General features: G+C 47.6%; 3 protein-coding genes across 6 annotated transcripts; 1 reads left to right on the forward strand and 2 right to left on the reverse strand.

Moving 5' to 3' along the window:
• Positions 1-801: 801 nt before the first annotated feature.
• LOC133347726 (bestrophin-2-like) lies at positions 802-21533 on the reverse strand. Of its 2 annotated transcripts, none has more exons than XM_061560244.1 (10): positions 21106-21533; positions 11779-11932; positions 10471-10565; positions 9016-9249; positions 8031-8185; positions 6257-6334; positions 5894-6046; positions 4355-4435; positions 3517-3671; positions 802-2706 (listed from the first exon to the last, which is right to left on the reverse strand). In XM_061560244.1, exons 2-10 carry the CDS (start codon positions 11928-11930, stop codon positions 1752-1754), a joined length of 2058 nt encoding a protein of 685 aa, XP_061416228.1. In that variant the 5' UTR covers positions 11931-11932; positions 21106-21533; the 3' UTR covers positions 802-1751. The 2 variants fall into 2 exon arrangements, with proteins under 2 accessions (XP_061416228.1, XP_061416229.1); XM_061560245.1 differs by having other exon boundaries at positions 11779-11935.
• A 6363-nt stretch (positions 21534-27896) lies between these two features.
• Positions 27897-86746, forward strand: LOC133347728 (ras-related protein R-Ras2). Its single transcript, XM_061560249.1, has 6 exons — positions 27897-28635; positions 64445-64532; positions 68842-68944; positions 79585-79693; positions 83279-83397; positions 84799-86746. Exons 1-6 carry the CDS (start codon positions 28537-28539, stop codon positions 84884-84886), a joined length of 606 nt encoding a protein of 201 aa, XP_061416233.1. The 5' UTR covers positions 27897-28536; the 3' UTR covers positions 84887-86746.
• Positions 86747-88217: 1471 nt separating this feature from the next.
• COPB1 (COPI coat complex subunit beta 1) lies at positions 88218-108004 on the reverse strand. 3 transcript variants are annotated; one of them, XM_061560248.1, is made up of 22 exons: positions 107848-108004; positions 105563-105698; positions 104752-104981; positions 103861-104030; positions 102974-103088; positions 102588-102680; positions 102006-102143; positions 101175-101294; positions 100387-100494; positions 99749-99895; positions 99280-99425; positions 98579-98675; positions 97981-98141; positions 96596-96716; positions 95749-95976; positions 94890-95069; positions 93808-93952; positions 92464-92583; positions 91998-92143; positions 91371-91460; positions 90068-90223; positions 88218-88579 (listed from the first exon to the last, which is right to left on the reverse strand). In XM_061560248.1, the coding sequence occupies exons 2-22, from the start codon at positions 105651-105653 to the stop codon at positions 88520-88522; spliced, it is 2862 nt and encodes a 953-aa protein (XP_061416232.1). In that variant the 5' UTR covers positions 105654-105698; positions 107848-108004; the 3' UTR covers positions 88218-88519. The 3 variants fall into 3 exon arrangements, with proteins under 3 accessions (XP_061416232.1, XP_061416230.1, XP_061416231.1); XM_061560246.1 differs by having other exon boundaries at positions 90068-90235; XM_061560247.1 differs by having other exon boundaries at positions 90068-90235; positions 105563-105680; positions 107848-107978.
• Between the last annotated feature and the right edge of the window lie 3625 nt (positions 108005-111629).

Here is a 111629-nt window from a genome sequence, read left to right on the forward strand (position 1 = left end):
GTTTGCCTCCGAGGAGAAAACGTCGGGTTTGTTTTTGTCAGGGCCCCAATCCCGGATCACTATTTAGGGCCCCATTCCTCCGATGCTTGTTGGTTTTCAGTGTGGGTCCCACCAATCGGTGCTTGCTCGTCTCATGGTTCCTGTCCCCGGTACGAGTTGCCGTCTTCACGCGGCCAAAAGCAACGAACATTTTAGAATAACATCGCGAAACGGTTCCAAAAATTGTAGAAGAAAACCGGCGATGCTATTTAAAGGAGAAATTTGCTCAACATGCGATGGAACACTGCTCGTCTCTCGTGCCGTGAGATTTTCTGCCGGAACATTCGGCGATGCGCGTCAATCTACCGGCACGCGTGCGCAAGGTTCAGCAGCGAGAACATCGTCACTGGGTGAGCGCACATCTCCCTCGGGGCTGCCCGATGCCACCAAAAGGCTCAAACCTCCGTGCATTGGGGCCGTCCATAAATTACGTCACGAGATTTTGGACGATTTTTGACCCACCCCAATCGTCACACGGCTTCACAAAAAGTCAGACCCCCCCTCAAATATGACGTCACAAAGCTCTGCACCCCCAAAAAAAATAAAACATGCTTCAAATCGCTTTAAACTATTAGTCATTGTAGTGCGTATTTAATGCGGCGCTGCACTCTGATGTTGTAGGAGAAAATATTTATTAAAAAGTCTATTTAATTAAGAAGAACCTGTTGTCTATATTTATTCAATTTGCGCATTTTGATGTGAAGTCACATTTCTCAACCCCCCCCCTCGTCACAAATGTCTGACCCCCCCCCCCCCCAGGTGCGTGACGTCATTAATGGACGGCCCCTTAGTGGTTTCCTTAAAAGCGAATGTGGATACAAAGTATGACCCCAACGATATCACCCTTACCTGCAACGCAATCTTGACGTTCTGTTTAAAAGGTAAAAAATTAAAGTGGCCGCCTTTCTGTGCGAAAGTCAGCCCCAAAGTTCAAGATCCACCGTGGCCGTGCCGCACGTGTTGAGCCAGAGTCCTCCGTGCTCAAGCGCCGGGGTGGTGCTCGCAACCGTTGGTATCCCTGAGCCAGCGATGCAAATTCCACACTCCTATAGCCAGTGTCTCCATGATAATGACTGATGATAGACTAAACTGAACCCGGCAAGGATTTGAACTGCCAGGTTGAACGCCTTCACTGCAGTGTCACCAGGTTAGACATCGACATTTCATCCATAAATTTCAGTTACTGCCAAGGTAGTTTCAAGTTTCAAGTAGTGTTTATCAGTGAACGGAAAGTCTCTCTCATCTGAACTCTGTTCAGAGGCGACTGTGGTTGTCTGCAGACTGATATGGGTATTGATCAATTCCATATACTATCAGCCCCATGGTTTTAATTGCCTACAATCAGCTGTGTTTATTAGCTTAATTTACAATAAACTATGGGTGTTATATTATTACACAATTCAGGCAGCTATGGGTGTTAATCGGGCCAACACTGGCGGCTGTGAGCAACTAAAGACAAAGATCCCCCTATAGTCTAAACAGACTACAGGAGCAAGTACTGTTAGAGAGCACTTATGAAGGTCGGCACAGTACACTAGGAGGTGGGCAGCCTGCACCATGCCTTGCCGCCTTTGTCTCCCCAGTGGTGATGTTTACACACTGCACCAGGTACTCATTTGAGGCTTAATCGACCTAGGGGAGGCCCAGGACCGCTTCATACAATTGTCACTGGTGTTGGCCGTGAGTGGGAATCGAGCCCCGAGCAACCGTGTTCACAGGCCGTCGGGAATGTTGAAGATGCAGCTCCCGCTTGCCGAGGCCGCGGGTGCTCTCCCCGCGTCGTCGCGTTCCGCCCTCCCGAGTCGCCCACTCGGCACCACGCTCCGCCGCCTCCCGGCCTCCTCCTCCGTCACCACGAGCAACGCCTGCAGTTCTAAAGGGGCATCATTGCCAGTGCGGCCACCGCCGACACCGTACCCGCCGACATCAAACCCCGTGGTCATCGTCAACGTTTCCGACCACGGGAGGAGGAGGTCTGAGTCCTCCCCGTCCCTCCCAGTACCGGCGACACCATCACATCGAGCGCCACAGCAAGACGAGGCTGGCAACGTGGCGGGAGCTGCTAACCCCACGCTGGGACCCTCGTCAGAGTCCGCACTCAACAGAGGCCTTTGGCTCCCGTGCCCCGTGGAGACGCTGCTCTGGCTGTCAGTGCTGCTCTCCAACTTCGTTGCCTCGTGTTCCACATGCGGCTGCTGCTGCTGCTGTTCCAGAGGCTGAAGCAGAGGCAAAGGTGGCGGCGGCGCCAGCGACGCCCGCGGCGCTCCACGCTGTCCGTCGGTATCCAGGCACGGCACGACGATGTCGGCCGCAATGGAGTCGGGCCGCTCGGTTCTGTCGTCGGCGTCGACCCTGGGCACCAGCGTGACGTCCCTGGGCCCTTTTTCCCCGCAGCCGCAGCCGTTGCAATTGAGGGCCCCATACTCGCCGGCCTCGTCGATGCCCGAGCTGGACGAGGCAATGCTGTCCATGCGCCGCACCAGGTTCATGCGGCGCGTGATCCTGGACGCCTGCACGCCCTGCGCGCCAACGCTGAAGAGCGGCGCCTGCGGTGGCGATGGCGCAGAGCCGCGGTTGTGGAGCAGCCGCTCCAGCAGCTGCGGCACTGGCATGCCTGGATCGGATAGCTGCTCCATCGGCTGAAACTCCATGTCGTCCTTGTGCATGCTGATTTGAGCGAGGAGGGAGAAAAGAGAGCAAGGGGACATTGTTGATTGTGTCGTTTAAAGGAGACCACGCATTCATAACGGGGGGTGGGGGTGTCAAATCTCGACGGAGGGGCGCCAAGATGGGAGGGCACACAAACGAGGTTGTAGTCTACCCAAAAACCAAAAACTCACCAAGCGTCCGTGTAAGTAATGCTTCTGGCATACACCCCCCCTCCTCCCCCATGCTCCCCCTAATGTGTTCCATAGGGGTGATGGAGAGACGACCTGCCCCGTCTTTTCACCTCGCTTTAATTGCCGAGTCGACTGATTGCACGGTTTCTCCATCGTGGATCACTGAAACCACCAGACCTCAAAGTGAAGGGTCAAGAGGCCACTGCTAACAAGACCGTTTATGCCACTGTGCAACAGCCATGGATTCCTGCGGTGGTTTATTACACTGCGTTGGCAAACACAGACTTCTGCTTCGTTTTATAACTTGCCTATGTTCAAAGTCAGTGGTGAGAGTGGTGAGGTTTTTTATTTTATTCACCCTGGTGAAACATTCGACCATTTTCTATAACTTTGTCATGATGAGACCTGGACCTAATAGACCTTGGGGCCGGTGGTCAATTTGCATGAATTATCTCGACCAATATTTCCCCTTGGTTTGCAACATAAGTGAACTAAGGGGGAAATATTCCACTTCAGGAATGTTCTGCAACGTGCCACAGGCCTAAGTAGGCCTCAGGGCCTTGATTTGGGCCTGGCGAGGGAGCGAGAGGAAATGCGAGGGGGGATGGCAGCAAGGGTCCACTGCTCTTGGCAGGACCTCATGTCGAACGCAGAGCCCAGGAAGGAAGGCTTGTGCAGAGTGGACATGGTGGCAGCGGTGTACGGAGGCCTCGGGTCGCTCGCATTCCAGTACATGTCCCTCTGCAGCAGTGGAAGGTTCTGGTACATCTCGTCCACGGCCAGCATGGACACCTGTCGCGGGGCACGCCAAAGCAAGCAACTCGTCGTAACATGCTGGGGACCTTTACATCTCGTTTCCTTGGCACTCATTGCTATGGCTAATTAATTATTTATGCACCACCATACCAGTTGTTTCCATTGTCGGCCCTAACACAGTAGAGTAGTCCTGTCCCGCCCATACTGGGCATGTGAAAAAGAGCGTCATAGCTCTTCAGATTCCTCCAGTCTAAATAAAGATTTCGATTCTGAAATTCAAATTGTGCTAACAGCGTCACGTCACGAGATGAAGACAATTCTGCTCACATCGAGCAATGAAAAATGACATCGTCCCAGGGAACAAGTCCGCAGAAGATGACATTTCAGAACTACTTTTGGATTCCCTTTAAATGGCAGCCAAAGGGGAGAACGCGCCAGAGATTGTATCCAATGTGGAGATGGGAGTGATGAGCGTGTGCGCAGAGTAGGACTGTGAACGATGGCCAGGGCCTGGGGAGTCCTTCATCCAGCAGTGAATTGATCATGGCTGATGATGTTGATCGAATTTAGTAAATATGGCAAGTAATCAAATGCTGCATTTAATTTTTGTTGGGGGAGGGGCGGAGAAAGAGAGACTAAGGTCGATGGCGACGCGTGTTTGTTCGATGATGACGATGATGATGATGAAGGATGGAACAGCCGGATTGTGCGGGAGAGACCTGGAGGTTGCGGTCGATGAGGAAGTTGGTTTCAAAGTCGTCGTCGTCCTCGCCGAAAGGGTTGATGAGCTGCTCCGCCACCTTCACTGAGCACCGACCACGCACGACGGTGAATTCACACGCAACGGAGAACACGCATTCATCAGGGCGGCCATTCTGGTAAATATGAATCATCTTTATGATCCCCATCCCCCACCTCTCCCACCAACCCCTCGCAGAGATTCTGTAAATATTCACGATTTGAGTCACCATTGCTGACACGTTTGTGTCACCTTGTCTGTTGTTGCTTCTCCTTCTTTGTCTGCTTTTGATTCCTCCACAATTGCATAAATGTAACAGCAACAACAACAACAAATTCAAAGTAATTTCTCTCTCGAAAGAACACCGAGGAAGTGCTCGGATATTTACAGCGCCGAGCTGATGGTGGAAATTCCACTTTCCCATGAACAACCGCTTTTGACTTCCCGACAGAGTTCTCGTAATGTTATCGACATTGAAGGGACGTTGAGTCGAGTCAGTGCCCCCCCCCCCCCCCAACAAGATTTGAACTTGCAACCTTCAAACCTGCTGAGAGTTGCTCACCCTACTGTGGAGCCAGCTGGCCGTTTGACGAAACATCAAAGCAATTGCTGTACGCAATTTACATGACACCCAAACCCATCATTGTGCCCAATTCAAAGCAAGTATTGTGTTGGAACTGATTCAGGTATATCGTGGTTTTACAAATAAAACATTGTTAACACGCCTCGTACATAATTACCAGTGCTGTTGTCATGATAAAAAGTATAACTGTTATCATACTCTTTGGGTTTTTCGGTAAAGTCACATAGATAGAATTTTTTTTTTAATCATGACGTTTCAATTGCAACACAAGCAATCGTCCTCAGGTGACATTTTTTTCACCTGAGGACGATTGCTTGTGTTGCGATCGAAACGTCGTGATTTTTTATTATTCTATCTAAGTGACTTTACCGAAAGACCTAAAGCGTATGAATTCCTGCAGTCACGAAAGCTTTAAGTCAAGATTTAACTGTTATCCTATTGAGATGGTCACTCACATTTTAGGAAAAATGTGGAATTTCCACCACTTTTTTTACAAGGTAAGGCCCATTGAGCTTCATAGCTATTTTTCAGAAGTGACCTGGCTACAAATGATAGCTCAACGAAGTGGCTGATGTGAAAATTTATAGCAGCCAAATACTCTAAATTCATGTTTCTAAATGTGGAGGGTGTGGAGGGTAAAATCGAAGGCCCCAGATAGAAATCCACGCAACAGCGAGGAGAACATGAAAATTACAAATATAAAGGCGTCAGGGTCAGGATCGAACCCACGACATCCTGTATACCAGGCGAAGTAGTTAAAATCTCGCCACCGTGGTTTAGTGTCATCCATGTAGAGGAGCACCGCCCTATAGCTCGACTGAGCCAGGAGACACTTTGACTCTTGACTCATTGGACAAGGACAACTCGGCAGAACAAAACGGCTCCTCAGCCGTGGGGTCGAGGGTTCAAATCCCGGGCAGCGTGCACGTTCTGAACCTTGAGCCAGCCGGCGTAGAAGAAGAACTGCAAGAGGGTGAAGACGGGGATGTAGAGGTCCATGTCGTGGCCGGGGTAGCCCTGTGCTGGGTCCAGGAACTGGCGGCCGATGAGGCAGGCGAGGAAGAAGCTGTACACTGCCACCGTGACCACCTGCAGCACCGCGCGCACCACACAGGCGAGTCAACTCGGCACCACACAGATGGTTCAATGTCCTGCCACCACACCTGCACAGGCACCTTCCACCAGCACAGGTGAAGCATCTGCGCAACACACCGGCAAAGGTGGAACCATCATAGCACGAGACACGGTGCATACACCACCCACTGCACCGGCAGGTCCACAGGAAACACCAGAGCACACCTGCGTGTAGACGAGAGGCACGCTGATCCAGTCGTAGTGAAACAGCATTCCACAGTTCCCTCGGTACACGTTCATCTCCTGCGCAACACAGACAGGGTCGCCATCGGCAATAATCATCAGTAACCATGACCACCACCGTCATCATCATCGGCACTCCCAGAGGACTCGTTCTAACAGATTGAGGGTCTCCTCTCATCTGTGCCGCGTTTAACCACCACATTTATCCGAAAAAAAGTCTTTATGTTGGAGGAATCCGATGTGGCTACAAAGCTCTTTTTCACAGGTGTTCAATCGAGGCAGGTCATAATGTTACAACAAAAAACAATACTAAAACACGATTAGAGTGCAAATTCTAGGCAAAGTTAGCAGATCACGAAACAAAATTTTTTTTTTATCTTACCAGGTAAAGCCCATTGAGCTATTAACTTATTTTTCAGAAGCGACCTGGCCACAAATGGTATCCAAATGAAGTGGCTGATCATGCAGGACACAACACTTCTCTTCCTCCTTTCTTCGCACTGCTCGACAGGGGAAATTCCCTCCGTAGTCTCTTCCCAAAATACGATAACTTTGATCGATTCAGGTCGCGCGTTAGTTCCTATCGACTGTACCTGACATTGGATTCACTCGGTCCTAGCGTCACTCTTCCCATGGTCAGCTCAAGTGGGAATAGTTGTAGATCAACAGTTGGTTATCCTATGGGTAGACGGGCCCCTGTCACAATAATGTGAAATTTCCAGCACTGGCTCAGGGCTGACATTGGTCATTAGAGCCGACCAATGCTCGTTTGAACTGTGAGACTTCTTTGACTTTGAATTGACTTTATCGTTACAAAATAAACACATTTGCAGAATACGTCTACTTTGGTCTAACGACAAACACAACCAATGTCATTTGTATATTTTAACAACACTGCCTTGATATTTACTCAACACACTCCCGTCGCCCCTTCGCCAACTACGTTGTGAGTGAACCGGCCTGTGCCACGCCCTTGTGCCCACGTAGGACCTTGAGTTGACCTCCAGGTGATATATACCGGCGAACCCCCTACGTGTGATTGTCGTGGTCCGCTGTGCGGGCGCTAGGTGGGTGAAGGGGATCAGGGGGTTAAGCCAATGGCGAAGGATGATGGGAGCTAACATCAGTGCCTGGCGGGGCAAGGTGAAGCAAGACGGGGCAAGGCAGAGCGAGTCAAGACATGGCAAAACAAGATTAAACAGGGCAGGGCAAGATATTAAAAACGGGGCACGACGGGACAGGACAAGGCAAGGCAGGACGAGGCAAGGCAGGATAGGGCAGGACAGGGCAGGGTAGGGCAGAGTAGGGAAGGGTAGGGCAGGGTAGGGCAGGGTAGGGCATGATAGGCTAAGACAGGGCAGGGTAGGGTAGGACAGGGTAGGGCAGGGCAGGGTAGGCTAAGGCAGGGTAGGGCAGGGTAGGGCATAGTAGTCTAAGGCAGGATAGGGTAGGGCAGGGCAGGGTAGAGCATTGTAGGCTAAGACAGGGCAGGGTAGGGCATAGTAGTCTAAGACAGGGTAGGGTAGGGCAGGGCAGGATAGAGCATTGTAGGCTAAGACAGGGCAGGGTAGGGCAGGGCAGGGTAGGGCATAGTAGTCTAAGACAAGGTAGGGCAGGATAGGGTAGGACAGGGCAGGGCAGGGTAGGGCAGGGTAGGGCAGGGTAGGCTAAGACAGGGCAGGGCAGGGCAGGGTAGGGCAGGGTAGGGCAGGGTAGAACAAGGCAGGTGCAGGACAGGGAGGGGAGAGCTCCTCACATCGAGCAGCAGCTTGAGCGCGACGTCATCGCGAACCCGACCCTCGGCCCGTGCCTGCGCCGCCAGGCTGGAGAGCCATACGCACGGCACCCAGTACTTGTTGTAGGAGCAGCGCAGACCGTCGAACCGCTTGCGCTCATCCCGCGTCATGAAGCCTGCACGGAGATGACACGGACGCGCCGGGCCGGCATGGTGTGACCGCAGCGCCGCGTGGTGTGACCGTTAGCGCGGTGGAGGGCGCCCGGCATGGCAGTTGAAACAATAGTGCGAGTTTCTTAACCATTTCCTGTGCCGATGACGTACGCACGTGCCGATGACGTACGTGTACATCATTAAAACGAAACCGGAAGAAAAACAAAAATGAAATAACTTTATCGGTACCGAGGCTCCCACAAGTGCATGCGGGAGGGCGTGTGGCACAGTTTGGTGCCGGCGATCATAATGTGTGGTCACATCACGACAGTTCTCTGCAGCGAGTGCAATGTCTTTAAAAAACGGCACTATGCCTCTAAACCACATTAACGCTGAGCCACTTCCGCGTTTTGAGATTCAAAGGTGAACGGGACCCACACCTTGCAACTTGCAGACGTCTCGAAATGGGAAAGGGTTCAAATCCCCCCCCCCCCACACCCCCGCTTCTGTCCACCCAGCAGTAGGAGTAGGTAAAAACACAGCTTAGTCGATATTCAGGTCGTATACGGTCGGATAAAGTTTAGGTACTCCTACATCTTTCGAGAGGAGATGAAGCGACCACCCATTCAGAGAGAAAGAGAGAGTAGTGGTGGTGGGGATGGTACCAGGGAGATATGTGGTCGTATGAAGGAGGAGAATAGGATTTGTTCAAATACTTGATGAAGGCAGAAATGCAGACAAACCAAACGAGTTCTAGACCCGGGACCAGCAGAAGACGAGAAGCAACCACCCGAGGGAAGAGAGCGGACGACCAGCCTCTCGAGGAGAGGTGGACGCGAGCGAGTCGACGCACCGGCCTCAACGACGTGGTCCATGGTGGGGAACCGCTTGTAGACGGCCGTGCTGACCGAGCGCAGGATGAGCAGCGCCGACAGGTTGGCGTAGCGCATGAGCGTGCGGCGCAGCAGGCGGCCGCGCTCGTCCACGCCGTGCACCGTGCCCGCCACGGCGCACATGAGCCGGTCCGGCGTGGGGATGCTGGTGTACTGGCTCCACCAGCGTGACACCACGAGCGCCACGTAGAAACCTGCGCCACCACCGCCAGCAGAGACGGGGAGAGGCACGGGGAGGTTACGACTCGGGTCTCTTTCTCACCCTCTCGCAACTCTTCAAGCGAGTCCAAGGCTGATTACAGCCGTCAGATGCGCGAGCAGGTTCGACAACAAGAGCATCAACAATAACAAGACGGTACCCCGATTACGCAACGCGGAATGCCGTTGCCAAATACCGCAAATTATCTCTGAAATGAGATGCGATTTAATTCAACGCAAAAATGTGACTGGCCCAGTGACTTCTGGGTCGCGCTGGCGCAACACGGGCGCAGGTGCTGTGGGTGCCGTGGGTATCCGCACGAGACGCGCGATAAATCTCGCACAAAAACCACAGTATTTACGAGCCAGTTTTCCTTCCTTCAGCTGTATGAAATTGATTCGTTTTATTTGTTTACGTATAGGCAATAAAAATAGAACCCTTGAATACTGTACATGGTAACGTACGGACAGCAGCATCAGTATTCAGCCAGTAGTCGCGTAGATTGAATGTCACTGTCGTGCGAAGAACTGAAATCGAATCAATAGCCACGAGGAGGGAGACCGCCCCCCCCCTCCCCCCCAGCTTCTAAGGTGTGGGCTGTGGCCCTGGTCTGCACCCACACAGTGAGCAGTACAAGACGATTGCTGCATGTCTCTCTTTCAAAAAGAGACACCAAGTTGCAAACTTTTAAACTATTTCAAAACTAATCTAAACCATTTTTAGTTTTACCAGGCAAGGCCCACTGAGCTGTACAGCTCTTTTTCAGAAGTGACCTCGCCCCAAAAATAACAACCCAACTAAGTCGTTTATATCGTGTGGAAATTTATAGCAGTCAAACACTCTAAATGCATGTTGATTCTAAATGTGGAGAGAAAAACCAGAAGGCCCGGAGAAAAATCCACGCGACCACGCGAAGAGTGAAAACATGCAAACTCCAAATATACAGCAGGTGTCAGGGTTGGGATCAAACCCATCACTTGCTGCATACCAGGTGAGGTAGTTAACATTTCGCCACCACGGCACACCCAGTAGAGTAAACAAGTGCAGCAAACAAAACAAGTTCACAATTACACGGCGCGACTGCCAAAAATGTCAACGATTTCTCCGCATTTGGATGCAAAGGTACGGGAGCTACGTGACTGGGGGGGGGGGGGGGGGGTAGCAAAGGGGGGGGGGTATTGGGGGTGAGGGATTGGTGTGGGGTGCGTGTGCGCACCGAGCACGAACGACACGGGGATGAGGTTGGCGTAGTTGTTGCAGTAGAGAGAGAGTTTCTCAAACAGCCGCTTCTGATCCTCGCTCAGAGCAAACCTGCACGTTCACACAACGACAACAACCGCGACATGAACCACAAACGGCAGCGGCAACAACAAACAGCTGCCACCGCTAGCACCATCTCCATTACCGTAACCATTAACCACCACAGCCACCAACCCAACAACCGCCACAAACGACCATTAACCACCATCGTTCCGATCATCACCACTACCACCCCATTAACCACCGCCAACCACCCCCACCACCATCAACCACCACCACCATGACCATGTACCCACATTGCATTCAGACTTTTTCATGTGATTCATTGTGGGTCTCTGTTCACTTTTAAGATCCCACCATTTCTGTCCAGTGCTTTCTGAGCTGCATTGGCTTCCGGTTGCTGAATGAATACATCCTAAGGTCGCACTCATTACACACGAAGTGCTTGCCACAAAGGAACCACAATACCTTGCTGATCTCGTCAAGATGTATAAACCATCACGCAAACTCCGGTCATCCTCGTAGCAGCTTTGGGGTAGCCATCGAACAAAGATGGTCACCGCATCGCGCGCTTTCAGATGCGCTTCAGTGGCCGTCTGGAACACTCTTCCTTCCAATATTAATAAGCCACTGGAGCTATGCACTCTTAAATCTAGACTGGAAACGAATTTCTTTCGGACTGCTTTTTTGTTTTTTGTGTTTAGTTTGTTGTCCTTCCCCCACACCTCCAATTAGCACGGTTGGCTACGTATGGTGCGAAAGAAGTTCAACATATATATACACATACTGCCCACAAAATGGTAACTATTTTATCGACCCGTGTTAGATGCTGTGCCGTGCCACCTCCTGACCAGAATTGTGACTCGCAACGCTCCAATTGTGGGAGCTGCATGCTCCGACCACAACCCCAAGCAGTTGATCTGAAATGTCGCGACCAGCCCAGGCCTCACCAACAATCTCTAAGTGGCGCAAGGAGTTGAGGCTGGGTAAGTAGTCACCTGTAGGTGAGGCCAAGTCACCTGTAGCTGAGGCCAAGCGACGAGTCACCTGTAGGTGATGCCGAGTCACCTGTAGGTGATGCCGAGTCACCTGTAGGTGATGCCGAGTCACCTGTAGCTGAGGCCAAGCGACGAGTCACCTGTAGGTGATGCCGAGTCACCTGTAGGTGATGCCGAGTCACCTGTAGGTGATGCCGAGTCACCTGTAGGTGATGCCGAGTCACCTGTAGGTGATGCCGAGTGACATGGATGCGAGGCCAAGTCACCTGTATGTGAGGCTGAGCGTGGCGTACATCATGAAGTAGATGAAGAACTCGCGGTACAGCAGTTTGTAGATGCTACCGCGCCACTGCAGCAGAAGCTTCGAGAAGCCACAGAGTCGCGCGTTCGCGACCCGGTTCGTGTACGTCACCGTCATCGCTGCTGGAGTGGGGCGGGGGCGAAGGGAGGGGGGGGAGGAGATGGGGACAGAGGGGATGTGGGGGATATGGGGGTGAGATGTGTCTCAGAATGGATCTGTTATGTCCCACATTTGGAGAAAAATAAATCTTTCTATCATGACACTCTCTGCCTGAGGCAGAAATATGGTGAGGAGTGCAGTTCCTGGGGTCACCAGCATGACAAAAGCAAAACACATAAAATAAAGTACAGCATTGCAGCAAATAGAAATCAGTGCAAAAACAACTGCATCATCATGGGACCTCCTTTGCCAGTATTAAATTATGATAACAGGTTTGTCCCTTTTCTGGCAATAAAACAGGCATTAAGATGTCCTTTTGGCGCCAAAAGGCGCCAAAAGGCATCCTCTGGTCTAACACTGTTTGAGACTAGGCTCTAAAGAAAGCTGTCTCTGGTGTGGACCAATCAGCTTCAAAGACAATGCATCATCTACTACCAGAGCATGTTTTTTGTTTGCATGTTCACCACAAGTATCTGTGGTTAATGCAGACATGATTCCTTGCAAAGGTTTCAGTTTGGTGTTTTAACATCTTAACACCTGTGTAATTGCCAGAAAGGGGAAAACCCTATTATCAACAACTGCATCGCATGAGAAATCGAAAATGTTGCGCAAACGTAAAGCAATGTCAAATATTAAATTCCCTGTAGCGCATTTCGCCTTGGGCAAATTATTTTTAGGCTGCTTGTAAAACAATTGCAAAATACAGCAACAGACACAATCAACTGAAAGAGGGTGAACTATTGTTCAGGTATCCCTGGATTTACAAACCCAGCGGTGGCAAGATGTTAACTACCTCGCCTGGTATGCAGAAGGTCGTTGGTTCGATCTCAACATGAGTTTGCATGTCCTCTCTCCCCGTGGTTTTTTCTCCGGGTCCTCCGTTTTTTTTCTCCACATTTAGAGTCGACATGCGTTTAGAGTATTTGGCTGCTATAAATTCCCACGTGATAAGCTGCTTTGTTGAGCTATCATTTGTGGCCTGGTCGCATCAGTGGACCTTACCTGGTAAAATAAAATGGTTTAGTTTGGTTTTATGAACGTTTGGTGTATTAAATTTCACGTTAACGCAATTGACAAATTATGGATACTTTTCGATTAACGAAACCATCGTCATACGTTGTTACGGTCTGTTCCGGATGACCACGGTCGTACACGAGAGAGATTTTAATTTTCCATTTGTGCATCATCATCGGCTATGGTTTGTGAATGATATTGATGTGCATTCACCTGTGTTAGTTGTGTCCGTGTGTGGGTAAGCGTGCATGTTAGTGTGTCAGTGTTAGTGAGGGAGAGTGTAGCCCGCATGCCCACCCACTGCATGTCCAAGCAGCTTCTGTTCAGCCGGATATATGGGGCTAAACGGGCACGGCACGGGCTAGAGAAGAGATGGACTAATGTGGAGTTGGTTGGACTTGCCGATGACTCGTATCAGCAGTGTCAAAATCGGCCTCTGTCGAGGAGTTCCGTTAAGGACGCTGCCGGGCAGTTGGAAATAGTCGCCCTACAACAACAACGGAGGGCAGTGGAGCGACGCTCTCAAGTAGTTCAGCAGATTTGCGGCTAAAATGCAGAGTTAGCACGGTGGGGAGCACAGGTGGTGCATCTGCCAGTCTTTTCAGCCGGTCAACCCATGGCACCTGGGTCTGTTCCGTGACCTGCCAGTGGGCCTTCTTCGACACTTAACGTAGCCTCAAAGTGCACCTAGCTTGGCACAAACGCCATGGTCATGTCACCGCCACTTAGTGATGAAAAGCGGTTATTGTTGTAAGTGCATGTTAGTGACTGAATGTGGGTGTTTGTATGTTCGATCGCTGCTCACAGCCAATATCAGTGGTGAATATCTGAACCAGTCCTGGGCCTCTTCTAGGTCGACTCAGCTTGAAACGAGTAGCTGCTGCAGTGTGTAAACATTAGCACTGGAGAAACAAAGGTTGGTCTGGCCACACCATCACCTCGTGCTGGCCTTCATAGGTGCTCGCTAGCAATCTTGCGTAGGTCACATGAGACCTTTGTCTTGTTCGTGACTTGGTATGTTCGTGTGTTGGCTAATTTGTATTCGTGAGTATTATAGTGTATGTTAGAAAATGTGTGTTAGTATTATTATGAGTGTATTTTTGCAACTTAGTGACTGTTAGTACGAGTGAATATTAGTGAATGTGTAAGTTAGCGAGTATGTGACTGTGTAAGAGGGAGGCAATTCATCATGGAATGTGGGTGTACGTGTTCGAAAGAGCATGCGTTTGTTCGTTATCGGCTGCGCAATGCTTGTGTGAGCCTTTTTATTGTGCTTGCTTGTGTGTGGGGAAACAAAGGCGGTCTGGCGTGCTTCTGGTTACACCACATCCTCACAGCGTGCGTGTGTGTGTGTTGTACCCTACACACTCTCAAGGCCATCCCACAAACAGGCAAATCAGTCCTTGAATAATAATGGGGAACCATTTCCTGGGCTGGGTGACGATGGCATCACCACGACAATTAAAGTTCAAAACGGGAGCTTAATTGGGATTGAAGTGGCTTTCCTGCGTTAATACTGGGTGTGAGGTCACAACACTGGCCGATAAAGCTTTTGTAACGCACGACGGCATACACGTGCACAGGTCTGTTCTCCTGTAACGGCATGTTTTCATAACGCAAATTGGATGTAACGCGACGAATGTATTCGGGAACACGTTTTCTATAACGTGGATGCGAATTGGATATATAACGCGATTGAGTGAACAGAACTACGACGTGCGACAAGGAATAAGCGGTTGTACGGCTGCCTCGGCGTAGCATCACACAAGGCGGGATGCTGTTGGATGCTTCCAGATGCTACCCACGCAGCTCGGTCTTTGTTCAGCCTTCGTAACGCTTCTCACGTGTTATCGTGGACTGTGCTTTACCCCCGATATTATAACGCGCTTTGTCCATAACGCGGTGTTCTTCAGGAACGCAACTGCCGCGTTATAGGAGAACAAACTGGACTGTATACACGAACATCCCCATTGTCAATCCACTGCTGGATGAGGGCCGATACCCACGCCGTGGGGTTATTTGACCATACTTCGCCGCGCTGGTCAGTGCAGGCGGTGCAAACTCCACCGGGGCCCATACCAACAACGTTACAGAATGAGAATACTGTTTGTATTTATACTGGAGGAATCTGATGAGCTATAAAGCTCTTTTTCACAGATGTGAACAACAAACAATAACAAAAAACACGATAGGAGTGCAAAGTATAGGAAAGGTAAGCAAATAGATTTTTTTATACGATAAAATGTAACTTTGTATTTTACCAGGTAAAGCCCACTGAGATATTCGCTTCTTTTTCAAAAGCCACCTGGCCACAAATCATATCTCAACGAAGTGGATCATTGATGTGCAGCGTTGTGGGATGCTGTTGCATAAATTACGCTATATAAAATGAAATTATTATCATGTAGAGGGATATAAGTGTGAGCATAGAAGCAACTATTAACTACGGATTTTACTTTGGCCACGTAGTTGCACAGCAGACTACATAGCACCTGGTAAACATGGTGGTTGTAAATCCAAACACTATCTAGGCTCAAAGCTGCCTTAGCCTCCAAGATCTGACGAGATCGGGCCCATTCGAGGTCCCATGGCAATACAGGGAATCATTCACAGCGAATCACTTGGTGATGATGCTGCTGCTTTGGCAGTTGTGCACACGCGCAATAAACAATACACACTCGTTAATAACATTGTGGCCTTTTAAATATCATTTATCGTAGGTGACGTTTTGGGCAATGGCCCTTCACAACACGTGATTTTGTTGTTGTTATCCAGAACAGTGTTGACATGGATCTCTGCTGCGAGACGGGAGAGGTGGCACTGCCCGGGTTGGTTCATGATGGCCGTGTCACTGTCAGAAACAGCCAGCAACCACTGAGAACCTGAGTTCCAATCCTGGTTTCAACCGCCCGCGATGAAACCGGATTTTCCAGTGTTGCGATTTGATGGTCTCAGCACAGTCACTCACGACTGCACACAAAATAAATCCGCATTTGTATAATTGTTTTATTATTACGACTGTGAACTTTGTTTTTAACCCGTGGTTACGCCACGGTAAGGGGAACAGAGTCGAGATTATAATGAACGGATATACAAGCATGAGGAACGCGAAAGGGAAGAGAGAGGATGTGAAATATGTTTTATTACATTTTTGGAAGTAAGGAGAAAGAGGATGGAAGGGCACGGAGATGTGGGTGCAAAGGGTCAGGCGAGATGACAGAGAGGAGGATGCCGGCCTCGACGCTGCTGCACAGATGAGCAGCGTCTGTTTTCACAGGGGGCAGGGGGAGATCAGTGCTGTTTAGAGTGCGAGTGGACACACAGCAGTGGGTTACGGGAAAGCTTGAGCAGATTTTATATAAAAAGATTACTCGACCCCCCCTCCCATACTCAATGGCTGAATTCATCAGGCCCAATCTCAGCACTGGAGCATCGGAGTTACAAGCTCAGAGACGAATGCACGACGTGCATGTGGGGTCAATTCCGAACCCTTAGAGCAGTCTTAAATATCTGAGCCCAGAACGACAATAACCTCGCCAACCCCCCTTCCCCGAACAAAATCCTTTCCTCGCCTCCTCTGATGAGTCCGGTATGCCTGATACAGTCGACGTCCCTGGGAATACCGTTCAGAACTTCAGGATGTTGCAATGTAGTGAATGTATGATGCGAGGGAGGATGTGGAATCAAACATATTTTATCTACACAAAAAAAAAGATTACTCGAGGTCTGAAATTTCAAAATGTTCGGTTTGACTGGCATGCGACGAACACTCTCTGCAAGGCATGCAAGAATGTGTGCTCCGAGTGAGCTTCAGGGACCAATGGAGCAAACAGCTTGAGGAGCTCTCGACATGTGTGACACACTGTGGTGCACTGCTCGCCACGAGAACTGCGAACGCGAATGGGTTCGTCTCGCGAAAGCGTGACGCCAATGGCAGCGCGCGATTGGAATCGAATTGGAGAACAAAATCAGACCCCGAGTTGTAACACGAGCATTGCGTGAGATTTATTAACAGCGGTGTGAGGCCAGACTGAGGCAATACAGTACTGTACTGTGCAGGCTAGTTTCTGAATAGTATAATATGAAGGTAGACCTAACTGGGGATGGCTTGACGACGACATGAGATTGGTGCAAGAAAGATGTTGGCACGAGACAGAGGAAAGTGGAAACAAATGACGAGATGTGCAGTGGACACCTACGAGCTGTCTACCCATGGATCGTGATGATGATGATAACATAAAGTAAATAACTATATCGTTCGTCACGCTCGTGCCATGCGTTAGGCAGGTGTCCGACGCGTCAGACTTAGAGCTCGGTGATGCCGGAACGAGTCAGTGTCTCCCTCCTTGAAGGAGCGGTGCTCATGTATGTTGAACTTATTCTCACCGTACGTTGCCAACCATGCTAATCAGAGGTGCGGAGGTGGGGGAAGAAGAATAAAATAAACACAAAAAGCAGTTCTAAAAGAAATTAGTTTTCAGTCTAGATTTTAAAGTGGATAGCTCCAGTGGCTTCCTAATATCGGAAGAGCGTTCCAGACGGCCGCAGAAAACGCATCTGAAAGCACGCGATGCAGTGGGCGTCTTTGTTCGATGGCTATCCAAAAGCCACGACGAGAATGACCGGAGTTCGCGTGATCGTTTATCCTCCTTGACAATATCATCAAGGTATTGTGGTTCATTTGTGGTAATTACTTTGTGTCGTCCTCCATTGGCCCACGGCGGAAATTCCACATTATCATGATAGGGACAATGCCATCCAGAGAACGTCCGCTGTTGACTTCCCACAATTTGGTACTCGTTTTGTCTACCCCATTGCGGATGATACTGCAATACATATTGTCTTATTACGTGTTTGCGTTTGTGATTGTGTGAACATGGGTGAATGTATGTCTGTGTATGCTGACATGCATGTCCGAGTGCCTATATATACTGAATTTGCGCGTGTGCTCTGCGCGTTCAATTCCTCGCCACGACTAAGATCAATTGTGAGTTGTGTCATATCTAAACCTACCAAGGGGGGTCCCTACACTCGGTGAGCGGTGTCGACAAGAAAAAAGAAAAGCCTTGGCGGGTTGTGAGGCCGTAGCCATGGAGTCAACATTGGGGGGGACCAAATCTTCCAGGAGGTCTGGGGTCCCCCCTCGGGAAAAAAAAAAAATCTGAATTTGAAAACGAATTTCCTGCTTAAAATATTTGAAAAATTCACTAACACATAGGATGGACTTTATTTATTTCTTTTTTACAATAATGTCTAGTAGTGTATTGTATTACATTGCTCTTTTTTTTCCTTTACTTGTGTCATTGTACGTAATGGCAGAGATTAGGGACGAATAAAGTACAACCATAACACAATCATATAAACAGAAATCTATTTATAGCAATATATCGGGGGGGAGGGGGGGGGGTCATTTTTAGCATATTTGAATCTTATATTATAATTACGGCCTCGACAAGATGACAGGGTGGGCTGAGCGTTATTTGTCTCACAACCGGCATTTGCCTCGCTGCAGCACTTGCCCCAGCAGTGATCGCGCAGGGCTCGACGGCCACGACGCTTGGTTGGGGGTCTTTGTCGTCAAGTGAGAGCGAGCCCCATCCTGATCCAACCAGCCTCGACTCGCCAACTCCGGACCGGAGCAGTGGAAGAAGCTTGCCCCGCGACTGCAGTGGATTTCGCCATCCCTGCGTTCGACTAAGAGCTTCCCGCAAATGATTGCTGCGATTAACACTGTGGGGTTTCGTTGGCTTTAGAGTGTGCGCATTAAAACAAAAAGTGATCGACGCTCAAACTTGGTGTTGACTGGTTTAAGACAATAGCATGACAATGGGGCGCGTGCGTTTGAAAGTGGAGTGCGTGTGCGTGCCGTGTGTGGTCTCGCCAAGAGCACTTAACCCAAACGGCACGTGTTGGCTACACGTGGGGATCTTTGTCTTTGTGTGTGTTGTGGGGAGCGGTAAGTGTAGTGGTTAGCGCTACGCCGCGCTAGGAACCCCAGCGAACCCAAGTTCGAGACCCGCTCACGGCCAACATCAGTGACGATTATCTGCACCGGTCCTGGGCCTCCCCTAGGTCGACTCAGCCTCAAATTAGTACCTGGTGCAATGTGTAAACATCGCCACTAGGGAGACAAAGGCGGCCGGGCGTGGTGTTGGCTACCCACCCCCTCGTGTGCCGTGCCTGCCTTTATAGGGGCTCGCTAACCGCACTTGTCCTAAAAGTAGACTCGGTCTAATACGAGGGATATTTGTTCTTGAATGTGTAATAGGGCTGAACGATTAATCGATTTCAAATCGAAATCGCAATTTGAAACAATGCGATTAGCAAATTGCAAAGGCTGCGATTTTTTGCGCGTCTTTATTTGTTTAGCTTAACAATTGTTCTATGTTTGATTGTTCTATTGCAATTAACATATTTGAATAAATACATGTACGAAGCAATTCATATATTTTATCATCCTTGCATTAGAATATATAGAGTTCATATTTTGATGGTATCATGTGGTAATGCTCCATCACATGTTTGAAATCTATTACACAGTGAATATTGAACTGAAGCTTGAATTACAAAAAAATTATCGCAAATCAAATTGCAATATCTGTCAGAAAAAAAACGCAATTAGCTATTTTCCCCAAATCATTCAGCCCTAATGTGTAATAGGTGCTCGCGAACAGTCTTAAAAGCTATGGGGGGGGGGGGTTATGTTTTTTCGTTTGTTCGAGTGTGAAACCCAGCGACCTGAATTCGATTCCCGGAACACGGCTACCATCAGTGGCGAGTTGATAACCCCAACTCAGCTCAACGTGAGCAGCGGTCGCTATGCAAGGGCCAAGCACGGGGAGACAAAGGCGGCCTGGCGTGAAGCTAATTGACCAACATCAGCCCCGTTTTGCGCGCCGCCGTGCTGCTGCCTTAAGAGGTGCTCGCTAACAGTGGTTGCCCGAACTCGCTGTGCAATCATTTTTTTCTTTTGTTAACGCTTCGCGTTGGCCCTTGCTTCTTGTGTCGGTACGAAATGAAGTTGTCATCGACGGGACATGCTGAGAATAGATTAGACTCACAAAGACAAAGATCCCCCCGTGTAGCCTTAAACTTGTTGGGGCAAGTGCTGTTAGCGAACACGCATGGGGGTTGGGTGGCCAGCACCACGCCCGACCGCCTTCGTCTCCCCCCAGTGTCGATGTTTACACACCGCACCAGTAACTCGTTTGAGGCTGAGCCGACCTAGGGGAGGGCCCTGGGACCGGTTCAAGATATTCGCCGCTGGTGTTGGTGGCCGTGAGATAAGAAATCGAACTCGGGGCAACCGCTTACACCACCGCGTCACACAAAGACAAAGATCCCCCGTATAGCCTTAGCAGACTGGAGGGACAAGTGCTGTTAGCGAGCCCCTATAAAGGCAGGCACGGCACACGAGGGGGTGGGTAGCCAACACCACGCCCGGCCGCCTTTGTCTCCCTAGTGGCGACGTTTACACACCGCACCAGGTACTCATTTGAGGCTGAGTCGACCTAGGGGAGGCCCAGGACCGGTTCAGATAATCGTCACTGATGTTGGCCGTAAGCGGGAATCGAACCCGGGTCTCCAGGTTCGTAGCGCAGCGTAGCGCTAACCACTACACCACCGCTCCCCACGCACACACCACTAACACGCTCTCAAACTCCACACAAACTCCAAACTAAAAACTCCCCCACATAACCTTCACAGCCTGTTGTTGGCGGTAAGTAGTCAGCGAGCACCTATTTAGACAGCCGGTACGGTACACGAGAAGGTGGTGGATCAGGACCGCACCAACCACCCAGCCCGACCACCTTTGTCTCCCCACGTGCACGTACAGTCTAACACGACACCACATCCCGGCACTTTCAAACTCCCCACGAAGACGGAGAAGCTCCCAATTATGGAACTTTGGTGGGGGTTCTTTTTTTCGAAACCGATACCAATCTGTAGTTACATTACAGAACTGTGTACCCCCACGTAGGCTTCCACCACGGGTCAAAAGACAACAAATCTCTCAACGTCCCCCCACCCCTGTCTCTCTCATGACTCAGAAGCACGCGAAATCCGCGGTCACCACATGGAAGCTGTGATGATGATGATGATCGCGGGAGCGGCTCACCTGTCCGTTGTCTTTGTCTCTCCTTCGGGTACGAGGAAACATCCGCACGTGTGTTGTGGCTCCTTGCCCTGTGTGTGTGTGTGGTTGAGACTGGATGGAGCGAGGCTGGTGAGATCAGGTATACTCAGGGGAGCACGTGGATCTTACTCCGGGGTAGGCTGGGGGATGGTGCGATTAGTGATGCGACGTAATATTGGGTAAACGCACAGACATTTCGATAAACACGAGACAAAAGTGGCTTAGCGCCACGCCCGACCCGCACCTCGGTACTGATTTAAGGCCGAGTCGATCTAGGGGAGGAGCGGTGCAGATAATCGTTACCGGTTGTTGGCCGTGAGCGGGAATTTAAACTCGGGTAGCTGAGTACGTGGGCACGTAACGCAACGCGCCACCCACTCAGACATCCACTCAGACATCCACTCACCCACTACTAAATATGCATACACAGACACACGTACAATTATACTCCTACACACATACAGATGTATATACACATGGAGACGCATACAGCTACAGTACACGCACAGACGATTACAAATTCCCACACACGAGAGAGAGAGAGAGCAATGCTCGCAATACGCCCTGCTAAAAAACCTGCTGGCTCACAAACACATTGGATTTGGTAGACAAAGACAAACACACACACGCGCATGATCCCACAGACCGCCAGACAGACACTCTCATATAGCGTATACTCTCACACACACACAAAGATCCCCGGTATAACCTTAACAGACTGTCGGAGCAAGTGCTGTTTAGCGAACACCTATGAAGGTCGGCACGGCACACGAGGGGGTGGGTGGCCAGCACCCACGCCCGACCGCCTTTGTCTCCCTAGTGGCGATGTTTACACACCGCACTCGGTACTCATTTGAGGCTGAGTCGACCTAGGGGAGGCCCAGGACCGGTTCAGATAATCATCACTGGTGTTGGGAATCGAACTCGGGTGGCCGGTTCCGTGGCGCAGCGCGCGAACAACTACACTACGGCTTCCCAACAATACATACACTTACACATACTGTCACATACAATCTAACACACATGCATACCGACACATAGACTCGCATACACGCACACGCACCTCTGGAGAGACAAAGCGAAAAACAAGACCGGCGAGTGATCCAGCCAAGCCAGACTGCGGCTGTTATTTCAATGCAACCACTCAACCATCCACTCAAACCCACCCATTTACCAACTAATTCACCCACCCACTCACCCACCTATTCACAGAAACATCCACACCCCCCTACCTTTAATACACAAACACAATCTCTATTCATCCACGAATTCAAGCACAATTGACAACAACTCAACAAGTTCGCCTTAAAAGGGAAGTTATATAGTCGACAACGTTTCGGGCAATTGCCCTTTTGTGTTGAGTTTTTATTTTATTTTCGCGAATTCACCACTGCCAACGCAGGGTACCCGATAATGAAGTCACCCACCAACTCCCCCACTAATTCATTCACGCAACATTTAATTCGCCTATCCACCCACTCACGCACCCATCATACTCCGTACGCCGTCCACACAGCTCCATTGTTGGGATTCGTGTGATTTGTGGTGGGGCGTAGGTTGATTTACATGATTGTATAATCCACAAAAGTTTGGGTGTGTGCTGTAGTCGAGTCGTGTCATGTGATGGCAGTACTGTATAGTAATGTATCGGACAGTGTCGCAGCTTGATGTTATTTTAAACGATCATGGCTTGACTAAGTTTTATTTATTTTTTTGGTTTGGTATTCGAGGAAGCCGCAAAGTCAGGAGAAACCCCCACACCAAGTGAGATAGACACCTGGCGTTCTGGTACAGATACGCCACCTCTAGATTGCAGGACAGAGAAAGTGGGATGTTGATTTTTATGCGTGGATTTTAAGTAGTGACCCCTCTTTTTGTGTGGGGTTTCTGCAAGACACCGGTTTCCTCAAGAATGTCGAGACAAAGGATACTCGACAAGGAATTGCCCAAACATTTCAATGGACCCTCGTTAAACAGTCTTCAGATTAAGCGAGGCTTTTCTTGATAAATAATTAACCTTTTATCTTAGTTCGTCATTTATCCCCAAGTTTATCCCCATTGTCTAATTTCAAGGGAGGAAGTGCCCATTTAATTATCGCACAGAGCAATGGATCCTTTTGTGTTAGAAAATGGACCATGGAAGCGAATATCACAGAGGTACATTTGAGGATCCCACATTTGTATTTGTTGTGTAAGGCTGTGCCCCACTCGGCACGCGGTCTTGAGCTATTGGTGGAAATTGCACATTCCCATGACGGAGCCAAGTCCGTCCAAGTCCGTAGAAAGTCAACGACCACTTTTACCGTTTCACCCAACGTTTGCGGCTTCTGCGCGTGTTCACCTTGCCCTCCCCGTGAAACGGAGCTGTTCTCGTATCTGATTGGAAATCTGAAGAGAGAAGTTGGAATTGAAATAAGTGAGGAGCTATGGAGCGTGGCAGTGTAGGGCGTGGCATGGGGTGACGAGTTCATAGTTGGGTAAACAACAACAACAACCACCATCGTCATAATCAGCCGTGATCGATCCACTGCTGTACGAAGGTCTCCACGTGGCACCGCCACCGTTCATGGTCTTGTGGTGCAACAATTCATCAAGCTCCTGCAGCTTAGTCGATTGAAAACGTAAACAATAAAAAAAGCCTAAATCATGTGAGATAACCTCCTGTAGGTCACCTCAGCCTGAAATTAGTTCCCGGTGAATGGGTCCTCCTGTAGTTCACTTAAGATTGAAATAATTATCGTAAGGCCCTTTGGCTATTGCTTTGTTTAATGTTTACCACTCACATTCATGTCGAACGAGGGCAATGTAATGAGTAACGAGTATCGCGAGCGAGCACCGATTACAGAACACATACCAATTGTAGCAACTCTTTTGCACTACAGTATCTGTATGTTAGTTAAACTTGGTGAATGGGTCTCCAGGACGTCAACGCAGACTAAAATGTGTACCTGAAGGTGAGCTCTGCCTTGAATGTGTATCTGGTTCATGGGGCTCTCGTAGGCCAGCTCACACGAATTTTTTTTTTATATAAATGACCTGTCGGTCCACTGAGGCAAACATTAGTACAGTACTCGGTGACCAGACGTCTTTCAGGCAATGTTTGGGAAAATACCATGAAAATTTGACAAAATAAACCTCAATGGGTCGTGACCTGGTGACATTCGGGACAATGTAATGATTTGTATGTGAAGTTGGTGGATCATGCACAGATCTTCAGACACCAAACTTGCATGGTTAATAATATAATTAGGGCCCGTGAATGGTAGGATTTTTTTAATATGTTACATGCTGTCTGTACAGATTTCATGAGTGTCCATGCCTCATATCCATGGAGTTTCTCTTAGCGCCCCACTTTCTTCCCACAACTCATTAATTGCTTAATAAGGAAATTGCCAAAGTCATTCCAATGCTAAGACCCTCCTGCAAATGTCCTTGAGTCTCGGTGAGGCTTTCCGACCCTCATTGTTATCCCTGTTTTAGGCAGTGGGTAGCGACACACCTCTCCATTCATATGAACTAAGATGATATAAATCTAATACATAAAATGCTTTTATTACTATGTAACCCTTTCCAATACGCGTTTGTCCTTGGGAGTATTTAATTCGCAGCACATAAGTCGATGGGCAGCTGATAGGGCAAAATCCACTTGCATATTTGGCATGAGCAGGCCACAAAAAAAACTCGGCACATTCATCAATAACACTCCTTTAAATGAAAAGATATATACTATGCGACGTTTCAGGCAATGAATATTTTGTGCTAAAGTTCAAATGAAAACAGATACTTGTAGGAGTTGACAACCGAGAGCAGTGGTTTTCATCCAGGGGTACATGAGTTGATTTATAAATGTGTGAAATTATACTATTACGCCATGTAGGAATGTTGAACTTCTTTCGCACCGCACGTAGCCAACTGTGCTAATAGTTGTTTTTTAAATATATTCGCTTGCAGTTACTAGCTTGGTAGGATACCTCACAAAATGGACAATTGGTAAAAATATCGATGTTCATTGTGAATACATTTATTTCTCAGAACCATGTTGCGTCAGACAAGGGGGTTACTCGGTTGAAACTAAATTCAACAAAGGGTTCAAGTAGCCAAAAAATGTTGAGAACTACCGTCCTAGAGAGTAGGATTTCTACCTTTTTCACAGACCAAACTCTAACATGTTTCTTAGTCAGAATTAGGGTTATCACATTTATACAGTACTATGCTCTAGTCAAATTTAACAGAATGCCTTGTTATAGATCTTGGTATAGATCAATCTCTGCCACAAACAAAAAAACATGTCAATTCCTGGATCCTGGATTGTCTGAGCCGGTGGCAAGCCGAATGGTAGAGCCACTATTTAGTGTTTAGAGAAATTGTGTCACGGTTGGACATGGTGAAGAATTTTATGATGACAAAAAGATAAAGATTTAATTTAAACTGCATTAATATTTTTCGAAGGGATAAAATATTATCAAAATCTATTGGCAGTTTTGTTTTGGACTTCATCCACAGGGAAGGCAGGTATGTATAACATCACATCGTCAGCAGAGAAGGGGATTTGCAAGTGGGTTAACGTTGAGCCGACATTGATCCTGTCGATAGAGAACAGCAGCATGCTGACACCAAACCTTGTGCGAGTGCTTTTGAGATGAGGGAGAGGTCTCATAAATATTTCAGATAGATAGCTTGCCACTAACTCGATTAAGTTGTGATTAACATATGGTTAATTTGTGTTATTTCTTGAGGCTATGATATCCATATTAAGGCATATTGGAGATTCTTCGGATTGTGTGTTAATACCCCAGGCTCGTAGAGCCAGACCAATACACATTTAGGAATGTTAGGGTTCAATGATAATTCTCAAGGCTCATAAGAACTAGACCAGGGGTCAGCCACCTTTAGCTCTTTAAGGATTGCTTAGTGACGTTATTTATTAAGGACCGTCTCGTATTCACATGCATTGCGGCTCTTGAAATAGAGTTTTGGAATGGCTGTGGCTAGTAGTGTGGTTAGTGGTTGAGGTGGTTGTGTGGTTAGTGAATGATCTCGGAGGTGGATTTTCCCACACACCGTGCAATGAGATTGTTCGATGACCGGCAAACCAAGATGTATATTTGCATATACTGTATAATTCTCAGAGCCAATATTTATTGACGTCAAGTGAAAATCCCAATGTCACGTCGCTTTGTGTTCGGATTGGAACCCAGACTTTCAGCGCTGCTGGCTCAATGTCTCTGGCCAGTGGGCCAACAAGAGCAGCAGCAGTGGGGCTCTGTGCAGGTTGACAGCGTTGATTCAAGCCCGACTCCCGATGAGACACTGACTGTCAAAACCGGTAACAATGCTGCTGAAATTATTCACCCCTGGAATGCCATGCGGTTGATAGGTTGTGTAATAAATACATATATTTTATTTTGTAAGGGGAACGACGGATGTATCAAAGAGACAACTGCTTATTTATTTTGTTAATTATGTATTCTCTATATCGACGTTAATGCTTATTTTGTGGTTTTGTCCAGGGGTCTCTCTGATGCAGTGCCCTTGTGACAGACCCAACGCAGAAGATCTCAGATTTTGATCTTCCACGAAGCTCATGGTCCACCCTAAACCGCATCCGAACCATGTAAGTAGATGCGGATACCTGATGCACAAATGGAAAGTTTAAATCTCTCCAGTGTGCGACTGTGGTAATCCAGAACAAACTATACAACGTCGAACGACACAATGCCCGCTCCGCAAATACAACGGAGACATCACAGCGATACACTCAGCTACTCCTGTGATGCAGTGTTTCGGCTTCACCACCTGAATGTGAAATTGTAGTTGTTGCCCTACATCAGTGGTTCTTCACCTGGGGTGCAAGCACTCCAGGTTACCCTTTATGGGGGTGCGAGACACAGCCAGATCTTTTTTAGATGGTAAATAATCGAAAACACAAATTAAGCACTGGCACGTAAGTACAACTACTTTGTTTCATCAAACCCTCTATGTATGTATTAACATTATACATTTGTTTAACGATAGAGAACCAACGGGATGCAAGGTTACACAGTTCAAGGTTTAGGCACCTTAAATGTTTAAGAACCTCTGGGCTAAATCTACATCAGCAGCCGTACGGAAGAAGACCATGAGAGGGCGCGCAAGGCACTTGCGGGATTCGTGAACTCCTGGGGCCTCCCGCCCACACAGCCCCGCCCCTCAGTTGCCCTGCAGACCCCGCCCCCTTGACCCCGCCCCTCTTGACCCCGCCTCTCTTGACCCCACCTCTCTTGACCCCACCCCTCTTGACCCCGCCCCTCTTGACCCCACCCTTCCTCGGCCCCTTCTCCTCACAGCCCCCCCCCCCGGCTCTTGACACCGCCCCCTCACCCCCCTCCACCTTCCCCCTCTCTCCTTCTAGACCCCGCCCAAGAGCCCCCCCCACCCCCGCCGCCAGCGCCCCTCACCCCCCACCCCCCACCTTAATAAGCCCCGCCCCTCTATTTATCTTATCCCCCCCCCATCCGATTTCCCCCCCTCCCCAGCCTGCCCCCTCCACCCCCCACCTCTCGCTCGCAGTCTCTCCCGCCCCGCTGAATCACCGCTCCAAGCCCCGCCCCTTGGCTTCCTCTAAACCCCGCCCCTCGCTTCCCCCCTAGCCCCGCCCCTCGCTTCCCCCTAGCCCCGCCCCTCGCCTCCCCCCAGCCCCGCCCCTCACGTCCCCCCTAACCCCGCGCCTCACGCCCCCCCTAGCCCCGCCCCTCGCTTCCCCCCTAGCCCCGCCCCTCGCTTCCCCCCGAGCCCCGCCCCTCGCCGTGGTCTCCCCCGCGACGGAGTCGTGCTCGGTTGGGCTCGTAGCGGGGAGAGAGATCCCAGAGGTCCCCGAGATTCTTGCAAGGGACTCGTCGCAACACGGAGAGGTCAACTACAACAACGTCCAGAGAAGCGGCAGAGACACGGCGGTGGAGAGAGACCCCCACCCCACGGCGACTCGTGGAGACTCGGAGAAACTAACGGAGACGCGGGGAGAGCGGGGCGAGGGAGCGCGGGCCTGGTTGCTCCGCGCGGAGCCTGACGTCTTGCCTGAGCGGCCGGCCCGGCAGGGACACGCAGAGGCCCCCTTGTGCGCGGGGGCGGAGACTGCGGGGGAGGAGGTTAAAAGGAAAGGGGGTGAAGGGAGAGGTGGAGTAAGGAGGTGAATACGGGGGGAGGAGTAAGCCTCTTGAGGAGAGCGAGGCGGAGGAGGAGGAAAGAGGAAGTGCGAAAGACGAGAAAGAAGAAAGGTGAGAGAGCAGAAAGACAATAGATAGCGGCAGCCGTGAGAAGGACGAGGTGAAAGCGGAGGAAACGGAAAAAAAGGAGTGAGGAGGTGAAGGAGGATTTAGGAGGCGTAGGGAAAGAGCAGGAGGAGCAGGAGGAGGAGGAGGAAGAAGAGGAGTGACCATGGCGGCTAAGGACGGGGCGACGCAAGACAAACACAAGATCGTGGTGGTCGGCGGTGGCGGCGTGGGCAAGAGCGCGCTCACCATCCAGTTCATACAGGTGAGGGGCATGGCCAGGTACCCTCACGCCGAATGCGTGAGTCTCATCCTCGAGTCTCATCCTCCACGACGACATCCCGTCTCTTCATTCTCCCCGTCACCCTGTAACATGCTGCTGTATACTCCTCGGCTCTCACGCCGCCGCTCGTCAATATCACGAAAACTCGCTAGGACCTCTCACGAATTAGCCGCCTTGTGTGTGGTTTTTTTTTACGTTTTAAGAGTTTTTAGTCGGTCGTGGTGCATGGGGGAGGGGGGTAGCCGAGGCGTGGTTGAGTGCGGTGGTCAGGTTTTGTTCAGTGTGGCTGGGTGCACCTAGCCTGGCACGGGGCGTCGCGTTGACATGACCGCTATGTGCAGTAGTAGTAGCGGGTCTGGCGGAGAGTGTGCTTGTGTTGTGGTTGCGTGACGGATACCGAAGATTGTTTTGGTAGTAGAGGTGGTTGTATGATGTATATACATTCCTATGCTGTGTGTTCTGTGCTGTCCACACTTGAAGTTTTGTTTAGGATTAAAAAAACATAGTCACGTTCAGGAAGCCGTTATTCAACTTTTACGTTTACAATTACATCACTGCTATGCAGTTTAATACCACACTGCATCGAGGTTACTCAAGCGCCTGATTTTTTTTGTTTTACGAAAGACAAGCCCACAGCACGCAACCTCGGCTCTCGTCCACAAGATCGCAGCTGTTTGTTTTGAGTGGCGTCTTTAAGGCATGGAGAGTTAGCGGATTTGGAGGAAAGCGGATACCAGGGAAATCGAGAGCCGGGGAGACACGTCTTCCTCGGCATCTGGGAGCTATACAGCCCTTCCTCCTCTTGCCCTTTCCAACCATCGCTTTTAAATCCACACACCTCTCTCTTGATGTTTTGCTACTGTGGTCAGAGGTCGACATTCACAAAGTTGCGAGTTCAAAAGGCGGGCGGTGAGGGGAGGGGGGTCTCTTTCTCGTCATCATCATCATCACCTATCCAGGGTTGCAACTACTTTGTAAGAGGTCAACAGTGTTCTTATCTATGGACAGACCTGCCCTTGCCATGTGAATGTGGAATTTCCTCATTCAGCGTAGGGTTGCAATTAGTGAACATCGCTCAAGCGAGGAGACATTTTAATTGTTGAATCAATAAAAAAAATGTGTTATGTTGTAATGGTTATGCGGTGGGTGGGGGGTCCGTGCCTTGCATTGCACTTCGAATCTAACCTGAGTTTGATTCCTGGCCAGTAACATCAGTGGCGAGTAGCATCCGAACGAATCGTGGTCCCCCCTTCATCAATCCCCACTGACCTGGTATCTATCTTTTCATGTCTACCATGCAGCCCATGCAGATTATACACACGTAAAAATGCACAAAAACCTAACACTTTTTGAATAAAAATATTACCGAATCTCGACGAATCAAATAGCGAGATGTGCAAGGTCGTTACGAGCCGAGTGTGCATCACGACTCAATGCTAAGCTTTGACCCGTTTCCGACGCAGCAGATACTTTTAAAATAAAAGGACGTTGCTCTTTGCGTTGCACCTGAAGCTGAACGCTTCACCATACCCCAAATTCCTTGCTCTAATCTCAGCCCAGAACCATAACACTCGAGTCAATGCTTGTTGCCGATTCACGAACCCTGACCTACATCTCTAATTTCAGTCTTACCTTGTTCAATGTTCATTTTTTTAATTAAATTAAATCTATAATGCATATAACTGATTTCATTCCTCCATTGCCTCGTTTTAAGTCCTCTTGGATGCTTTGCCTTGGCTGCCAGGATTGGAAAATGCTGGCTGCTTGGGGTGGCTTTCATCCAGCAGTGGATTGACCACGGCTGCTGATGATTGATTCTATGGTGTCTTACTTTTTTCCCTTTCCTTTTTCCCACTAACCTGGGGGTCTGGATTATTTGTATTCTCTCTCCACTCAATCTTTTTCTGAGCCATCACCTCTATTCCACAGTTCTTCATATCCTGGCTCGTCACAACCACTTATTTCTCGAGGTGTGAGTCTCGGTCTGTTCCTTGCGGCTTTCGTGTTCAACACTCTATACCGTGTAACTTGTGAAAAACAACAGTAGTAATAGGAACAGGATTAATACAGTAACCTTTATTTTGTCAAGTGAAAGCCTGTATCGACAATGTCACTTGCGAAGGAGACTTTGAATACATTGGAAGGGCAATCGGGGATGAAGAACAAGTGTTATATTTTAAAACGAGATATGCAAATGTTGCGGGAATTCTACTTTCCCATGGCCCAATCCAGTCTCTTCATTAGGATGACCAGTGTTTTGGTCCAAACCAAAGAGTATCACGTTGTCGACCCCAGAAGGACGAGAATAGAGTGGGTTTCTCCCATGCCCACTGACCCAGGATTTGAATTCACAACCTTCTGACTGCAGAGTCGAGCGCTCCAAAACACACGCCAAACGGGGGGGGAGGGGGGGGCTTTACACGGGAGACCTGTAAACTCATGGACGCTCAGTTCGGCCGTACCTTTTACACTCCGCTCTGTTTGTTAACGTGACTCATTCACAGCAGGAGAGGCTTGAAACAGACACGTCTCCTGGGAGCTGTGATCCGAGATGTTACCAATGCCTATTAACCTCCATTAACCCAGATTATACGCAAAAGGACGTTCCTATTGATTTTGAGATTTACCGAGTCAACGCCCTGCTATGTGCGAGCTGCTTCAGTGGGTCCCTTTCTTCTGTCTTGACGCGCTGGGCGATCATCGTTATTACCGGAGTAGATTCTTTACCAACCGTACAAGTGCGTCGTACATTTGCTGAGCTTCTGACGTTGACAGTGGTGTGCGCGCACACACGTACAAATGACTCGCCACCTCTGTCATTACTAATTAATGTGGAATGATTCCTGCCGCCCACCAACAATGAGAATTGTAAAGATTCGCGGTTCCGGTTTGATGCAAGCGTCTCTTTGTCTTGCTTGGGACTGCCTCTTTCATTTGTGCCATCTCGTTTGTTCTTTTAACCTAAATATAACTTAACGAAGTACATTTGCAGATGTTATGATTGATCATATGTTGTCCAGATGCTTCATTGCATGTATCACGAGATTAAGATTGTATAATAATGAAATTGTAACATGTCTGCTTAACAGCAACATTGAAAGTATATGTTACGTTTATAAAATCGATTCCTCTGCAGAATCAATCTTTTTTTAATCAATGTTTTTTTTGTGATATGAAAAAATATCTCAAATCATGACAGTTAATCATGGTAATTCATAGAATCATAGATGAAATGTATTTACAAATCTATTACATATTTGTAGGCTGATATTCTGGAAATGGCTATTCTTCGGACCAAAGTGAGAGCTCAAAGATTGAGTAATAATAATGTAGTTCCCTCTCAAATAGATTGACTGAATTATAATTGGAGATGACACTTTATGGATTGTGTTGATTCACTCAGGTATACAAACTATACATTATTACAGATGCATACTTATTGAATGGGTACGTAATAAACAGTTTTTACGGCAACTGTCTACAAATTACTCAGGTCTACGGCACCGCATCTCCTTCTATAAGTCGGTTCATGTTTCTGCCCCTCTCAATCTGCTCTCAAGAAGGTGGTGTGGCTCCAGACGTCAGCCTACCACTGTGCATATATTTAAAGTCCTTTCCACCAGTCCACTGCTGGATGATGCTTTATCTGTCGTGGAGGTTTTTGATCATTTCACCGTGCTGATCATTGTGGATTGGTGAAAGGAAGAAGACTCAGAACCAGATTTCAGATATCACTATCCGTTTGTGTTAGCCGTGACCAAGAAATAGAACTGAGATAATTTAGTTCATGGTGCTGTGCACTAACCAACAGAGGTGGGACAAAGTCATTGTTATGCAAGTCCAAGTCGAGTCTGAAGTCATCAAATTCATGACTCGAGTCTGACTCGAGTCCAAGTCACATGACTCGAGTCCACACCTCTGCTAACCAATGCTCCACCCATTGCTCCACCCAGGTCAATTCACTGAATCTACGGTCCAACGTATTCGATCATTACAAGCCTCGTTATACGGTAGCGTTAGTCACGGGAGGCGGTGCCGTGTGATTAACAACTCCACCGCTTCGGACGCTGTCGTTTGGCGCTCGACCTCTGTGTCGGAGCTGGCGCTGGCCGGCACTGGGGTGTGAGGTCCCATGGGACGCGCAGCGAGATGATGCACGCGATGCTGGCCGCGCCGCTGTCGATCGGAGGGGGCGGCCGAACGGACACGTGCACTGCGGCATGCGTGAATTTATCCCCGCAGGCCTCCGCATACCTCTGCTTTTTATTGTTATTATAACTTGTGCTTTATTTCTCTCTTCTCTATCCCAAGTACATTCCAGTTGTGTTGTTGGTGTCATGTTGCCATGAGACAGTAGAGAATGATGCCCAGATGATGCTTCTCCATTATCTCTCATTAAAACCGTGGCATTAAAACGCTCTGCGAAATGGAATTGGTCAAACATCCCAAGGTAAGAACCTCAATCGTTATTTTACGTGCCAATATCGCCCTCAATAAAGAAGGCATCAGTGCATATTACAGCATAACGGGAACGGTAGAGGGGCATAGAGCAACAGGAATTAAAAAAAACCTGTTATGCCCTCAACAGCTAACACCGACTGATTCGTTGTTATATTTAATATAACAAATATAACTGCCCTCTTGACACGACGAATAACGTGTTAGAACACTGAGCTGGCACAGCTGAGGACCTGGGTTCAAATCCACGTTTCAGCAACCCATGATTTAACAGGATTCTCAAGTGTAGAGCGTTGATGGTCTGAACCCATTCAGCAATAACTGCACAAAACACTTAATTACATTCAGTGTTTTGCTTAATTTGGGAACTGGGAATGTTATTGCAAGGGCATGTAATGATTCCCCCCCCTTCCCCCCCGCTTCAGTGAATTGTCACGATTAAATATTTCTGGTTTTATTAACATGAAACAAACATTCTTTGGAGGATGTAAAAAAGTCTTTGCTTGCATGGATAAATATGCCTATTTAAGGTATCTTGGAAGTAGTAATCATCTCATTACCTGATGCTGAAAGCACAGCTGAAACCTAACCGGGGACAAAAAGCAACAAAGGGAAATGATGTAGGGGAATATATTTTACGTTGTATATCGCACAAATTAATTAACGTTGCCGGACTGTTGTGGCGTGATGCTGTAACAAATTTTCAGCCAGCAACAGCAACATTCAAATCCCGCAAAGCATGCCAAGACCTTTCAAAGTATTATATAAACACAGCAATGAAACTTTTTATTTTTAATAGAAACAGCCGAAACATTCTCTCGCACAGTAACACTGCCTGGAAAGAGGTGGCGGAACCTTTTCCTAGAGGCCGGGCCTGGCTGGCAATGTTGCCAGAGCACCTCAACTCGACAGTTGGAAGTTTGCAAAGTTCAAATCCTGGCTATGGGTCATTTCAATCATTCGCCCGGGAATAATAAATTCAATACCACTTAACTATTTATTAACTTTTTTTTATTATACCAGGTAAGGTCCACTGAGCTCTATATAGCTCTTTTTGAGAAGCGGCCTGGCCACAAATGATAGCTCAAGGAAGTGGTTTATCATGTGGAAATTTATTGCAGCCAAATACTCTAAATGCATGTTTCTAAATGTGCAGGGAAAAATCGCAACACCCAGAAAAAAATCCACACGACCTCAGGGAGAACATGCAAACTCGAAATATAAAGACGTCAGGGTCGGGCTCGAACCCACGACCTCCTGTATACCTGGCGAGATAGTTAACGTCTCACCACGTTGGCGCCCTTTGTGGAATGTCCACAGCTGTAGTCTTACAGAGCGACTGATGTCTAAATAGGAGACCCAACAGACATGGGGTCAAGTACAATTGTACAATTGTACAGTTTTACTTGACCTTGTGATTGCAATTTACACAAGTACGTGTACTTGTGTAAATTTAAATCACAATGTCATTGTAAATTCGGCAGTGTTTTTGTAAATGTTATAATTGACCTGCAGGTCTTAGGTGGACAGATGCTTGGACATCCCCACCTCTCTGCCCACATTCTCATGGCAACTGAGCCCACTCCAACCGGCCCGGCTGATCCAATACCACGGAGTCGCTGACCCTGGTGTCGACTCTCAGTTATTGACCCACGGTGCATGCCGAAGAGCTGGACCGTCTCCATTACCAGCCATGACATCACAGGGTCAGCGTCAAAGTGAGACCTGCTTGTGTGCCATGATGTCACTCACTTAGTTTAGCTTCTCGGCTGTGTTCGTGTTAACATCATTGTCATCACCATCACCAGCTGTGATCTATTCACAGCTGAATGGATCGAACATTGAATGAAAGACCGATAGGAACAAAAGTGATGTGTTGCAGTTGTGCTGAACAAGTTAAAATATGTTGATGGAGGTGGTGGTGTAGGATGATGAATTCAAACGAGGAATTCTAGCGATGTGTTTGCACAAGGCCTGAGGTAGGAGTGGCCTCTGTTTTCCCAGAGTTGGGGACGGCAATGATAATTATCCGCCTGCTTGAGATAAAGGCATGTTTGTGGTTTTGTGATTAAAACCCAGATCATTTGTTTTAGCCACAGCTCAAGAAGTTTATGAATTAATTAAAAATGAAGGAACTTTAAAGTGTATTTTAAATATAGTTTTAATGGCACAAAGAGCAAGTCTGTTTGTGTAAACTCAATGTATTTTTTAAAATGATTATTCATTATTAATATATACTGTACACATGACTGCAGTCATTCGTTCATAACTGAACAAATGAAGTAAATACTTATAATGTTCTAACAGGCCTTAAAAGTTGACATTTTCCATGAATATAGCGAAATGTACGCTTCATCAACATCATGGCTGATGACGAGAATGAGAACCACTCTGTGGGGAAGACAATGGAATCTGCCATAGTGGCGTGCAATTTACAGCACTGACTCAGAGCCAATCATAGAAGATGAGTGTCACTGAATTGTTTTATTGAGCAGGGGGAGGCACTTTGATGCGATTTCCATTTCGGGAAAATATATTCCGAGTCTGTGACAGATCAAAGTGTAGAAATATTATGATCAGGTCTTTCGGTAAAGCCACGTAGAATAGAAACATAATTTAAAAAAATATCACGACGTTCCGATCGCAACACAAGCAAGTCTTGGGGGCTTTAGAGGCCAATTGGCAAATAACAGTAAGCTGGTCGTAGGTCTTGCGTTATGATTAGCAGGTTGTCACCCCCTGCAAACGGCATGGGACGAGTGGCCTTTGGCCCCAAGGTGCGATTGGTTCCGAGTTGGGTCAGCACTGGGGGGGGGGGCGGTTCCTTGCAGCTCATTTACTCGACTTCGCCGGCAGGGTTGCGCAGTGGAAACGCTCACGCCTCTCAGCAAATGGGAGCAAATGGGGGCAAGGGTTCGATTCCTAATGCAGATGCCTTTCTGTGAGGAGTTTGGATGTTCTCCCATGTTCTCTCCATTGGTTTCTTCGGGGTTTTCCGGTTTCCATCCAAGCTAAAAAAAACCCCTCATACAATGCAACTGGTATTGAGAAAATATCCCAATTCTGAAACATGCAAATTACGAAATTATTACGACAGCAATATCGCCCCCTTCTGCAAAAGAACTTGGCAGGACCCTCCTGACACAGTGCTGAGACTCGGCGAGGCTTTCTAGTGTAAAAAAGTGACGCAAATTCATTGGTACATGGCTGCAGGATGTGGTGACACTTAACGGCAGTTGCCATCTGTTGTGTGGCCCAAGCTGCCTTTACCTGGCCCGTGCTTTATCTAACTTGCAAAGTACATTTTCCACAACTCTCACTTGTAAAAAAAAAGCAAATAGGCACACCCACGCAGTGACCCACACACAGTGTGGTGTATTGAATAAGCACGTAATACTTCACATGCCTCCATCTGCCGCGATTCAACGCATTTTCACTATTCAATTACGGTAATCGATTAATTTCAAGTCTTATTTGGATTGTCTTTCACCTCTGGACTGTCTCATTCGTAGTGTTTTTTAGTTAGCATGCTTATTTGTACTGCCCCTTCTGTTCTAGCTTAAAAGTGTGCAAATAATTTTCAAACTTATATAATCTATTTTCATACGCACAATTCGGTGTTTGCATTGTGAGTGCGAAGAATCAAAGTTAGTGGATGAATCGTTATCTTCTAATTGAAGGTAAATACCCTCCTAGAGTCACTCGATCTCGTAATTTGTATTGGAGTGCTTACGTTCTCGGTGATGGCTGTTGATGGCGTTGTTCCAAATACATTGTTGTAACCTCGTATAGCAAACCGTCTCATCGCATCCTGGCATATCAGCAGTCCAGAAAATCAACAGCTCCTATCTTTTTATTCCTACATAGTAGAGCTATTCAAGATGTTTAGATTAATCGATTTAAAGTCGAATATCTTGCACACAATACATAAATGCGTTGACGTGTATGTGTGTTGAACTTCTTTCGCACCGTACGTCAACAACCGTGCTAATCAGAAGCGTGAGAAAGGGGAATGTTTTAATTGATTTATATTCTTTGGGTCTTTCGGCCATGTCACGTAGTAGTGGATAGGTTAAAAGAAAATCACCGAAAATCACCGAAAGACCCAAAGAATATGAATTCCTGCAGTCACGAAAGCTTTGAGTCGAGATGTATTCATATTGTATGTAATGGGGGTGTCACGCTTGCAGCTATTACTGGCTGCTACGTTCACCAATGTTTAAAAAAAAATCTGGTCGCTGTTGCTGTGACTCATAGCTTGTCTCGCTTCACTGGTACTCGTACCATGATGACGTTTAACAACGTGCGCTTTGATGAACTTGACAGGCACCTTGTCAACGTGACTGCTGTATTGAGTGGGTCTTTCTGGCATTGTGCAAAATGATCGTTAGGCTTTTGACACAACATTTAGCCATGGACTACACTCAGTGTAAAAAATGTACAACTTTTTTTCTTCCTCGTGTTCCGCCACTGATCATTCGACATAACTTAACTCGGGACATAACTATCCACTAGTCTAAGCCTTAAAATCAACCTTTATGCTCACAGTACAGTCATACCTCGATATGGGAATATTCGATATATGAAGTTTCGGTATACCAAACTTCGGATTTATTATCATTGTATTAATGGGAAATATTAAGTCAAATAAAAAATAAACACGCTGGAATGTATGTAACAAAAACATCAGTCTATTGTACTATAGGAAATAAGAGTGAAATTATAATAAGATCTGTGTCTTAAGCGTTGCGCATTGCTATAGGTCATAGAATGTTTGTTTACATTCGTTTCGGCCAATCGGTGCACAGCAACGCGCATGGTGTTATGGAGCTACGTGGTGTGTGGAGGGTAATGCAACGTTATGACTGCACCGACGGCTACACTGAGTGAAGATATTTGACAGTACACAATGCTTCTTTTATATATGTAAGTTTAACATTTTAATCCTGTACACTATACATTTTTTTACGTAAATTGTCCTTGTTTACAATATGAATGCTAACTTATGAAGCGTTTATAGTATGATATGGTAAATTACGAAGGCTATGAATGCATCCTTCACAGTAGTCATGTTAGAAGTTATTCAATAAACAAAGTTTTGATATACGACTGAAGTTCCTGGAACGCATTTATCTACTTAGTATATATATCGAGTTATTACTGTACACGCTTTAAAGTGTGCGCGTAGAGAATGCCTTATTTATGGCTTGAGAAAATTCGGTAGAAACAATATTCTAATGTTACATTTAGGCTAATAGCGCGAACAAAATCGATACAAATGAGATGGAACAGGAAACCATACAACAAACAAATCTATTATTGCATCGGACCATGACCCTCGCATCGTGACTGAAACTCTAAAAAAACGTCAAGATTCTTGCAAAAACATTTATTTGCTGTAATGTCGTTAACGCTGTTTGCTGAAAACCACCCCGGGCTTGCAAGTGGCATTACATTCCTTTCCGCTCTCCTCTTTAACCTGGTGGAGGGGGGGGGAGTTTTTTGGTGTGCAATGTTTATGCGCCGTGGCCACCAGCTCCAGCTGATCTCAAACATGGAACCTCAGTGGCCCGGGGTTCAATAGCAATGACTCTTAATAAAAAAATGAAAAGGCATTGTACAACAATAAACAAACTGCGTTGTGAATAACCGCATCCGTTGTGAATAACCGGTGTGCAATGTGAGGAATCCGGCCGCGTTCTTTTTTTATCTCTCCCGATGTATCGCGGCACGTGCTACGCCGGCACAAGATGAATCGCTGCATCGTTTAAAACGTCTACGCGTCAGCGCGCTACAATGTGGAGTTACGCTTCAGCCAAATGTCACTGCATCTCAAGGCACCCTCTGCTTGCGTCGTAATGGGAGCTCAGGATAGAGGTTTCTACGGGCTATGATGTAGGTGAGTAATCATTCACTCCCCGTCTCTGCACACCTCCCCACGTTATTATATAAATTGTCACAATTCAGGATTGTGATTTGGTTCTAGATTGGATTCATTTTCTTTGGTTTATTTCAGTTTCTTTTGCGTTTTCTCTGCACAACGTGGTTTGTTCTCTTCGCCTCTGTTTAATATTAGCAATTCATTTAATAGATTCAATGTCACAGCCCTTGTAGGAAGCGACAACGCACAGTGGGAAAATAGATCGTCGTAAGTAGATTGAGGCGAGGAGCGCCATTCTAAGGCGATACTTAACGGGGAAGAGTTCCCAACAGCGTGGGCAACATATGAAAAGGAGCAACACCAAGGCCTTGGTGAAGCATAGAGTGCAAGGAGGGTACTAGAGTGAGATGAGAGGGGGTGGGTAGTAGCGTGTGTGGAGTAGAGTGAGATGAGAGGGGGTGGGTAGTAGCGTGTGTGGAGTAGAGTGAGATGAGAGGGGGTGGATAGTAGCGTGTGCGGAGTAGAGTGAGATGAGAGGGGGTGGGTAGTAGCGTGTGCGGAGTAGAGTGAGATGAGAGGGTGGGTAGTAGCGTGTGCGGAGTAGAGTGAGATGAGAGGGGTTGGGTAGTAGCGTGTGCGGAGTAGAGTGAGATGAGAGGGGGTGGGTAGTAGCGTGTGCGGAGTAGAGTGAGATGAGAGGGGGTGGGTAGTAGCGTGTGTGGAGTAGAGTGAGATGAGAGGGGGGGGTAGTAGCGTGTGTGGAGTAGAGTGAGATGAGAGGGGTGGGTAGTAGCGTGTGAGTAGAGTGAGATGAGAGGGGGTGGGTAGTAGCGTGTGCGAAGTGAGAGTGAGAGAGGGGTGGGTAGTAGCGTGTGCGGAGTAGAGTGAGATGAGAGGGGGTGGGTAGTAGCGTGTGTGGAGTAGAGGGAGATGAGAGGGGGTGGGTAGTAGCGTGTGCGGAGTAGAGTGAGATGAGAGGGGGAGAAGTAGAGCAAGTATATTTCGGATCTTGAAGAAGATTTGGGTGATCTTGTACAGTAGTTGTGTTCAGATCCGTTTGGCAGCCGGTTGGGGGATCAGATGATCAGGGGTGATGCAGTCTTGTTTGCAAGTACAAGTTAGGAGTTTTTTTTACTTTAAGAATCCTTCACTTGTAGCTGGGTTTACACATGAACAACCTTGCCGTTGTTCTTGAGCTCGTTACCGTGTTAATGGAGAAGGGGCGCAGGCTCGGATGGGAAGCAGTTGTTGCCACGCACGTGGGATTTCCGCCTGGATTTGTGTCGGAGCAGGACCTTCCCTGTTGGAGGTGCAGGGGTGTGGGCGTTGCGCGTTGGGCGTGTTGTGTTGCATGGGGCGGGTGGGATGTGTTAGGGATGCTCGTTCGGGGATGGTGGGCGTTTGGGTGCCTGCTGTGGGCTGCCCAAAGCAAATAAAAGTTCAGGAGTTGGCGGCGGTGGTGTTGAACTCGAACAAGTCGAGGCAATCTCCGTCTTTAAACGAGCAACGGTGCGTCAATCCTCTTCATTGGTGGACCTGAGCCAGTGATGGAAATAGGAAATTCAATATTTTCATGGCTTTGGTGAGGATGGCCACTGACTGCTGGCTTCCAGCACAATGTGGTGCTCGTTTCATTAGCCTCTTAGCACAACCACTGTTGAATGTCCCAACAAATTGGTACAACATTTGTCCAACCCTGGAGAGATGATGGGCTCGGCCGCTGCTTCCTCACAGAGATTTAAACTCCATACCTCTCACGTTTGTGAGTCAAGCAATTTAATTGCAGCGCCACTGGACTGAGCAAATATTTTACCGTCGCTGGCATCATCATCTCACCGCAGTGCAAAAACGTTGGCACCGACGTAGAAGTTAGAATCCGCCGGAATTCCAGCCCCATGCACTATGACAAAGGCCCATCACCCGGAACGTTACCTCACCACGCAGCCCGCAATCTCGGTTTGCATTTCTGACAAGGGCAGCCGAAGTATTTTCAGCCTGTGCCCAAAACAGTTGTTTCACAGCGAGCGAAAGGAGAGAGAGCTGAGCGAGCGGGGGCCCAGTGGGGTGGGTGAGCGGCTGGGAAAAGAATTTGCCGCGGCCTCCCTGCCCGTGCCTCCTCCTGCCCCCCCCCCCCCACCCGCTTCGGTATGCACGGCATCCTACTCCCATGTGGGGGGCGGAAAAGGGCCCATTGCACAAGGGAGCCACAACGTCCTATTAATGATAGTACTTCTAATTTGTGCTGGGCTTATCCGGTGGCTCAAGTAATCGATTACTCGACATATGATCAGTTCAATCACTTCACTAATTGGTGTGCACCGAAGTCTACCTCTGTTCCCATGTGTGCTGCTGGATGGGAGGTGATGATGGACGCATAGGGCTTGGTGACATCGCTCATCGGTAACACCATAATAAAAACTGTAATATTCATGAAAGCCTCACTCTTCAAGGAGGGTCCTACATTGTGATGTTTGACCAATTCCTTGCACATTGGGAGATATCGGAAGACCTTGAGAAAACCAACTAACACAAGAATAACACTCAAACATCTATATGGGCAAGTCAGCCCAAGTACTATACTTGGCCCTCACCTTAACACCTCCTCTAGTTCTGCACTGGCCACTTTAAATAAGATATAAACAAGTATATTTGCCGCTTGCGCCATTTTCATAGTGCAAAGGCTACGGCGGCAGCGCAATAGTTAGGCTTTGAAGTTTTACAAAACATTTCCTGTCTTGAGTCTTATTGCAGAACAGGCCGAACTTTATTGACAAAATAGCGGACAGTGAACGTGTACCGCCAGGGAGAGAGAGAGCAGGGTTAATTATCTTAAACATTAGTCCAGGCTGTGCTTTACGAGTGCACGGAGCTGCTAAGGAGAGCGGAGTGGGCATGTGACGCGCTGGCGGTGGCTGTTCTGCTGGGATTTGGCACCTTGCACCGACTTTTAGCTGTTGTTTCTTTACAATAAATAATTTTACGCATTCAGTCAGTTTCTTCCTTTTTTAATAAAATGTTACCTTTGGGTTTGTAGTACTTTCTTGTTGGAATTGTAATGCTTAATCTCGTCCAGGGTTACGTATGTGATATGTAACTATTCAGAACCACGATTCAGCAGAATAACTTATTTGTTTTTTTCAACGGTTTTACTTAACTTGAAAGCTGTGTCGTGGTCAAATCTTGTAATCAAAAGTTCGTCTACTTCCTGTTGTCCAATCATTTCCACATTTTGCACACGTACTCAGGTCCGCTGACAATGCACGCCTGTATGAAAATCGGCATCAAAACTTCAATGAATTGCCTTATTTCAAGCAATTACAATTTTTGTATGGACGGCATATTAATTATATCTTTTTGTAGGTCAAAAACGCCGTGGTCCCTAAACTGTGGAATCGGCTCACGCAAAAAGCAGGCGCTCCGTGTCTCGATTTCACACTTCCCGTTGTACAATCGAGTTATTTACTTTTTAGTGCACTTTAAAATGAAACCGTTGTTTAAAAAAATACTTTTAAAAAGGAGTTTTTGTCCTTGTGATGCATAGTGAATCTTTAATGGTCGCCGTGATTTCGCGAACCAATCGCATATCAGCATCATCAGCATCGTCAGCCATGATCTATCCCCTGGTAGATGAAGGCCTTTCCCAAGCTGTCGGCATCTCCCAATAACCAAATACAACACACGTATATGAATCGTACATTTTTTTCACACATGGTTCCATGCATGTATCATGAGCAGATTTATTTATTTAAATTAATGGATGTGTCCTTTATTTTTCATTCTATTTGTATAACTGTTATTGGCATATTCTTGGCATACAGTGCAGGATTTTTTTGTTTTTATCTCTCCTGGGTGTCTGTATAGGCAGGTAATGAACAGAAAGAGATGAAGGATTTTGCCTTAAATCCCTCAAGGGTCTCTTACCCATTATCTGTTCGGCTAAGCAATAGAGCAAAGTAGTCCTCTGTTTTTTTTTCTATGACTGCAATCGAAGTTTTAACTTCTTACTTAAATTAAAACCACAAAACTTACTGCACATGGGAACGTGATGCATTGGTCACGTAGCTTGAAGCTGGGTATGAATCCAGATGGTGGTAATGAGTCTTTTGAAGCAGAATTTGGAGTTTGGGTGTTGACTACAACAGCTGGTGGGTCTGGCAGAAGGAAGGAAGTGATGGCCAAGTGTGGTGTTATTAGCAGAATTTGCCACTGACTTTGAACGAAGGTTCTCATATACTTTTGGCTTGACATGGCCATTATGAGCCAAATGGGCAACTGTCTGCGTTTCAAGCCCTACTGTGGAGCAATCAGTCATGAGAGGCCCCCTGCAGTGACTAATCACTGGGTATGGAATTCGAGTCCAGTTTGCCAGACTTTCACAAGCTTAAACTTTCATCATTTTGAGGAACTATCACAACTTTGCAACAACTGTTGTTGTTGCAAAGTTGTGATATTTCCCCCCCCCCCCCCCCCCCCCCGATGTATTAATGGTGCCATCAGCTTTCTGTCTCCTCCGAACTCCATGCTGCTAAACTCTGGAACTCTTCACCCTTCTACCTAACCCTTTACTGCTAAACTCTGGAATCCATTGCCCCCTTCCTTGCCTTCATACCCGATTACAGGTTTGCCAGTTTATTTTAAATCTAATTTTAACCACCTACCACACTCGGATCCACCAATGCCGACTGTAATTAGGTTCACAATCAATAGCCGCAGACATTTCATCAGCAACTTTCAATTACAAAGCGTCTGAGCCGTTTGGCTGGCCACCGAGCCCTGTGTGGAATCGTTCCATCCTTGCCGAGGCACTTCTATTGAATGGTGGGAGGGCTCAGTGCGCGATCCCGTTGGCTGCTTCCTGCAGAGGTTCGTGGTTCGATCCCAGCGACCGCCATGGTTATTACTGTGGGGTTATTAACCAGAGAGATAGCACGCCATCTGCTTCGCAGCAGACGTTTAAAAAAAAGACCATAACGTTATTTGAGTTTTTTGTAAAGGTTTGGCACGTGGAAACAATACCTGCAAATTACTGAATTGGGTGAATTATCACAACATCGCCCCCTGCAGGCAAACGATAATTCTCCTGTGGCACTTAGTGTCTTTGTGATCGCCTTGTGCTATATTAGAATCGAGCGAATATAGGCTCTAACAATTGAGATGTTGGTAAACTCACATTCTACCCTGGTCTTTTAACGGTGGCTGATTCTGATGCATGAGGTATCCCTACACAAACGTAATTGGGGCTCTCTTGCAGGCATTACTGTCATTGTTGGCTTGATCTTTTTACTCCAGTGTGTTCTTCACTTATCACTCATTTTATTTCTTCTCTTTCTTGTTTTCTCGTCTCCTTTCTCTCTTTTCCCAGCTTCTCTTCCCTGCCTTAGATCACAGCCAGGTTCTTCACTCCAAGACCCATTTTTCCGTACCAAATGCGGTGCTCCTCTATCCTGGTTCTGTTTTTCGAACGTTACCTTGGTGAAAACATGAATGAAATCAAAACAAGCGAAAAGAATTAAGCGAATACCAAACGACCTCGCTAACATTGCGGGAGCGCAAGTCCTTAGCTCTTCCCCCGTGTGTGCAGCACGGCTCTGCCTGTCACGGCGCGTTATTATATAACGATGTTTCCTGCTGTCCTGCATGTGTGCCTTGTCTGTGTGGGCGGCAGGTATGAGATTGGTTCTTGTGAAAAAAAAAAACCTTCACTGTACATATGCGCCGTGTTATGAGCACATTCCTAGCAAGTCGACTGAAGAGGCTTTACACTTTTTTGGAAATCTCATTCTCCACCCGCTTACGCTCAGGCCACGTGGAGCCTCGGCCTCTATGCGTGGCGCTAATCATTTAAATCGGTAGCTTCTCAAATTTTTGGCCCTCGGACCGGACCACTCAGCCGATATGAACATTTGCACAGACCACCTAGCGCCCCCCCCTTCGTGACAAAATACATTCACTTTTTCTCTGCACCTCCGATTGGCATGGTTGGCTACATACGGTGTGAAAGAGGACCACCTTGAGGACCGTTGTGGACCACTGTTGGTCCGTGGACCACACTTTGAGAACCACTCATTTAAATGATTGTGGTTTTGAAGAGCAGTTTTTTTATTTATTTTAACCATTGCCATCACTGCCTCTGCCATCGGTACTGTCAGTGCCATGATCGCCACCACCACTCCAACCACTATCAGCACTGTCGTCACTACATCCGCCACCACTACTGCCGCCTCTGTGGCTGTTCCATTGCCAGAGTACAAGTGCTATCTCGGTCACGACTCTTTATCGAGTTGCATGCACACACGATCACACGGTCAGATTTTCCACTCCTCCGCGCCGTCTGCAGACTCTACCTCCGAGCCATGCCTGCAGGGCCGTTCACCCGAGCATCCGTCCATATATCCATTTGATAATTTCTCCCGTTTCAACTTCCGTTTGGTCTTCTGTCCGTCTAGTCCCATAGGCTGCTCGTGGAGAGTCGATCAGCATGTGGTGATGCCTGTGCAGACGTTGCTTGCAGAACCCGGAGAGCATCGTTAATTTCATTTTTTTTGGCAAAAGCCTTCCATCCATCTCTCACTGAATATGTCTGTCTGTCTTTGTTCATTCATCCATCTATCCAATACTTGCTTTGTCCTTGTGTCCATCTGTATCTTGTTCTCCTATCTATTCATCTGTATGTCCATTCACCTTTCTCTCTGTCATTCATCCATCTTGCATTCATACTTTGTCAGTGTTGCCAGTGCATTGTGCACCTCAACAAGCAAAAGTTGTATCCCTTCACAAATGAGCAGTGGGTAAGTATTAATCTCCATTAGTGACCCTAAGCCAGCAGTGGAATTTCCAAATTCGAACGGTGGGGACCAATCATTCAACAACATGGAACAACTGTCAAGTTTCTTTTTAAACCCTGTCTTATCTCAGAAGTAGCACTGTAATATTTGGTTCTGTGGGCCGTTCTCTAACATGGAAATAGGAGAAAATAAAATGCTGCCCGAATTTCTTGTTCCCTGACATCGTAGAAGAAACTCGGGAGGTGAGAGACCTTTCATCTGTCGACAACGAGCGTGTGTGCGTGTGTGCAAGTGTCAGCTGGTGCTGACTAACCCACTGCGTTGGGCACTGGCACGTGATGACTCACCGCTCGCACAGCGTGGGGCTCACCGAGAGGGTGAGTCAGCGGGCCCAGAACCATCAGCAGTGCGGCGCAAGCCAATCTCGCTGGTGATTATTGATACCGGCAACGCAGAATGGAAATGGGTCAATATGTCCTTCCGGCCAAATACTACAAGATGTCGACGGCTATATAATTTGTTTTAAATATTTGCCACTCGTCATTAATTAACGGTGGCACTGTTTCCTTGAAAGGATATAATCAGGTTTAGTGCTACCGGTTTAACCAAAAAGTATCAAACACAACCTGCCTTGTTCAAGTGGGTTGTAATTTTCAACATTTTGAAAGGCATCTCATTTTAACATCACACAGTCAATAAGCACCATCCAGGAAGATCACAGGTAATATAAATGTGACGATGGTTTTGCTACACCTGTTACACTGGCCTGCTTGATTTTATTGTCTCTAGACATTCCACAGCACATCGGGTTTGATATTTTAACAAATATTTCAAAATCCACAAAAACCCAACATCCAATTCATGGAACATACGAAGAATATAACACCCACTATATACCCGAACTCTTCGTCCAACAGATATATGAAAATGGAATTTTCACCACCGACTCAGGGCTGCCAACACATATGTGTGTCGAACTGGGAGTCACTTTGACTCCAAGCGCATCTGGCACTGAACGATGCATGGAGGACGATGAATGGAGAGGGGCTGCTCTTTTTAAATATCCGGCTGCTCTGAAGCGTGCCACGCCTCTGGAAAGCCCCCTCACCCAATCGATCAAACAAATGTATGTATGTGTGTATTCAAGGTCCCCTGATCCAAGAATGTACTCGATGAATCAACATTTCGTTTACTCGAGATTGTGGGGAAACAGATGTCTGTTAATGGTTAATCGCATGGTAAAGGTGACTAAAACAGAACAAATAAACCATGATATTGACGTGTAATTCAAAGGCACTTACGTGTACGCCACGGTGGCGAGATGTTAACCACCTCGCCTGGTATACAGGAGGTTGTGGGTTCAATCCCAACCTGACTCTTGTATATTTACATGTCTCTCCCTGTGTTCGTGGGGATTTTTTTCCAGACCTTCCTGTTTTTCCCTCCACATTTAGACACTTGTGTTTAAAGTATTTGGCTGTTATAAATTTCCACATGATAAGCCACTTCGTTGAGTGATCATTTGTGGCCAAGGTCCCTTCTGAAAAAGAGCTTTATAGCTCAGTGGGCCTTACCTGTTAAAAGAAAAATAGTTTATGGTATAAGATGGAATCCTGAGTTTAAATACACACACACATATAAGGCATGGAAGATCACAGAGTGAGTTTATTCAATCCTAGCATTGATGTGAAACGTTTATCGTCAAGTAGAACCCAATATTGTAATAGTATGCTTAAATGGGTACCTCCATATGGCTTTCAGTGTCGTAATTGGTTGCGTGATGAAAGTGGATCAGGGTATTGGATAGATTGGGGTTAGGTTTAGGGCTGGTCAGGGGTAAGGTGGATATCATTTAGATGATGCATGCCTGTGTTAAAGACAGACCCTTTGTGGAAGTGTGCTTTCAGAAAGACAAATGTGCTATTAGCATTCAGACGAAAAGCACATTTAGGAAGACTAATCGGTGATAATGTTTCATGCTAGGTGGCGCTATGTGCAGAGTGCTTGTCTAAGTCACAAGCTTGTGAGTTGAAATACCGGTCAGAGGTTGACTCAGTCTATCATGCTCAAGCGGGTAATAAAATCAGTATCACTTTGTTGGAGGGGTCAATTGTAGTCAAACAATGGAGATGCTGGCTGGATAGGTGGGTAGGTGATTGGTCAGGTAGTTGGGTGGGTGAGTGACTGGTTAAATGTGTGGGTGATTGTCTAGGATAGCGGTCCCCAACCTTTTTGGCACCAGGGACCGGTTTCGTGGAAGACAGTTTTTTCATTCACGGACGGGGGAGGGGGTTATCATTGGGTCTTTCCCCCTTTTCAAAGAAGCTCTCCAGCGACGTTTGTTTTTTACTCATTCTGGCTAGGGTTAGCTTGTGGGCTTACCAAAACTGTGACTGAGACAAGTGCGCAGTGTGGGAAAGGCGTGGACGGAAGCGGTAAATACAATAACGGGCGGGCCACGTGCGGACTCAGCGCTCACCTCCTGCTGTGCGGCCCGGTTCCTTACAGGCCACGGACCGGTACCGGTCCGCTTCCCGGGGGTTGGGGACCCCTGGTCTAGGTAGCAGTCCTGCACGGATGCCAATTTTCTCTGTCCATATGGTACAGCAGAGGTGTAGAGAATTTCAACAGGATGTGCATCTCTGCTTTATTTACCTGGTCAAGGCCTATGATACCATCAATAGGCCAGGACTCGAAGTTATTATTATGCTTTTGGAGTCACAGACATTAAGGATCTTCATAATGCTGGGCCAGCATGGGTAAAGTTTCAGGGGTGGGTGTTGGAGCCATTTTCTGTTATTTTTGGGATGTGACAGGGATATCCTCTGGCCGCTACACTATTTAACATCATCTTTGACCATGTAGTTCAAGAAGCTTTGCATGAATGTACCAGTGGAATTTCCATCTGGTATAGTTACGATGGAAGGCTGATCGATGCCCGGGTGCAGTCAAAGTATGGCTCTCTATTAGTCAACCATATTATGTATGCGGATGATCTAGTGGTTTATGCCCACTCTGATAAGGAGTTGGAGATGCTACTGCTTAACCTGGACCATGCTACCAAGAGGTTGCTCCTGATCATTGGCCCCACAAAAAAGCCCCTGTCATCAGTCGCTCCCTCCCTGAACTCTCCACGAGTAATGGGGCATTTGTGGAAAGAGGGGAGAAGTTTCCGTACTTGAGCAGTGTGTTTATGACCAGCACTAGTTGAGCAGCCGAAGTCTCATTCTGAATAAGCAGAGCAGCATTATCTTTTCATTAGCTGCATAACGCTGTGTGGAAGCTACCTGGCCAATCGCTCTTTACATAGCTCTGGGTCTTCTCAGCCACAGTTATGCCCTCCATTTTTTATGCTTGTGAAACATTGTGCCCTCTAAAGGAACATCTGCGCCGGTTTGAATTATTAAGGCTAGTCTGTGTACGATCCATCCTTGGTTTAACCAGACTGAATTGTGTAAGGAGTTCACAGGTTCTTGAATGGTTTGGACACAGTCCCATCAGTGAGCTCCTTCGGCATGTTGCCCTTATGCCCAGCCACCGCATGCCCAAGCAGTTTCTGTTGGGCCTAATAGATGGGGCTAAACGGGTGTGGCACGGGCTCGAGAAGAGATGGGCTAATGTGGCAGTGTCAAGATTGTCCTCTCTAGAGGAGGTTCATAAAGGACACTGCTGGGGAGGTCGTCACCCTCCAACAACAACGGAGGGCAGCGGCGCGACGCTCACAAACAGCAAGCTGAGCGCTGGGCAGCTAAAACGCATATAGTTGACACAGTTGGGAGCACAATTGGTGCATCTGCCAGTCATCTCAGTCGGTCAAACCATAGCACCTGGGTCTGTTCCGTGACCTCCAGCCAGCAGGCCTTCAACACTTCGCGTGGCCTCAAAGTGCACCGAGCATGGCACAAGTGCCGTGGTGACGTCACCGCCACTTAGTGGTGAACGGCGGTTGTTGTTGGCTGGGTGGCTGGGTGGGTGGGTGGCTCGGTGGGTGCAGGTCACACATTGCTGCGGCATGTGACGCTCAGTATTTATAGTCACGTCTGGGGCCATTGCACTGGTTTTGGAGTCCATGCCACGTGCCTGCTGCTGCTGCTGCTTTTGTCGTGGTTTATAATTGAGTGGCACATGATGCTGCGACCCCCACACTCTGGCTAGGTGCCCTTCGACCTGTGACCTAGCCTAGTGTCAGGAGCCCTTCAGATGATGGCCACGGTCATTGTGTTTCTAAACAGCGTTGTGAACAGAGCCATGTGTGGACATTGCGATGGATTCATTCACATGTATGCACATGCAGCGCTTGATGGGCATCAGTTGCTAACGACAGATATTGTTGTTGTCGACCTATGCAGAGCCTATTCCCATGAGCCTCCCTCATTGATTCCTCCACCCATGTTGAGGACTTGGTATGCCAAACTGACTGTTTCATCTCATGCACACTGTTCAACCATCACACTTGCAGGCCACATCACTGCTCTTGCTGCTGCTTTGCTTGCACCGCACCAATTTGGAATTCCCTCTCATCTTCCCCCCCCCCCCCCCGAAGTTATTAACAATAACCGTGCGCAATTCAAGAAATGGAGAGACTGACCTATTACACTTTCAACCGTGCTGCTTCTTGCTGGCTGTTGTGGCAGTTTTGGTTTATTTGCTCAGCAACTGTGATTTAAAAAAAAGGATGCCTAACGCTAATATGGAATATCCACCAACGTAACAACGTCTGTAATCCTCAATCATGTGAGGTTGTTACTCGGTGCATCTCCTCCCCTGTGAGCCGAGGAAATGCTCCTCCAACCACGGCTCTTGTGGCCCTTCACACCCCATTGGTCCGCCCCCGTCACTCAATTTTCCTCCCCCTCTCCACTTGTTGACTCTCTGGGAGTGGAGGATGTGTGATGTGCACTTGACAAATCAATGAATTGTCACGTTTGGACCTTTGTACTGTACTTGTCGTTCGTTGGTCCATGACTTGCAGTGAAATAAAAACCTTCTCGACCTGAAGGTAAACACTCTGATCTGGTAACTGTGAACGTTGGTGAGGAGAGGACATGCGGGCGCTGAGGAATGTCCCTGCGAGCGACGGGGCTCTCGCTGTGTTGGAATTAGTGGCACTTCGCGAGTGCCTTGGGCCCATCTTTGTGTTTACCAGCCGCCGGTGGGATGAAATAGAGCTAGGGTGGCTCTATTGTGTGGGAGTATTTGAGATGTTAAATACCTCGCCTGGTATGCGGGAGGTTGTGGGTTTCATCCTGACCCTTACACCTATATTTGGAGTCTGCATGTTCTTCTCCCCGCGGTCGCGTGGATTTTTCTCTGGGTCCTCCGGTTTTTCGCTCCACATTTAGAATGATTGCGTTTAGAGTATTTGGTGGCTATACATTTCCACGTAATAAGACACTCCGCTGAGATATCAGTTGTGGCCGGGTCACTTCTGAAAAATATCTATTTAGTTCACTTGACCATATGTGGTAAAATAAAAAGTTTACTCGAGTTTGTACATATACAAGTGTGTGTTCTCACAGTGGGGAGCGGTATTGCCGTAGTTAACGCGATATACAATGAACCAAGTGATGTGCACTTGATTCCCGCTCATGGCTAACATTAGTGGAGTAGATCTGAACTGGTCCTAGGTCTTACCTATGTGGACTCAGCCTAAAACGAGTATCTGGTAAAGTGCGAAAACATTGCCATGGAGAAGAAAAAGGTGTCTGCATGCGTTGCTGGCCACACCACCACCACCTTCTCGTGTGCGGCGCTAACCTTAATTCGGTGCTCTAACAGCACCTGCCCCAAAAAGTATGTAAAGGCCATATGGGGGATCTTTGTCTTTGTTTACGTGAGCATGAGAGTATATGGGCGTGTGTGTACTTGTGCGAGTGTGTAGCTGTGCCTTTGTTTACGTGAGCGGGAGGGTACGTGTGTGGACGAGGAGTGGCGTTGTATTGGTTTTCACACTGCGTCCCCCCCCCCCCCCATCTCTGTGACTGGTGAAAATCCTGAACTGTGGCCATTCGGGATGAGCGGGAATTGCTTTGTGAACTTGTCTTTGGGCTTCTTTGGGTGGGTTCCACCCAAACCTCGGGGCGACCAACACCAGCGCTTGGACTTTAGGGCGTGGTGCTTACTGCACCACTCCCCTCACGGGCCGTGCCTGCCCCTAAATCGGTGCTTTCTAACTTCTCCTAACATTTTGTCCATATTGAAAGGAAGTGCTTTGTCTTGAGTGGGCGTGAGAATGTGATATTGCGCTTATGTGAGAGAAGCTTGGTTGTTTGAGTGTGTGAGAGAGAGACTGGGTGGCTGAGCGTGTGAGAGAATGGCGAGGTGAGTGTATGAGAGAGAAACTGGGTGGCTGGATGGGTGTGAGATAGACTGGGTTGGCTGGATGGGTGAGCGACACTGGCTGCGTGTGGGAGAGGGACTGTTCCCCTTGCATGTGTGTGAATGAGACTGGGCGTGGGCATGTGTGGGAATGAGACTGCATGGGTGAATGTATTCCCATCCATGTGTGCGCATGCCAGCGCACGTGCACACCAGCACGGGGGAGAAGCAAGGAAAGTTCCGACAAATGAATGGCTGGGTGTTGGCTGGGTGTTGGCTGGTCGTGCCGAATGATGTAATGTCAACAGACCGCGGGCCCCCTCCCCTCCGGGCAGCGCTGCTGCTCTTGTATAACTTCCCGACAGTAACGGAGCGACACAGCAGACCCTGGCGCGCCGGGATGTTCATTTGGAATCGTGACACTTTAAGTGGCTCAGCACTCTTTGGACAGGGCGGCAGTGTCTGAGCGCTGGCAATCCTGGGTTTATACTGGTAGGAACCTCCTGGTTACACCAGCCCACAGGGGATTATTGTGTCCGTCCGTCGTGCAGGGAGGGGCTGGGTGGGGAGGGTGGGGAGGGGCTGGGTGGGGAGGGTGGGGAGGGGCTGGGTGGGGAGGGGCTGGGTGGGGGGTGGGAGGGGTGGGGCTGGGTGGGGAGGGGATGGTCACCCCGTGGTGCCCTTATAAAACTCAACGTTTAACCTACTCACGCAGGCTTGTGCCCCCCCTCACAGTCGGGCATATTTGCGGAATACACCACGCCGCCGTTGACCCTGGCCATCGACCGAGCAACCCAACGTTCCTACCAGCTCCCTCCGCAGGAATGTGTTTCTAGGTGACACTTCCGTCATGCAGACTTCGACTGAGCGCACAGTTGTGCAGGTGCCTTTTCTCGAGCACACAGGCAGGTTACCCACGTCCGGGTGCTCTTTGTGTGCGCCTATTAAGTAGTAGGATAGCACAAAAGGGATGGTTAGGCCAGTACTGCACAAGCCTAGCGAGATCTCTATGATTACCTCCGACCTGCTGACTTTGAGGGAACTGCCCAATTGCATTGTTTCTGCAATGTATTGTTATCCAACACTTAACAGGGATGCTATCGGTTTTACTAGTCCTCATTGCCTAACGTGTTTTTATTTATTTGTTACGGCCACGGGTGTTTACTCGTGTTCCTAAATAAAGTTACACCTCCTCCATGGAATATTTGAAGACGCTTTTGTTTTTTTTCAAAGTGAGTATCAAGTGTTCTTTGAAAGGTTTACAATCTTCCTGGACTTGGCGGGTTTTAAAGTAGTACTTACGACCGCATCATGTGTGTATGTGTAAACTGCCCTGACATTGGGGTGTAGAGATGCATAGATTCAAATCGATTCTTCGTCTCGTGACACATGCATCAAATCGCGGGTGTGAGAAAAATGTTTTTTATATTCATGTGTGTCGGATGGAACTGGTTCACATGTGTGACCGCTACATCCACATCATTGTGGTAATGTAACAGCAGAAATGTAAGTGGCTCTTGCATCGAATCATCACCCTGAATTGTAGCAATTCATAAAATTGTCAGCAGAAGGGGTGAATCATCACCCCTCCGGTTATGGTCACGGTTGTGGTGGGATAATTTGCTTGGGCCAGTGCAGGGCTATGTGGGGCAGAACAGGGAAGGGGAAGGCAGGGCCTGGCTCCACTGTGACACGTCTTCATGTTTCGCCTGTGATTTCCCCCTACGCTTAGTTCCGGAGTGCGGTTATTGGTGCTGTGTGTGTGTGTGTGCCGACTTTGAATGCTTTTGGGGAAAAAAAACAATTCCGTTGGCAGGAGGAAGTCCACTGGTCCTGTTTGAGCTCCGTCGCCTAATTTGTGTTTGCGAACAACCCTGTGACATTTTGTTTGTGCTTTTTTGGGGAGATACGTGTCTGCCGTGAGGAAAAAAGAACCTCTTAAATTGCTCTTGAGTGGACACTTTAGCCTGTGGTGGTGGTGGTGATGATTGTTTTAGTCAACCATGAAGAACATGAATTAGAATATAATTACTTCAAAACAATGAATTATGTTTACACTTTTAGAGGCTTTGAAACGAGTTTATGGTCTCGGCACATTCAAGAATAATTATACAAACACATACATAATACAACGACAGATATCCCCCATATAGACTTGTAGACTCTTGGAGAAAGAGCTATTAGCGAGCACCTACAAATAATGGTATGGTACAAGTGGGGGTGGTGTGGCCAGGTTGAAGCCCAGAAACCTTGGTTTCCCTCATTTCTGATATTACCATCCCACACCAGATACTCATTGATGGCTGAGTGGACCTAAGTGAGGCCCAAAATTGGTTCATATACACATGTATGGCCAGTAATCGAACCAATTTTGCCATAATCAGCTTAGTACACCACCCACTGCACCACCACATCCCACACAAAACACAGACACCAGCACACTCGTACACGTGCTCTTACCGACTGTGCTTTTTTCACATTACTGTGCTATGCAATAAAACAATGATGCCCCGTATAGCCTAAATAGACTGTTGGGGCAAGTGATATTCACGAGCACCTATGAAGGTCGGCACGGCACATGAGGGGGTGGGGTGGCCAGCACTACGCCCGGCCGCCTTTGTCTCCCTAGTGGCGATGTTCATACACACAAACACGTGTACACACTGCAGCCACAATTTGCCGCTAAGTGGAATATGACGTCACTATGGTCATTGTGACATGCTTAGGTGCACTTTGAGCCCACATTAAGAGGTGAAGGTTTTCATGGGATCGACGCAGTTTTTCTATCACTTAACCGGCAAGGTTGTTTGGTAGATGCTCCACCAACTCTTCATACTGTGCTAACTCTAGCCAGCCCCTCCGCTCGTTGTTGCTGAAGGGTGGCTACCACCAGCTGCCCAGTAGTATCTTTCACAAATCCCCTCCATAGAGGCCGATCTTGACACCACTGGTACCAATTTTTTGGCAAGTCCAATAAGCTGGACGTCTTCCTGTAACACAGCAGCCAATCTTTTGAATAGCCCATGTGCCATGCCCATTTAGCTCTCTGTATCAGAGCAAATAGATGTTTGGGCATGTGGTGCCCTGGGCATGTGGGTTACATGACCCACCCCATTCAGCCTTGCCTCCCAGAGGAGATTTCTGATGGAATTGTCCAGAACTCTTAGGTATCTGTGAGCTCAGATATTCACAAATGAACGCAGACATCCAGACAGACACAGATCAAACGACAACTACTTTGAGGTCACATGAAGTGTTGTGAAGGCTGGTTCGCGGGTCACAGGCTTTATCCAGTTGTTGTGGTTTAATTCGTACATATGTGAAATACATACACTGCTGTGGTTACCGCACCAAACAAAAATTACAACCCTTATAATACATATTTCGCAAACTACGGTCATCCTCGCAGCGGCTTTTGGCTAACCATCGAACAAAGGCGGTCACTGCATCGTGCGCTTTCGGATGCGGTTCTGCGACTGTCTGGAATGCTCTTCTTTCCAATATTAGGAAGCCACTGGAGCTATGCACATTTAAATCTAGATTGAAAACTGATTTCATTAAAACTGCTTTTTGTGTTTAGTTTGTTGTCCTTTTCCTGCAACTCCTATGAGGATGGTTGCCTATGTTTGGTGCTAAAGTAGCTCAACATACATACATGCACCACCTGTGCTCTCCACTGTGCTAACAGAGACCCCATACACTGATACAGACACTTACACACCTCGACACACACATTCGACACACACTTGCATGTACAGACACAGATACCTCCAGACTGACCCCAAAGACATGCACACATACTCCAGACAGACTCGCACTCCCCTGCACACAGAGCTCCCATACATACACACAAGAGAAAGATTCCCCATATAGCCTTAACAGACTGGGGGCAAGTGCTGAGCACTTATGAAGGCCGGCATGGTCCACGAGGGGGTGGGTGGCCGGCACCACACCCGACCCCAGTGGCGATTATTTTTACACACCACACCAGGTACTTATTTGAGGCTGAATTGACCTAGGGGAGTCCCAGGACCAATTAAAATAATCGGCACTGGTGTTGTTCGTGAATGGAAATCGAACTCGGGTCACCAGGTTTGTAGCACAGTACGCGAACCGCTACTCTACCGCCACACACGCGCACACACACTCACGCACACACACTCACAAAGACAAAGATACAGACACCTCCCTCTTCCCCCACATTCACTCAAGCATAAATTCACACGCACCCACACCAGACACATACCCACACTCTCCCCACGCCTATACACACATTCCCCCACACACCCACACAGACACCTCCCCCTCCCCACACCCAGACACACTCCGACACTCCTCCCCACTCTTGTGCACGCATGCACACGGTCGCCCATAACTGTGCCCCTCATCTGGAGACGCGATAGCACCCGCACGCCTCACAGAAACCATCGGTTTCACGGCACCCATCGCTGCTGCGTTCACTTCACCTCCATCCTTCGCCGCGCCAAACGGCTCCGTGCTGACCTCATCGTCGGTAACTCTGGCGCTCATCGCAATGCAGGCTGCATTTTTGCGATTCCAGATGGCTAGCCTGATTTGGGCGCGTGCCTTTGTGTAACGGCTGATGAGACCTGCTCGGCGGAGAGACTGGGAAGGAGAGAGGAGGGTTCCTTGGTTAGCTCTGGAGGTAGTCGTGGCGAGATGTTAGCATGGGTTCGATCCCAACCCGACATGCGTTTAGAGTATTTGGCTGCTATAAATTTCCATGACAAGCTACTTGGTTGAGCTATCATTTGTGGCCAGGTCGCTTATGAAAAAGAGCTATGTAGCTCAGTGGGCCTTACCTGGTAAAATAAAAAAAAACCCTGTCATCTCTTTCACATGTGGGTTTGGCACGATTAAAGGAAGAAATAATCTGACAACAAAGAGCTGATATCTTGTGGATATATGTCCGGCCTGTGTGGCTATCTGGCACAAGTATGTTTGATGCTTTGTAGCTGTCCGATGTGTTGTCTGGATGTACCGAGCGATGTCCGATGTTTCTATCAACGTTCTAGGGGTTTCATTAAAGAAACAAAATTCCTGCCACGTGGAGCAAATTTAATTATTACGATACTAGAGTAAAAAAAATACTTGTATGAATGAGACAGAAAAAAACAACACGTATGAGATGTTAAAAATTATATGACAACTAATTAATTATGAAGTAAAATCGTGACCCTGAATCATGACAATCAAATTGCCGATACCTAGCTACTTGATGGACAATGTATATAAAGCAATGTCAACATCCATGTTCTGATCCATCTGTCCTAGCTGTGGCAATACGCAACGATTGAAACCGTTCTTCTTACATTTTATTGGCACCTAAAGCTTCGGTATTGCCAGCGTGTAATGCATTCCCGTGAATGTGTCGACAACATACGTGGGTGACTGGCTCGTGAGTGTGGGCGGCAGGTGTCTCCTTTTGTCCATCGCACGCCCACAGGGCCTCATCTCTGTCAGCGTGTCATCGCTAACCTTCCGGTCAGTCGCTTTCCTTTGAAAAATCCGAGCGACTTTTCCTCCACCTCACTCCGCTTGTCGGAAGGCCTTACACGGTTCACGGGAAACTCGCCACGTTGCCGAGATGTTAACTCCCTCATCTGGTATACAGGAGATTGTGGGTTCGATCATGACCCTGACATGCCTGTATATTTGGAGTTTTCATGTTCTCCTCGTGGTCGCGTGGATTTTTCTCCGGTTTTCCCTCCATTTAGTAACATGCATTTAGAGTATTTGGCTGCTATAAATTTCCACATGATAAGCCACTTCGTTGACCTATCATTTATAGCTCAGTGGGCCTTACCTGGTAAAATAATAATAGTTTATTTAGCTCAACCGGCAACTTCTAAGCCACCCGTAGTGTCGGTGACTTATGGGGTGAAACTTAAGGGATTTGCTGTGGGGCCCATCCAGCTCGGTAACTCGCAGGTCGACTAGAGAGAGGGCGGTGACAGGGAATGGAGATTGCGCCCACGTATGGGTGGAATGCTGCCATCAGGGTCAAAGGGTGGGATTGTTGGCGCTGATGGTGATACGTGCTGACTTAACGATTGCTCACCTGTCAGTATTGGATAGGGTAGTAGATTTTTAATATTTCTAGGTATATAACAATTCATCCTCTCTTGCAGTGATTAATCTCATGATTCTAGGGTCATGATTTTGATTGAAGAATAGATTGTTGTTTCGTTTCTATTGTCGCTCTCGTATGTTCTGTATTGTTCATTCCATTAACCCAATAATACTTTGGATCACCATTTGCATAATATTTGTAGAGATAGTAAATAGTGCATTGTTAGATGCTCAAATTGATGCGTTGAGCACAAGTGCAAGAATGGTAGTTAGTTGATGAATCGTTACATACGTAGACACTGTTGCGCTAAATTTAAAGTAAATTTTCCAAGATATGGAGTCAAACAGCAAATCGATGTACTTACATATGATCGTGTACCGAGTATCTGGTCCCAACCAAAATTCATTGAATTTTCTGAACTGGCCCCAGGGACTGCCAATGGACATCAACGCAGGCGAACTCTTGTGTGACCTTTGCCTCCACTCGGAGTTTTCTGGGAGTTTTCTGAGATTGGTCGCAAGCTGCTTGCATTGCACTTTAAGCGCTGAAGTTCAAGTGCACGTTTCCCCAGAGTCGTGTCCTGGAATCTGATTGCGTCGCGCGTGAAGATGCCAATGCTGTAAACGCTCCGAGTCCTTACCCTGCCACGGCGTTGCCAATGCATCCCTCCCAGCGTTGACGTCGGCAGCACCGCACGACCACTTTCCCTGCACAGGCTTGTCTTAAAAAATACGAAAAAAATTGTTAAAATAATTAAATGCTGCGAGCAGGTGCACCATGCGCATTTATGCTGCTGACAATTATCTCTTTGTGGTCCGGGCAAGCGTGAACGTGGCTCCCGCGTGCCTCGCGGATTCTTGTGGTCGCAAGGACGACACTCGCGATTGCGTTCTCCGCAGACGTGCGTTGGCACTCGGCGTGTCTGCGTGAGTCCGTATGCATTCATGCATCGTGCCCAGATACGGGAGCTGTGCCCCCTCCCCCCCCCCAACCTTCACTGCTGTTGGGGTAAAATGTTAACTTTCTCGCCTTGTATACAGCAGGTCGTGGTTTCTATCCCGACCCTGGCGCCGGTATATTTGGAGTTTGAATGTCCTTCTCCCTGTGGCCACGTGGATTTTTCTCCGGTTCTTCCGGTTTTTCCCTCCGCATATAAAATCAACATGTGTTTAGAGTATTTGGCTGCTCGCAATTTCCACGTGCTAAGCCACTTGGTTGAGCTATCGTCTGTGGCCAGGTCATTTCTGAAAAAAAGCCATATAGCTCAGTGGGCCTTACCTGGTAAAAACAACAATGCTTTAGTTTTAGCTCTAACGTCTTCTTCCTCCCCACCATCTCATATCCCACCCCTTCTAAACATCCCCTTCCACACCATCTCCTCCCAACTGTCACCTCCCACTGTCGCTTCACGCTAACGCATGCTTCTCCGGTAGGTACTATGTAGTGATTCATCACCCCCCCTCCCCCACCACCCATTCTCCAAGCGGTTTGATGAATTATCAGTTTGGGGTTGCCATTCAGTTCTCAAGAATCTCCCCAAAATGTTTTGTCTCGATTTCACAGCCTCGTCATGCAGGATCTCTCGACTCTTTGTCAATCCACTGATGTCCATTCCACGCCACGTTGGTCACGGAGGTTCTTTGACGATATTTAACCATGCTGGTCAATGTGAGTCGGTTGAAGGTTGGGGAGGGGAGGGGGGGGATGCCTGGCCCGGTACAGATATCACTTGCCACTGACGCTAGCCGTGGCCTGGAATCTAACTTGGGTCTCTGTAGAACACAGCGCAGTGTGTTAACCACTGAGCCACTGCTCCACTCCCCGTATGTCGAATCTAGAGAATGGTGAAAATACTAAAAATCCTGTCCCAAGTCGTAAATAATAATTTTTATTTGCCCAACTAAATTAATGTACTGTGAGCGACAGAATATATTCTTTATGTTTGTGAATCAATGAGTCGTTACTTGCCTGTCCCGACAGTGATCAAAACCACTACCAGTATCTATGCTGTTGACCTTTAAATAAATGCTACATTTTGTGGTACGTTGCATAAAAAATGTGCAACCGTTGACTAAATTAGTGGCCACGTGCTGCTGTGGGCAGGCTGCCCAACTCATAAATCAGAAGGTCACGGGTTCAAATCCTGTTTGGTGGTCAACTTACTCCATCATCCCTTCATCCCTTCATGGCTGATCCAATGTGTTTCACTTGATTGAAACTCTACAGTGGTTGTCATATGGAAGAACTGGCCCTGACCATACAAAAGTGGAATTTCCAACACTGCCTCGGGGCCACCACTGAAGATGATATGGGTTGTTTGAGCAGGGAAACACTTGAAGTTTTCTCTCCCAAGTGGCTGCTTCACCAGCACTTTGGCACTGCGCTTAGACTCTTATCATCACCCCACGAGTGGCCTGGTAGTGCAGGGGACCAATATGGTGTCAAACACACTAAGCCATCCCCACAGAAATACGGAGTTCAAATCCTGTGTTTGAATCCGGTTTGTTGCCATACTTAGGCAAGGAGACACAGGAAGATGGTGGTGACACGGGAAGAGATTTTTACCAGTGCAGCCTCCTCACACTTGAAGACAGCTTGCGTTTGTGGCATTGGAGTTTTTCCCTCTGGAAGCGGGTTAGGTTTTACAGCGTACAGTCAACTTACAGCATCGACTCACTCATGGGGCTCATCATGATAATGTCATAGAGCTGAGCTGGCACTGCTGGAATCCAGGGTTCCTGCTAAGGTGTTCAGCGTGTGGTTACTCTCTGTGAGTTCTTATTCAACATACATACGTACATGGCCATGTCAGGCGCACTCAGCCAGAATGGCTGATATTCTGAATTCAAACCTCAGGGCTGTGTGTGTGTCTTTCACTTATTGGATTCATAGTGGCCGTGTCAGAGACACTGAGTCAGCACCGCCTCGGTCCAGGGTTCTACTCCCAGGCAGCGGGATGTTGAAGTCATGGTCTTCTATGCAACACGTTTTATCGACCAATGACCTCTTCAAATGTTATCTGAATTATAAATGCGTTTTATCATCCACTGACCTCTCAATTAAAGCATTGAAAATATTCACGATTTTTCCAAGAAGGCCGAAGTGATGGTATTTGTCTCGCGATGAGACACTTAACAGATGGGCCATGAGAAGGCTACCATCTCTGACCCCCACGGCTTTGATCTGCCGAAGAAAACTGTGGTGCTCCATAAACTTCTTCAGAACAGCAACTGGGTCTCTGCACCACACCTCCTCCACAAGTGGAGAATTAGACAACCCACAGTGTGACTACGGCCACCCGAACCAGACAATGGGAGCATATCACGAACGACTGCATCCCTATGGGCCGCTCTCCGGCGGACTGAGCGGTATTAGTCGCATGGCTCACGGACTTCAACTTGGACGTGTTATTGGCATATAGCCATACATGCTAAAAGAAGAATGAAAGCATTTCGTGAATTATTCGGTGTCGCTATCCCCCGTACTCGGCTAATATCAAATTTCACAATTCCCTTCGGGCTTTGCTTTTTTATTACTTCCCAAAGTGACGCTGCACATACATCGCAGCTGAGTTTTTAAGTTAGTGTGCTTTTTACAACGATGTTTATTGTGTCTGTAACCTTTCCGCATTATTGTGGAAAATGCCGTGATGTCTGCATGTGCGGTTTCACGTGTAAGGTCATCAGCACCTTTACACTTTAACTCAGCACTTTTCAATAAACTTCACCCTTCGCACTTACAGCATCATTGCACTGTATTTCCACTTCATGGTATTTAACCTTCCCTTAGCGCCTGCGAGATCTTTAACAGTGCATTTATTCATTGATTAATATTGATTGTTAAGCTAATGATAGATGCTTAAAATCACGGGGGTAAGAAGAAATGTTATTTAATGTGTACATGCCACGTGTAGTAGCTTCACGTGACGCCTGCTGTAGCTGATAGAGCATGCGCTACATTCACCACACTGCTCAAGAGATTATCGAAAGACTGTTCATTCTTGATAATTGGTTTTTTACCCTTCTATCTGGCAACAAAACTGACACCTTTTTACAAGGAGTCATGTTTGCATAGACCACAATACCTGCAGTCATAATGCAAACAAAAGAACATAACCAGATGGTGTCATCTGGTCCAACCCATGTGAGACTAGGCTCTAAGGAAAGCTGTCTCGGGTGTGGACCAATCAACTTCAAGGACAGTGCACATTATCAGAGTTATGTTTTTTGTTTGCATTATGACTGCAGGTATTGTGGTCTATGCAAACATGACTCCTTGTGAAAAAGGTGTCAGTTTTGTTGCCAGATAGAAGGGTAAAAAACCAATTATATTTTTACTGGCAAATGAGGTTCCCATACTGTTCATTCTTATTGATGAATGCATTAAGTGTATTGATTCTCAAATCAAATCGTAGTGTTTTGAATCAAATCGTCGGAGAGATGGGGAAAATTGCATAACCCCTACTATATACATCTCATTTATTTATTAACAGGCATTTGACTTTCACCATCTTCCATAGGACTAAATTTGTACATAACTTAAATAGCACAAAAAAACACGGCTTTGTCACTATTTCCATAAAACGTCATCAAACCTGTACAGCTTCGAATGGCACGCCAAGTAAAATTTCACCTCTGTTGTTTTATGCGATCGGCCAATGGACTTTTCTCAAGTTGGCAGAAGAGCACAAAATGGGTTTTTTCCCGCTAAAAGTGAAGCTGCATTTGCTTGCGTGTACCTGAGTAAACACACTACATCTAATCCCGCACAGCTTATGAACATCACTTAGTGGATTTATTTACCCAAGAAAGCTTCAACTGGGCTTTAACTGGGGTCTCCATTCACACGAGGGTCCTGGTTGGGATATTTGAGCAATTTCTTGGACGAGCATTTTTGCTTTTGAGAGGAGACCGCAATGTCATACGTATGTCGAGACAACACTGAAAAACAATCCAAGCAGATAGCTGGGCAACCTACTTCCCCTCACGCTTCCACAGGTCACCTTGTCTCCTCCGCAGAGTGGTGATCAAGGCCAGGCGTGTAGCACCATGTGTAGAAAATGATTTGCTTGTGCAGGACACTCTGCAGGTTACCAATTTGATTACTACGTAAAGCACGAAAAAAAATGTGTATTTACCAAAGGTGGAGTAATGAAGATCAAAGTTTTAGTTCTCGGCAGCTGTTGAGAAATGCTTTTTGGCCACACTGGGTACACACTGGGTACACACCGGGTCCACACCGGCATGCACGGGTTCACACCCAGGCCAGTCGGCACATCCTGGGTGATTTGGTTCTTGATAACGGTACCACTTGGTAACTTTTTAGAATCCTCATGTGCAGACCATTTGAGCTTTAATTCACTTTTACGAGGCCCACGTGGGTTTTCCCGGGTACTCTGGTTTCCTCAAAGGGGCCGTCCATAAATTACGTCACACCATTTTGGACGATTATTTTACATAATTTATTTAGAACAAAAAGTCAGACCACCCTCAAATACGACGTCACAAAGCTCTGCCCCCCCCCCCCCCCCAAAAGCATATTTCCATTTTGAAAATAAAACATGCTTCAAATCTCTTTAAACTATTGTCATTGTAGTGCGTATTTAATGTGGCGCTGCACTCTGATGTTGTAGGAGTGTTGTTATAACAATTCTATATTTATTTAAAGTTGCGCATTTTGATGTGACGTCACATTTCTCAACCCCCCCCCCTCGTCAAACATCGTCACAAATGTCTGACCCCCCCCCCCCCCCAGGTGCGTGACGTCATTTATGGACGGCCCCAAACATGCAAAACACTCATGAAACCAATGGAAGTGACCAAACATCCCGATTTAGCAGCCTCTAGTAAAAGTCATGTAACTCGCTGAGACTTCTAAGATCAACAAGTAGCTTTACTCATGTTAGTTGTTGCAAAATTACTTATAAAATTGAAAGTGAAGATTAAGTGATTTCCTGTTCAAACACGTTACGTGGCTTCACTCATTTCTATTGATGACTTTGAACCAGTGGTGGATATTCCACAGTCACATGGCCGGGCACAGTCTATGGGACACCGCCTACCAAGCAGTACTTTATTGGGTCCGCTTCCGAAGGGATGAAGGCCTTGCAGACCGTCTCCGACTGGGCGTTAAACGCGCAACCTTCGTGTCGCAAGTCGCTCGTGTGCAAGTCGCAGCGCCGCCCGGCTAGGTCGGCCATTCGGCAATCTGCATGCAAACGAGTGTATGACGTAACCCCACCCTTGTCGTTGGCAGTCGTACTTCGTCACGGACTACGACCCCACCATCGAGGACTCGTACACGAAGCAGTGCGTCATCGACGACCGGGCTGCACGCCTCGACAGTGAGTTCACCCCGCGGCATTGGCAGCTGCCGACCTCGGTGTCCACTGGACTCGTGAAGATCGACTTCCCTCGCTGTTTGTCCCGTTTGTGTTACTCGCTGTCTCGTCTGTCTTGTCTGACTTTTCTGTGCTTTCAGTCTCATCTGTACCATCTACTGTGCGCCGTTTGGATCGTCGGAACTGTTTGTACTGTCTGTCTCGTGCGTGCTGTCTGTGAAAATTGCCGGGAGGTGACAGTATGGCAGGCGAGTTTATGAACCCGTCTGAGCTGAACTTTTGTGTTATCACCTTGCATGCACGGTGCACTTTCTCCAGATACTTCCGTTCCCCCCCCTCCCCACATACAAAACATTCATAGAAACAGAATTGGCCAAACATTCCAATGCAAGACCCTTCTGATTAATTTACCTCGCTTCACGTGGTAAATAAATCCCCATTATTCTTATTGTACATTGTGACACCACACCCAGCATACCGAGCTTCCTGCCACCCGGGAGGGTCACGACCTGCTGTCACAGTGACTTTGTGCGAGGGCCGAAACTCCTAACTCGAAGGTCCCTCCCACAAGCCGCGTGACAAGCTGCAGATAGAACACTCTTTTTAGCTTGAATCACTTGACACCCCACGGTACACGAGACCATTTTCAGCGGACGTAAGGGTAACGATTGGCACTGCGTACGTTTATGCGAGACAAAACACTCTGTTCTCATGCGCACCGGTCAACGCGCGCATCCTGGGCATCCGTGAAGCCTCAGATACACGGGAGCATTGTGACTCGCTTGACGCTGTGCACGCGTGTCAAGTCGCACGCGCGTCAAGTGCGCGTTCCCTCTGGGCTCGCGACTTCCCTCGGCAACGTCGCCGCTACACGGGCGCAGTCGCGCCGGGACACACACCGAGCGATTCAGCCTCCCGAGAAGCGAGCGTCGACCCGTGCACCACACGCGTACGTGCGTGCGCCGGTGCACGCACGGCAAGTGCGTGCGCCGATGGTGTACGTGGGGGCGGCGTTCTCCGTCAACGTAATGAATGGGGTCTAGCAAACCTGCAACCTGCATACAGTACAAAAACCCCCCAGCGCTCGGAACCACACGGGCATTCCTCGGCTAACTCCATTCTGTGGCTGTGACTCAAAAGCTTAAATAACTTCGCTCGTTCCCACTAAGAGATATTTTTATTTTATTTCGTTACTAAGGCAACGTAGATTCATGGCAATGTGGCAAAAAACCCAATTCGCCTGTGAAGCCCTTGCTCCAGCGCAGGACTAAACGCCACTAATGCAGGCCCGCTGAGCTCCATAGGCCCATCGTGCACCGCGCGCCCACGATGTTAGCTGCGGTAATGGAATTCTCACCGTTCAACATAACTTACAACGGGCCTGCAGAATTATACATAACGTAACAGCTCTCCGTGTAGGTTGTGTGAAGATCATCCCGTTATCAGAAAAAATATTACAAGCACCAAACCCTTATTCACTTTTATTTCTTTACGCTGCATTCGCATTGAACTTGTTTGAAGCCTACAACACCTGGCAAACTAGTGGCGTGTGAGAGAAATAACAAGTTGGGGGGGGGCACGCCCGGCTCACTCTGTGTCGGTTAAGGAGCTTGTTTGACCACCATAGTGCACAAAGCTTAACAGTCCGGGTTTGGTGAAGTTGGAAGACCCAGCACCAGTGCAAATATTGCTCGGCACTCGTGTTAATCGTGGCCGCTGGGAATCGAACTCGGCTCGTCAGGTTTATCGTGCATTGCGCTAACCACCACTCATTTGTTCGCACCCCTCCACCCCTCCCCACTCCTTCAAATTTTAACGAACACTTTCCGGGTTTAAACCTCGTCGGGAAGCTCTGCCTAAAATGTCTCGTGGATGCTGCCTGCCATGGGAAAATGGTCATGCACCTTTGCTCTAAAGGGTCGTGCTACTTGTTCGCTGTCAGAAGCCCGTGGTATTACTGTAAACTTGATGGCGTTAGTGTCTCCACAATGCCGGATGACTGGGTTAATTATTGCACAGGTGGAGGCATTATTTGGTTGCAGTACAGAAAGTGTTCTGAATCTGCATATGCAACAAGAAAGGGCACACAGTGATGTCATTTAACGTTGTCCGTTTCATGGCCAAGTCAGGTGGAAAACTAAATAATAACTTTATGGGGGAAGGGAGACGGTCGTTCTCATGAAACTTCAACGACCTTTCTTGTTTCGCACTGCTGCCTCTGGATTTATATCGGTGGTGGAATCGCGTGACTCGATGGAGACGAGTGCAGTGGGTGAGAGTTGGCTTCAAGGGTAAAGTCTGAAATAAAACACCTTTTGGGGTTCCTAAGCAGAAAATTGCCCATGCAAAACACGGAGACAAAAGTTAAAGAGTAGGCACTAATCTCTCATCAGCTACTCGAAGCCAGAGCTGGAACTTCTGTATTCCCATGATAGGGTTGGTCTGTTCATGTGATGACCACACCGTTGACGTTTCATGAATTGATATTTGTATATTTGCCCACGGCGGGATGAGAGGGTGAGTTGTGACCCCCTGATTTGGATGTTGAACTCACGACCTTCTGATTTCAAGTTGAGAACTTCTACCACAGTGACATATGGCTCGATGGGTGATTAACAAAATCAATATGCTTCTTATTATTCTTTGGGTCTTTCAGTAAAGTCACATAGATAGGTTCATATAAAATAACAATGTTTACCACATAGTTGTGTGCAGGGTGAAGGAGGGTAGACATTATAGTGGCACCCAAAAGTCGGCGACCGAAGGAGTGACCTGAAGCTTGAGGGTGGTGGTAATGAGACTAAGTCGTCATTGACTTAAAGCTTTCGTGACTGCAGGATTTCATCCTCTTTGGGTCTTTCGGTGAAGTCAGTAAAGTCACTTTACCGAAGCATCCAAAGAGTATAAGTAGTCATTGAAGCACATGTGGCCTGTGTAACAAGTGGAAAAACAAAAGCCAGTGGTGCTGAGACTGTAAGATCCAACCTTGTGAGGTTGGGTGTCGACTGTCCAGCACAGGGGTCGGCAACCTACGGCTCCGGAGCCACATGCGGCTCTTTACGGGCTGCTTCTTGACGATATGTACGTATGTACAGTATGTACTCAGATGCATTGCGGCTCTTGAAATACTGAATTTTGTACCGAATTGGAAAGAAATGGCTCTTCTTGTTATTTTGGTTGCCGACCCCTGGTCCAGCAGGTCCGAGGGGTCCGACAGAGGGAAGGACGTGATAGCGAGGTGCATTGGTATCGGTGATATTGGCCATGATGCCCAACTGCACATTGGCCTCGTTAGTGAGATCCACCCCTAGTGGGTTTGACCAGCACCCAGCCATGAACAATCCACTGCCGGACAAAGGCCCCCTCCCCAAGCCGTCGCCATCTCTCATGATCCTGTGATGCTGAATTCGTCAAGGAGCGGAAACTATCACGTAAACTCCGGCTACCCTCGCAGCAGCTTTAGCTGGTCATCGAACAAAGACGGTCACCACATCCTGCACTTTCAGATGCGCTTCTGCACTTTCAGATGCGCTTCTGCAACCATCTGGAACGCTCTTCCTTCCGATATTAGGAAACCAGTAGAGCTATGTACTTTTAAATCGAGGTTGAAAACTAATTTCTTTAGAACTGCTTTTTGAGTTTAGTTTCTCCTTCCCCCGCATCTCCGAGCACGGTTGTCGATGTATCGTGCGAAAGAAGTTCAACTTACATACAGTTCAACTTTTCACCCACACACGAGCTGATTTCATTCCTCCATCTCTGCAGCGGACATATGAGGCTTAGCATAAATCTTTAAGTCTCAGTCACAACCACCGTAATTTCCACCATTTGAGTTTGGCATGGTTTCCAATCGTTTTCCTTGCTGTAGCGAACATTATGTTTGTAATTATTCACCCCTTAGTAATTGAATGGACTGTTACAATTCATTCAGGAATTGGTTTTGCTTTTTCTCGTTTGTAATGTCTTGATTGTACTGTTTGTCTTGTCTTGTCATGCTTGTACAGCCTGTACGACAGGGTGATTGTAAAGAGAGCACATATTGACGGACTTGTATCATCCGTATATAGTTCAATCTCACTGCTTGACCAAAGAGAGCACAATTCGTTTCCCGCCCAGGCTAACAACATCTCAAGTGGTCCTCTCAGCCATAAACGAACATCCTTTTGCTGGGCCAAGTGTAGGTTCAAGTCACACTGTCCTGTCGTGTGTGCCTTACTGGCCTGAATAGGTGCTCGCTAACAGTGCTGGCTCCCACCCCCACAGTATACATGTATTAAACCAAACACTGGGTGTCTGTTGCTTTGGGGTGCAGTCCTCGACACGGCCGGGCAGGAGGAGTTTGGGGCCATGCGCGAGCAGTACATGCGGACAGGCGAGGGCTTCCTCCTCGTCTTCTCCATCACGGAGCGCGGCAGGTGAGCGGCGCGTGACATCTTGGGGAGAGACGACCTTGTCAAGCGTGAGAGCGTGCACAGAGGCAGCATGTAGCGTAAGCCACCCTCTGGCACCAGCCCCTAGTCCCTCCTGGCAAAGCCCCCAAGTGACCCCCTTCCTAGGGGTCCCTCCTGGCAAAGCCCCCAAGTGAGCTCCCATCCTAGGGGTCCTCCTAACAAAGCCCCCAAGCGGACCCCCCTTCCCAGGGGTCCTTCCTGGCAAAGCCCCCAGGTGAGCCCTCCTCCTAGGGGCCCTCCTGGCGAAACCTCCAAACGAGCCCTCCCTCTTCGGGGTCCCTCCTGGCAAAGCCTCCAAGTGAGCTGCCATCCTTCCTATCCCCAAGTCTCGATAGCAACGGTTGACTTGCAGCCGGCCCCTCAGCCTGCTCCTCCTCCACCCCACGATCTTCTCCAGCACAGAGAAGCTGGCAGGCAGCGTCAACCAATGGGAAGCGAGGAGCCACGTGCTCAAAGCCGTTCTCGCATCGTGCAGGTAGCGGGCCTCATCTTTGTGCCCCACGCATAGCCCCCCATGGTGACACACGGTGTTGTGCGGGAGAAAAAAGTGAACCCACAGTGCCGTTCAAGTATCGCAGCCTGTGAGCGCGTGGGTATACGTTTAAACATGCGGTGTGCACATGAGTGCTTTAGCGAGTGCGATTGTGTGCTAATGAGTAGGCGAGTAACAATTTATCGATTTAAAATTGATTCTCGCCTGACGCACGCATCAGGCCGATGAAACAAAATGGAGAGAACGCACAGGGAATACAGCGTACGGGACGGAGTGTATGAGACATAAAGAAACGTATTCGTGACAAATCAAATCGTGGAGCGGTGGGGGTGAACGAGGGGGGGGGGGAGGTGAATCGTTACATGCCTATTAATGAGTATACTACGATCCCAGAAATATTGGTTAAGCTCCTGGCTATTGGTAACATTAGTGGCACATTGAGTTTGGGATGATCCTTTAAAGGCTTTAATTGATGCTGTGTTCATGGTCTGTGCACTGTGTGGGTTCAAATCTGCACCGAGCAAATGGGGTGGTGCTCTTCCCCATTGGCAGCCCCATCATTCCCATAATGGGGCTCACTGCGCCCATAGAACAACAACTGTGGACAGTACAATGAAGCGGTACTTGCTTTATTGATCCCGTAGGTATGAAGGCACTGATTTGGATCCTTGCCCGGGATTTGAACTCGTAGCCTTCCAGTCGTGAGCCGGATGCTCTGACCACAGCATCTATAATTTCAATATATAGTGAAGCAGTGTCTTGAGGAATGTATTCTCAGACAAATTAAAGTGGACACCACTTAGCTTGATGAGTACAGAGGGATTGCGGGTTGCTCTTGGCTTGGCTACTCGTCCCATGCCGCATAAAATTCTCGCGATGACGTCGGCTACCAAGGACGGGGAGACCTCGAGCCAGTGGTGCAATTATCATAAGAATGACATTCTGTGCGTGGCAACGTTAATTCTGAGCAGAGGAATGCATGGATTAGAGAACGGACACAGGTTAAAGACATCGATCTGACGGTTTAGAAAAGTATAAGTGGGTTTTGGCAAGACACGTTCACCGGCAGGGATTGTGACCCATGAGTTAGAATAATGACAGGAGTGGTGGCCAAGAGAGGGAATGCAGCCCAAGAGGACGTGACTGACCATGGAGACGGAGTGATGAAACCAACTCTTGTACAGGTGACGAGTGGCTTGTTACATCGCAGGAGGGCGATAAGAGCTACCCGATGGCTTGGGGAGACCTTCATCCAGCAGTGGATTAAGCATAGCTGATGAAGATGGATAAGTATTTTCTTGAACAGTAAATAGATAGTCGACTAACAGAGCCACAATTAATGGCTCTGTCCTAAGTGTAGGAATCCAACTGAATGGATGAACCATGACATGCCCTGATGGTGCCGGTGTTGGTGATGCAGGGCGGTTAACATTGGTGATCGGTGAGAGAGCGGTGATTGGTGAGAGAGCGATGAGCAGTCCCAGGCAGCGCACTCATGGAAACTTTGACTCAACGTCCAATTCGTGCTCAATGGGATTGGGAACATTTAAAAGAATGAGATTAATGCGGACTGTTTCTTTAATTCTTAGAAACTGTGGCATGCTTGCGGAAAGCGTGGCCACTACAATCACAAAGGAATCAGTGGCCGAACTGCATGTGGCACGTACAGTACACACACACCACGTGACTCGTGCAGTGGCTCGCTGCTGATGAGGACCGTGACGATTTGTCGATCATAATCGATGCTGGTTCACATCTCCCGTTTGCAGCTTAGCCAGTGGTGGAAATTCCACATTCCCTCTGGTCGGGCAAGTCTATCCATAGGACCACCGTTGACAAAATTGTATTAATTTCATCGACCCCCGAGAAGTTATGGGCTGAGTCAATCCCAGAGCCAAGATTTGAACTCGCAAGTTTCTGTTTGTGATCGCCGCTCACGATGCTGCTGAGCACAGAAGAACATGTTACACACACCACTGGCCACACGTGTGTGTGTTACACGCAACATGTAACACACACATCACTGGCCACACGTGTGTGTGTTACACGGAACATGTAACACACCACTGGCCACACGTGTGTGTTACACAGAACATGTAACACACACCACTGGCCAGACGTGTGTATTACACGGAACATGTAACACACACCACTGGCCACACGTGTGTGTGTTACACAGAACATGTAACACACACCACTAGCCAGACGTGTGTGTTACACGGAACATGTAACACACACCACTGGCCAGACGTGTGTATTACACGGAACATGTAACACACACCACTGGCCACACGTGTGTGTGTTACAGAGAACATGTAGCACACACCACTGGCCACACGTGTGTGTGTTACACAGAACATGTAACACACACCACTGGCCAGACGTGTGTGTTACACGAAACATGTAACACACACCACTGGCCACACGTGTGTGTTACACCGAACATGTAACACACACCACTGGCCACACGTGTGTGTGTGTTACAGGGAACATGTAACAAACACCACTGGCCACACGTGTGTGTGTTAGACAGAACATGTAACACACACCACTGGCCAGACGTGTGTGTTACACGGAACATGTAACACACACCACTGGCCACACGTGTGTGTGTTACAGAGAACATGTAACACACACCACTGGCCACACGTGTGTGTGTTACACAGAACATGTAACACACACCACTGGCCAGACCTGTGTGTTACACGGGACATGTAACACACACCACTGGCCACACGTGTGTGTGTGTTACACCGAACATGTAACACACACCACTGGCCACACGTGTGTGTGTGTTACAGAGAACATGTAACACACACCACTGGCCACACGTGTGTGTGTTACACAGAACATGTAACACACACCACTGGCCAGACGTGTATGTGTTACACAGAACATGTAACACACACCACTGGCCACACGTGTGTGTGTTACAGAGAACATGTAACACACACCACTGGCCACACGTGTGTGTGTTACACAGAACATGTAACACACACCACTGGCCAGACGTGTGTGTTACACGGAACATGTAACACACACCACTGGCCACACGTGTGTGTGTTACAGAGAACATGTAACACACACCACTGGCCACACGTGTGTGTGTTACACAGAACATGTAACACACACACCACTGGCCACACGTGTGTGTGTTACAGAGAACATGTAACACACACACCACTGGCCGCACGTGTGTTACACCGAACATGTAACACACACCACTGGCCACACGTGTGTGTTACACAGAACATGTAACACACACACCACTCGCCGCACGTGTGTTACACCGAACATGTAACACACACGTCTAAACAGTAGTGTCGGTCACCTTTTATTCTTTCTCACAGCTAAACACATTGCAGGTTGATAATTGGTTTTTTACCCTTCTATCTGGCAACAAAACTGACACCTTTTTTTACAAGGAGTCATGTTTGCATAGACCACAATACCTGCAGTCATAATGCAAACAAAAAACATAACTCTGGTAATGTATGCATTGTCCTTGAAGTTGATTGATCCACACCCGAGACAGCAGGTATTGTGGTCTATGCAAACATGACTCCTTGTAAAAAAGGTGTCAGTTTTGTTGCCAGATAGAAGGGTAAAAAACCAATGATCATATTTTTGACTGGCAAATGAGGTTCCAATGGTGTAAACATTGCAGGTTGTGAAGTTCCCATTGAACTGTCGATTACCTAGTGCTGCACACAACTCAAACGTTCAACATGAAACATTTGCTTCCTGCCCCGCGATTAGATAGGGTTAGGGTTGAATGCTCTCACACACACACCTGTTCCACATAAACTCTGAGCAGCGTGTGTGTGTGTGTGCCTTTCTTCATATGTATGTAGGGAGGAGTACTGTAGCGTTAGCCGAGCTGCGCTACGAACCCGGTGACCCGGGTTCAATTTTCACTCACGGCCAACACCAGTGACGATTATCTGAACCGGTCCTAGGCTTCGCCTAGGTCGACTCAGCCTCAAATGAGTCCCTGATGCGGTGTGTAAACATCACCACTGGAGAGACAAAGACGACCGAGCATGGTTTTGCATCCCCTCGTGTGCCATGCCGATCTTCATAGGTGCTCACTAATAGCACTTGCCCCAGCAGTCTGTTAAGGATGTGAGGGGACATCTGTATTGTGTTGGTTTGTATGTACCGTGTGTGTATGTGGGTGGGTAGGTTTAAATGTGCATGTCCCTGTGTATCCGTGTTTTTGTTATCCTTGTTTGTCTGTATCTGTGTATGTGTCTTTTGTTTATGAAAATTTTACGTTTCTTGTGATACTGCATTGGCAGTTGTGAATAAGCACACATAACATAAACTCAGCATATTTGTCATAACGCTGCTCTGAAAAGAAACATGTAATTAGCAGTATTTCTGGCAATGGCCCTTAGTGTGTGATAAAGAAGGGCTGTTGGCGAAACCCTCATGTCATATAATAATGAACAATTTATAATGCACACATTTCGCAAATCGGGCACAATGTTTGGTCGAGAACTCAGAGGTGTGGAGTCAGAGCTCAAAGTCCTTAATATATGTTGTTTTTCCTTTTCGGGTTACTGTCATTTTTAAGTGAGTTTTGTGTATCCGTTTACCTGTTTGTGTGTGTGTGTGCGCGCGCATGTTTCCTTTGTGTATGTGGCTCGTGTGTCTTTGTGTTTGCATCTTTTTAGCATTTTGAAAAGCGATCACTTGTCGCTGCTGTCCAAAACCAAGTCGTGTTTGTGAGTGCGCGCATACTTTTGATTTTATGCGTGCGAAATTGCAGCAGCGTGTGTGTCCGGGGCGAAGTGTGAGCAATTTCTTCCACACATGGGTAACATTCTTAAGTGGCACTCTCAGAGCAATAACACTCGCGTGTTTATGTTATATACAGTATATAAATTCTAATTTAATGGTAATTTTCCACTCGCACATCACGCGGACAGGACCCGGCAAACACGGGCCAAAATCTCTCTTTCGCACAGAAGTGTTTATTCATGAGCAGGTGAGCGAGAGTTTTCTTGATAATGAAGTTTTCCTTTTTTGCAAACGAGGTCTGGGATGAAAACAAACCAGTGGGACAAACATACTTCACTGCATAAGATGATAATAATAGGCGATTGTAAATAGAAAAGCACATTTGGCAGAGATCTGGAAAATATGGTGTGGAAAAATACCCCAAAATATAATTGAAAGCAATACATTAGTAATATTATATCACTTTACTTCATCATCCATGGTCTCTCCAACGTTGGATGAAGTCCTTCCCATTTATATTACACATACTATAAATAGTCTCTCACCAATACATGTCAATGCTAAGTTGCACTTGAACTTTGTAATCATAAAAGATATTTTTTTCCCAAAAAATATATTTTTTTTCCCCAAAAAATATATTTATTTTTTTTCCCAAAAAATCTATTTATTTTTTTCCCCAAAAAAATATATATTTTTTTTCCCAAAAAATATATTTTCCCATTGTTCATGCAACGTTCTTCATTAGGTAAATCGTAAGATCGGTCACATGCGTGGAATTTGAAACGTGCGCGCGTGTGGGTGCCTTGGCACCCGTATGTCGAGGAGATGGTTATACTGGTAGGAACCCACTGCTTACACCAGCCCACAGGGGATTATTGTGTCCGTCCGTCGTGCAGGGAGGAGCTGGGTGGGGAGGGGCTGAGTGGGGAGGGTGGGGCTGGGTGGAGCTGGTGGGGAGGGGCTGGGTGGGGAGGGGCTGGGTGGGGAGGGGCTGGGTGGGGAGGGGCTGGGTGGGGAGGGGCTGGGTGGGGAGGGGCTGGGTGGGGAGGGGCTGGTCACCCAGTGGTGCCCTTATAAAACTCAACGTTTAACCTACTCACGCCAGCTTGTGCCCGCCCTCACAGTCGGGCATATTTGCGGAATACACCACGCCACCGTTGACCCTGGCCATTGATCGAGCGACCCAACCTTCCTACCAGCTCCCTCCGCAGGAATGTGTTTGTCCTACACGCGCGGTGACGTCGCCTTTGAGAATCCACGCTCGTTCATTTACATACAGATGCAGAACGCGCAGTACTCTGCCAACTTTAGTCAGATGAGCTGCGTTACGAGTGCGCCGTGAACCCCCGGGTGTCACCGCCTCGTATTCGTGGGTTTTCTCCAGGCCACTCCGAATTCTTTCCACTTGCCAAAACTCCCATGAGTGGAATTTGCCAAATAATCTAAGTGCAGGACCCTCCTGAAAAAAAAGTGGGCCTGGAAGACCTCGAGGTTTTCGTGAATAACATGAAGCACATTGTAATTATTATACAAAATCCATGAGCAGACGAGAAACGCCTTCACATATCTGTTCCTCCATATAAAATGTAAAAGTGTTTTTGTTTGTATACATCACATGAGTCACACGGCATTCTGGGAGTGCGTTATTTGAGCATAGTTGGCCCAACGCTAGCGCATTCGGCTGATTCTAGATTTGAAGTTTTCGTGACTGCAAGGATTCATACTCTTTGATTTTTTCGGTAAAGTCACGTAGGTGAAAAAATACATAAATGAAAAAACAACTAAATTAAATCACGACGTTTCGGAGGCAACACAAGCTTCCGCCTTCAGGTGGAACCGTTACAGCCAAATTCACTGTAATAGGTGAAAGCTTAATACAGCTTATTACAGAAAGCTTATTACAGCTTATTACAATTATTATTGCGTGTTTTTTTATGCGGACTGGTACAGCACTATTCAAGGACAGTGCATACATTATCAGAGTTGTGTTTTTTGTTTGCATTCCGACCACAGGTATTGTGGTCAATGCAAACATGACTCCTTGTGAAAAAGGTGTCAGTTTTGTTGCCAGATAAAAGGGTAAAAAAACAATGATCATGGTAGCGCACCTTCAGTCTTGACTAAGATGTGAACTGACGCTGCGCCATCTCGTGGTGACTGACGGGAGCAGCGCTTCTATGCAACAAATCACAAAGTGCTTTACGTACTTGGTTCGTAAAGGCAATCTTCGGCAGACGAAAGTTTTCAAGAAATACAATAATTGACCTGATATGACTTTTTGTACGGTTTTCATCTACGATCAGACGCAACTCCAAAAATGTGTATTTTTCCTCTAAAAACAAATAACATTGTTGACGACTTGATTAAGCTTATTATATTTAAAGACGTGCCCATTGGAAACCGATCAACTTAAAGATTTCGGTTTTTTTTGTTATTAGAAAGAACAAAAATGTATTAACTTAATATTCTGAGAGCAAACTCTGTCGTTTACTGTTTTCAAATTATTCTAATTTTAACATTCATAAAATGCGTTTTTTTTTTCAAAATCACTTGAATCGGAAATATCTCAAAAACAATAAAAGATAGAACAATGGTTCTCGCTTTAATTGTATTTGCTGTTTAACACACTATCTAACGAACAAAAAACGCAATGTTACATTTTTAACGGTTTCTAAACGACACGCATATACATGTTTATGGAGCACTTAAAATTGAGTTTTGGGGGCCTTAAGTACAAAATTCTCAGAGTTTAATATTTTTCTCCCTGTCGTGTGTGTCCTAAAAGCTACCTGTGTAAAAAAATTCAGGACCTTGTCGGGAAATACCTTCGAGGTTTTTGAGACATACATACAGATTAAGGTGTTTATTTATATAGATGGTGGGTAATGTATATTGATTCTTTAGTCATATTTATTACGCCCAGCATACATGCATCAAATGAAGCGTGCGTAATATTTACTTGCATCATTTATGATTCGCAGTGCTATGCAAGTGAAACTAAACTAAGCATTTGTTGATTTTACCAGGTTAGGCTTACTGAGCAACATGGCTATTGATACAAGCTCAACTAAGCGGCTTAAAATGTAGAAATGTATAGCAACCAAATACTCAAGGCAGTTTGATTCCAAATGTGGAGGGAAAAACCGGAGGTCTAGGAAAAAATTCCGCACGACCACAGGGTGAACATTCAGACTGCAAATATACAGCAGGTGTCAGGGTTGGGATTGAAACCACAACCTCCTGTATACCAGGCGATGTAGTTAACATCTCGCCACCATGGCACGTGATTGCTTCATGAGTACCCTGCAGCCACTGTGGATTCGACAACCACGACAATGTCAAAATAACGATTTGAATCTTGAAAATAACCCTGACACCATATCATGACAATTAGGTAGGCAGGTGTGTCGGGATACAGGTAGGTGGTGGGTAGACGGCAAGGTGTGGAGGTATCGTCTGTTGGAGTTGTAGAGAGTGGGAGCGCAGTGATTCATGTACTTGCACTATGAACCCGGTGGACTGATATTCGTTCCTGATAGCGGCTAACATCAGAGTGGTGAAGTATGGTCATACAACTCCCATGACTGACAAAGCAGGGGTGGAGGCCTCCATCTAGCAGTGGATTGACAAAGGGTTGTAAAAACCTGCCCTTTATTTAAAGCAGGTGATAGTCTAATGCCATCTTGTTTAAAACGATACAGACTCTTATCTGTGTCCCCCTACCACATGTCTGTCGTGCATTCAAAAATGGGAGGGGTGGGGCTGGGTGGGGAGGGGCTGGTCACCCCGTGGTGCTCTTATAAAACTCAACGTTTAACTTACTCACGCCGGCTTGTGCCCGCCCTTACAGTCGGCCATATTTGCGGAATACACCACGCCGCCGTTGACCCTGGCCATTGACCGAGCAACCCAACCTTCCTACCAGCTCCCTCCGCAGGAATGTGTTGGAGGGTTCAATCCATCGATCAAAACAACTGTTTAAAATGTGTGCCCAGACTGTGTGTTCAGGGCTGTTTGTCACAAGTTTGAAGCTTCAATAATGAGAACATTTTAAAGTTCCGGTCAAACGTTTCAGTATTGCACGCTGGTGACAGCACGAACATGCCTCTCGCACATTTTAGCATGTCAAAGCAGCAACGTCACTGTAGTGGTATGATGGAGCCACCTGACCATGATTTTAAAGTATTTTTCTTCTCATTACCGAAGCTTAAAACTTGCATCAGATGCCCAGAACACAGGCACCTTGGCAACAAGATGAGTGCTGATCATTGTTTTGGTCGTGAATTTGTTTAGCAGGTGTGACACTCACCCCAGCAGGGTCATGCCTGCCTTCGCCATTGCCTCTCTTACATTATGGGTTTTTTTCACCGCGTAGCTCTGGGAAAATAAATTGAAATAACATGAAAGAGAAGAATATATATCGGGAACCCGTAGCTCCCTGCTTATTCGTGTGCACTCATCCGGCACATGTGCGATCAGGCGAGAGTGAGTTCATAGCTCCCCACCCCCTCTTTCGCTGGCCCTCCCACCCGCTCGCCCACCCTGTTGAGACAGACGTGACATCACACCATTCCTGTGCCATTAATCAGGTCTCATAGATGGGGCAGTTGGGGCCGGGGATGGCTGTGGGTGGTGGAAGGGGGCATTCGAGGTGTGGTGGCCACTGGGAGTTAAAACTATGTTAAAAAACTAAACTTTTTATTTTACCAGGTAATAGCCACTGAGCTATATAGCTCTTTTTCAGAAGCGACTTAGCCACAAATGATAGCTCAACAAAGCGGCTTATCATGTGGAAATCTATAGCAGGCAAATGTTAAAAACGCATGTTGATTCTAAATGTGGAGGGAAAAACCGGAGGACCCGGAGAACACTCGATTACAGGGAGAACATGCAAACTCCAAATATACAGCAGGTGTCAGGGTCTGGCCAAACCCACGACCTCCTGTATACCAGGCAAGGCAGTTTACATTTCGTCAATGTGGCGCCCAGGGTTGCGAGATGGTTAAGAGCCAGGTGTACGTGCCAGGTGTACGTGCCAGGTGTACGTACAGAACAAGTGGAGGAAGGGGGAGCCAAGCGGGCAACAACTGAACGATTTGTAACCGGGACATTAAAGTAATGTTTTTACCAGTGGAGTTTGGGTAAAAATCATTATTAACAAAATCTGCAAAATCGATTTGTGTATAACATGACTCATGCAAAAAAATATGTATGTGCGTATCCATTTCATTATCTGATGTTATTTTTGTGCAATGTGCCGTTTTATTTGTGGTTAATAAAAAAAAAATTGTATTTACTTCCGTGTATACTTTTAAATTTCGACGTATATTTCACCCTATTATGAATGTGGTCCTTGTGCCTGCAGCTTTGATGAAATCTACAAATTCCACCGGCAAATCCTGCGCGTGAAAGACCGGGACGAGTTCCCCATGATCCTCGTCGGCAACAAAGCGGATCTCGATCACCAGCGCCAGGTAGCACACCGTACAATGACCCCTGCCCTTCCTGGCTCCCCACCTCTGAACTCTGACCTATGTCTGCTCGTTCGCCCCTTCCTCCACATGTTTTGTATGTACACCCGCCTCTCAACCATCTCGCCACCATCGGCGCCATGGTTTCGAGATGTTAGCTACCTTGCCTGGTATACAGGAGGTCGTGGCTTCGATCCAGACCCTGAGAGTTTGCACGTTCTCCCCGTGGTCGTGAAGATTTTTCTCCGGGTCCTCCGATTTTCCCACTATTTTAAAACATGTGTTTAAGAGTATTTGGCTGGCATACGTTTCCATATAAGCCACTTCATTGAGCTATCATTCGTGGCCAGGTCGCTTCTTAAAAAGGTCTTTATAGCTCTGTCGGCCTTACCTGGCAAAATTTTAGTTTTGAGTTTTTTAGTAACCTCTATCCTGTACAGCTGGTGCCCTACGACGTCTGCTCTATGCACCTGTACCATTGCTAAATGTAATTGGTCAATTGGAAGTGTCTTCGAAAGAACATTGCACGGGTGATGTTATACTCGGTACACAAAGTGATGCAAAGTCCACAATGTGGTATGTGAGGCACATTGGTGTGGTAGCAGGGAGCATATTGGTGCGGTGGTAAGAATATTGGAGTGGTGGTGGTGGCAGTAAGCACACTGGTGTGGTAACTTTCAGCACATTCGTGAGGTGGTGAGAACTATGGTGTGGTGGTGCGCAGTGGTGTGATGGCAGTGAGGACGTTGGTGAGCACGTTAGGGTGGCGTTGTGCACGCAGTGCGGTGCACGTGCTTGCGCTCTGCGTCACCCCACCACATCCACGTCTCCTTGGTGATCATGTGCAGCTCGGCATTCTTGCGGTGTGAGCTGGGGCTGTGCCAGAAACGCCGGATATTTCCGGGGATCACCTTTCGCTCGACACCACCGGAAAAGGCCCACAGAGAGCCGTAAGGCGGCGCGAGCAAAGCGGCCGGCAGCTGGAAGCCCCAAATCTGTCCTTTTCACAAATCTCACCCCCTCGTATTGTTTCCGTTTAGTTTGTTTTGGTCGTTTATTTAGCCCAGCTGCATCCCATTTGCATTGGCAGACACTGGCCAGTCATTGTGGTGAGGCGGTCAACTCAGTCGTAAGGGTTCGGAGTTCAATTCCCAGTTGGTGGTTGAAGCGGCAAATCATCTCTCTCTGATGGAGAAGATGAGCCTGACTTTGTAACAAATCATTTGTGTTTGTCTTTTGGGGTAGGCTGGCTTACATCGTAGGAATGTGGAACTTACACCCAGTGTGGTGGCTCATGACTGCGATTGGTTGCTTTGGGCTCAAAAAATGGGTGGCTGGTTCGTGCCGGTTTGTGAAACAACCAAACCCCCTGCTGCTGTTGATGTGGCCATTCGATGGCAGTGGAGCAGGTGCATTTTTTAAATCCATCTGTGCATCTCTCTGGGTGTTATTCCCTTCATGCATGGATTTACTCCGGGTAACTCTGGTTGTGCCACGAACTAAAAAAACACATTCATATTTACTTTGCCAAACATATGAATGCAAGATCATCCAGGAAGAGTTTGTCAAGAAATTCCAGGCTCTGATTGCGATGGCCATGGTGCAAGTGGGCACCTCCCATCTCAATATGCTTTACAACCTCACTTCCGTAACGTTGCAGTCCTGACGGTAGTAGAACGTATCGATGTTAAACCTCTTTTGTATCGTACGTAGCCAACCGTGGTCATCGGAGGTGCGGGGCAAGGACAAGAAACTAAACTAAAAAATCAGCTCTAAACAAATGAGTTTTCGATTTAGATTGTTTAAAAGTGCACAGCTCCAGTGGCTTCCTCATATCTGAAAGGAAGAGCTTTCCAGACGGCCGCAGAAGCGCATCTGAAAGCGCGTAATGCGGTAACCGTCTTTGTTCGACGGCTGCTTGCGAGGATGACCAGAGTTCGCGTGATAGTTTATGCTCCTTGATGAGATCAGAAAACACCGTACACACATTTTGTTTTTGGAAAAACAGCACAAAACAACGTCAAGCGTACCACGTTGGACTGGACGGCTGCAAGTCCGTGTTTGGAGGTGCTGTCTGAAAACCATTAACTCCCTTTCCTGCAATTACAGCTTTTTAGGTAGCTCGCAATTAGTCCTGCTCCACCAAGTTTTGTGTAGCGTTATTGTAAGGAAAAATTGGGCGCGCATAAATAAAACGCAGATGTACCTCAACGCCTCGTCAGACAGGGAGGCATTGTGTTGAACCTTCGCAAGCCACGCTGCGAGGCACTCGCCTCTGGCTGGTCGAGTGGTCGCATTTCCTGTCCAGCTCCGCGGTGGAGGCGCGACATCGTTTCCCTCCACCGCCCCCATCTGTGTTGGCTCCGCGTCGGCGGTGTGGGAGCACGATGAGCAGTCGGTTCTGGCCGACTGTAATCCCAGACCCGTAAACTGAACTGGCACTGAGTGATTAAAGGACGCAACCTAATAAGGCCAACAACAAGTTTTAAGCTTCATTTACGATAAAACAAAGAGCTTAGTGAGATATTCGACTTTAAAGTTACAGGCGAGTGGGGTGTCTTGAGCACTCCTGATGTTTTGTGTTCAAATCTGGATTCCAGCCACCCAAACTGAACCCAGATCTTCAAGTTCACCGAGTTGACGGTTATAACTGTCAAGACCTAACTTAGATGCCCAACTATTTTACATCATTTCTAGATTTGAAGCTTTCGTGACTGCAAGGAATCATACTTAGTTTTTTTTTTCGGTAAAGTCACGTAGGTAAAACAAATAAAATAAATGAAAACAACTCAATTAAATCACGACGTTTTAGAGGCAATACAAGCTTCCTTCCATCAGGTGTTAAAAGGGCACAGAAAAATAACTGTAGTGAGAGTTATTTGTGATGAGACATTGTTATATAGGGTAAGAGGAGGGGGAGGCGCCAAGGAGGACGGGCGCAGGATGGGGGGGGAAGCTTGTGTTGCCTCCTGAAACGTCGTGATTTAATTGAGTTGTTTTCATTTATTTCATTTTATTTCATTTATTGTTTTTTACCTACGTGACTTTACTGAAAAAACCCAAGAGTATTTTACATTACTTTACGACCCATTGTTCGGCCAATTTCTGTTCAATGAGTGTGTTTTTGTCTGGAAGCCCGAAAACCCAGAGCAAACCCATACATATGATGGCAATGACGTTCAACATTTCACACAAGGGTGGATCACTGTACTCGTACTTACATCTCCTAGCCACCTCGCAGCTTAACAGCTCTGTGTATTCACAAGTCTACGTGATCCGTCGACCCTCGCCTTCAAAGTGCTAGGTGCGGACCACCATGCCGGCACAGCACATCAGCTTGTAAGCGTCATGTGCCTGTGCTTATCGAGTCTCTATTTGACAAAGATAATTATTATATTCTTTGAATCTTTCGGTAAAGCCACGTAGAAAAAAAAATCAAGATATTACAAGGGAAAAGAAAGGAGACGCATCAGTCGGCAGGACGATGCGAGTAGTTGAATGGGGACTCTACACAAGGGAAGCTGAAGATCAGGAAAGGTGACCGACTTTTGGCTTCGGTGCCTCGCGTGTCGTGTGCTGCTGCTGCAGGTGACGCAGGAGGAGGGACAGCAGCTCGCTCGCTCCCTCAAGATCCCCTACATGGAGGCGTCGGCCAAGGTGCGACTCAACGTGGACCAGGCCTTCCACGAACTCGTCAGGGTCATACGGTGAGGGACACCGCATGCACGTGCACACTGCCGTACACACATTCACGTTCGTACGTAAGCGTGGATGTGTTTAGTTGCACTGGGACTTCCAGTATGCACATGCACACACACGTGCACATCGCATGCAGACACGGTTGAACATGGGCACACGTGGTTATACAATCCTGCAGTCTTACGCCCGCATGGTCATACATGCGCTCACATGGTATTATAAACACATGCATGGTCATACATACACTTTGACGTCTTATACACACACACACGTGGCCTTATGGCTACACGTACAGTCCCATGTACACACACATGCGCTCAGTGCTCTGTTCACCCACACTTTTCTTTACCACACCCACATGACAAATTCTGCGTCTCATGAGTTGCAGATAAACAAAGTACTGTAAGTTTATTTTTTAAGTTGTTACTTTAGCACCAAGTGCAATGGCCATGTGATCAATGTCTCTGGATGATAACATGTGAATTACCAGGTGTGAGGATTGGGCATCCAGCGGTTGATATGGTGGCCAAAGAATGAGAAGTAACAGCATGGGAATACAAACCATTCTCTATGGGTTTGTGTAAGGATCCTAACAGCAGCATTCCACGTGTGACAGCTGGAGATGAATGACTGAGGAATTCCATGAAGGGAAGAGCGGGGTGAAGGAGGGATCCAGCAATGCTGGAGTTGAGTTGTCATGAGCAAGGAGATGATGTGGAGGTCGTGGCAGGATGATTAAGACCTGACAAGCAAGGGACAAAGAGAATCAGAGTGGAGAATGGCAGCATTTCAAATCTTCACACAGCATTTAAAGGAGGTGGAATATTTGTACGTAAATCAAGTTTAAGGTTTGCTGGGCTGCTGCAAAATGTTCGAGCTTCAGACAGGAAGAAGCCGCTACGAGAGCGGAAGAAGAGGGTGAACGTATGTGATCGAGGAATATGTAAAGCGGAATCAATGATGGGCTGCTGTTTGTGCGTCTGTGACACAGCATTACATAGTCCATCATGGGTGAACTTAAATGGAGAAAAGGTTTAGAATATCTAGATGTTGAACTTTTTTCTCATCGTACGTAGCCAACTGCGTTAATCAGAGGTGTGAATGCATATACGGTCAAAACTGACACCTGTGGGATATCTTTGCTTCGACGTGTTGTTCGAGGAAATATCATTCGGCAAGGCAAGGGGAGACCGAGATGGATGGCATCGATGGTTTTAGAGTGTTGTCCGATTTTTACAAATGAGTCCAAAGAGGAGGGACGTGGGTGCTGGTCATCACTGCCTGTGTTTGAAGCAGTAGAGCAGGGTAGCCAATCACATATTTATGGGATTTAGAAGAGATAAGCGGAACTGTGTACATGCAATGAGAGGGGCAATAGTGAACAGTCGCGCACCATCTATGACCCACAGGAAGTTCCAGGTGGACGAGTGCCCGCCTTCCTCGGAGCCGCCCACGAAGGAGTCGACCGAGAACGGCTGCCGCTGCGTCATCCTCTAACGGCCGGGCGGAGCTCCCGTCCACTCGCCCACTCCTCGCCCAGCTGTCCTCTCACTCGCCCGCACCCCTTCCCAGACACCGACCCCGCCAGTCGACGACGCTGCCACCACTAAGCCGAGCTGCCCCGGCAGCGCCGTGATGGGAGTAGGGGGTGGGGGAGCGGGAGGCTGGAAGAGTGAGCGGGTGTGGCGCGGGAGCGGGGAAGCGGTCTGTTTTATGCAATGCCTTAGAGTGAGGGCCAGGGCCCACATCATCCTGCTACCACCGCGCTCGTCGTTTTAATGAAAACTACTGGGAGTGCATGCTCCATTAGCCATGCCCACCGTGTCCCTAACACGTACCTTCACCGCGCAGAGTAGACGTGTAAGACTTAGTGACCGTTGTATTAAGCCTATTGTGTAATGTCGACCATTTTGGGGGGGGTAGAGGTGGGGGGTAGGGTAGAGGTGGGGGGGGTGTAAAGAGAACCCAACACGGGTTACTGTCATTAAACATCCTCCTATGCCAAAGTTGTAATAACTTCTTAAGCCCGCGTACCAGAAGTGCCCGTTTGTGATGAGGTATATATGGTGATGTTAACCCACGACAGCATTTGCTTCCCCGCATTAGGGTGAAGCGGTGCTCGTGTGGTTCACACACGCACTGCGCTTTTCTCCCATGCGTCCCAGGTTCTACTCTAGATCGGATTTGTTGTCCATTTGGCCGAATGGTCATTTGAACGTGTCTTGAGCCTCCTCCCTGGGTCAATCTGGCATAAAATTAACTGTTGCGGTGGTTGAGCTTCTTCACTGGGGAGACAAAGGTGGCCGTGCATGTGCGAGTGGTACTGCTCTTACTGGTTCCTCAGCCGTGTTCCCATGGCAGCCTTAATAGCTAACAGCACCGTGCCAACAAAGGCAGGGTGGAGGTGGGCTCCTTGTTTTACCCTTAAGCCGTGTACATCCCCCATATGGGCATCGTCGCGTGTACGGCGCGCTCGCCAACGATTTACGTGGTATTGAGACACAGTCGTCATTGAAGCGAGAAGTCGTACAAACTGAAGGTGACAGGCAACGTGTAGGCGAGACTGCCGGGTGATTTTGTGGAGGAGAGGTGGCGGGGGTTGTCAATCTCTCCCCCGCTGTGTAAAATATAACGAACAAAAAAATCAAAAATCGGTGGAAAAAAAATTAACGTCAAACTTTAAAAAAATTAAGTATATAGTTGTGACTGCTTGCTAATGTTAATTGCAATATATTACCAAATAGTGTGCCTGATTGCATGGTGGATTTTTTAAAATGTTTTTTTATTTTTACTGTTATCGGTTTTTTTCAAGACTTGCAAGTTCATTGTATCGGAACCAGTGGCGTTCGTTCTTAGTACAGAAGGCAGGTGTCGGATGGGTGCGGTATTTCATTATTTTCTTTTGTGCCTGAAATAATGCGACTAATTTAGCCATTAACGGTGTAAATCGACCGAAAGAAGTGTGCGTTTCGGTTCAGATTCAAATGACAAGGCAAAAAAAGTTCAAGCATAATTCTGTTGCCAATGGTTTTATTTCATTTTCTTAACACTGTTTTAAGTCCAGCAACTACTGTAATGTCTTTCTGTTTTTAGAGTGTGTTGCCCGATTTTTACATTACCCTATAAATCTGTCCACCTGCTTCTGCTGTGCTTCATCATTGCCTGTTGTTATTTTAAGGTCGTCCACTGACCTGCCTTTATAAAGCCGTTTAAAAAAAAATCTGAAGAAAAAAATTTGTAATCCTATTCCTTATTTTCATATATAGCCAACAAAACTGGTATTTTTTATATGTTTATAAGTCCAATGCTTTCACAAGTATACGTTTGTGTATATGTACATAAAGGACGAGCAGTGTGTGCCTGCCGTGCGTCGTTCAGTCTCGTGGGACGAGGATTGGGTGGATTCACCATTGGGAATGAATGAACCCTTAACCTGCCATTTCACCATAACTCGGTTGTCTGGTATCCCCCACCTCCCCACACTGTCCTGTTTGGGATAAGTCGCAATAGGCTACAACCATGGTGTTGGGTTGATGTCATGTGGCATGAAATTGTCTTGGCAAGGGTGCAACGAATTTTTATTTGGCAAATTATTTCATTTGGCTGGTGCCACAATTCACATATTTCCGGACCGTGGATATATCCTTGTCGCAGTCTGGGCCATGTGACTATGATGAGGGACGTGTGGTAAGGGTCGTGACAGTAATGGCTAAGCTGCCAAACGTTGAAATGTGCTCCGAAACTGAGAATCGACTCCATAACTGATAATCCTACAAACTTTGTAGTCACCATGAACCATAAACACACGCTTGGGCAAAAGTTAACAATATTTTAATGCACAATTGGGGCATAACAAATTCCAGACAGGTGGGACTGGTTAGAGCTCACCTGATTAAAATATCAATTGGGGATGGAGTCCATCAATGTGCCAGAGTTGCACTGGGAGTTTAACAGTTGTCTTCTGGAGAAACGAACTCTTGCCTTGGGAATATGGAATTTCCATCACTGCCTCAAGGCCCTCTGGAGATGAGCACCACCCCACGCTTGAACAAACACTTGATTGTGGGTATGGAATGGTTCTGCTCACTGCAACAGTGGAAGTGACTTAAAGCCCAGGTTGTCAGGGGTGGGTGGGGTGTGGTTTAGTTCGGATGATTGAGGTGGTTGCTGTCAGCTGGTCCCATGAGGTCACATCATTGCTCCTCTGCTATTCCCCAATGCACCTCAGTTGCCTATTCTTCTTGTTTTAATTTAATCCATTCGCTTCAGGGGATTTTGCCTGCAAGTCTTTGTGCATTGTCCCAAGTTATCCATAAGTACACTTGTTAAATACTAATAATAGTTAATGGGAAGATGGGGAGTTCGTTATATGAACCTTCCAAATAAACAAAGTATTAATGAAATGCATTGGCGGTGGTTTGCGATCAGAAACAGCACCACATTTGTCATCGACAGCCATACGAACAAAGATGTATAATAGGCCAACGTTTTAGACAATGGCCCTTACAACAGAGCCCCCCTCCCCTTTCAGGCCGTGGCCCTTGCTTGAAAACACCAGTAAGTTAATGACAAATGCACAATGATATTTGAAAGCCTTCCATTGTGAACCGTGAATTACTCTCAACAACCCCACTTTATACGAATGGAAATAAAATGGCTTCGTCAAAATTAATTTACCAAAATGTAAAAAAAACGTGCACAGACGTGGATCATTATTTGAGAATTCGATGAATGATAGTTTTAATGCACAAATTTATTTTCCCCGTTTATAAAGGGCTGTTATAACATTGCCGATTTACCAACAAAAAACCACAAGAAACGAAATATAATCGTTCAACAGATAAGTGTATTTCATAAAGTTACTCAAAGGATCGTTTGCCCTAATAATGCAAACCTGGAAAACAGTCACTTGTACAAATTCAAAAGCCACCATCTATGGGCAGAACTTCCGAACGGCGTTTAAAATGTCTCCACCGCATTGGGCCAAGAGCCACAGTAATCCCGTTTTTAGCCACAGCAGCCAAGTCACGTGGTGCTAAGTACTCTATTGGTGGTGGTGTTAGCAGTGATGGGGCAAAACTCCAGCAGAGTAGTGCCATCCACTCCCTTTCTTAGTGCCCGTGCCAACTCTCACACAGCAGCTTTCTTCTGGGACAGGTTAATCTTGTCTCCCAGGCTGAGTGCCATGCCCTGCGAGGTGGAGGGGAGGTGGGAGGAGACAGATCTGCAAATTAACAACAAATATTGGCGGTGTTCCTTCAGACGCACCCAGGGAAGACTTCGCTGGTAAGGATTATCCAGAGCTAGCTGGAAGGCCACCGACAGAGAATAAAAAAACCCAGCAAAGTGAGAACAAAGATTGTCGTGTCGCGGACCGATTGTATATGAAAGCGTGAACAGCATGTGCATACGCGAGGCTGTGTTGTGTTCGCGTTGAGTGGACCAATGTGAAACCGTGGCAGGCATGCATGCGTATGAAGAAATTATTGCGTGACCTAATATAATGCAATATATATAGAGCGCCTTCATTTGCGGTGCTTGACAGTTTAAAAAACAGAATAGAATGAATTACATGTCAGCGGAGTGCACGGATTGCAGAATGATTGACAACGAGAGAGTACTAATGGATCACAAGGATAGGGGAGGGGCTGGAAAGTGGAGGGGTGAGAGAAGAGGAAGAGAATGAGCAATGGAGAATAGGTAAGCTATAAGACGAACCGAAGGAGGTTCATCATCGCATTGCAAGAGTAACAAATCGATCCGTGACTATTCTATAAATTATTCTAAACTCGACACAAAGTACACACAATTTGTCAATCAATTATTTACTAAAATGGATGACTGCGTTGTGACAATTCATCGAGCACGCTCTTTTCTGATCGTCACGTCTACACGGCTTCATCAGCTTTTACTACTCTGGGAGTGCCGAAAGAAAATATGAATTGTAAATATTAACACTCAATACATGAGATCATTTTACCGTGCCTCTATTATAGCAATTATTTATCCACTAAAGCCTTCCTGAGTCCGAATATTTTTTCAGGAGGATCTTGCGTTTATGGCCATCGACATTGAGAGGAAACTGGAAAATCTGGAGAAAACCCACCCACACTGCCATCTCCTGGCCACACGCCTTCAATACTTGCCAAGCCCCGGTAGTCAGCCATCCAAAGCAATATCCAGGCTCAACCTCGCATATCTTCTGACAAAAGGTTCTGAGTTTAAGCTGCAGTTGTGGTAGAAAGACACTGCGGTGGCAACATGTTAACCACCCCGCATGGTATACAGGAGGTGGTGGGTTCGATCCCAACCATGATGCCTGTATATTGAGTTTGCATGTTCTCCCTGTGGTCGTGGCTTTTTCTCCTGGTCCTCCATTTTTCCTTCCACATTTATAAACATGCGTTTACAGTATTTGGCTGCAACAAATTTCCATGTTATAAGCCACTTCGTTGAACTATCAACCTGTGGTCAGGTTGCTCCTGAAAAAGCACTATATGGGCTCAGTGGGCCTTACCTTGTAAAATAAAAAGTTTAGTTTCGTGTGCACATATCCAGGTGCTTGTTCTCACAGTGGGAAGTGGTAGTGTCATGGTCAATGCAATTACCCTAGCGATGGGCCTTACATGGGAAAATAAAAATAGTTTAGTGGTGCTTGTGGTGGTTGGGACGCCGTACCTGGCTTTTGGCACGAATGCGGATGTGTCCGGTGACGGAGGCGTCGGGGCCCAGGTGCGTGGGCTTCTCAATGCTCACGTTCGCGAGCGCGTCCTCCCCGAAGATGGAACGTGCGTACAGGTTCGCCGCCATGAAGCCACAGTTCCCAAGCAGTGCCTGCGGCGAAAACTGCTCACTGTAAACACGGCTTTACCACCACCTTAAACTCACAAACACCATCCCCGAACGCCACTCGGGTACGACAAGATCCGACTACGTTTGGCCACGCCGGGAAGTATCTAAGGGGGACCGTGACCGAAGGTTCGGGGCTGCCGTGGGGTCCCGGATCTTGGCTGCCGTCGCCGTCTTCGCCGTCATCTCTCTTCAACATCAGGTCACATGGCCGATCCTCTGCACGGCTCCCATCGTCGTCATCACTATATTAGTCAGCCAACTATATAGTTTTGACGACGGGGCTGTGTAGATGAGTCAGCTATGCGTAGCCGTGTATATATATATATGTCGCCCAGTGATTGTGCCAGAAGCGTGAGAATAAATAGGAAGCCCTCTAAACGTTGTGTCTCGGAAGTCGCTCACTACACATGTACACAACTTTAAGTTAACCCACTGCTGAATGAGGGACCTCTACCATGTCATGAGGGTTATCAGAAGATAATATACCACTTATCGAAAGCCAGAAGTACAGACGTCAGGTCATAGAAACACAGTAACATCATGGATATTTTTGCACTGCTCTCTATTACCAACCATGTAGCCACAGATATCTTAGAAAAGCATGCTTTGTTCATGGGTGGTCACCCAACCAAGCACTATCCAGCCTCAAACCTACTTAGTGTCTAGGATCTGACAAGATCAGGCACATTGCCAATGATTGGGTCATGGATGAAACTGGAGTGCCCTGAGAAACCTCACACACGAGAGATGTAAACTCCAGCATGGTAAAGCAGCACGCACTGCCCATGGCTACAGCATGGGCAGTAGAGGGCAGTGCAACAATAACCATTGTTGTAATCTACTTCTATGCTCCCACATTTACGCCTCCCCCCTTCAGTCACCCACACAGACCTGTGTGGTGTAGCATGGTCAAATAACCTCGACCAAATGCATGGTGTGGGGAGACCCCTCATGCAGCAGTGGATAGACAAAGGAGAGAAAGTGTTTTAAGTTTAAGCTGTAGTAGCAGCAGCAGTGGTTGTTTCCGGTGTTGGACATTGCACCTAGCGTTTGGCGTGGCTTCAGCAGCGCATGTACCAAGACGTGTACCGCCCGGTTTCGTGTGTTGCCCCTAAATTGGTGGACTGACCTTTTCTGGAGTGAGGCATTTCATGTTGGTGGACTTGAGGATGTGCTTCAGGTATTCCATGAGGTCGAGGATGTTGGTGCTCACGGTGACCTGCACGTTCGCAAAACGCGGGTGAAGACAAACGTGACCGAGTCGGCCCGAGACGCAGGCTCGCGATCCATTGCCGGTTACCGAATTTAGTGCTCGGTCACTTTACTTGACCCGTGGCCATTTAATATTCAGTCCCACTTTTAAAAAGGGAGACAGGAGTAACGGTAGCGAGGAATGCAACGATGCATTGATCCATCGATTAAAAAAATATTTTTAATGTTCACCGTACGTGTCAAAATGTTAAAGTATGTATTATTGTGCGTATAAAAAATATTTCAAAATCGATTAATGTATGACTTGGTCGATGCCTATGTATTGCCCGTTTAATCAAGTATGGCCAGGATTCTTCGGGTAACCATCAAGCGAATTGCTCATTCACTGGCCGACACTATGGTCAGAGATGCTCTGCGTTGCTCTGTAACAAAGCGCAGGCTGGGGCTCCATGTATTTTAAACTTCTTTCGCACCGTACACAGCCAACCATGCTAAATTGGAGGTGCGGCACAGCGAGGTTCCGGAGTGGCGGTGACTGTGGTACCTTATTCTCCCACTCGAACTCGGCCCACATCTGCCGGAACTCGGCATCAGAGCAAGTGGCGGGCTGGATGTAGTCCATGATGTCGATGTGAATGTCGTTGAGGACGACGCAGTTCCTGTCACTCGCCGCGCCCGTCACGTCGTACACTGGGCACGTTGTGGGGGTGAAAAGGGGGTGGGGGGGGGATTTGTTTAACCAATGACCCATCACTCATTAAATGCATCAACAAAGACACTTCCAGTCCATCGTTATGTCAAGATGACATCACTAAATTACTTCTAAAGTCACTTCAACAGGCTCTAGGTCAGCAGTGGAAATTCCATATTCCTTTGGCAGAAGCCAATACCCCAAAAACGAGCACTGCAGACTTCTCTAAAAACGGTATTCATTTTAGCAGCCTCTAATGGGATGATGATGATGGGACGAATCGACTCCAGACTCGCATCCCTCGGGCGCCGCGCCTTACCAATGTTGCCGAAGATGATGCCGTTCTCGGTGGAGGCCACCTTCACGTTGGCCTTAATGTTGGCAAAGTCGTAGGGAGCCAGCGTGAGCGGCGACGGCTTCTCCACCAGCTTCAGGTCCCCTGTGAGTGCCGCCAAACAACGATATTAACATAATTCTAGATTTGAAGCTTTCGTGACTGCAAGGATTCATATTCTTAGGTTTTTTCGGTAAAGTCACGTAGGTAAAAAATAATAATGAAAGTAAAATAAAATAAAAATCACGACGTTTCGGAGGCAACACAAGCTTCCGTCTTCAGGTGGAAAATAATATTCAGGGCCTATCTTGGCTCCTCCCACCCTCAACCAGTATATATAAAAATACTGTTTCTTGGAATTTCTCTCACTTGATACAGCTATCGTGCTGTGACGGTTCCACCTGAAGACGGAAGCTTCTGTTGCCTCCGAAACGTCGTGATTTTTATTTTTATTTTACTGATATTAACATAGAGGCAACAACGACGACCAGCGGACCGGGAACAGACCGGCTTACAAGTCAAGCACAGTGGCTGCATCACTGGACTATCAATCCTACTTTAGATGAGTGTGTACAGCCCTGGGACAATCCACTGTTAGTCACTGCTGGATGATTGGATGAGGTTCTCCCATGCCACAGTCCACCTTTTGGTAATGACCGATATACAAATTATGAGAATCAGAATCTTTATTTATACTGGAGGAATCTAATGAGATATGAAGCTCTTTTTCACAGATGTCCAGTAGGCGTGGGTCAGAAAGTTACAACAATACGAACACACGATAGGAGTGCATAGTATAGGAAAGGTAAGTAAATCAATAAACAAAACTTTTTCTTTTACCAGGTAAAGCCTATAGAGCTATTAGCTTATTTTTCAGAAGCGACGTGGCCATAAATGATAGCTGAACAAAGCGGCTTACCGTGTATGAAATGTATGGCAGCCAAATACTCTAAATAATTTAAAAGCACGTTTCTAAATGTTGAGGGAAAAACCAGAGGACACAGAGGAAAAAGTCCACACAACCACGGGGAGAACATGCAAACTCCAAATATATAGGCGTCAGGGTCAGAATCGAAACTCCGACTTCCTGCATACCAGGCGAACATGCAAGCTCCAAATGATGCCACTGCATACTGCAAGTGTACCTGATGGTTTGGTAATCGCAGAAAGCTGTACTGAATAGGGTCACGAGGACTGGAATTGAGAAACATTGCTGCAGGGCGTACATTATGAACAAGATGTGGGCACCTACATGATTTAAAAAGGAAGATTTTATTTAAGTAAAAAATCTATCCGGCCACAGCAGTCTTCGCTGGCGGCGGGACGCACCGAGGGTGGCGAGTTCCAGCGTGCAGTTCTGCAGGGTGTCGCTCGTCTGGTTCACCACCAGCACGTCCAGCACGATGTCGTACTGGTTGATGTGGATGTACGCCTCGGCATACACAGGATCCGAGAAGCCCGTCAGCTGCGTCACCTGGTACCGACATCACCGCAGCAGCAGCAGGCGTCATCGGACGGCGCGACGGGAGAACAGGGACGGGAGAACAGGGGTAAGGGAGGTGGTGCGGGGGGAGAGGGGGGAGATGCACGCGAGCATGACGATGGGCACACAGCAATGGGGAAAGCGATATTGCCGCGTAGGTTCTCTCGGTCGTGCTGTACAGCTCTGTTGGGTTGTGTCGCGCGTTGTTCAGGCTGGTGTCCGACGCTTCGAAGCTCCCGGAACGTGGAGAGAAACGTCGAACATCAAGCTGATCAACAGTCTACAACCCCTGGAAACACGCCGGAGAGCTATCGACGAGAGCAGCTTTGTGGGCGTTGTGCGTGACGAGTGAGTGAATTGGAACCGCGAGGTGGCAATCGGGTGGGGTCCAATTGGGGCCGGAGTTTAAGTGGCATCAAATAAAAATATGAACCAGGGAGGGGTTTGGTAAGAAGAAAAGTCAAAAGTACATTCCTGCTCCAATGAGCACGAGGCACTGCTCCACTCCCCTGGCCCCGAGTGGAAAGTCCATTTTATATGCTCGGCAAATAATCGCATGTTAAGCAACCCAAATGCTTCAATTTGACTTGATTTGGAAAAGTTTAAGAAGTTATATTCCATGTTAAGTTGAAAATTTTAATCTAACAATTTTTGTATGTGCCTTCATTGGTGACTGGGCCGAGACCATCAACTCGCTACACTTGAGAACCTGGTTTAATCACGAGCAGCCGAAATCCAGATGCATTTCCAGGACGTTAACAGTGTACCGGCTCTGTGGCCGTGGCCCCGCGTCTCTATGGCAGCATGAGCTCCCAGAACTCCCGCCACCTTCGATCCCCACCGGCACAACCGCTTTCCTGCCTGAAGCAAACTTCACCTCCGCCCTCCACGTGTACGGTGCCCCCCCCCCTACACCCGAGCCGCTGACCTTGCTGAGCTTGGAGGAGAGGGGGTCGGCGGCCTCCTTCTTCTGCGAGTGGCCCGTGGCAGCCAGCAGGCTCAGTTGGAACTGGTCCTCCTTAGAGGAGTTCTCGCTCTTGGCCATGAGCTGCATGAATGTGATCGGGTCGTCGGCCTGCACGCTCACCGTGCGTTTCTCACTCTCCTTCTGTATGAACGAAGAGACACACGCACACAGCGTGAGATACGTGTGCACTCATACCAACAGACAAACCCACAGAGATGTGAATGCACATATAGAAACAGACACGGAGAGGAAAGAAAAGATGCACATACAGTGTGTAAGACGTGTACACTCACACAAGCAGACAAAATAACACAGATATAAACACATACACAGGGCGAGACATTCACAAAGGGAGAGACACACACAGAGCAAAGCATACACACAAGGAAAGACATCCGTAAAAGCAGAGGCAAATCCATCGACAAAGACGCATAAGGAGATAGACACACCTGCAGAATATGCAACTAGTGCGCAAACAACAATGACACACAGCGGCTTTTGGCTAACCATCGCAAAAAGATGGTCACTGCATCCTGTGCTTTCAAATGAGCTTCTATGGCCGTCTGGAACACTCTTCTTTCTGATAATAGGAAGCCAGTGGAGCTATACACTTTCAGCTCTAAATTGAAAAACGCAATTTATTTAGAACTGCTTTCGGTATTTAGTTTGTTGTCCTTCCCCCGCACCTCTAATGAGCAGTGTGGCGACAAACGGTGCGAAAGAAGTTCAACTTACCTACGTACACACGCGCACTCACAAACATCACATGCGACAGATACCGCGCGTTCGAGCGGGAGACTGCCACTGCCTGGCTTGGCACCTTGAGCGATCGCTTCTCCTCCTCCAGCTTGGCAGAGAGCATGTTGGAGAGCGAGCGACGGCACTCCTTGTTGAAGATGTCGGAGAGCAGCGGCGAGAGCTCGGACAGCACACGCAGGCACAGTGCAATGCGGTCCACGTCGTCCTCGGTGATCGGCTTCTTCGGCAGCGACGAGCGGCCCAGGTGCAGCACGCTTGACATGAGCAGCATCGCCTCTGCCACAAATGACTGAGAAGCAGCAACAAAAAACACAAGACACACGCAGCACAGGGTGAGACGTACGCAAAGGACGAGATGCACGCACACAATTCCAGACACACACACACACACAGGGTGAGACACATATGCACACACACACACAGGGAAAGACACCTGCACAGGGTGAGACACAGAGCAAGACGCGAGACACACACACACTCACCCTTCCAGACACACAGTGCGGCATGCACACACAAACAGCGTGAGACACGCTCGCACAAGGAAAAACATAATTACGTATAAATGTAATGTATAGATACACGTAGAAAAACTAGCACACATGCACACACGGAGTACACACGTGTAGGTTGGCACTGCACACTTTGGAACCCAGAGAGGCTGCAGTGCCAGCTCAGCGCTCGAATGAAGCAACAGACCCTTGATCCAACCAACCCTCTGAAGCAATGAGCAGTGCACCACAGAATCAGCCCCCTGAACCACCCGGTCACCCTCTGCTGTGTGCCACTTTGAGCACCACAAGAACGCGCGAGTTTGTGGCTCGGAGCACACACGGGAAACGTGACGAAGGCCAGGGAGTGGTGAATTCAGGCAAGGGGGGGGGGGGGTGCGTGGAGGTGGAAGCCCTCACATTCTGCTTGCGCTTGTCGTCCACCAGCGCGATGTAGCGCAGGGCCAGCTTGGTGAGGGTGGTGGCCATGGCTGCACCCACGTAGAAATCTCCTTCCAAGAGGAACCCGCGCAGGGGTGGCCTGAGGCACGGCACAGCAGAGCCACGGGGAAGAATATACACGCATGTCAAAGATACAGACACACACACACTGCATATACAATAACATAAGTGCACACAAGAACACATGCAAAATTATGCAGCAGCTCGCACAAATACACAGATATACATACTATATACATCACCGAGCACAACACGAGGAATAGTTCATATACAGATGCACACTCGTGGCACAGAACATACAACACGGGATGTTGTGACAGCACAACACACCACACGTACAACAAAACACGCAAAATCTATCACGCTCACCACAGTGCAACACACAACAGACTGCCCTACAGCACAACACGTACAACACATTACACAACACAGCAGACACAAAACATAACGGCATGCGCAGATCATAACAGCGATAAGGTCTGTGGTTTCAGCCCTCATGAGGTGTCAGGTTTCTATCCTGCATGATTTGTCTCAGCAGTCACCTCTGCTGACCTTTCCTTTCCTCTGTGTTTATCCTCAAAAGGCAAAAGCGGTTTCCATTTCTACTCTGGCCTCCACTTTCAAGCCACGGCTCAAATTAACAGCTTCCATTACTCATGGAATTAAAGGAATGCAGCTGTGCTTGGCAACAACCCATTGCAGCAGAGCGCCACTCATTCTGTGAGCATGCTCAGTTAAACCCAAATTTAGTCAAGGCCCATTTAATGGGAGCGCCGATTTGGCAGTGGGTCGCCTGGCCCTGGCAAGCATTGCGCCACATTTTTGCAGAGGCGCCGGCTAGCCGGCCCGGTTCATTTGACAAAGAGCTCAGTGACGTGCCGAGCGATTACGTGGTGAAACACAAGAAACATAAAGCAGCCAGCAAATTCAAAGGCTGCTTCTGCAACAGGGAAGATGGGCAAGCAATTTGGAGTGGAGTACACTACCCTACAAAACAAACTATCCCTAATCCCAGGCCTAACCAACTAGCCACCCAGTCACTAGTGTAGCCCTTTCACTGACCCTGACCAATTAGCGACCTAAACGTTAGTACAGCCGCTCCCCACTGACCCTAGCACTACCACTAACCAACCAGCCAACAGGTACTGTTGCTATGCCTAACTGTAACTATCACCTCGCTGCATGGGTGGCGAAAACCCGAATTCAAACCCGGGGTCACAGCAGTGTCGGCTCAGTGCTCTGACCAGAGCCACCCGTGAGTTCTCCTGCACCACGAGCTAACAGCAGAGCGTCGCTAGCGACAGCCTCCATAACCCGAGAGAGAGCAGTGAAGTTAACGCCACCTCTCCTCCTCCTTCTTGGAAGGACGAGCCGTGCTGAGAGCGCTCTGCGTGGCATAGGTGCCCATCTCGGTGACGAGCTTCTGCGCGGGCACCATCGACACCTCTTCGTCAATCTTGTTTTCACCCGCGGCCTTCTTGATCTCCGTCTCCACAATGGGGATCTGCCACGAGTAAGAGATGGGGGGGGGGGGGGGCGACACCGAGATGAACTTTGAAGCGGGGAGGAACTGGAGGGTGCCATTCTACGCTGCGTGAATGTCTCGCTGTCAGTGCTGTCGCAAACACTGGTCCTCTCCACTCTGCCGGTAGTGGGCTTTGGAGAACGGTGTTTTTAAACAAGAGCTTTAGCCGTCGTCCTAGCGGCATTGTGGGGAAAAAATTTAAGAGTAAGATGGTAATGCACCAGTATCTTCTCTGGATTCTCCATCTCCTCATCGTCCGGTGGGTGACAGGGCATGCATGCGAGTCCGTAGAGGTAGTGTCCGGGGTAGAGCTGTGTTCGGGTTGCATTAGATCATGGGCGTGTGCCCACCACGCACTGCGATTGCGAGTGCCACGGTGCAAAGGCCTTCTTGGGGTTGCCAGTGGGGCGACTCACCTCTCCGATGGAGCGGCGCACCTCCGTCATGACACTCTGGATGTCTTCCTTAGAGTTGCAGTACTCGCCTAGGATCCACAGCGCCCCACGCTGGATCCTGCACACAATAGCACCCCACAAACAACAATTGACCTTCTCAGCCCTACCATTCAATCACAAAGTCTCATGAGCGCGGTCACAATTTGATTCAAGAGTTGCGTCGCGGTTGGTCTCATTTGTATCATCTGTCTCATTCTCAGTATTGTTTGTTTTATGACCCCATAGTTTACAATTGGCACAAGTACATGTAGATTAATATTTTAACACATGTAGATTAATAAGCACATGTCTACTTGTTATTACTAGGTTTCCAATTCACTTTCTTAAGTCCTGGATATTTTTGTTGAATAATGGTTTCAGAAAGTGAATAAGCCAAGCTAAAATGAGCTCTAAGTAATGGATTCCATCTAGTTTTAGTTATGAGGAAGCTACTGGAAAAATGAAGTAATAATAAAAAAAGTACAGAATGTCAGTATTTGGTGTTAAAAACACAATTTCATTTTGGAAAATGAGAAGTTACTCAACTCACTCGGCTTCTTGAAGGAGACCCAGCACACGTGTGTGCACGGCATTAAGCGGATATGTGCAGAGTACAAATCTGTCCAACGCGGGAGTGTGGTGCCTCTCCTGCCGTTCTTCCTGCCCTCGTCCCAGCCACTCACTTGACAGCCTTGATGGAGTGGAAGACCTCGAGCATCTTTTCGATGATGAGCGGCCGCAGGCTCTCGAAGAGCTGCACGGCCTCCCGCACGAACACCAGCACGTCGCCCGCCGCCAGCTCATTAGTGTCGCTCAGGAACTCCATCAGCTGGCATGGGGAAGGTGGAGACGGGTCGCCGTGGGGAAAACATAAAGTGGAAAGACATTTGAATGAAAACTATCAATTTCTATCTTTAAACAATTGCATTCTACGAAAAGTCGATTTATACAAAAACTTAAAAGACAAATTCAACTCAAATGAACAATTGCTACCGATCTTAACCGATGAGGCTGTAATGTTTCACTCCTTCCATGACAACCTTTTTTCTTTCCCAACGCTCGCCCAACACCGAGTGACTACTAGGCAAGCGAGGTCAAACGAGAGGTCATAGGGGCTACAGCAGAGTGGGGTCACAAGAAAGGCAGCCGCACCACGGGGATAATGCTGGCAGCCACGTCCGGGAAGCGCACGCTGCACGAGTGTAGTGTCCGCACGAGGAGCTGGCGGAACTTGTCCGTGTCCTCGTGCTCCGTCACGTTGTTGGTCTTGATCACCTCCTTCTTTAGCACGATCACCAGCTGCGTCAGAATGTGTCCCGGGTGGTGGCGGGGGGGTGGGGGGAGGGCAAGGAGGACACGAGAGGATCAAACGTGGTGGCTGTGAGCAGTGGCTTTGTTTCCATTTCGTTGTCCACACCAATGCCTGTCCATGTTCCCAAAGTTGAGATGCCCTATGCTGCAAAGGATATGCAGCGTGTTCTTGAATCCAGGGAGATGCCCCTCAAAAATAATGTTTGAACACTGGCTTGCGGCTTACAGCTGCAATCAATATCTCCGGACCTCCATAGCAGTTTAAATGCCCATTTGACTTCCCAAATCCCGGCTCCCAGATACAGGACTGCGAGTGTATGCAATTTAATTTCCCCTCCATGTGCCAGTCTTCCTAGGTTAACATGGAAAGGTTCTCAGCATGCACCACGTGCATTGCGATTGAGCTATTCATGGGCCTCCAGCGTGGCTGACATCTCTGGTGGACGCTACTGCGGCACCGCTACCAAGGGAGCGCTCACCTCCTCGACGTTGCGCGAGGACACCAGGTCCAGCGCGAGCTGCAGAGTCTTCCTGCGCACCTCCAGATCGGGAGTTCCCAGCACACGCAGGATGTCCATCACCAGGTCCTGCGTCGGGTCAAAGGGCACCCACCGATTAACCTTTACCTAGTCAATTATTACGTTGGGTTTTTTCTGTTCACAGTTTTTCTCCAAATGATATGCCAATCGTGTTGCTAAGAGCAGCAGATTGTCATGTGCTCGTCTCAAACAGTGTTAAACCAGATGACGCCAAAAGGCGTCCTCTGGTCTAACACCGTTTGAGAAGAGGCTCAAAGAAAGCTGTCTCTGGTGTGGACCAATCAGTTTCAAAGACAATGCATATATTATCAGAGTATGTTTTTTTTTCATTTTGACCACAAGTATTGTGGTTAATGCAGACACGATTCCTTGTAAAGGTTTCAGTTTGGTATATTAACAACTTAACACCTGTTTTCTTCTAGATTTGAAGCTTTCGTGACTGCAAGGATTCATACTTTTTTACCTACGTGACTTTACCGAAAAAACCTAAGAGTACCTGTTTTGTTGCCAGATAAAAGGGGAAAACCTATTCTCAATCCCAAAATCTTATATAAACTATTGATTCTCACAGAAAGTATTGAAAGTTTTACTGCCAAGTGACATAAAATAGGCTTCAAACCCCCTCGTTCTGCAAAGCGTATACTAGATGTTTGCTATACCGAGTGCCCTACAATGCATTAGCTCCCCTACCCTCTGTTGCCCTTTCCCTCCCCTTCCCAGTTGTGCACCTGAAGCACTCGCTCGTGGCTCGGGTGGTCCTTCAGCTCGATGAGGCGATCGAGCACAATGAGCTTCACGTTGTTGTCACTCTCCTTGATGATGAGGTCAATGTAGCACTGGGCCGCCGCCTGCACACACACACACACACAGACCATCCCTCAAAGCATTAACAGACTGTTTGGGCAGGTGCCATTAGCGAGCACCTATGAAGGCCGGCATAACACACAAGAGGGTGGGGGGTGGCCAACACCATGCCCGCCCACCTTTGTCTCCCTAGTGGCAATGTTACACACATCAGGTAATAATTTGAGGCTGAGTCGACCTAGGTGAGGCCCAGGGCAGCTTCAAATAATCATCACCGGTGGTGGCTGTGAGCGGGAATGGAACCCGGGTCGCCGGGTTTGTAGTGCAGCGTGCTAACCAGTAGGACAAACATTTAGGCACGGATGCGAGAACTTTGTTTGTGGTCAATTATTCCGAGCCCTTTAAAAAAGATGGTCTCCCCCCACACCCTCTAAACTATGTTTGTTATCCGGTTAATCAAGTAACTCAAGCCAACACTTTGTAGTGTAATTATTAGCTAATCGGATAGCCGAGCTCTACAAAGACAACTATTACTGAAAACTTTTAAGAATAATATTTGGATAATTACATTTTTCTCAATCTATTACACAGACTTTGCTATCATAAATGATATGGGTAACATTCCAAAAATATGTGTTGGTGCCAATTGCCAACCCAGGTGGTACCGACCAACGGGCTTGGCTCATGGGCTTATTCACTGGGCCACTTGACAACTGGTTTGCCGCGTTCCCGGCGAGAGGGGCCCGGCCCCGTACCTTGACGGCGGTGGGGGCGCTGGAGAGCGTGACGAGCGTCCCCGCCGCCTCGTACCGCACCGCGGGGCTCGACGACTGCAGCAGGTTGTAGATGCAGCGGATGAAGCGGGCGCGCTCTGTGGGGTTGGCGTGGCACACCTACGATGGGCAGCGGCCGTCGGGGGGGGGGGGGGAAAGCGAGCAAGGTGAGCGAGCATCATCAAGCGGCCAGAGTGCAAACGAGATTGAGGTTTTTATGCGGCACTTGTTCCTCAAGGCCATGATGCACAAGGACAATAGTTGCCGGAAATTGTCACAAGCAACACATTCACTTACTATGAACAATGGCATCATGTGGCAGAATTATGTATGGCCAGTGAAAACACATTGTTGAAAAGTGGCTTTGATAATTTAATCAATGATTGGTCTTAGGAATGTACAGTTGAGATTACAATCAAAGTGAACAGATTTGTCCATTTTGGAAACAAATTTTTTTTTATTCAATAAAACATAGTATCACCACCACCTGCTGGTGACAATTGCATGCAACAATAGCCCTAAAAGTGCCTGAATGCATCACAGCTCGGCGTGGCGGAGACTTACCTTGTAAATGAGCTCAACAATGACGAGTTGCAGGATGTCGCCAAACGTCTGCACTTGGTCGATGCAGGTGCTCAGATAGTCCAGGGCACGATCCTATAGTGGTGCAATAAACAGGCCCCGGTTAACGTGAAGAAAGTTAACGTAAAATTTAAAGACACACGGTGGGTGTGATATGCGCTGCAGTACTTTATACAGCTGCTTTGAAAAATAGCGCTTCAGACAATCAGTAGCCATTAATTATCCCTCCCGCCCAACTCTACCGGTCCCCCTATTCCCCCATACGTGGGGGTATGTCATATGCATCCCCCCTGGGCTCCGAAACTAACGGCGATCGACGGCAGCGTTTCTTTTAGAGCAGTGCTTTGTTTATCTTCGCGGTGCCATGCCTGGTCGGCGTGGATGAGCATCATGAAGGCGTTGCGCTTGCAGCTCGCATCCTTCTCGTTCACCAGGAAGTCGTGGATCAGCTCCGGGGCGTCCGGGATCAGGTGCTCAAAGTTTCTGATTTTGCAAAATGCATGAAAATATTTGACGCGTAATTACAAGGACTGTTTTTGTTTGTTGTTTGTACTCGGAAAAGAGCGAATATTTAAATAAATCCACCCCACCCTCCGTCTCCTATGAAAAGGTAAAACCCCACAAAATAAGGCCACTTGCTCAATTGACCTTGATGCACATAGTCCTTGTTAAGAGTCCTGAGATGCAGTCACATTAGACACTGTAAAGACCAAAACTGTAATGTACTACTACATCGTAAACAGAGCATCAGGTCATCACTGAACTAAGGGTATATAACATCACAATGCCTCTCAAGACAAATAAAATGGGAGTGGCCAAAGTATGTGAAGTGGGGCTTTGATTTGGAAATAGGGGTGGAGTTAGTATTAGGGGCAGCATGGCTATTGTGTTTTGTTTAGGGCTGGTGCTAGTGTACGGAATGGCTAGTATGGTTAGGCTTTGGGTAGGAACACATCTAGAGCAGATTAGCAGGAGTTAAAGCTTGTGTCTGGTTGGGTAGTGTATCAGAATTAAGGGTGCAACTGGTTGAATAATATGGATAGGGGTATGGGTAGGATAAGGGCCTGGTTGGCCAGTGTGAGTAATGCTAGCGTTAGGGTCTGGTTTGCAAGTGTAACTAAGGACAAGTCTTGGAGTCTGGCTTGATGTTGTGCTCCACCTCGAAGGTTTTGCCCCGCACCTTGAACACCAACTAAATCCCTTATTCTGCTGTTTGGCTGTTGTTGCACTCGTGCTGCAGAGGGTGCAGCCTCACCGGTAAATGGTGTAGATGGCGAGCACGGCGTTGCGCCGCACGTAGTTGTGCCGGTGCTCCAGGCACGTGCGGATCGCCGGCATGAGCGGCTCCAGCAGCTCCGCCTCCTTCAGCTTGCACAGGAAACGCAGAGTGGAGCCACGGATGAACTCGTTGGGATGCTGCAGGTCCTGAGGGTGCAGGGAGCGAGGAGGGCGCAGCAGACGTCAGCACGAGTCCTTGAACGATTCGCCCGTCCCCGCCCAGCGATTTGATTCGACGCAGCGTGGCAATTTGTGGATGGGATTCGATCAAAAATGTATTTGTTTCGTGTTGTTTGCACAGTCTTATTTGTATTGTTTCTCATTTTATTCTGTCTCGCTTTATCAGTTGTGTTAATTATATTTGCCTCAATAACATGAAAATATGAATAAATCGGAAAAAATGCATTCTTACATGTTGCATTCAATGGATGTAATATCAGTGTTGAAACCTATGTTAATAAATGCATCAATACAACCATGCATGTCGAGTCAGCACCTACACCTCTGCCTCTTGCCCCAATGGACAGCAAAGAACAGCTCACCACTGTCAATATTAACATCACTGCTTTAGAAAAGAGAAAGGTAAGAATTCAAGCAATGGCCACGATTCCTTCCCAGAGGTCCAACTATAAAGACATCTCACCCATGTCTACATCAAAAAGTCAAGATGAGCAGATGAGTGTGGGTGGGTGAGTAATAAACCATACGCAGATGGCTAAATAGGTGAGTTGATGGACGAACTAGCAAGTGGGTGTGCAAACAAGCGCTTGGTAAAGCGAGACAGTGGAATTGGCAGGCATGAAATTCAGTGATCCAGTGAATAGGTGATTAAGCAGTTATGTACACGTGCACAAACACATGCACGTACCTTCCTGTAGGCATCGCACACAAGGATCATCTCTTGCAGCAGCTTGCCATCGGGCGTCGTCTTGGGCACAATCTCCCAGAAGACAAGCAGCAACTTCTTCAGTGTGTGGTCTTGCAGAGGCAGCACGAAGCGGATGATTGTCATGAGTAGCCCCGGCAACTTATCGCCGCTCAGGATCATCACAATCACCTTCTTCAGCGCCTCTGTCTTGGCACGGATATCACCCTTCTCTGTAAGTCAACGCAGTAACAAGACAAGGGAAAAAAAATTGATTCCCTTTCGAACAAGAAAACTGCATCTGTTATTACAAACCATTCACAATTTATAGATATTACACTGATTTCTAATAACCTTTTTATTTTCTTGCCAACAGGTGGTTGAATAATATGAAAGAGATGGCTCAAGACAGTAAAGACCATTTAAAGTTAATAAGCATATTGAGGCTTATGGGAGACATGCCCAGGCTTTAAAATATAATGTAGTTTTCTCTATAATTTCTGCATTATTTTAGTGGGTTATCTATAAATCGATTACCCTGTATATTAAGTATATTTAAAAATATAAATGATAAACCATAAAGTAATGTGTCCCTTTGTATTTTCAAATTACAAGTTAAGCAAATTAAATATTGGCTTTTTTGTGCAGTCATTAGTGACTGCTCAGACCATCAACTCACTACATTTGAGAACCTGGTTTTAACAACGGGGCGGCCGATACCTGGATTTGAACCCAGTACACATATGCCGGTGCCAACTCGGTGTCTGACACGGCCATTATTAAACCTGCCCTCCTTTCTCCCCAGCCACCTTACCCAAGTCATTCTTGAGGCTGATCTCAGTGGGAGGCTCTGAGTCACTGGGGATGTTGATGAGCGTGTAGCACACATTCTCGGCGGCCGTCATGTCTCGTGACGAGCCTGCAGCGCACGTCTGCGTGCCACACACAACCTGAAGTTGGATGGGACACAAAATTCCTTATTACTGGGACAAAAAACCCATTGACTTGATACACACTGGAAACTTCAATTTTTCGATAGATGGGTGGGAATTACAAATACAGTTTAGATTAATAAAGTGTGCAAATGTGACCTAAAGTCTCAAGATGCTGTACAAACAGGGCACACATTCCAAAATATTACATGGTTATTTACTGCGTATTGTTATCATTCACACAGAAAGAGTATTTATGGGTAAAATTCTACATGTCATAAGGAAATTAGAGAGAAGTGCATATGAAAAGATGTCATAGACAGATAGAGTAATCGGTAAAAGTACAAAGTCTTGATCATAAAATTGAAAAGTGGGAGTCTCAGGTTGTACAGTTAACAATGGGAAAGGAATTCAAAACAGTGGTCGCAGCAACAAAGTATGAGCAACTCCTCATGAAGTAAAGATTGACAGTGCAAATTAAAGTTAGCGAGCTTCTTTGCTGGAGTAGAACAGCCCTTCAGAAGCCCGAAGTCTCAGTGCACCTCCTCGTTCAAACATACATGTGGTAGCGCACATCTCTGGCTGGTGGCTGTGAGTCAGTGGTGGAAATTCCATACTCCTCTGGCAAGATCCGTCTGTCCACAGTCCTACAACTGTGTGGTGATGTTCCTCGAAGTGGTACTCATTTTATCGACCTGAAAAGTCAGCCCGACACTGAATTATCAGCCCATTACAAGGACTCTGGGTAGTGGGTAGCAGGGCATGGCTCACTCATTAAGCCTAATATTTATGAAGACCAACCTATCACTCTGGGATATTCTGGACAGTTCTGTAAATGGGTATTGCGAGAACTGATGTAATAATGAGCTTTTACTGGCAGTCTTTAGTAGGGCATTGAATTGTTGACGAGACCTTCGGAAGGCGACATTTGTTTATTCTGGACTGTATATGCCAAAGTGTAGTATGGCCCACAGCGGCTAGTCATAGCGATGTTCAACGAAGAACGAGTTCAATAAGTGCAACACATCAAGCTATGACTTGTAGAAATATGGCCACTGCAAAAAAGACAACCAAACAGAATAGAAACAATAAGAGACGCATTATATAAGGTTTCATTTGGAGAAAAAGGGGAGCGCTTGCAAGAGGAGCGCAAGAAAACGATAAATGTTAAACTCTTTCCGATGCGGTGGCATTTTAGCGAGCATGTGCCCGGCACGGCGTCGCCACGAGAACGCAAAGGAGCGACACTGGTGGTGGAATTGAAGCTCAAGGAGGGGAAACGAGCCGGACAATACCAGCCCCACACGGCGAAGGAATTCCACGGATTGAGAGGATTGTGGCATCGCAAGACTCCGAAAGATGGCAAAGGCGTGAGAAGTGACGGTACATCGCAACGATGGTGATGTAAAAGGTGTTGGTGATGAAGACGATCACGGACCACTGCTGACACAAAGGTGATCACAGAACGTCGACGGCGCTACAGCTGTGGAGGTAATGACGTCCCGTTGTTAAAAGATCGTATGAAGACGGTGAAAAAGCTGACGCTAATGGCTTTTTAACTTCTTTCGCACCACCAAGAGGTGCGGCGGCGGGCGCGGGGTGGGGGAAGGCCACCATTTAAATCACAAAAATCAATTTATATAAAAATTGAGCTGCGACGACGTTTTAGTAGATGATGAAGACGACGATGAAGATGACGACGACGACGTGAAGGCGCACAGCGCCTCCGTGTGGAACTCTCGTGAAAGCCGCTCCGCGCACGACTCTGGCGGAGCGACGTCTTCCACGTTACCCCCCCAGCCCCACCTCCATCGCGCCACGAACACCACCGACACCACCGCGAACGTGACCCACACGCTACACACTCGTCGGGTGCCTTCGCCGGGTGACAATTCCACCGCAGTGCGTGTGTGCGCCTGCTTTAAAGGCTCACGACGACGACGACGAAGAAGAAGACGACGACGAGAAACGTCGTATCCGAGGGCCTAGTGCCGCCACCGCCACCTCGACTAGCCGCCCCCCCCCCCGCTCCCTCCCCGCCAACGCGGAACGGACCCCGCGCCTCCGATCGCCGCAACAAAAACGTCGGCGGCCACCGCGAAACGACAACGTCTCGGACCGCGTCTCTCTCGTGAGAAGAGACGCGGCCACCACCCCCACCACCTACCTGTTCGCGGCGCTTTGGATTTCGGTGCTGCCCGAAGCGCCGCCAGCCGCTGCCGCTGCCGCCGCTTCCCGTGACGTGGAGGGTGCACGACGACTCGATTAGATTCCGCACTGCGCTTAGGCGCGGCGTCTACGTGTGGCGCGGGGGTGCGCGGGTGGGTGGGGGCGTGCACGCGCCGCGCCTATCCGCGCTAAGGAATTTGAAGGCGCGATCAGCTGACCTCCCTCCCACCCCCCCCGATCCCCATTCGATTGATTCAGTGGCCACGCCCCTCGCTTGTCCTCATTTACATAACCACTCCTTCCGGTGTTAACCCCGCCCCTTTTATTTACATAACCCCGCCTTTACGTGTTAACCCCGCCCCTTGTATTTACATAACCCCGCCCCTTTTATTTCCATAACCCCGCCTTCCGGTATTAACCCCGCCCCTAGTATTTACATAGCCACGCCTTCAGGTGTTAACCCCGCCCCTTGTATTTCGTTAACTCCGCCCCTTGTTTCGTGACTGCAACTGTCACAGCAAAAAAAAATCTGTATCACCTGAAGACGGAAGCTTGTGTTGCCTCCGAAACGTCGTGATTTTATTGTTTTTATTTTTTATTAATTTTTATTTCATTTTTTTACCTACGTGACTTTACCGAAAGAACTCAGAGTATACCCGCCCTTTGTGTTTACATAACCCCGCCTCCTGTTATTTACCCCGCCTGTTATTTACATAACCCCGCCTTCTTACATTAAGCTGCTCGTTTATTTGCAAAGCCTACGCCTCTAAACTTCATCTTCCCCGTCGACTGACCACAATAGTAGCAGCGTTCTAGATTTGAAGCTTTCGTGACTGCAAGGATTAATATTCTTAGGTTTTTTCGGTAAAGTCACGTAGGTAAAAAATTTAAATAAATAAAAATAAAATAAAATTTTATAATTTTTTACCTACGTGACTTTACCGAAAGAAACCTAAGAATATAGTAGCAGCGTTCTTCACGAGCCTCCGATTCACTTACATAGCCCCCGCCCCTAAACTTAATCTCCGCCTTCGCTCATTTACATAACCCCGCCCTCTTATGTTAATCTCCCCCCGCCCCCCCCGCTATAGTTTACATAGTCACCGCCCTCTTTCTTCCATGGCTCCTCCCTCTCACTTCGCTGCCCCGCCCCTCCTCCTCTCCCCTATTTCTATTGGGTGATTGTGCTGCGTTGGCAGTGGTTGCCACTGGCACGCAATTAAGCGAAAGGACACCGGCGCTATGGATAAGGGACATCGCCCGAAACGTCGCCGGTTATATCTTTTTTTTTTTTCGTTTAAAGTAGTTTTATTGACGAATGTGTTGAGTTTCATAATACATTTCACCATTTTTCTGCGATACTGAATTGGCAGTCGTGCAAAAGCGTGGAGCAAAAATTCATGACATCCGTTCCTCTTCCTATGCCAATTTAAAATGTATTCATCAGGAAATGTAATTCTTATCAGGCCCTATGGTGTAAAGTTTCCAAGTTTTTCTCAATGGCCAAAGTACTATGAACAAGGGTAATTGCCAGAAACGTCGCTTATTATACACTGCTCCATTTAAGGCGGTGTTATTGACGAATATGTTCAGTTGTATGTTAAAGTGAGTCGTCAAAAGTCTTTAAAGACCACCTATCGAACGAAAAATGATACGGCCGAAAACAAAGGTCAACGCGACGATGACGTCACCACCGCCACGTGTCACCGAGCCGCGATGACATCATCCTCAACAACCCATGTCAGCTTTATTAATGACGTCACCACCGCCACGTGTCACCGAGCCGCGATGACATCATCCTCAAAAACCCATGTCAGCTTTATTAATGACGTCACCACCGCCACGTCTTACCCAGCCGCGATGACATCATCCCAACAACCCGTGTCAGCTCCATTAATGACGTCACCGCACATCATTTTTTAACGCGTGGACTGTCTGTAGGCGATGACGTCACGCCGCGTTCGCGCTTTTTTGTCATTGCATCACCCTCGCAAGCCGGTTACAATATCTGACAAATGACGTCATCGCGTAGTTCATTTAAATTCTGTTACAGGGTAAAGCAGCACACAAGCGCAAATTAAAACAGATTTATTTCGTTGTTTTACCACACACAAGCGCAAATAAACAGATTTATTCCGTTGTTTTACCACGTACAAGCGCAAATTAAAACAGATTTATTCCGTTTTACCACACACAAGCGCAAATTAACAGATTTATTCCGTTGTTTTACCACACACAAGCGCAAATTAAAACAGATTTATTCCGTTGTGTTACCACGCACAAGCGCAAATTAAAACAGGGATTTGGTCCATCGGTTTATTGGCTTTCCATGCTCAACATTGTATAGTGACACAATCAATTCAGCGTCATTGTGCAGAATATAAGTAACAAAAACAGGCAATTCGCCTCCCACAACATCTCTCTCCCCACATCAAGTGACGTACAATATAAAATGTTTTTTACACTTCCCATCAGTAGCCACGTGGTCTTCAAGGGGCACATGTCAACGATTCCCCGTCAAGCGAACACAGACTTGGGACAAGTGCTGTTAGCGAGCAGCACCTATGAAGGCTGGCACGGGGGTGGGTGGCCTTTGTCTCCCCAGTGGCGATTTTACGCATCACACCAGATACTCATTTGAGGCCGAGTCGACCTAAGGGAGCCACAGGATCGGTTTAGATAATCCTCACTTGATAGTGAGCGGGAATCGAACTCGGGTCCCCGGGGTTTCTAATACCGCTTCCCATTGCATACAGGGAGGCCCAAAAGTCAGGACAGGGTTTTACATTTAATTTACGACTGGCATGAAAATTTTTAATTGTTTCTTCTTTAAGTTAATAATGTGTCAAGTATTATCTATTCTTCATTTTCAGATAACATTGACAAAACTAGACCAAGAACCCTTCATGAATTGAGACAAAACAATTGATGAATGTTCAAATGATTACACGTGTAAGCTTATTTTATTCAATTCCTACATTAATTTCAAAAGACAATTCACGCACATATTTACGTGAATGGAAATCATTTTGAACATTTGTTAAAACAAATGAAATCGCCACTCATTTGGAACCATTGGGGTCTGACAGCATGGCAGGGTGTTTTCGCATTTGTTTATTGTCGGAGACTGCACTAAAGGCCACCAGGGGCTGCCAGTGGCCCACGGGCCTTGCGATAAAGAACATTGGGACAGGGTGTTACGCTTTCCTCCCATACCTAATCAGAATCTTTGTATGTATGTACGTGTTTGTTCAAATTATTTCGCACGGTACGTAACCAACCGTTACCGCAATATACTTTAATTGCCCAATAACACCTTAATATAGAGAGGACGGCAGAGCTTAGGGGGTAATTTTACGCCAGCTGCCTTCCCCGCTCGTCTGTGGTTCGCATCTGAGTCGTCCTCTCTCTTGGAGTGAGCGAACCCTGTGCTGCATGCTACAGATGGAAATTATAAATCCTTGTTAACTGTCTGGCCTCTGTTTATGTCATGTAAATAAGGGCTATTTCCAGAAACGCGACCTAACCATGTGTCGTTTGAAGGCCACAGTGTTATTCACGAATGTTTATTTTTTTTGTTTAGTTTAAATGTGCTTGTGCACAACTGCCAACACAGCATCATCACCAAATACAATACTGTACTGTGTTAATTATTAGGAGTTTGCATGTTCTCCCCGTGGTCGCGTGGATTTTTTTGTCATTTAGAAACATGCGTTTAGATCATTAAGATTATTTTGCTGCTATACATTTCCACGTGATAAACCACTTCCTTGACCTTTC

The sequence above is a fragment of the Lethenteron reissneri genome, chromosome 26 (assembly GCF_015708825.2).
Source record: "Lethenteron reissneri isolate LAM-NWPU_2019-01 chromosome 26, ASM1570882v1, whole genome shotgun sequence".
NCBI classification, from domain to species: Eukaryota; Metazoa; Chordata; class Hyperoartia; order Petromyzontiformes; family Petromyzontidae; genus Lethenteron; species Lethenteron reissneri.

Excerpts from the sequence above, each read along its gene's own strand:
- COPB1 (XM_061560246.1), bottom strand. The coding sequence starts at position 105,653 with ATGACGGCCGCCGAGAATGTGTGCTACACGCTCATCAACATCCCCAGT. Across the intron at positions 102,144-102,587 it reads TTGTTGAGCTCATTTACAAG|GTGTGCCACGCCAACCCCAC; the intron begins GTAAGTCTCCGC and ends TGCCCATCGTAG. Across the intron at positions 92,584-93,807 it reads GCTGGAACTCGCCACCCTCG|GGGACCTGAAGCTGGTGGAG; the intron begins GTGCGTCCCGCC and ends CGGCACTCACAG.
- LOC133347728 (XM_061560249.1), top strand. The coding sequence starts at position 28,537 with ATGGCGGCTAAGGACGGGGCGACGCAAGACAAACACAAGATCGTGGTG. Across the intron at positions 28,636-64,444 it reads TCACCATCCAGTTCATACAG|TCGTACTTCGTCACGGACTA; the intron begins GTGAGGGGCATG and ends TGTCGTTGGCAG. Across the intron at positions 68,945-79,584 it reads TCCATCACGGAGCGCGGCAG|CTTTGATGAAATCTACAAAT; the intron begins GTGAGCGGCGCG and ends TTGTGCCTGCAG.
- LOC133347726 (XM_061560244.1), bottom strand. The coding sequence starts at position 11,930 with ATGACGGTGACGTACACGAACCGGGTCGCGAACGCGCGACTCTGTGGC. Across the intron at positions 8,186-9,015 it reads GGACCACGTCGTTGAGGCCG|GCTTCATGACGCGGGATGAG; the intron begins GTGCGTCGACTC and ends ATCTCCGTGCAG. Across the intron at positions 6,047-6,256 it reads TGCCTCTCGTCTACACGCAG|GTGGTCACGGTGGCAGTGTA; the intron begins GTGTGCTCTGGT and ends GCGGTGCTGCAG.